This window comes from Lutra lutra, chromosome 1, assembly GCF_902655055.1.
Source record: "Lutra lutra chromosome 1, mLutLut1.2, whole genome shotgun sequence".
NCBI classification, from domain to species: Eukaryota; Metazoa; Chordata; class Mammalia; order Carnivora; family Mustelidae; genus Lutra; species Lutra lutra.
This window is the reverse complement of record NC_062278.1, coordinates 162,645,844-162,767,739: the sequence shown is the minus strand read 5'-3', so window position 1 is coordinate 162,767,739 and position 121,896 is coordinate 162,645,844. Positions and strand designations below refer to the sequence as shown.

The following is a 121,896-nucleotide window of genomic DNA, read 5'->3' as shown; positions in this document are numbered from 1 at the left end:
GAGGAGCTGGCTGACCACCCACATGACTGCGGGGAGGTCCTAACCCAAAGTCGCAGGAATAAGGCTGGATCTCAGAGACATTCCCCTCCCGGATGCCGAGACGACTCTGTTCACAGATGGGAGTAACTACATGGTCAATGGTCAACGGAAAGAGGTATGCGGGGCCTGCAGTGGTTTCTCCTGAGCAGGAACCCTGGACAGCAGCCCTGCCACATGGAACCTTGGTACAAAAAGCAGAACTGATTGCACTCACTAAGGCACTGCAGATGGCCAAAGGTAAAACCACCAACATCTATACGGACAGCAGGTATGCCTTTGCTACTCTCCATATACATGGGGCTGTTTATAAAGAAAGGGGCCTATTAATAGCAGAAGGAAAAGGAATTAAAAACAGAGGAGAAATATTGGCTCTCCTCCAGGCTATTTGGGACTCAAAAGAGGTGGCAGTTATGCATTGCCCAGGACATCAAAAGGTGACTGATCTGATTTCAAAAGGAAACCAATTAGCACATCAAGCCGCAAAGCAAGCAACCTGAGAGACAGTGCAAGAACTGGTTACACTCCCAGCTCCAGCCCTACCAGAAAAACAACTATTCAGAAGAAGATTTAAAATATTTACAAAAATGGGTTAAATTGAACTATGAAGGGGACTGGGCTAAGAGTAAAACAGGAAAAATAATTCTTCCTCGAAGACTAGGTAACAAGTTAGTAGACCATATACATCAGGGTACTCATTTGGGGATACGAAAACTCAAGGAGCTTATAGGCAAGCAGTTCCAGGTTTCTAAATTAGGGCATATGGTTCAGGATGTAGTTGATAGATGTGCTCAATGCCAGGCAGTTAATGTGGGAAGAACTAAAATGGGAAGAGGGAAAAGAGAAAGAGGTAAGGAACCAGGAATTTATTGGGAAATAGATTTTACAGAAATTAAACCCGGAAAACATGGGCACAAGTATATGTGCCCATATTGGTTTGGACTTGGTTTGGATATGTCGCTATCAAGTAGGAAACTTGGAGCCTCGCTGGAAGGGACCGTTTACTGTTATCCTGACCACCTGACCATGGCAGTAAAAGTAGAAGACATTAGGGCCTGGGTTCACACAGGTCGTATCAAACGAGCGAGAACCAGGGCGCCCCCCAGAGATGGAAGCTGCAGCCTACGGACCCCGCTGACCATGGACTAAAGCTAAGTCTAAAAAAACTTTGAGTTTATTGTTGCTCCTATTGTTACCTATTTATGTAAAGTATAGGTGGGAAATTAGATGAACGGAATTAAGAAAAATGGAAAAGGTTTTACCTGGAATAGCATTGAATAGCTAACTCATCAGCTGACTGTGTACTACTGTTACTTTTTGGCCCCTGTATTATAAACACCCTAATGTCAATTGTACCAAAGAAAATTAGAGCGATAAAAATATTAGTCTTACATGCTCAATATAACCCCCTTACAACAGGAGAACATAGAACTGCCTGAAAAGTCAAGGATTTGACTAATTTCCAAAGAAAAGGGGGAGAATGTAGGGGCCTGGAACTTACTTGTAAAACCCGGATATAGGGGCGGGCCAGGCTGGATGGAGACATCCAATCAGTGGGGCGTGCATATATTTACTGTGGTGAGTTGAAATCCCATTGGCCACTTGTGTGTGGGCCAGGCTCAACCACCTCTATAAAGGTTAGTCTGTGAGGCTGGGGTGGGGGGAGTAGTAGGAGGAGTTAGATAGCCATTAGAATGGCCGTTAGAATAGCTGTCAGAGTAGCCGTTGGGAGCCATTAGGGTAGTCATCGGAGTGATAGTTGTTGGGAGCCTTTAGGATAGCTGTCGTAGTGATAGTTGTCAGGAACAGAGCCGCAGTACCGCCGTGAGCGGCCTTGCCGCCCTGAGCCACGGCCCCACCACGGGTGGCCTGGCCAGATTGGCGTCATTCCAGGGAGCGGCCTAGTCAGCGTGCGGCCTTGTCAGCGAACAGCCTTGTTGGCGAGTGGCCTTGGCCGGAGTGGCTTCGTCTTGGGAGCGGCCTCGTCCAGAGTGGCCTGGTCCAGAGTGGCCTTGTCGGGGTCATCATTGTCGCCTCTCGTTCCTTTGATCACGGACCCTAACAGCCTCTTTGTAAGAGATGGCCCCTACCAGTTGGTTTGGTTTCTGATGCTTGGTGCGAAATAAATAGCTTTGCTTGACTTTTGCTTTGCATCAGTCTCATTCCTTTGATCACGGACCCTAACATCCATCACAGATTGTCAAGGGGCTCCTTGTTCCAAGATAATAACATCTTGGCATGGCAGAGGGAAAGACACTCTGGGGAGTCTGCGTCAACACTTAAATGCTCTTCCCTGGAAATGACATGTCACTTCTGCTCCTAACCAACTGGCCCAGGCTAGCCACAGAGACCCACCCAACCAAGGGAGCAGGAAGTTCTGGCTCCACATGCCCAGAAGTAGGGGAACAGAGGAACAGGGGGCAGTATTAATCACTAACCCCAACAAAGGCTTTCAGCTGAGACCAGGAAAGATTTTTTTTTTTTCTTTAACTGCTAGGGAATAGATAATTTTCAAATCTATGTCCCAGTGCATAGAAAAAGATGAATGTTTTCTAATTCTGTTTATAGAATTATCATGTTGCTAGTATCCAAACTTGACAAAGACAACATAAAACCAAATGAATGGAACAAACACACAAATGGCAAGATAGTTAAAATTGACAATGATATGCTCATAAATTGAATTTCTCTGTTGATAGAGAACAATTCATTATGACCAAATTGTGTGCATCCTAGAAATACAAGGATGGTTTAAAGAAAAACAGAATTACCTCCATTGACAATGAAAGGTCATTTTCGTGTACCTGTATTCAAATATTCAGTCTATCACTTAATAACTCTGTGACTTTGGAGATATGTATAACCTCTCTGAGCCCGATTTTCACATCTGTAAGTCGAATTTTCACAGTCCTTACTTCCCAAGGTAATTGAGAGTGTTGGAAGACAATGAATCTGAAGTGTTCAGCACGTGTTTGTGCACAATGACAGTGCTCAATGCCAGCTGATTCTATTACCATTATCATCATCATATTGAATCAATAGCTGATTCAGACATTTTTCTATTTCTTTATTTTGCAAATACATATTGAGGAACTACTGTATGCCAAGTACTTTCCAAGAGGCAGTTTCTGCTTCATAAATTCTGTTTGGCAAAAAACAGGAAACCAACAATAAGTCTGGTCTATATCATGTAGTGATAAGTATTTGGAGAAAAATAAAATTGAGGGAATTGGGAATGCTGTCTTTGTGCAAGAGTGGAATGGGAGAGGTACTAATTTTACAGGGTGCTCAAGAAAAATCTTTCTGATTAGGGGGGATCTGAGCAGAGATCTGAAGGGAATGGTCTGTGTCTATCAAGAAATGAAGTTTATTTCTCCATCTCTTGATTTGCTTGGCCTTGTGACTTTCTTTGACTGATAAGATGTGACAGACATGATGTTGTGCCAGCTCCAAGATTTGGCCTCAAGAATGCATGAAGCTTTCATTCCCTCTGTGCTTGGAACCACCCCTACCCCATGAACAAGCTTGAGCCAGCCCGGTGGAAGTTAAGAGACATGTGGTTCAGCATTGCTGGTTCCTGGAGGTACAGCCACCTAGATGGTCAGCAGCTGACTGCAAGCATACACATAAGTCCCAAAGGAGATCAGCAGGTGGACCATTCCACTGGGCTCAGTCTGAATTATTGGCCCACAGAATCATGAGATAAATGAATGTTGTTTCCAGCCATGTAGTTTTGGGGTGTTTTTTTATACAGCCAAAGCCTACTGATAGATATAGCTTTAAGAAATGTAGTATCTGAATCAATGTTTAAGTGTGGAAATTAGACTATAAGGGACATGCATAGAAGCAAGGACACCATTAGAAAGCTGTTTCTCTAATTTAGGTGAAAGGAGGAGGTAGTATTAGTGGAAGTGATGGGGATTGATTTTTCTAGACACTTTTTGAAAGAGAACTAATAATGTGTGCTAATGGATTGGGTATGGGGGTGTGAAAGAAAGAAAAGACTTGAGAATAATGTCCAGATGTTTTGCTTACACAACTGAAGAATGTAGGTGTAATTTAGTGAGATAAAAAGGACATAGAAGAAAGTTGTCAAGGAAAGTTGAGTGGGCTTGTTTTGGATGTGTAAAATTTGAAATGCCTATTAAGCATCCACTTAGAGATGCCAAATAGACAAGTTACACAGGTGGAATTAGGGAGAGAGATCCTGGCTGAAGATGAGGATTGGGGTGTCGTTGCCATTGAAGGTCCTTAAGTAGGACATGACTCTGGATTAGCTTAGTTAGGGCTTAGGTATAGATAGAGGAGGGGTGCAGACTAAGGATATGCCCTAGGACATTGCCAGTGTTTTGAGATTGGAGAGATGGGGAGGAACCAGCAAAGGCGAATGAGAAGGAGTGGCCAATGAGGTAGGAGGAGAGCTGAGTGAGAGATGTCCTGGACACCAAGCTCAGAAAGGGCCATTAAGGTGGAGGGAGCCATTAATCAATGGTGTCAAATGCTGTGTAAGATGAGAACTGAAGACTGACCCTTGGATTTGTCAACAAGGAGTTTATTGGCAACCTTAAAAAGTGCACTATTTTGGAGGAGGACACAGGGCAAAAGCCCAGGGAGAATGAGAGGAGGTTCTGGGAAAGCGGGTACATACAACCCTTTCAGAGTATTTATAGATAAGGGATGACTTTGTAAAACAATATGGAAGTTCCCCAAGAAGTTAAAAAATAGAGCTACCCTATGTTCCAGCAATTGCACTACTAGGTATTTATCCAAAGATAGAAACATAGTGATCCAAGGGGCATCTGCACCCCAATGTTCATAGCAGGCAATGTCCAGTTTAGCCAAAATATGGAAAGAGCCAACATGTCTTTCAACAGATGAATGGATAAAGAAGATGTGGTTCGTATATAAAATGGAATATTTCTCAGTCATCAGAAAGGAGGAATACTTACCATTTACATTGACAAGGATGGAACTGGAGAGTATTATGCTGAGTGAAGTAAATCAGTCAGAGAAAGACAATTATATTATTTCACTCACATGTGGAAAATAAGAAGTAGGGCAGAGGATCATAGGGGAAGGGAGGGAAACCTGAATGGGAAGAAATCAGAGAGGGAGAAAAACCACGGGATACTCTGGATTCCAGGAAAAAAACTGGAGGTTACAAAAGGGAGGGGGTGGGGGAATGGGGTAACTGGGTGACAGCTATTAAGGAAACCACGTTTCATGATGAGCTCTGAGTTTTATACACAACTAATGAATCGTTGAATACTACTTCTAAAACTAGAGGTGAACTCTATGTTGGCTCTCAATTAAACATAATAATTAAAACAATATACATGACTTATCCAAACCAAACCAAACCAAACAAAACAAAACAAAATAAAACAAAACAAAAAACCAGAAGCGTGAGTATCCAGCTTCCCATTTGGCCTCCCCGAGTTCCTGAGGTTTTGGCTTTTCACTACAACTGTGGTGGCCAACTACATTCCAGGGGTTCCAGATTTCCAGATTTTCAAATTTGTTCTTGCCTGATTGGCCTGGTACTGCCCAGGTGTTCACAATCCATTGGACCCTGCCAACTCTGCTTTAGGTCTGGTCAGGGCCACAGCTGGGGCCAGGGTTAGGGTTACAGTCCTGAAAACGCTAGGGTCAAACTCAATGACAATGCAGAGTCTTATCCTGAGGGCTGAGGGGAGGGTTAGCATTAGAGTGAGGCTTGGTCTTTGGCTTTGGCCTCAGGGCGATGCTGTTAGTGTGGCTGTTTCAGGTTTTTTGCTAAAATCATGTTCCCCATCCAGCAACATCCGGGGGCTTGGTGATGACACTGTTTCCTTCTGTGTTCCTGACCCCATTAGTCTGGTATTCGCCAGGTGACCCAAATCCCTTGTGCCCTTAGAACCAGTGTTCAGGCACAGTAGGTTGTTCTACAGGCAGGACTAGTGTTAGGGCTATGGTCTGGTAGAGGGTTGGAGTCAATCCGAAGGCAGTGTGGAGACTTGCCTTGGGGCCTGAATGAGCTTTAGGGTGGAACTGCGGATTCGGGTGGGGTCTCAGGGTCTACGCACCTACTGGGCATGAGTGTCACCTGTTCCCTGGAATCCTGCTTTTTGTTTCACAGCACCAGTTGCCTGCTGCATGTCTGGCTCTTATTTTCTTGTGGGATTTGTCCTGAACCAGTCTTTGGTCCCAAATCCCATCTTTCCTCAGAGTTAGCGTTCAAGGGGCAGTAGGCTCAGAGCCATTCCTAGGGTTTGGGTGAGAATCCAGGAGATGGTAGACACTTAGTGGTGGCAAGGCTGAGTCATGCCCTGAAGGTTGAGTTGAGGTCTAGCATTAGGGTGAGGATCTAGCTTCCCATTTGGCCTCGGGGATTGCTTCTTGTGTTCCTGAGGTTTAGGATTGCTCTAGAATCATGGTGTCCAGCAACATCCCACGAGTTTCAATCCACACAGTTTCCTACTTTGTTCTTACCCGACTGGCTTTGCACTGTCCAGGTGTCCACAATCCACTGGACCCTCCCAAGAGGGTTTGGGTTTGGTCAGGGTCACATTCAGGCCCAGGATAAGGGTTAGAATCCTGAAGATGTTAGGGGCCAATTCAATGGTAGTGCAGAGTCTTAACTTGAGGCCTGAGGCGAGGATTAGTATTAGGGTGAAGCTCAGGCTTGGGGTTTGGCCTTAGGGGGATGTTCCAAATGTTGCCAGAGTTCAGGTGTTTTACTAGAATCCCATTCTCAAGCAGCATCTGGGAGTTGTAAGTGGCACGGCTTCCTTCTGTGTTCCTGACTGATGAATCTGGCATCTGTCACTTGACTTCAATTGATTGTGCCCTCAGAACTTGGTTTTGGGCACAGGAAAGGGCACAGTCGGGGCTAGGGTCAGGGTTCTGGTCTGGGAAGTGGGAGGAATCTATCTGATGGCATCACGGTTTCATTTTTTAGTCTAAGGTGTTGTCCTCAGGCTTCCACATGTACACGGGAAATCCTTTCTATCTTCGTGAAAAAAAAGTTTGTTGATAGTTACCTTCTCCACACACTTATTTCTCAGAGTTGAGTAGAGGGCACTTTCTTTATTGTGGACACATACTTCTGACAATGTTTCTAGCTTCATGAAATAAGATATCCATGGAAAGTTGGTTTCTGTACAGGGTTGTTTCCTAGTGTTCTGTCTCTGGTACTCTGCTTATGTCTGCCTTCACATGCATTTTTGAAATGCCTCTGTCTGCATGGGAGAAGATATTTGCAAATGACATATCAGATAAAGGGCTAGTATCCAAAATCTATAAAGAACTTACCAAACTCAACACCCAAAGAACAAATAATCCAATCCAGAAATGGGCTGAAGATACAAACAGACATTTCTGCAAAGAAGACGTCCAAATGGCCAACAGACATGTGAAAAAGTACTGTTGCGGAAATGCAAGCTGGTGCAGCCACTCTGGAAAACAGTATGGAGGTTCCTCAAGAAGTTGAAAGTAGAGCTACCCTACAACCCAGCAATTGCACTACTGGGTGTTTACCCTAAAGATACAAATGTAGTGATCCAAAGGGGCACGTGCACCCGAATGTTTATAGCAGCAATGTCAATAATAGCCGAACTGTGGAAAGAACCCAGGTGTCTATCAACAGATAATGGATAAAGAAGATATGGTCCTTATATACAATGAAATATTATGTCTCCATCAGAAAGGATGAATACCCACCTTTTGTATCAACATGGAAATGACTGGAGGAGATTATGCTGAGTGAAATAAGTCAAGTAGAGAGAGTCAATGATCATATGGTTTCACTTACTTGTGGAACATAAGGAATAACACAGAGGACATTGGGAGTTGGAGAGGAGAAGTGAGATGGGTGAAATCAGAGGGGGAGATGACCCACGAGAGAGTGTGGACTCTGAGAAACAAACTGAGGGTTTTGGAGGGAGGGAGGGTGGGAGGTTGGGTGAGCCTGGGGGTGGGTACTATGGAGGGCACGTATTACATGGAGCACTGGGTGTGGTGCATAAACAATGAATCTTGGAACACTGAAAAAAAATTAAATTAAAAAATAAAGTTAGAGATTTAATTTGTCAAAACAAACAAACAAACAAAACAAAAAAACAAGATGTTAGTTGAAACTTGAATCCTATGATTTTGATGTAGTGTAAAGGTGCACCTGCACCCCAATGTTCATAGCAGCAATGTACACAATAACCAAACTGTGGAAGGAGATGAGATGTGCTTCAGCAGGAGAATGGATAAAAAAATCTGTGGTTCCTATCTACGAAGGAATATGACTCAGCCATCAGAAAGGATGAATACCTACCATTTGCATTGACAAGGATGGAACTGGAGGGGACTATGCTAAGTGAAATAAGTCAAGCAAAGAAAGACAATGATCATATGGTTTCACTCATGTGGAACATAAGGAATAGCTTGAAGGACCACAGGGGAAGGAAGGGAAAACTGAATGAGAAGGAATCAGAGAGGAAGAGTAACCGTGAGAGACTCTGGACTCTGGGAAACAAACTGAGGGTTATGAAGTGGAGGGAGGTAGGGGGATGGGGTAACTGGGTGCTGGGTATTAAGGAGGGTACATATGGTACATGTGGTGATGAGCACTGGGTGTTATATACAACGAATGAATCATTGAACACTTCATCAAAAACTAATGATGGACTCTATGCTAATTGAACATAATAACAAGAAAAATGCACCACAAATTTTGTAAGCCTGTTTTAACATTCCTTCATTTTTTTTAATATACTGCTATCCTCCAGGCATGGAAAGGGCTGGGCCTCTTGGGCCTTTGGGAGGAAACAGTCTGCATCTTAGAGATGAGGAGACAGGCTTTCCTCAGGCTCTCATGTCTGGTGAGTGAGTGTCTCCTTTGCCAGCTGCTCTTCAAAGGGAAGTCAACAGAACTTGTGGGACTATTTTTAGTGACAGGCTCAGTGACCTTAGGTCCTCCTTCTGAGGTCTGGGGCCTTGAAGTGTCTTCCCAGAAGCCTGGGTGTTGTTTCTAAGGGTCTATAATACCTGAGGTGGCAGCTTTCGAATGTGTTATCTACCTTAGTGGGGCTGTTCCGTCCTGCATCTCCAGGCTGGCAAGGTCCTGGATGTGGGCCTAGCTTCTTCTGGCATTCCCACTTGGAGGGAGAACCAGTAGCTTCACTGATGCCGACCCTGATGCCATGCCCCTATCCAGGTGCTGTAAGTCCCCTTGCATGAATCTTATATCTGCTGTCAAGTAATTTGCAGAGTGGAGAAGACTCCTAGGTCTGCTGTGGGGCGGTTTTCTAACAGAAGCATGATCATGCCTTCCATTGTAAGGCCAGCATGTCCAGACACTCCCTGGTGGGCAAGCCTCAGTTTCCTCATTGGAAAGTGGGAATGGTAATGCCTGTTCTGCCTGCCCCCAAGTCTGTCACAATGATTCTATGAAAGCACAGATGTGAGCATGTATTGGAAAATCCTAGTGAAGTGCAAGGTACTATTTCCATTACAGAATGAATAATTTTGTTCACATTTATGCTTTTGCAAATTGCAGGAGGGTTCTGAGTAGTGATGCTGTCTTCCTTCCTGGCAGCTCTCGGTGCAAGTGTGGTGGTCTGGGCCCAGAACAGAAGGAACTGCTATAGTTCTGTCCCACCTCGAGGCCCATGTGGTTCTTCCTGCTGTCACTGAGTCTCTATTGGTTCCCTGCAGAGCTCTGGGATGGGGTCACTGATTTGGCAGGACAAACAAAACCAATGGCCCACTTCACCCCATGTGAGTGAAGCACAGGAATGACCTTTGGGTCATTCAGTCACCTTTGGGTCACTCCAGTCATGGACTGGCTAGAGTGGTGGGTACCAAACCAGCCCCAAATTATTCAGCATGCCAGGCAGGGATCAGGGAGGGGTAGGCCCTGAGTGATCTTGAACTATCTTCATCATTTTTACAGACCAGATTTCATTCCTTGGAATTTTACTGTTTCCTGTGTAAGTTTGACATCTTAAATTTAATAGCTAAGAGGAGCTAATTCATGGAGCAGTCATCTTTGAACCAGGACACTAGATGAATCAGAGCATCTCCTTTATAAAGCACTCATTCGTTCATGCATTCATTCACTTGTTTGCTCGTTTGAGAGAGGCAGTCTGGTTTATGGAATGGAAGGGTCATCTTTAGGTTCCTTTGGCACAGAGTTTGAATCCCAGCTCTGTCTCTCAGAGCTGTGACCTTGAGCAAGTGGAATAACTCTTTGGGACCCCACTTTGCTCAGCCATTAAAAAGGCAGGTGACATTCCTCTCGCAGGCTTGCTCTGAGGGTTGGCACTGATGTGCAGACAATAATGTTCACCCAGAGTAAGTGGCCAGGAATCAGGCTTCTGCTCTCCAGCTCTGCAACTTTTCACTTATTCTGCAATCAACAAATGTCTTTCTGGTGCTGCAGATGTCCCTGCTGCTGCCCCACTCAGATTCCCCCTCCAGTCCCAGGCACACCTTCCCGATTTCTTAATGTGGGCCAGCAGTGGTGCCCAGGAAGTCTTTCTCTACCTGCGGGTGCCACTGGCTCACCTTATCAGACAGTTCATCAGGCCTGAAGGGCCAGTGCACAATTGTGCCTTGGAAGTAGCCCTCAAGAACACTCGGGGTAAATTAGGATTTGCACACCCTTCAAGATATGTCTGAGGTTCCCAGAGGTCCAAGCAGGACTGGGCTCCAGATGTCCACAGTGGTAACTTGCTTGGTAATGAAACTTTATTGGCTGCCCTCCTTTCCTTCCCTCACCTCCTCACTTCTCCCACCAATGTTTTCTGGGATGATCTGTCAAATAAACTACTTGAACTTGAATCCTCATCTCAAGATCATAACTTCTGGGAGCTGGGAGGGAGCAACTTAAAGCAAGCATCTGATAGGTACTAGTAGATATGTTCAGAGATCAGAGTCTCCTCCCTTGGGGAATTCAGTCTGAGAAGCAAAAATATCCAACCTGATATAGTACAATGACATAGTTAAGAGGTGCTGGGGGTTGGGAGAAAGGAGGCTGAGGGGCGTGCATTTGAATTTCCCAAGGGAGGACAAGCCAAGCCTGAGCAGAGGCTAAGGGAGCCATTGCAGAAGGCAGCCTCTGCAGGGACAGGACTGGCAGGAGGCCAACCCTGATGCAGTCTCTGAGGGGATGGCCAAGTGGCAGCACAGGAGCAGGTGGGCTTGTTGTGGGAAGAGGATGAGGGCCCTAAACTTCAAAGTCATTTTGTGGGGTCAGTCTGTGGGGCGGGGCTGCACCCCTCCACTTTGTGCAGAAGGGCAGTCAGGGCTTGGCCAACCTACCACATGGGCCTCTGAAGATCTTGAAATGGGGCTGCTGCCACCAAGTTGAAGGCCATTTGGGGAAGACAAGGACTGGCTGGGAACAAAGGATAGGTGCTGTAGTGGCAGAGTGACAGCAGGAAGCTGGGACAGATGTGAGGAAAGTTGTGGGCAGGATAAAGCCCAACTTGTGTCCCAAACCTCCTCCAGGGATCCATCCACATGCCTGGAATCAGCCCCCTGCTTGGGATTTGTCCTGTCAGAATTTCAGTAGTAACAATAAACATAATAGCAGGAAACATGGGTTGAGCCCTCACTACATCTGAAGCACTGTGCTGAGGACTTTACATATATGGCTTCCTCCATGTCCTCTTCCTCTATGGCTTCCTGTCATCCTCAACCCTTTGAGGTAGGCACTAATATTAACATCACTTTACAGATGAGAAAAATAAGGTTCATATCTTTCCTAAACTCAGCTTGTGAAATTATTAATTTCCTTCATTCATCAGCCTGGCCTTTCACAACAAAGTACTAAAGACCAGGTGCCTTGAACAATAGAAATTTATTTCTCACAGATCTTTCTTCACAGCTTGAAGTTCAAGCTTGAAGTTCAAGCTAAAGCCAACAGGATTGGTTTCTGGTGAGACCTCTCTTCCTGGATTGTAGATGGCCACCATCTTGCTGGGTCTTCACATGGCCTCTTCTCTGTGAGCACAGAGACACAGGAAGAGAGAGATTAAAGAGTGAGAGAGAGAGAGAGAGGAGAGATGAAAGACAGACACACACACAGAGAAAGATGAGAGATGAAAGACAGGCAGACACACACACACACACACAGGAGGGGGGAATCTCTTGAGTCTCTTCCCCCAGTTGTTGGGACATCAGTCCTATCTTCTCAGGGTCCCACCCATAAGACCTCATTTAACCTTCATTGCATCTCTATAGGCCCCATTGCCAAGTACAGTCACAGTGGGGATTAGGGCTTTAATACACGAATTTGTTGTGGGTGGGGGTTGAACAACATTAATTTAGTCCATAATATTCCCCAACATTGTATAAAACTTTATCATTTACAAATGTCATTTTGTAAATGGTGAGGTCTATATATCTTAAGTTTCCATCCCAGGACTACAGTTTTGGCATAGTAGCTCTTTGCAAAAGCTACTTACCACTTAAAATTCAGACAGGCCTGTGGACTCCCAAGGAAGCACTCTGGGTGGGCACTTATTAATGCTGTAAGTGAGAGGAAGAGAATGGGGCATGAGCCAGGACCTGGTGCATACCACCTGCCACTTACCAAGGCCCTTAGAAATGGGTCCTGTGTCCTAGCATGGAGATTGTCCTTTGGAGCTGAGCTGGGGCTGCCCCCTTCTCAAGAGTGCTGTATTCTCTCCTATGGTTTCTTTACTAGAGGTCAACTGTTAGTTACCATTTATCCTTACACTTTTGTTGGCTTATTTTTCTTGCATTAGAGTTAAGTAGGAAATAAAATGTTTCTTATACCCGTAACTATATATTGAAACAAGATAATCTCCCCTAAAAAGTTACAGAACCCATGGCAAGGTTACAAATGGGGGTCCACAGACCATATGTTTAACTACATATGCAAATAAAACATGGCTGGGGTGCCTGGGTGGCTCAGTTGGGTAAGCGTCTGCCTTCAGCTCAGGTCATGATCTCAGGGTCCTGGGATCAAGCCCTGCATAGGGCTCCCTGCTAAGTGTGGAGTCTGTTTCTCCCTCTCCCTCTGCCTCTGTCTCTCTCCCTCTCTCTCTTTCTCTCTCTCTCTCTCAAATAAATAAACAAAATCTTTAAAAACATATAAATAAATAAATAAATAAAATCTTAAAAAAAAAACATGGCTGTAAAATACAGTCTATTCTATTGTCTAGCCTTGACAAATGTACCTCCATTGCAACTTGGGAGGCTGGGTTCTAATGTAGAACTCTTGGACTCATGTGGGCATGCTCCCGACCTGTTCATTCTCTGGGGCACTGATCCAGGTATACATCCGAGAAGTGGGCTTAGGGTCATTCAGAATTCTCAGGTCCTGGGGAGTTGGCGCATGGTCTGGAGAGTTTAGGGCAGGATTACTAGCTACCAGTGGACATAAACCCTCTTTCTGTGGGGAGGGCAGAAGGTACCAGAGGATGGCTGGCCCCTGAAGCCTAGGTGCCTAAGGAGGTATGCAGGTAGTACCCAAGTGTGGAAGGCTGCACATTTCCTGAAAAACAGGGTTTGAATGAGTGTGTGTCTGTGAACCTGTAGAATATTTTTGTGTTTAATCTGCAGAGTTGTCTTTTGCTGAAATAATATCATGTAGTACTAAATCTTGTTAAATATCTAGCTTTCACTTGCCCTTGCATTGCCATCCCTGTTTTGGACATTCTTCTGCTTGAACTCATGTTGAACTTTGCCTGAGGCTCTCTGCCTCCAAAATCTCTCATCCCTCTTTAGATCTTGGTTAAAAGAGGACGACAGTCAAGACATTTTTGAGTCTATCACGGAAAATAGAACCAGACTGAATATTGCTCACTTTGTTAGGTGTGATACTGGTATCATGGGTATGTTTGAGAAAACAAACATTTATACATTAGTTAAGATACTCAAGTATTTAAAGGTGAAATATGTCTGCTGGAACGCTTTAAAATTGCTCCGATGTGGGGGCTGGGGGGAAGGTGTGTGTGGGGAGGGATATAGACGGAAAAAAAAAAAAAGGCAAGGTGCAGACTATGATGGAAGCTGGTGCATGGAAGCGTGGGACAATTCCACTGTTCTACTTTTGCATGCGTGCACATTCCTACAACAAAGATGTTAGCCACGAGAACAAAACGCTATTCCTGGGGACTTGATGGAGCACTGGCTGCCCGCGAAGCATCTGTGCCTTAGGAATGGCCCGTCTTCCTACTACCTTAAGCCCCGTATCCTCCCGGGATGAGATTCGGTTTCCTTTTTTGTAAACCAAGCCTTGGATGATTTACTACCACACAGGAGGAGGGGTTCTGGCGCGCTCAGGCAACGCTCGGTTTACAGTCATAACCTGGGTGAACCGGGCCTGGAGACGACTTCCGACGCCACCAGCCCTCAACACAAACTCCACGGTCCTAGACGCCGGGACCGGGTTCTGCGCGGCTCTGCCCTCCCGCGCGGGCTGGGCAGGGCAACGCGATTGGTCCGTCTGGTCCCCCCGCCTCCGCCACGCCTCCAGGGCCGCCCCTCCCCGGCCCCGCCCCCGCGCGCAGTCTCCGGGTCCGGTCCCGGCCGGGAGGGGTGGCTAGAGGAGCCTGACTTCCCAGTTTCCTCCGTGAGCCCTTCCCGCGGCCGGCCCACCTCCCGCCCGACTTTTGTGCACCGCCGCCCGGGAGGGGATCCGGTAAGCGTGGCCCTGCGCCTCACGCGGGCTGGGGCGGGGGTGCGCGTAGTCTGGGTAAACCGAGGGTGTGGTCCAAACCCGGGCATTCAGAGGGAGGGTCTGGGTGAGTGGGGGTGTCATACTGGAGAGGCCCGGCCCAGGGGAAGCTCTGGGGTGGGGCCCAGGATGGGGGTGCGCCGCGGAGGGAGTAAACCCAGAGCTGTTCCAGGGCATCTCGGGGCCCGGTGGGTCACATCTGGGAATCCCGGGGGCTTGGGGAACGCGGAAGAAGAGGTAAACCGATAGCCGGGATGTCAGATGGGAGGCCGGGCCAGGAGGTATGCGAATGTGAGGTAAAACGGGGAAAGGGAAGGAAAAGTGGTTCCAGGGGACCTAGGGCGGAGGCGACGCCTAGTCAGTTAGCCAAGTTAGGACTCAGAGCAAGGGCAGCGCTGGATGAGGGACCTGGGATGGAGAGAGACAAACCAGGGTTGGTTCAGTGCCCTTGCTGGTGGGAGATGGGGAATCCAGACTGTGAGGCGTGGGCAAGTCTTGTTCTTCAGGTATCTCTGAGGCACCTTCCTCTCCCACAGGTCCAGTGTCTGGGCTTAACTGGCCTCCTCTACCGCACCTACTGATCAGAAACTATCCAGGTGGGTACTCCAGGTGATTCTAATGCAGCCATAGTTTAAGAACCACAGGTCTAAAATATGAGAACTTCGAGGGGTTTGAACTAGTGATGGGGACTGGCCAGGTGTCTTGTGAAATAAATACATTGTTATTTAATCTTCACAACTTTGAAGTTGGTGCTATTGTCCCCATTTAACAGATGAGGCTCTGGAGGCGCAGAAATTGAACTTTTTCAAGGACCCACATTTAGGAAGGAGAAGAGCTGGGATTCAGACCCTTCTGGCAGGCTCCAGGGTGCTCCTACTGTACCTGGTCTCCTGGAAGCCCAGAGGCACTTTGACCTCACAGCCAGGTAGTGGGCAGCTGAGTGGAGCCGACTGATTCCAGCATTTCAGCTGCCCACTGAATAGTTTGGAATGGCCATCCCTCCTGCCTTGGGGTGAGCACTAGTTTGTATGAAGTGCTAGCGACCAGGTCTCAGACCTGATGTGCGCTGGGGTTCCCAAAAGGGCTTGGATTCAAGGCCAGCTTCTCCCTGACTCACTGGGAGGCATCTGGAAGATCAGTGACTTTATAGACTCATGTGCCTGGCAGCCAGTGTTCACCTGGGCCCTGGTATCCCGGCCCAGCCCCTCTCGTTGCCTGCGCCAGAGGAGGGGGTTCCAAGCACTCTGGACCTGCAGGGCTCTCCCTCCACACTCTGACATCTTGGCTGGGGAGTTCTTTGTTGTGGGGGGCTGTCCTGGAGCACTCCCTCCATCTCGTGTCCTTTGGGGTAAGGGCCGGGTGGTCACCCCTGCCCTGGAGTCCATGCCATCTCCCCCCAGCCTTGCCCCTCTCTGTGGGCTACAGGAGAGGGTTTACTGTGTCCACAGCCCACTATCCCGACAGGAGCCTCGCCTTCAGGACCTGGTGTGTCCATCTGTGCTTATTTCTGTTGACCCAAATGACATCTGAACCCCTTCTCCTGAAACACTCCCACGCTCTCCAGGAAGCTGAGTGGCTCTGACCACTGTGCATGGGGATGTGAGGTCCCTGCTGGTGGGATATGGTGTCCTCATGCTGTTGGGGGCACAGAGCAGGTAGGAAGTCCTGCTGGGTGCTGACCACACTGGCCTCTGACCCATTTAGATGATTTTAGAGGACATTCCTCGGTGTGCTTTCCTCACACAAGTTTCTCTTAGACCTGCTCCTTGGGGACCCCTAGCCCTGCCTTGCGCCTTGAGACGTGGTCTCTTTATCAGCAGTCAGGGAACCCTTCAGTTTAGCTCGGCTGCCGGCACTTGCCTCCTGGTGCCAACCTGGTTTCTTGGTGTATCTGGAAACTCATTGTGTTCTGCTTGAATCTCACCACAAGGAGGGGGTCATCTGCAGTTTTATTTTATTCTTAATGGGTTTTATACATTTTGTATTTAACTTTTCTGTTTTGATCTCCTAATGAACTTGTAGCCCTTTGTAGATTCAACTTATGAAGTGTTAATTATACTGTATTTATTATTATTAGATGCTGAAGTTATCACTGATCGACAGTGGTGATCTGTTTACATTTTGTTCTTTTGTCATTTTCATCCCTCAGACACTTTTTAAAAAATTTTTTAAATTTATTTATTTTTTTAATTTATTTTCAGCGTAACAGTATTCATTGTTTTTGCACCACACCCAGTGCTCCATGCAATCCGTGCCCTCTACAATACCTACCACCTGGTGCCCCCAACTTCCCACCACCCCCTTCAAAACCCTCAGATTGTTTTTCAGAGTCCATAGTCTCTCATGGTTCACCTCCCCTTCCAATTTCCCTCAACTCCCTTCTCCTCTCTAACTCCCCTTGTCCTCCGTGCTATTTGTTATGCTCCACCAATAAGTGAAACCATATGATAATTGACTCTCTCTACTGGACTTATTTCACTCAGCATAATCTCTTCCAGTCCCGTCCATGTTGCTACAAAAGTTGGGTATTCATCCTTTCTGATGGAGGCATAATGCTCCATAGTGTATATGGACCACATCTTCCTTATCCATTCGTCCGTTGAAGGGCATCTTGGTTTTTTCCACAGTTTGGCGACCATGGCCATTGCTGCTATAAACACTGGGGTACAGATGGCCCTTCTTTTCACTACATCTGTATCTTTGGGGTAAATAGCCAGTAGTGCAATGGCAGGGTCATAGGGAAGCTCTATTTTTAATTTCTTGAGGAATCTCCACACTGTTCTGCAAAGTGGCTGCACCAACTTGCATTCCCACCAACAGTGTAAGAGGGATCCCCTTTCTCCACATCACCTCCAACACATGTTGTTTCCTGTCTTGCTAATTTTGGCCATTCTAAGTGGTGTAAGGTGGCATCTCAATGTGGTTTTAATTTGAATCTCCCTGATGGCTAGTGATGATGAACATTTTTTCATGCAGACACTTTTGAAAGCATCTTATTTTCTAGCAACAGCAGAATGTTCCAGAGCCATCTTGATTTTTCTCCAATCTCAAGTTATGGAAATCATTGTTCTCTAAGACTCCTGGTTCTGAGTATTAGAGATGAATATCTGAGTGTCAGAGGTGCAAGGGGGTACCCACCAGACTAAAGGAAAGTCCTGTTTCTTTGGACTACTTTTAGAAGTATCAGAGTCAGAAAGTACATCTTTTTTTTTAAGGTTGGTGTTCACATTGACTTTGAGCATTTCAATGCTATGTACTCAGCTATCCTTGCAGTATGTCATGTCTTGGGTGTCTAAGACTTCTCTTCCACACTGGAAGTCCTCAGCTCAGCCCTCAATGCTCTCAGCCCCAGAGGAGGGCAGGTGAACTGTAACTGAAGTCACAGAGCTGGGAGTTGTCAGTTACCCCTGAAGCGTAACAAAGCAGGGGAAAACCTAGGGACTTAAAACAACAGTGATTTACCCTTTCTCAGTGTTCTGTGCATTTATTGCTGGGGTGTAACTTTGGCTTCACAGGAGTCATCTGGGGACACTCATCAGCCCTGATTCCTTTTAGTGGGAGAAGCAAGAGAGTTGTCTTTTGGCACAGAAAAACCAGTCTGAGAAAGAAACAAGAACTCCTTGCTCTGCCTTTAAGGCCCTACAGTACAGGCTATCCTGCCATCCTCAAGTTTGCCCTACCCCAGTGCCTTTATACTTGCTGCTGTCTCTGCTCGCAGGGCTCTTTCCCTAGACCTTTGCACAGTTGGCATTTTTAAACAAGTTTTATTATTTATTTTTTAGTACTTGCTATACCCAACATAGCTCAGACTCACAAGAGTCACATGCTTTTCTGACTGAGCTAACCAGGTGCCCCTGTGCAGTTGGCATTTTTTTTTTTTTAATCAGAGCTTAGTAAAGTGTCACCCTCTCTTCTAGGGCCTTTCTTGTTCCTCCATCTGTACTCTACCCTACACTTTCCTGGGGTAGTCCCTGTCAGTTCACTGTGTTTAATTTCTCTTGCTCATTTGTTTGTTCTCTTGTTTATTTATGTCTCTGCCTCTACAATGCAAATTTCCTGAGAGCAGGACCTTTATCTTTCTTGCTTTTCACTGTATTCTTGGTGCTTAGAAAAATCCCTAGTATAAAAGGAAGGAACAAAACGTCATTTGTTGAATGGATGATGAATCGTTCATGCACCGAGGCGGGAGGAAGGATGACTGGATGAGGCACAGAGGATTTCTGAGGCAGTTAAACTACTCTGGATGAGTGCATTATGGTGGATGCATATCATACACATTTGTCCAGACCCACTGAGTATACAGCACAGGAGTGAGCCCCAATATAAACTGGACTTGGGGTGATTATGGTGCGTCAGTGTAGGTTTATTGTACCCTGCTCCTCTCTTGTGCAGGATGTTGGGGGAACTCTCTGTACCTTCCTCTCAATTTTTCTGTGAACCTAAGGCTGCACTAAAAAAGAAAGTGGTTTTTTTTAATAGTGTACGTTCATCGGGAGGAAGTCCGAACAGTATAGACGTATATAAAATCCAAAGGATTACATCCACGCCTCCTGAACCCCAGGCCCTTTCTGTTTATATCCGCGCCTCCTGTGTTGACTGGCTGGGTGGCTGTGGTGCCTTTCATGGGAAAGATGAGATTGAGAGGAGGCATGGGGACATTGAGAGCTCTGCGTTAGACCTAGGGTGCCCAAGGTACCTCTCAGACCAGCGAGTGGGAAGTTGGCTTTCCGCATCTGGATCTGGGCTGAGGTGGAGACCTCTGTTGAGGGGGCAGCAGCAACACATCGTTGTCACTTCAGGCACAGGCCTGGGGGCGGTTCAGACACAGGCTGTGGACACAAGAGAGGTGAGGAGAGTCTGGAGTGTCGGTGCTAGAGGTCGGTGAGGAGGAGAAGCCACAGCAGGAAAAGGGGTTCCTTTAGTGGGGGAAGCAATAGTTGTCTTTTGAAAACTGAAAAGGGACAGTAGGACACCAGGGGAGTAGGACAAAGTGAAGCATGCATGGAAACATGGGAAGGACCATTAGGAAAAGCAGAGAATTTCAGATAAATAAGGAATCCGTTTTCAGTATAAGTGTGTCCCACTTCATCTGCTAAATGTGGCAGCCCAAAGCCAGGAGGAGAAGGCTGTGACATCCCTGTCAGCCTTTCCACAGTGGTGCTGTAAAAGCCAGGGAAGCCTGTGGGCCTGCAACTGCTTGTGAGCCCCCAACCAGTTTCCCAGCTGGGACTACCGTTGAGGCTGGACTGGCCCTTGTGGTTCTTACTGTCAACAGGAAGCGCCTCAGCAAAACCCATTAGAGAATTTTGAAGAACAAGCTTTCTTACAGGTCCTGGGGGGACACTGCATGCCTCAGGCCCACACAGCCACACAGTGTGGTCTCAGGTAGAGAGAGGGAGGGGGCGAGCACATAGGGCCAGCCTTTCCTCAGGTGGGATAACTAGGGTTTCATGGGTTCACTGTTTATTGGATGATTTAAAACCCAAGAGCAAGAATCAGGGTGAGGGAGGAGAAGTGGGGTCTCTCAGGCTGTCAGTGATCTAGGTTACCTAGGATCTGCTAAAGGGGGAGCTCCGTGGGTGCAGTGGCCTGGCTCTTGGGTGGTCTGCTAGTAGCTGTGTCATACAGCTGGATTCACAGAGGTCTTTGTTATGGCTGCCTTAGCAATCAAAGGCTTCATGTCTGGCACACACTACAAGGGAGTCTCAAGGAGCCTCGGGAGAAACAGAGTCAGCCCCAGCACCATTAACATAGCCTTTATTCTAGAGTACTGAACACTGGAAGGGTCCCAAAGAGCATTCTAACTTGGAGAAGGAGGGTGGAGTGTTTTATGGGCTCTAGCAGGAAGGTATTGGTTAGAATTCCCCTAAACTTAACAGGAAGAGGGCAGCCCCAGTCCAGCCAGTTTCAGAAATGAGAGCAGGCCACCGTTCTTGAGTGCCAGCAGCTCTTTCAGGCAGTCTGGATGAAAGGAACAAGAGCTAAAGTCACATGTAGGAGGGGCTGGGGGCACACTGCAGGGGCAAGGATGTGGGGCAGGCCATGGTGGGCAGGTCTTAAATCCTTGAGAGTGTCTCATGCCATGCTGAGGTTTGGGGGAATTGTTTGGCATTGTGCAGGTGACCTCTGGCCTTGGCAAGGGCCACTTGTGCAGGGAGGAGATGGATGGCTGTTGAGCACAGAGGAAGGACACAGAGACAGTGGGGATGTGTCTCTTTCATTGTGTTCTGAAGGGGAGGAGGAAATGGGGTGCAATTAGAGGGTGGCTTGAGGGAGATTCTAGAACAAGGTCCTATTGTCACCAGATGATCCTGGAGAGGTAGAGGGGAGAAACTGAAAAGGCAGGAGAGAGGAGACCTTTGTGAGCCCTGGTACTTGTGGGGGGTGAGGTGGGCTCTGGGGCACAGATGAGAAGCTGGTGCTCCTCATGCCCTTTACTCTGTGTTTCCTCTGCTATGTGATGGGGGCAGTAATAGACCTTCTTGAGACTTGCGAGGCTAAGGGATGTGAAGGACCGCTGCATTGGTCATGGGGAGCTGTGTCTATTATTATTATTTTTTTTTTTTTAAGAAATTATGGATCTGGTTCTTCAGGGACTACCCTGCCCTGCTCTACTAATTGTCCTTCCTTCCTAGGGGTCCCAAGGGAGCCACATAGCAGAGCAGAATGGGGACCTGAGACCCTATTGACACTTTTTAATGTGGCTCCCAGTGCTGGTCGTACTGGGGCTGTTCCTTCTTCTGTTACCTGCTTCCCTGCTATGGCCAGGCCTCCCATGGGAGCCTGACTCACTTCACCAGGACTGCTGTACAGACTGTGATGAATTTAAAGAGAGTGGTTGGTTTGCCTCAAGGGTTCAGGTTTGAGGGTTTAGGGCAAGAAAGCCACTGGGAAAGTAGAACAAGGGTCTTAGTCCTAACAAATGACCTGTGTCTGGACCAGCCAGGTGAGGGTGGCTCCTGTCAGCGGCGGGACCAGGATGGGGGGGTCAGGGTGGGCCCCGTGGCCTGCTGTGGCAAGAGGAGCAGACCCTTCCCATCCCACTGCTGGGCTGCTACAAAGCCTGTAGGAAGATGGAGTCATGCTGCAATAAGTTGTTCCCATTGTTTGTTTGTTTGTTTGTTGTGGGTTCTTGCCTTTTTGAGCTGAGCAAAGCCTGCCTTGGCCCAAGTTCTGTAGGCTTGTGTGTGTGTGGAAGGTTTCTACCTTCTAAAGTGTCCCTGAAGATGTGAGGCCTTCCCTGTGCCCTGTTTACTCACTGCTCACTCAGACTGTCCTCACAGGCCCAGTGTCTCTGCTGACTTTAAGAAACAATCTGAGGGTTTTGAAGGGGCGGGGGGGGGGGGGGGTGGGAGGTTGGGGGAACCAGGTGGTGGGTATGGAGAGGGCACGGATTGCATGGAGCACTGGGTGTGGTGCAAAAACAATGAATACTGTTATGTGAAAATAAACTTTAAAAATTAAAAAAAAAAAAAGAAAAGAAAGAAAGAAACCTGCTGTGTGCAGTGCTGGGGCCCTGTCCCCCTGATAGTGGGAAGGTGGGGCTGGTGTCCTTGGGCTGCTTGTGGCTACAGGTTAAAACATCGACTTGTCCCTGCTGAGTTCTTCTGTCTGCTCTTCCTGCCTATAAAATCCTGTGGAAAAGGCTTTACCAGCACCTGGGTGGACTATCAAGGATGACATGAGAAGCCATGAAAATTACATCCGTAATATATGGACAAGTATATACATTTTATTAAATAAAACAAGCCAGGATCTAGAACCTTGACTAAAAAAAAATAGCATGCATGAGTTTGTGTGTATGTTTGTGTACATTGGAAAGATACACACTAGATTTAGTGTTAGTTATTGAGGGGGCAGTAAAATTGTTGATTTAAATTTCCATATTTATACCTTTTTTGTGTTTTATAAATTGTATTTCTTATGAACACATTAGTTTTGTATTAAAAAACAATCAGTCAATTTTTATTTTGGAGTAGAATAGGTGGATCGTGGTGGTCATATGGTCAGATTGGACACAGCAGTAAAGTGAGATGGTCCCACAGCCTGGCTGAACATGAGAACACTAATGTCGGGCTGAAGAAACCAGACATGAATAAATGAGAGCATGACTTTACTGATCTAAATTGCCAAGTAATCAGACACTATTGTTTAGGACTATGCTCCTAGGCATTCCTGTTTAGGACAACACTCATAGTTGGTAACACTAAGGAAGAAATGAAACGGCAGCTGAGGAGTGGTTCTCTCCAGTTTGGACAGCGGTCATCTGTGATAAGGAATAGGAGCTGTTATTGGACAGGGGCTCAGAGAGTTTGGGAAGCTGTAGTCTGCCTCTTGACCTTATTCCATAAATAATTCATGAATATTTTTTACGGACATCCAAATCACATACCATAAAATTCACCCCTTCAAAATGTATAATTCAGGAGAACAGAAATACATGTTCATACAAAGACTTGCATACATATGTTCATAGCAGTATTATTTGTAATAGCCAACAAGTAAAAAAAAAGTTCAAATGTCCGTCACCTAATGAATAGGTAAACAAAATGTGGTCTATTCATACAGTGGAATATATTTCACTAGTATATGAAACTTTGTTCCTATATATAGCTCTGTGCTCTCCTACTTTGTGCTCCTACTGTCATACAAATTGCGTATTTAGTTATTGTGTACCCATATGTAGTGATTTGTCATTATTGAGTTATGCAGTTGTCTTTGAATTAGATGAGAGAAAAAAGAGTTACTAGTAAAAATGCATTTATGCTGTTTTTTGTATTTGCCTATGTCGTTACCTTTACTCATGCTCTTTATTTCTTTATGTGGATGCAAACTACTATCTGGGTCCTTTCCTTCAGCTTGAAGGGCTTTTTTTCTGTAGGGCAGGTGTGCTATTGGCTAATTCTCCTGGTGTTTGTTCACTTGCAAATCTATTACTCTGCTCCTTCCAGAACTCTTGGCTGGCAGTCTTATTCTTTAAGCACTTTGAGTATGTCATCCTGCTGCCTCTGGCCTCCATGGTTTCTGATGAGAAGGAAGCTGTTAATCTTCTTGAGGAGCCCTGGCCCATGAAGAGTGACTCCTCCCTGCTTTTAAGATTCTCTGTGTTTGACTGTTTGATTATGGTGTGTCTTGGCGTGGATTTCTAAATTTATTCTACTTGGAATTTGTTGAGCTTCTTGACTATGGAAATTTTTCTGATCATGTTTGGAAAGGTTTGGCCCCTTCTGTCTTCAGATATTCTTTTGGACCCCTTTACTCTCCCTTATCCCTTTCTGAGACTCCTGTTAGGCAAATGTTGGCTTGCTTGATGATGTCCCACAGGCCTCTGAGGATTTGTTCTTTTTTCTTCATCCTGTTTCTTTCTGTTCTTCAGATTGGATAATCCGTGTTGATTTATCTTTCCGTTCAGTGGTTTCTTATTCTCCCTGCTCAGATCAGCTGTTGTACTCCTTGAGGGAATTTTATAGTTTGGCTGTTAAATTTTACAACTCCAGAATTTCTATTTGGTTCTTTTAAAACGTTTTTATCTCTTTATTGATATTCTCTATTTGGTTAGACTTCCGTTTCATACTTTCTTTGGTTCTTCAGGCATGGTTCCTTAAGTTCTTTGTACATATTAAAAATAGCCAATTTAAAGTTTTTGTCTAGTTAGTCCAATGTCTGGGCTGCCTCCGGATATTTTTTTATTAATTGCTTTCTTCCCTGTGCATAGGTCATAGTATCATGTTTTCTTGCATGTCTCCTATTTTTTGTTGAAAACTGGACATTTAAAATTCTATAACGTGGGGCACCTGGTTGGCTCAGTTGGTTGAATGTCCAACTCTTGGTTTCATGATCTCAGGGTCCTGGGATTGAGCCCCACATTGGCCTCTTTGCTCAATGGAGAGCCTACTTCTCCCTCTTCCTCTGCCTGCTGCTCCCCCTACTTGAGCTCTCTGGTGTGTGTGTGTCAAATAAATAAATAAAATCTTTTTAAAAAATTTCATAATGTGACAACTCTAGAAATTAGATTCTCCCCTCTGCTCAAGGTTTCTTAGTGACTTTAATGAGTGACTTCTTTAGTTTGTATTCTGTGTTGTACAGGACCACTGAAGTCTCTGCTCGTGGTCAGGTAACGCTTGGCTAGAGATCTCCTTGAATGCCCTATGTGGAACTGCTGAACCTCCCTGTCTTTGCCTGGAGGCTCTGTGTGCACGTTGAGGCACATCTTCAGCACAGGGCCTGGGAGCGGACAGCTCTGCCTCAGCCCTCACTTTCTTCTCCTGCAGAGCCTCCAGAGCAGCTGGAGGGTAGAGCTTCAGGCCTTTTCAGCTATTTCCTGAGCAGATGCCCAGCTCAGTAGGAGTGGCCTTCTAGATTCCCAGGAAGTTTTAGAAACTTTGCAGAATTTTCACAGACATCTCATTCCCCAGCTTTTCCTTTTAGGCTTTTTGGTTGATGTATTATTTACCCCAGCTATTACCCACTACCTCAGGCAGCTGTGGAGTGCCTGTAATTGTTTTCAAGAAATGTCTCCCAGGGAAGAGGCTTTTTACACTGAGTAAATTATGAGTCCAGTGAAATACAGATAGTTTGTAAGTGGCAGTTTCCAGTGAACCACCTGCTAGGTCAAAGGAGGACAATTTTTTGAGAATGAGGCTTTGAAAGATCTTGAGCCCATTCTGTTCTCTTTGGGCTATTGGTTTTTAAGGCTGCTGCAGAACCAGAGAGCAGGGGGTGGGACAAAGGCACAGTTAAAACATCATGAATACCCATGTTGCTGTTCTTGCTAAAGATTCAGCATTTTTTTCTTGAATAGATACTCCTTGCATTGCTGCAAGCCTTTGATTAATTTCCAGAGTTCTGAAAAAGTGGATTTTGACAGTTTTTGCTAGCTTTCTTGTTCTTTTATGGAGGAGAGAATTTTCAGTTCCCTATATCACCAGTTTTGCTGACTCTAATTCATAAATATTTAGTGCTGTCTTCTATAATATGTTTTTTTCCCTCAAAGATATGCATATTAAATTAAAAAAAAACTTTAAATTGGGGTTGCAGGAGACCATGTGGAGCAGTCGCTGAGTGAGGGGCTGCTGGACAGAAGGGCTGGAGGGCTTACCGGGCATCAGCCCCAGAGGGGTCAGGAACTCTACCAAACAGTCCCTGTTGCTTTGTGTCTCCCAGGTTACGGCTGCCAGGGGCTCAGTTCTGCTCACATGGATGGGACAGAGACCCGGCAGCGTCGGCCAGAGGAGCTGGTTCTGCCACACACCCTCAGTCCCGGAAGATTCCCTGCAGCCTCAGAAGACGGACCTCTGAGTGTGCCTGAGAGCCAAAGGGCAGTCTCTAAACCACTGGGGACTGAGCTCAGCAGGGAGACTGCCTTATCCATTGGCCTTCAGGTGATAGTCCCCTTCGTGTTTGCTGGACTGGGACTCTCCGGGGCTGGTGTACTTTTGAACTATTTCCAGGTAAGAGGGAACTAAATGGTAATAGTGCTGTTGGTGGCATTGTTGAATGTCATCCCTAAAGTTGAGTCCAGCTTGAGGGACAAGGGGTAGGGCCTTCTCTTCTCCAATACCATTTTTCTACAAATTTCACAGGATTCTTTTAGTTACTGGTGATGGAGACTAAATTTAACCCAGGTTAAGCTTAAAAGAGACAATTTATTAGCCCCTATAATTGGAATATCTAAAGGGTCATGCCGCTTTTCTAACAGCACACGGGAGAAGAATGAGGCACAAACAAGTCAGCTGTAAGAGAGAGGGAGCAGGGGATGATAGCTGGAAGGGCTGTCATCCCAAACAACGCCTCAGTCCCTCATTTATTAGATACATGATAGCAACAAAGGAGAAGAAAAGGTTATACAATAGCCATATGTCTAGTAGGTAAACAAGAAGGAATGTGAGTCATATATGATGGTCACAAGTCTTAGGGGTAAAGGAGGTAAACAAGAAGAGGAGTAAGGTGTGTCTGGTCCGGGATTACCTTAACAGCAGGCTTTCTCTGAGGCAGGGGAGACAACAAAAAAAGGAAGCAGGCAGCGTTCCACCCTGAGCAAGCCTGGCATCCCCAGCTGCTCGGCTTCAAGGACATGTATCATCCCCTCCACCAGAGGCCGGCTGCTAGTACATGTTTCTCTCAAGGTCATCTTTAAGCATGCTTGCGTCACCAGTACAACTCCTCATTAGTTAAAGTTATATTTTAAGCAGTATATTATTCTGTCCCTCTGTAACTGAGGGACAGTTACAGAGTTAAATTTTAACCTCTGCATGATCCAGGTGCTTAAATGATATCATTATGCTGGCTTTTTCTCTGTCACTCAACTATGTTTTATTTTCAGGCAGAATTCTGTACCTAGAGGTGAGGATGGCCCTTGGCAGTTAATCCTTGGTATATGTGTTATTAGAAAAAAGACAGACCTCTTTGTCAATGTCCACATCAGTCTCTGAACATTGATTCTGATGTCCGGTGTCCACTTCCTGGTCCAGTCACTGTTCCCTGAGGTAGGACATTCTCTGCTTAGCTAGCCTGACTCTCGAGTATTAATAACTCTTTAAGGGAGGCAAGGCCCTTTGATTTGCAACCCTACTGGAATGCCACATAGTGGGGAACTGGGAGTCACCCATCAGACAAAAAAGTTACCAATGTGCCATGCCTTGCCTGTTTTGCTACTATCAGAGCCCTTTGTCAGTCCTCCCTGAAAAAGCATAATCCCAAAGAATATTCTAAGTAACGCCTGGTCAGATCTCTCCTATCAGCAGAGAACAAGGATATCTAGAGTGGGGCAGGTTGGGAGAAGCAGGGCTGCCCTGTCTGACAGCTCCCAGCCTGTGCCTCACTCAGCACTCCAGGGGCTCTGCGAAGGGGTGGTGGTGGAGGCGTCTCTGTGTCTGGGAACTTGGGCCCTGCCCCTCACTCATTTGAGTCCCAATTCTGCCATGTAGCTGTAAGTCTGGTGGTTTAAAATTATTTTTAAACCAACACAAAAATCAGATTTCATGTAAAAGTCTGAATTTCTATTTTCTCTTGAAAACCTGGCAACTCTTAACAACGTTGGATCCATATTCTCTTAGGGCCGCAGTCAGTGGTTGCTGTCCCCTCCAGGTGGCCGTATTCTCTGGTTTGCCACAGTGCCCACCACTCCCTCTTATGACCCCATCCTACTTCACTCCATGATCTGCCTGGCCCTGCCCCAGTCTGGGGTTCTCAAAGACCCTTCCAATACCCAGCTGTCTAGTTTTTCATAACATCACAACACCAGTGACCAGCTCCACTCCAAAGATCCACCTAGAACTTGTCAGGCCCCAGGATGAGCTTCTCTTAACCTGGAGTCCCTATCTCAGTCAGATTCAGCCCCATTCCCCATGTTTTATCTCTCTCTGACCTCCAGACCCCTCAGCTCTCTCCTTTCTCCCAGTGACCTGGTGCCCTCTGGCCCTACATCTTTCTTTAATCCACGGTCGGTTAGCATTGCCATAACCTCTGGAGCACATCAGTGCCTGGCTTCCAGAACCCGATTTCCTCTCCACCCCACTCCTGCCACTGCCTCGTCACTGCCTTCCTTACTTTGGGTCCTCCTCCCTACAGTCCATGCTCTATACCAGTGATATTCAGAGTCTGTCGTATCGAGGGTACCTGCCAATGTGATGTCACTGAGCGTGTATCCCACACACTCAAATGCATGCACACTTCACACATACGTATTTATAGAGCCGTTCATAGACATCAGCTGCCTGTACATACACACATTGGTTCTACAGACACGCACACACACATAAATTTATAAATTACATAGGGAGAGGCAGTATCATAGTGAATTGAATTGCTTAAGAGCCCAGACTCTGAAGCTACTCTATCTGGATTTGAGCCCAACCTTTGTTGCTTACACAAGTTGCTCTTTGTTCCCTGTTTGCTCTTCTGTAAATTAGAGTTGACCCTACAAGGTTGTTGAGAGGACTGTGAAGTGAGGGTCACAGTGCCAGGCATTAGAAAGTACCTAGTGAAAGTTAACTGCTGTTGCTGCTATTGTCACTGATAATCTGTCTCCTGCAGTTCTGGGCCAGTTTCCAAGAACTTACATAAAATTTGCAACTCAAGAGGATAAAGATTAGGCAGAAATATCCATTCTGGAGTTTCTTTCACATATTCATTAGACCTACATGAGGGTCATGGCCCAGCTGCCATGTCAGGGGGACCTCCATGATGCAGATCTGAATTTTAAAATCCATGATGATTAACTGTGGAATAAAATACAGACTCCACAAACTGGTATCCAGGCATCCTTGGTTCGTTCCCCTTGGCTGAATCAGTTAGGATGGTTTCAGCCACAAATATCAGAAAGCGCACCTAGAATTGATTAAATAAGAAGGAAATATGTCATGTCCCAAAATGGAATTTCCAAGATAGGGTAATTCTGGGTTTGGGAAGTGTTATCATCACCAGCCAACGATGCCTCCAAGGAACCAGGGCCTTTCCAAGTTCCTGCCAGATAGCACCCAAAGTTGGCTTTGTCCTACAGCCAGCCACATCACATTCAGAGGGAGAAGAATGGGTTATGTGTTCTGGTTCCTCCTTCTTAAGCACAGGGATCGGTTCCTAGGCACTCCCAACAGAATTCCCCAACTTCTTATTGGCAGATTTGAGGCACATCCCACTTTGGCACCAAAAATTGGCAAAGGGAATGGAATGGCCTTGATTGGTTTGGTCTGCTTGAAGTGAGGAGAAGTGTAGGTCCCTTGCCCTGTGGGGAGGAAGATGGGTTCCTATGTACAATTGGATTCTGTGGGGAAGGCTGGAAAGGAGCAGTGGTGCCACGCTGGCTCAGGGCGGCTGAGACTCCAGTCCTGCAGCTCTGTGGTGCTGGCTTTAGTCTCAGCTGCATGGTAGCCTCCAGCCTCACTGAGACTGTCCCCTTCCTGTGCCTGCCCTCGCACCAACCCCAGGTGAAAAGGCCTCCCATCATCCTTCCTGCCCTGTTTCACATAGGCAGTCTTTCATGGAGCCTTTTTGGAGGCGCCAGCCCCCCTGACATTTCACCTTTACAGACGATGGGATATTTGCCATTTCCTTTTATCTTGTCCATTAATCTGGTGTCTCCTTGGTTTGAATGTAAACTCCCTGAGAATAGAGGCTACACCTTTTTTAAAAAAATTTTCTTTTTGTAGAAAAAGTAAAATATCCATATGGTTCAGGGTTCAAAAGTTTCATCAGTGTGAGACTAGGCTCCCCAGTCTAAACAGAGGGAACCAGTGGGCCCCAGTTGGCTATGTTTTCTCCTAAAGATGAACAAGTATCTATATCTGTTCATTTGCTTCTGTATATTTTTCTCTTTTTTCAAGTTTTAGCATATGCAGACTATTGAGTATCTTTCTTTTTTCTCTGTACAGTATGTACAGTATTCTCTGTACAGTATATTCACTACAAAATATATTCTCTTTACAATATTCTTTGTAGGTATATTAAGAGTTTACTTTTTTTAATGGTTATTTAGTGTTCCATTATACAAATATACCAGAATTTATTTAGCCATTTCCCTTCTGATGTACTTTTCAATTTAATTTAATAGTTTGCTAGGGCTACCATAACAGAGTACCACAGACTAGGTGGCTGAAATGTCAGAGACTTCTTTTCTCACAATTCTGGAGACTGGAAGTTCAAAATCAAGGTGCCCTCAGGGTTGGTTTCTCTCAAGGCCCCTCTCCTTAGTGTGCAGATGGCCACCTTCTCCCTGTGACCTCACATGGTCATCCCTCTATGCATGTCTGCATTCAAATTGTCCTTTTCTTGTAAGGACACCAGTCATATTGGATTAAGACCCACCCTTATCACCTCATTTTAATTTAATACCTTTTTAAAGGCCCAATTTGTTGGCACCAAATGCAGTGATATTCTGAAGTATGGGCTGCGGCAGGGGAGGGGGGAATGTTTAGAACTTCAGTTTGGGGGAGGGGACACTATTCCGCTCATAACAACAACTTAAAATGGTATTACTAACAAAAGCTGCAGTGAATCATCTTGACATTTCCTACACACCTGAGTAAATGAGTAGGATAAATTGTTGCAAGTAGAAGTTGCTGGGTCAAAAGGTGCATGCATTTGTGACTTGGACAGATATCCCCAAATCACTTGCCCTGGGTGTGGCACCCGATCAACAAAACTAGAAGCTGGTTCTCTGAAAGAATTAATAAGATCAATAAACCTTTGGCCAGACTTATCTAAAAGAAGAGGGAAAGGACCCAAATCAATAGAATCATGAATGAAAGGGAAGAGATCATGACTAACACCAAGGAAATAGAAGCAGTCATCAGAAATTATTACCAGTAACTATATGCCAACAAATTAAGCAACATGGAAGAAATGGATGCCTTCCTGAAAACTTACAAACTACCAAGACAATCTGAATAGACCAGTAACCAGCAAGGAAATTGAAACAGTAATCAAAAACCTCCCAAAACATGAGTCCAGGGCCAGGGGAATTCTACCAAATACTTAAAGAAGAAATTATATCTATTCTATTAAAGCTGTTCCAAAAAATAGAGATGGAAGGAAAAGTTCCAAACTCATTCTGTGAGGCCAACATTACTGTGAGTCCCAGACCAGGCAAAGACCCCATCAAAAAGGAGAATTTCAGACCAATATCCCTGATGAATATGGATGCAAAAATTCTCACAAAAATACTAAGCAGTAGGATCCAACAGTACATTAAAAGGATTATTCACCACAACCAAGTGGGATTTATTCCTAGGGTGCAAGTTTCAAAATCCGCAAATCAATCAACGTGATAGAGCACATTAATAAAAGAAAAGGCAAGAACCATATGATATTCTTAATTGATGCAGAAAAAGCATTTGACAAAATACAGCATCTTTTAAAACTCTTCAGAGTATAGGGATACAGGGAACATTGCTCAGTATTCCTTAACCACCAAAAGAAAAATCCCTGTTTCCCAGCACTTGGCAACATGGTTTATTATCAAATCCTTTGATCTTTAATAATCTGATAGATGGAAAATTGCATTACATTGTACACTGTCTTAGTTTCTATTACTATGTAACACATCATCGTGAAATCTAGCAGCTTAAAATGGCACTCACATATTACCTTATGGGTGCTGTGGCCAAGAATCCAGGTTAGTGGAATTCCTGCTGCCAGGCCTCTCAGGAGGCAGCAGTCGAGAGTCTAGACCATGGCCATGGCATCTTCCCAATGTGCTCACACGGTTGTGGGAGGGTTTTAGCTCCTGGCAGATTGTTGGATGCAGGGTCTCAGTTCCTCGATGCCTGTCACCCATAGGCCGCCTTTAGTACTTTCCCTGCTGGACGTGTCCCACATGGCAGTTTCATCAAAGCATGTGGTCCAAGAAGGAAACAGTCTGTTAGCAAGTCACACGAACCATTGCCTTTTGTAACCTCACCACAGAAGAACTTTTCTTCTTTTGGCTAGAAACAAGTCACTGAGTTCAGCCTATGTTCAAGAGGGGATTACACCGAGTGTCAGTACAGAAGGTATTGGGGGCCATTGTTGAGGTCCCTTGTGGTGTAATTTGCATTTTTTACATTAACAAATAAAGTTGAATATCTTTGGATATTTGCTTCTCTTCTCTGCCCATATTTGTATGGAGTGGTTATCCTTTTTCTTATTGATACCTAAAGGTTCTTTATAGGTAGGGAAATTGGCTCTTTGTGATATGGATTATAAATATGTTTCTTATTTTTCTATTTCTCTTTTGACTTTGCTTTTGGCCCTGTATACACACACACACACACACACATAATATAATAAAACTTATATTTATATGTGTATGTGTATATATATATATATATATATACATATATATATATATATATATAATGTAGTAAAGTATATATATTTTATATGTATATTTTATGTAGACTAGTACTCTTTCTTTTAAGGCTCCAAGCCCATCTTCTCCTTAGAAACAGAAGCTCTCATATAGCTCTCCAGCCCCCTGGGTGCCCACACAGGCCAGCATATATTACAGGGTTTGGGAATGTATTCATATGAAGAGGAGAAAAACCCATTCTTTGTGATGAGTCTGATCTCTTTGCATTACATATAACAGAAATTCAAACTGGTGGTCTGCAGAGTGGTCAGGAACCTTAGGCTCTGTGGAAGTGGGTGGGGGTAAAGAGGAGGGAGTATCTGGCAGGGATTCTGCCTTAGCCAAGAAAGCCAGGAGGGCAAGGGGCTAATGGGAGGGGAGAAGCAAGAGGGTGGAGAGTTCTGTGAGTGAAGGGATTCAAGCCTGGATTGAGTATCACAGGGGCTGAGGCCAGCCTGTTGCCTCCCCCTGGTGAGGGAAGATTCCCATCCTAGGGTTATGGGGTGGCTGAACATACGGCACCCAGCCCTAGACTGTTGAGAAATACTGCAGGTTATTAATCACATGTACTCCTAGTCTGAGAGGGGGAGTGGGTGCTGTGCAGGGCTCTCAGGAGGGAGTGCTTGGGAGCAGAGAAAAGCTGCAGAGGCTGTGGGAAGCCCTGCGTGGTATTAAAATGGTGGGGGAGCCCCTGGCTTCTACGGGAGGGTGTGACTGGCATGTTCACAGGGACCTGGCAGGGAAGTAGATAAAGCCCACTATGCGAAGATAAGAAGGAACCATCCCTTTGATTAGAAGGGCTGCGAGAACAGCAGGGTGGGACTTGTGGTTAGGCTACTCGGGACCTTCCCTCTTTGTGCTAGGTCACAGCAGCACATAGTGCTGCTAGTTTGAGGCCTCACACCACATTGACCCTGTGATGCCTTGACACCAGCTTAAACCCTGGTGGTGACTGGGACTTCTAAGGAGTGGGCAAAGTGCCTCCCAAGCAGTGAAGTGGCCCCTTGACTTGAAGGGAGAGGGCCCCATGGGGAACTTATAGGGGCTCCCTATTGCAGCCAATAAAGGCAGTGCTTTTATTGGGCCTGTGTTGTGGGTGCAGGGAGCATGTCTCCCCAGGAGCAGGAATCCATATTAGAATCAGTGCCAGGTTAATCAACCTCCCACCCCCAACTGGGGGCTCATCTGATACCTTGTAGCTTAAATAGGAGTTGTTGGAGAAGAACAGTGAGCCTTCCAATCCCACTGGCTGCTCAGGGTCTGCAGGGGAGGTGGGAGTTTATTGAACCTTCCTGTGGAGCCAGAATTGTGTATCCTGCGTATCCAGGAGGGCCTGGCCATGGTCTGTAAAGTGGAACAACAAGGAGGACAAGGGGGTCCCAGTGATGCCTTGATTGTGGCCTTACTACCTATGGAGACAGCTGTGACTGACTCTGACTTGTATTTGGGGTGTCTTGAGTGCTCGCTTCGGCAGCACATATACTAAAATTGGGGTGTCTTGAGGCAAGAGTGCCCCAAGTTCTTCCTTATCCTGAAAGGGACAACTCAGGCAGTGCCTCTGGAGTTGGTGAGGGGTGCAGATGGGGACATTTGCTGGCCAGGGCATCCAGTGTTAAATGGCATTCTAAAGTTTGGCCACTTTTGCTGACTGTTGGGTGGGTTGTGTCCTTTATTAGAGACATAAACATTCCACTGAGCTCTGTCATGTAGTACAGTGGTCACACTACCCATAAAGTATACAGACTACATTGCTGTTCACTCAGCTGGTGGTATGGGGGCTCCCTGCACAGCCAAGGGGACCAGGGGAGGGGCGACCTCCTCTGGCGTGGGTGGCATTTGGCAAGGAACAGCAGGGGAGACCTCTTCCTTGAGGTGGCACATGCCAGGGGGACCAGATTTGACTCTATCCTGCATTGAGGAAGCCTCAATAGCTATGCTTCCCAAGGCTCAATGGGCAGCTGGGTATGGAGGGTCACAGGCCAGGGTGTGTGAAAGCCTCTCTTTCCGGGATAGCCCAGTGTGTGGCCAGCAGTTGCCTTTTGGTTGGTGTATAGTGTAGGCAAGGAAGGTATTTTCTTACATCTGAAGGCCTTGAGCACTGTGTGTCCATATGGATATATGGTCCAGAGACCAGGAAGCATAAGAGGAGGTTGTTAAAGCTTTTTCAGTGAAGAGGTATTTGAAGGCACTGATGGGAATGCCTGTTGACTTTATTTATTTTTTTTAAAGATTTTATTTATTTATTAGGGAAAGATAGAAAGAGCACAGAGGGAGAGGGAGAAGTGGATTCCCCACTGAGCAGAGAGCCTGATGCGGGGCTCCATCCCAGGACCCCAAGATCATGACCTGAGCCGAAGGCAGATGCTTAACCGACTGAGCCAGCCAGGCACCCCATGCCTGTTGACTTTAATTTGGGCAGATTCTAGGGCCTTTTGATGGAGGTATCCATTTAAGGTAGGCTTCTTTGCAAGAGAGCATAAATGGGTATGAGTAAAATGTGTAGATGAGCACTGTGTTGCCTCTGGAATCCAAAAAGGGCTAAAAGATTTTGGGCTGGTATTACCAGTGTGTGTGCTGAGAGGTCAGAAGCTGTTTTCTGACAGTGTCAAGGATGGAGTTGCTCTGGGTTTACCAAAATAATTTTCATGAATTTGCCAGGGTGGCTGGCTTTGCCCTACCTGTGGAACCATGGCCCACCTTCTCTTTGTGAGCTCCTTTCTGAGTATTCGTATATCCTTAATGAATGTGTCACATGAGCCTCTCTGGAGGAAGACATCATAATGTGATGTCAGACCTGTGCTCCTTGAGAAAGGCACAAGCAGTAAGACATTGTCTGCAAAGATTGTGTATGGCAGAGCTGGCAAGATACCCTGTGAGTAGCCTGGAAAAGTCTACTGTGTCCATTCAGAGTTGAAGGTCAGCTGCACATAAGAGGTTGTTGAAATAGGCACTAAATAGAACACATTAGCCAGATCTATAATAGCAAAATACTGGTTGTTGATTGGGTAGGGTCAGTAATCTCAGTAACATTGGGTGGGGACATCAGAGGATGGAACCAGAGCCTTAAGATTGTGGTCATGTACTCTGAGGCACCTTATATTCTTTCCAGCTTTAAAAACAGGCCAAATTAGACCTGAAAGAAGCAGTGGGGGTAATCACTCCTTCGCCAAGTAGGTCTTGTATGATCAGTTTCAATCCTTGAAGACCCTGTGTTAGCTTGCACTGGACTGTGTTAACTGTTTTAGCTCCATAAATGAGGGGGGTGGTGTTCATGAGATCTTATTTTGGCTATTTAATTGATAAATCAGACTAGGTGCAGGAGTGTCATAGAGCTCTTGCCAGATACAGACTGCCCCCCCCAAAGGTACCTCCTACTGGGATATGGCCAGTTGGCAGTAGTTCTTTACTTGGTGATGAGACGAGGTGGCTGTGCCCAGGAGAGACAGTGAGTAGAACACAGAGCAGGCTAACACACAAGCTGGCCAGGAGTTCACAGCTCCATCCCAGGCAGCCCTGATCATGTCAGCAGATACTTAGCAAAGAGCAGCTGTTGAAAGCTGACCAGGGTTGGGTTGTCCTACTCCTGATGCCAACTGTTGGAATCACCTCCTTCTGACTCCAGTGGTGATGGAGGGGTTCCACCATACATTATGGAGATGGCCCAAACACACGATGACCCCAACACTGAACAAAGGAAATCCTCAAGTTTATCAGTCACACGTACTCACAACCTGGGGGAGGAGTACACTCCCTACCAACCAGAGACACACAGGGTTGCACTGGGGAGCAGAGTGAACTGCCAGGAGCTCCAGGAGGCAGTCTTTGTAGTAACAGTAGAAGGAGGTGCCCCTGGTTCCCATGGGAAGGTGTGGGCTGGCAGGAACTAAAACCCCTTGCTCAGGGATAAGCAGGAACTGTGCCTGGTCCCTTTGATAAGGAGGGTTGCTTGATTAGAGGACCTTGTCTGTTGGAGCAGAGCGGGGAAGAGAATGCAATTAGATCATTTGAGGCCCTCCTGATTTCACCAGATGTCAAGACAGCAAATCTTCATTAATTTTAGGCCTTACAGCACTCAACCTATAGAAGGCTGATGGGGTTTCTTTTTCTCTTTTTGATTCTGTGATTCTAATTATTTGTTCATTTGTTCACTCATTCATGCCATGCCCACGTGTGTGTGTGTGTGTGTGTGTGTGTGTGTGTGTGAGAGAGAGAGAGAGAGAGAGAGAAATAGACAGACAGACAGAACAGCACTGTCCTGGATGCTCTGGAGGAGCCAACAACCAGGCCCCACTCTCACAGCATCACAGCCAAGCAGGGAAGGACAGACAGCAGATGCATAAGTCAGTGTTGGACAGCAGAAAGGGGTATGAAGACAACAGGCCAGCTGTGCCTGAGACTCAGAGGGCAAGGCAAAAGGAGGCCTGAGGACTAGAGGCTAGAGTGAGGCTTGAGTGACACAAGGGAGCTGCCTGGGGAGATCATGCCTGAGATTAGTTGGCCCCAGGTGGGAGGGCGTGCTCTGGATCTATGTTTTCACCTGTGTGTGGGTTCTGCCAGCCTCAGCAGAAGCAGGAAATATAGGAGAACCCCTCCTGTTATTGAAATGTAATTGGCTTGATCTCTGAGACCTTAACAAGATGGGGAAGAATTCAGGTCTTTTAAGCATGACCATTGGGTTCAGAACCAGCCCAGGCTCAAGGTGACCATGAAAGGAATAGGAGGCCATTTGGAAGGTGTGCTGCTGGGAAGATAACCAGTTCCAGCTGAAGAAACAGAAAGGAAAACTAAGAATGGTGGTGTGCATTCCAAAACCCTCTGCCCACCCTCTGCGGCCCTCCTAATTGTGCTACAAAGACACAACCCCTAAAAATTGAGGGTATTAGAATGGGTGAGGGATTCATGCTGTGTAGGCCTGGGGATCCTGATTCATTGATCCATGCCTGGGTCTGAGTTGCAGGTTTCAGGTCGTTCTGATGGCAGAATAGACTGAAAACCATTGATGGTGTCCCACCCCTCATGATTAGAAGTTAAAGGCCCAAACGGGCAGGGACTTGTTCAGGGTCACCCAGGAAACCACCTGATGTTTAACATGGATTCTACCCCATGGCCTAGCGTAGCCCCAGAATCTAGCTCAAGCTCTTTGAGATTTTCTACTGTGCTACTGAGCTATTTTTAAAATCACAGTCTTGATTTTCTGGATTGTGACCTAATAAACCAGGTTGACAGATTTTGTTCTCAAATAGCACAGGAAAGTGTTTCGTGTAATGACATCTTTTGTTTATTTTTGGTGACAGTTTATGTTTTGATGATTATGAAAGCAAGTGATCACAATAGAATGTACAGAAAATTATACAGTAAAAGACACTTTTTAAAAAGATTTTATTTATTAGTTGACAGAGACACAGCGAGAGAGGGAACACAAGCAGGGGAAGTGGGAGAGGGAGAAGCAGGCTTCCCACTGTCACTTTTAACTCTACCATTCAGAAGCAGTCATTTTTAGCATCTTGATGTATATCCTTCTGAACTTTCACTGCTTGTGTTCACTGCTATGTGTTTATGTTAATTTCTCATTTGCTTTTTTAAAAAGAAATGAGAAACATTTTCATAATGATTAAGAACTGCATAATCAGAAATCTCTTTCTCTGTGAAATTATACAAATGATTGTCTATTTCCATATCTTCTGTACTGATGAGAGTGGTTCAAGGGCCCACTGTGTATAAGTATACATTGTATTATGATGTTTGACCAAATTCAAAAGTATAAAGAAATCATAATAAAGTGACCACTTGTCGGGGGTCCCTGCAGCTCAGTGCCATGGGAGCAGTGTGATCAGTGTCCAGAGACACCAGATGAGCTCTGAGCTGTTCTGTTGTAAACCAGCTAACTTCTACAGATCCTTTCTCAAAAACATGCCATTTCTCTCTGCCTTCTGCTGGTTCAGACTCTTGTTGGAACACAGGGATCCAAACCACAGATGGCAGGCAGCAGCAGATGGGAGACGGGCAAGGAGTGGACCATCGGGAGGGCGGTGGAGGCAGTCGGCAATGGGAGTCAGGATCTTAGTCCTGCCTCTGGTACTGACATGTGTGATAATCTTCAGCAAACTCTCTAGGGCCTTCAATTTCCTTTTTTTTTTTTTTTATTTAAATTCAGTTAGCCAACATATTAGTTTTTGATGTAGTGTTCAGTGATTCACTTGTTGCCTATAAAACCCAGTGCTCATCACAACACATGCCCTCCTTAATGCTCATCACCCAACTACCCCATGCCTCCATCCCCTCCCCTCCAGCAATCCTCAGTTTGTTCCCAGAGTCAAGAGTTCTCATGGTTTATCTACCTCTCTGATATCTTCCCATTCAGTTTTCCATCCCTTCGCCTATGATCCTCTGCGCTATTTCATATGTTCCACATATGAATGAAAACATATAATAATTGTCTTTCTCTGCTTGACTTACTTCACTTAGTGTTATACCTCCAGTTTCATCCGTGTCGAGGTAAATGATAGGTATTCATCCTTTCTGATGGCTGAGTCATATTCCACTGTAGATATGAACAAGATCTTCTTTATCCATTCGTCTGTTGAAAGGCATCTCAGCTCTTTCCAGTTTGTCTATTGTGGACATCACTGCTATGAACATTGGGGTGTATATGGCCCTTCTTTTCACTACATCTGTATCTTTGGGGTAAATACCCAGTAGTGCAATTGCCAGGTCATAGGGAAGCTCTATTTTTAACTTCTTGAGGAACCTCCACACTGTTTTCCAGAATGGCTGCACCAGCTTGCATTCCCACCAAAGTGTAAGAGGGTTCCCCTTTCTCGCATCCTCAGCAACACCTGTCACTTCCTGGATTGCTAATTTTAGCCATTCTGACTGGTGTGAGGTAGCATTTCATTGTGGTTTTGATTTGTATTTCCCTGATGGCAAGTGATGGGAAGCATTTTGTCATGTGCCTGTTGGGCCTTTGATTTCTCATTTGCAAAAACAGAAGGTTGTACTTCCTGGGGAACATCCTAGGGATACTTTGTGAGTCTGGTGGTGGACTGAACGTGAAATGATTCAGCACGAAAGGGCATTGAGAAGCACAGATGGCTATACAAGGGAGTGAAGCTCCTTCATTCATTCATTTATTCATTCATTTGTAGGCCTTGGTGCTGTGTGTGGTTGGTTTGCCCCCATCTCTGCTCCTGTTCCTTGGGTTTCCTTCAGAGCACTTGTCACAGGTCATAATTACATTTTCAATTTTAGGATTGATTGCCGTAGTAGAAGGCTCTAAGCGTGTGTCTTTCAGCTAACAGATGCACCATGACACTTAGGCCATGAGTCTGGCAAATATTGGGTGCTCAGTACTAATTTGGGGAGTAAATGAATGAATGCTTTCCCCTCCTCTGAAGATTGCAACAGTGAGTCAGCCAGACTCCATCTTGAGGGGAGTGCACTCCAGGATGGGAGAGTCGATGTGTGTGCATTTCATGTTCCCACCTGGCAAGTATGGGCTTGCCTTCAGAGGGGTTCAGAAAAAGAGCTTGGGAATCCTGGGAAAGATGTCAGGCTCTATCCAGGAAACTGGGATGGCCTCAAAGACGAGGAGGCACTCAGTTGGCCCTGAGGTTTGGCAGTTCAGTCTGAGCAATGTGAACCTGCAGAAAGAGTGGTGTGAACATAGGCACGGCCCATGTGAGGGTCCATGAGAAGTTCCTTCTAGGCCGTGCAGTATATGACTATGTTCTAGAAAGAGAGAGGCCTCAAATGGATGCTCCCCACCCCAGATTGTGAGGGACCTTGAATGTGTGGCCGTAAAATCTCAACTTTCTCAGGTAATGAGCTGACAGCTCTTGAGGATATTTGGGCAAGCGGGTGACTTGGAGTTGTAATATAAAATGTGAATGTGAAAAACATGCATTATTTCTGGTGGACAGATGGGTTAGGAGGTACTAAGGGCCCTGCTAAAGGTGGTGTCAATGAGCTGGAGAGGAGGGGACGGGCGTGGCAGAGACATGGGGATGAGCAGATTGGATGTGGGGTTGAGGTGGTTGTGCGATGGGGGATTGGAGTGGGTTTTGGGTTTCTGACAGAACCATTCACTGAGGCAGGAGACTTGGGAGAGGGGCTGGAAGGGATGGTCATGGAGGACTGATTAAGTTGCATGGGAGTTACACGGCGTCTGCAAACTCAGGGAAGCTTGGTAATTACTAGTTTATCTGAGATGAGAAAAATAGAGTGGGGACGAGGCTCCCCAGATGTCCCTGTTACCTACTACCATGCCGCATACCACACCCAAATTTAGTGGTTTGTTTCAAGCCAGTCATTCAGTTAGATCATGAATCTGCAGGTTGGGTAGGGCTTCGTGAGAATGGATGTCTGCTTCATTGCTGTGTCTGCTGCGGTGGCTTGCTGTGTGTTGCTGTGTCTGCTGCGGTGGCTTGCTGTGTGTTGTGTGCAACGCAGGCTAGCTCACTATGTGACATGACAGTTGCTGCTGGCTGTCACCTGGAATTACAGTGGGAATACCCATAGGGGGCCTCTCCATGTGATCACTTGGGCTCCTCACAGTATGGTGTCTGGGTTACAAGCATGAGCATTTCAAGAGATGGGAAGCAGAGACTCAGTCTCTCAGAAACCAGACTGGCTTGGTTTCTTTTCACAAATCAAAGGGAGGAATGCCTGAGAAGGTTAGAGTTCATTGTCACTGGCTCCAAGGAAAGGCTTAAAAATACCTGTTGAATGAATGAGTAAATGAACTGTGTGAGGACAGATGCAGAGAGAGGAATATCTGGGGCTTGAGGGAGACAGTTGTCGGAGGACTTTAGCTGGAGTTGGTGAGGAGGTGGATGGGCTGGAGGAAGTCAGTAGGATCTAGATTGGTGAGGACCATGAACTGCAGGCTAATGGGATGGGATCTGAGAATGGGATAGACTATTCAACACAGAGGAACTAGCTAAATTGCCTGAGAGGAACAGGATCAGAAGTTGAAGCCCAGATCAAGGGCCTGGTACAGGTGAAGTCTTCCCGGGTCAGTAGGTGAGTGTACTTCTGACTTCAGGCTTCTTTTGACTGTGGCCTTGACCTTTATTCCAGCCAGCCCTCAGGCCTGCCATTCCACCCCTGGTACGTGGGGAAAGCACAGGGCACCCCCAACAATAGAATCTCTGGCAGTCAGAGGTGATGTCTCAATGAATTCTCTGGGTTGGGACAGTCAGGGTACAGGGAGTGGGGGGTGCTTTTCAAAGCATGTTTATAAGCCTTCTGGTCCCTTGAGAGAGAACAGTACTGTGCTTCCTTTGTGAACACAGCTTCTTCATATGGCCATGAGCCTTTCAACTCTGAAGTCAAGGTGAATGTAGGACATGGCTTCTTTCTTGGGTATCTGCAGCCCTCTTGACCTTGAGGAATGAACTCCTCAGGGGCCTGTAGGAGTGGGTCCTTTATGCTGAGATTTCTCCAGGCCCTTGTCTTCCGAAAGTAGAAGCAGCCTGGGGTGTGTGTGCAGAGGCGGGCAGGATTCTTTGTAGCCCTCACCAAGGCCAGGTCTCGTGCAGCTCTATCTCCCTGGGTCTAGCCCCAGCCAGCATTGGCTGGATGCTCTCAAGGTCACTGAGAGAGGCTGTGAGTCTCCTCGTGACAGTCCAGTTGAGGGAGGTCCCGACTGGCACAGCAGCCACTCTGAGGAGAGCCTGATCTGCGGGGAGTGGACGGACAGGAGGAGCTTGCCAAGGCCCCAAATGAGGCTCTGAGTCACATTGGCCTTTGTTCCTTGCTTGCTCTCGCCCTTGGCCGAGGGGCTGTAGGGAGCCTTTGAACAGCTCGGGACACTGGCAACATTACGTGTGTGGACCTCTTAGGAAACGTATCCTGTTGTGTGCAAGGAGGACAGAGAACAGACCTGGACTTCTTGCTCCTGCGCATGTAGTTCACGGCTTGACCATGGTGGTCACCCAGCTGAATCTGGAGTTTCGCTTCCAGGGCAAGAAGCTGCGAGGCTTCAGCTGTGAGCTCACCCGCTCCCCCCACGGGGTCTGGCCTGAGACTATCTTCACTATCATTTGCCAGATCGTGGTGCCCATTCTCCTCTCGGGCGTGGGCATGTTGACAGCCGGCCTGGTGATGAACACCATCCAAGTGCGTACTGGGCATACGAGTGCCAGCGTGGGGCCCTGGGTGGAGGGAGAGGGGAATCAGGCTCTCTGGGCATCACAGATAGGACAGGGTGGAGGACAGCAGAGGCCCTGAGTGGGGTGCAGCCCTGAGCCTGGCCCAATGCCCGGGAGTCTCGGGCTCAGTGGTGCCAGCTGGAGATTCCTCCAGGGACTCCAGGTCCGAGTTCCATAGAAGCTTCTGATGACTCCCTCCAAGATCGGCCCACACATGTTAGCCTGGGGAATTCAAACCATTTTCCTTCCAAGGGATGCAGGTTCATCAGGCAGGGCCTGGAGGGGCTCAGATCCTCTGCCATTCACTCACTACCTGAGGGAATTCATTAAGCTTCCCCTGCATCAGCCTCCCCATCTACAGACAGGGTAAATGAATGCACGTATGTCACAGGATTGTGAGGATGGGTGGCCAAGTATGCCTTATGTTGTGGCCCTGAGGGTAATGGGGCTGTTCCCTCCAGCCCCCAGAATCTCTATCCAGAGCCTGGGCTGGGGTCCGAGCAAGCACAGGGAGGTAGTGGTCTCTCTTGGGTACTAGCATTTGTGGGAGGCCCTCGGGTGAGCACACACTCTAGTACTCACTTCTCCTGGTGTGTTTATGCCCTGGGATTGGCTTAGGTAATGCTGTTTGAATCACTGAGGGTTTGCTTTGTCTGCCTAAACATTTTTATAGAGTTAGTCTGATTTTAGACAATATATGTAAGTGAAGAAGAGAGGGTGCCCATAATCTCTGTCAGTATTTTGGTGTGTTTCCATCAAGAACGTATGGGATCATACTATATGATGATATTCTTTTTAGTCAGTGATATTAAGTTTAAATTTAGTTTTGCAGCCCATGGGGACATCCCAGCTAGTGTGTGTCTTTCTCAGTTGGACCCAGCATCTCCTTCCCGATGGCTGTCTCCCAGTCTCCGGATGAGGCTCGTGATTCCTCCCAGCTGGCCTCCACTTGCATGGCTCAGCAGCGGCACACTCAGCCCTCGTGGGTCCGGGACAGCCCATTGTGTACTGGCCAGTACCATTAGAAAACATTCACTTGGGGGGCTTGCAGCCTATATTCCTATCTCTCCCACCTCAGAGCTTCACCCCTCGAGCTGCTACAGTAGTGTCTCGCGCCTTCCCTAAGACCCTCCTGGGGATACTGTGGAGAAAGACTCAGTCCTGGGTCTCTCCTTTTTGACCTTCCATGACTTCTCACGGAGCATGGGTTTCAGCCCTACACCACATTGCATGTCCCTTAGTTGCCGCAGGCTGGGAGAATATTGATCAGTGGGTTGGGGGGATCTTGGAAGAGTCCAGAAGATTCAGTGGCATGTGGGGGGAAGACAGGCTTGGGATTGTGCCTGATCATCAGAAGTGGTGGTACAGAAGGCCAGTCCAGGGGGAAGTCCAGCCAGAGGACAGAACACCTTTCTGGACCTCTGTGTTAAGGTGCCAACTGGGAGGCTAGCATGCAGTAAAAAGGGTGTCGTGGGAAGCAGGCCCAGAACATGCAGGGGGAAGGCTGTCTGCAAATCCAAGGCCTTGAGCCCTCCAGCTTTGGGAGACCCAGCAGCTGGGAAAAACTGGAAACATCCCTAGAAGATACGCCTTGTTCCTTCTTCCCACTTTGCAAACATGCAGTGCCTCCCGGGTACAGTGAAGTTCAAGGGCACTCAGCTTTCCATGGCTCCTACATGTGCACCAGCACCTCCCTGCTCATGGCCACTCAGTGGTTCAGGAGGCAGCCTTGCCAGCACCGTTTCACAGGGTAGTCCTGCAACACAAGAGGGTGACCTGGCTCCAGCTATTTCCAGGCTGCTGCATGTCAGGGCCTCAGGGCTTATGAGCCTGCAGCAAGGATGACTACCTGGCAGGTGTGTCCTGGGGATTTCCCTGGCACAGTGGGCTGGTCCTAAGGGCACTGGCCAGATGCTGGTTTTATCTCCTCTAGATTTGGGGCCAGGGATCTGGGTTCTCTGTTTATGGGGTCTGAGTTTAGTCTGTCATTGGGCCCAGGGATTGAGGCCCACTAAGTGGCCAGAGTATCAGTTCTTTTTCTTTTTCTTTTTTTTAATTATCTTTTTGTTACACAAGAAAAATATAAATATCTCTCTTTTTTACAAAATAAATATCGCAGTTGAGGTTAAGCCCTCAATCTCAGTTTATTTGTGGAGGAAGCCTCAATAGAGGTCATGTGTGTCCTTCAGACCTTATGGGAGTGCACCCAGGGGCAATGACAGTGGTTTTCATTGTTAGAGTGTATGTGGTCTTTCTGCACTGAATCAGATGTGAAGCAGAACGGATGTAGCCGTGCGCAGAGTAGGTTAGATGAATTTATTCCTTCGTCTCGTTCTTCATTTATTCACTCTGCATGTTTTGTTGAATTCTGTATCAGCTGCTCTTGGGCCCTGGAGGTGCAGTGGTGAGCAGAAACAGACCTATCCTCGCCTTCCTGGTGGCTGTAACCCAGCGAGATGAGGCAGGCGCTTATCTGATCCTCCCACAAACACGTGTCCAGGAGCGGAGGCAGTGAGCAGACATTTGCCTATGAAGAAAAAGGAATGACTCATTCTTCCTAGAGGGATCAAAGAATCTACAGTTAGCAGAACAGCAGGAGTTGGACCTTAAAGGATACTCTAACAGCTTCTAGGATGGTGTGAGAGACAGCAGTCATTCCAAGCAAAGGGATCATTGTGTGCAGAGATATAGTTGAGTGACTAGGCATTTGCAAGGAGTGAGGAGTGGCACGCGGCCATGGTCAGGGTGCTGGACAGACAGTGAGGGGACTGGTTTGCACTGCTTGAGTTGTATGCTGAATACCAAGGAGTTGTGTGGGTGTTGGTGAGCCTTTTATGGCAGGATATGCTGAGAGAAGGGGTTTATTTTTACTCTTGAGTCGGTGGGTACCCGGTTTTGTGTGTCAGCCAAAAAGAAAGTGCTTGGGAGCAGACAGCTTGCTGGGAGGTAGAAGGAGGCTTGGAGTATAGAAAGTCAGTTTCAGGGGAGACCAGAGGCCAGGGAGGAGGGTCCTTCCAGAAACTGGATGGCAGACTGACCTCTCTGGATGGGATGTAGTGCACTGATAGGACAGCTGCACAGGGGACTGGGGCTGGATGCTTCTGGAAGACCGAGAGCTGCAGAGGCTGCCGACAGACCATGGGAGCACCTCCTTGCCTGGGGACACAGTCCTCTTCTGAACTTTCAGGAGAGAGCAGACTCCTCACTCCATCAGAGCTGGGAATGGATTCTGAATGTCCCAGCTTTGAAGTTAAGGTGAAAGGAGAAAGGGAGCCATCAGCCATGGGTGCTCTTTGTCCATCTGAGTACCCAAAGGAGGCCCGACCCCTTTCACTTTAGGCCCTGTGAGATGTTCTGTTGGGCTGCTTTAGGTGACTCTTCTGGGCCCCTAGTAAGTGGATTCATACATCTTCAGTCTCAGGGAACAGGGACCAGACCCCAGGCCTCCTGCCTCCTAGCTGACAAGGTAGGAGGGTTTTTTAGGTCTAGAATTATAAAACTAAGAGGAACCTTTAATGTAGGGATCACAGGTATCTATAGGGGCCAGAGAGTTAAGTCACTGGTACTAGATGGGTATTGAAAATTGGTGGAGGAGGCACAGGCAATATAATTGCATATAAATAGGTAGGAATTTTCACTTCACAAGTAAGTTTTTTCCCTTCCAGTTTTCTTCATGTGCCCTTTCATTCTTTTTTATTTTCTTTTATTTTTGAATATTTTATTTATTTATTCAAGGTAGAGCAAGAGTGAGTGAGAAAGAAGAGGGAGAGTATTAGCATGAGGTGTGGAGGGACAGAGGAGCAGGCTCCCCACAGAGTAGGGAGCCAGATGTGGGACTTGATCCCAGGACCCCAGGATCATGACCTGAGTCAAAGGCAGATGCTTAACTGACTGAGTGGCGCAGGGACCCTTTTTTTATTGTTAATATTTTACACTTGATAGGACCTGGATAGAGACATATTCTGTCTGTTTTGACAATTCCAGAGCCCATACGTGATGCTCTGGGGCCACTTGGCCTTGGTGTCTGGGGCCACCTGAGAATCAGTGTCCGTGGTAGAGCAGAGCCACTCCTTGGTCCTAGCTGGTCTCACCAGCTCTCTCATTCAAATCTCCCAGTTTTGAAATTGGTGACTTGTTCCTGTTGCTACAAACACATGGGCCACACTAAACACAGTGTGTTTGCAGGCTGGACCCAGCCAGTCAGCCTCGGACCCCAGCTTGGCCCCCAGTTTTCCCAGCTGCTGAAGGCCAGAGAAAGAAAGGGACTATCTTGAGGCCACAAGTGATGTTCGCTGAATAGTATTCAGAAATTTTCATGGCTTTCTTAATCTGCATTTAATTTAAAGCCATTTAAGAAACTACTTAGTCTTATTCATGAGAAGTAACTTGCCACACCTTCTTTTGAGAAATTTCAAAGATGTGCCAGTATGTGTACTTGGATTGATCTCCTGTTCTTTCCCCACCAGCACTGGCCGGTGTTTGTGGAGGTTAAAGATCTATTGACATTGGTGCCGCCCCTGGTGGGCCTGAAGGGGAACCTGGAAATGACGCTGGCGTCACGACTCTCCACAGCTGTAAGTCGATATCTGAGCATCTGGACCACCTGCCCTGTGAAGGGATGAATCCATGGGCACCTCCCAGGCTCCCCTCATAGCATGTTAGCCAATGGGTTTGAATTCTGGAAAAATGAGTGTCGTGAGGTTCTGTTCCATCACGATGCTGCACCTAGTCACTCCTCCCAGTCTGCCAGCCTCTTTTTCCATGGTGCAGCGGACTGCTGGCAAGGGCCAGACGCAGCCCCGTGTACCCTTGGTTTCTCCTCTAGCCCCGGTGTCAGGTGCTGCTCTGGGTCCCCGAGCCCAGCTCCACACATTCACGTACAAGCTGTAATGAGCAACGTAGGTTTGCTGGAGGGTTTGGGAGAGGAGAGAGGGGGTTTAAATCAATATGACACCCACCTCCCTTGGAGAATTTTGTTCTCTAGAATGTTTCCTTGAATGTTCCATCAGCAGAGGGGTCTACTCAGGGCTCTGTGGCTCACATGGTCCTCGCCTTGTTGCTTGTCCCAGCCCTCCCAGGTATCCTGGGAACTGACATTCTCCTTCTGTTATGCAGACTGGTCTCTCCCCTCCTGGTCTCACACCTCCTCTTGCCACAGGCCAGGTTCACACACCGGTGTGTGAACCTGGCCTGTGGCAAGAGGAGGTGTGGTATGGCCAAGAGACTGAAAGGGGAGCAGTGTAGCTGGAGTAGGGCAGGCAAGGGGAGGGGGTGCCCCCAACAGTGACCCCTCAAGAGCCACAACCTAATCAGTCAGGCCTGTGCATGGTTCCTTATGTGGACAGGGTCTTTGCAGGTGTGATTATGTGAGCGACCTGGGAAATGATCCTGGATTATCCAGGTGGGTCTGTGTCAGCACGAGGGACAAGGAAGTTTCAGAAGAAAATGCCAGGTGAGGGAAGCCAAGGCAGAGAAGATGCTCTGCTATGGGATTGGAAGATGGAGGAAGAGCCAGGAAATGTGGCTCCACCTGCTGGAAAAGGTGAATTTCCACCTGCCGGAAAAAGGAATTCCTCCCTAGAGCTTCCAGAGGCACTTTGAGTTTTGCCTCAGAAGACTGACTCATTTCAGACTCAGCCTCCAGAACTGTAGGAGAATGTATTTCTGTTGTTTTAAGCCGTAAAATTTGTGATAATTTGTTACTGCAATAACAGGGAATTAACAGGTAAGGCTGGATCACTTACAGACCCATAAGGACATTGAAATGTTTTAAGCAGCAGGTAACATGATACAGACATGCGCACATATGATGCCATTGGTCAGTGTTTGAGAGGATAAAAAGTGTTCCTTGCTGCCTCTGCTGTGGCGGCATTTCATGTGTTAGCATTTTTATTGCATAGTGTTTAACTACATATTAAACATTCTCTGCAATGATCAAATCTTCATTCTAATTTGTTTAAAATACATAAAACATGGAGGGAAAACAAACCTAGTGGTAGATTTCATTACAGCCATCTGTCAAAGGACAATTCCATCATTATCATCACATGTGATGATAATGAACTTTTGAAGTCACTCAACACCCATTCTGTATTTTTGTTTAAGTCACCGTATTAAGGTATAAATTAATAAAACCAACACTCACAAATTTTAAACATACAGGTCAGTGACTTTTGACAGAACTGTGTCGCTGTGTAACTACCACCCCAATCAAGATCTAAAACATTTCCATCTCCTCAGGAGATGTCTCCTCATGCACTTGGCCCAGCCTCTCCCACCACTCTATCCCGGCAACCCTGATCCAGCTCTAGTCTGTATAGATAAGTTTCATTTTCTTTTATTTTTTTCTTTTTAAAGATTTTATTTATTTGACAGACAGAGATCACAAGTAGGCAGAGACAGAGGTGGAAGCAGGCTGCCTACTGAGCAGAGACCCCGATGGGGGGCTCCATTCCAGGACCCTGGGATCATGACCTGAGCCAAAGGCAGAGGCTTTAACCCACCGAGCCATTCAGGTGTCCCAAGTTTCGTTTTCTTTTTTTTTTTTTTTTTTAAATATTTTATTTATTTATTTGACAGAGAGAGAGAGAGATCACAAGCAGGCAGAGAGGCAGGCAGAGAGAGGGGAGGAAGCAGGCTCCCCGCAGAGCAGAGAGCCCGATGCGGGGCTCGATCCCAGGACCCTGAGATCATGACCTGAGCTGAAGGCAGCGGCTTAACCACTGAGCCACCCAGGCGCCCCCCAAGTTTCGTTTTCAACACACATTCATGATTTTTAAAAATACTCTTAGTGCAACTTGAAATAGAATAATTTTTCTATATTTTTATTTATTTTGTTTTATTTTAGCTATATTGTTCTGGATGTTTTAGATATTGTAATAAGCCAAGAAAAGGAAATAAGAGACTAGCATATTGGGAAAGAGAAAAACTTATTATTTGCTATCAATATATTCTTCGTCTTGGAAAGATCTAAGTAAAGCAACTAGAAAACTATGAAACTAAATAAGCTTTAAAAAGTGACCTGGCGGGGCGCCTGGGTGGCTCAGTGGGTTAAACCTCTGCCTTCGGCTCAGGTCATGATCCCAGGGTCCTGGGATCGAGCCCCACATCGGGCTCTCTGCTCCGCGGGGAGCCTGCTTCCTCCTCTCTCTCTGCCTGCCTCTCTGCCTCCTTGTGATTTCTGTCTGTCAAATAAATAAATAAATCTTAAAAAAAAAAAAAGTGACCTGGTTTCAAAATATCTAGATGAAATTTAAAACATGTATATATGTATGACATACATAAATGTTTATCTATATACTCCTGTGCACACTAGAAATCATCATTTATGAAATACAATCTGAAAAGAGTTATCTTTTAAAACATTAGTTAATTTTAAAACATCTTCAGACCGAAGCTGCAAATATTCAGGATCTATACAAATAAAATAACACTTTACAAAGGTAAATATAAATTTGGAGAGAGATATGAGGTTCCCGAATGGGGCAAGCCAGTGTTGTAAAGTTATCAGTTTTCCTTGTTTTCATTTATAAAGTTAATGCAGTTACTCTCAGTCTGCCAAAGGGAGTTAGGGGAACAGGTGACAATGTTATTTTAAAGTTGATCTGGATGAGTAAGTGAGTGAGAATAGCTAAGGAAATATTGATAGGAAAGAGTAAGCACACTAATAGTAATGGTAAAATTTGATTTCCACATTTTAAAAGGTAATATACCACTATAGTAATTAAACTATTTTGTAACCAGTATTAGTTAATGTATTTTACAACAAAACAGAACATCCAGAAATAAGCTCGGATGTATGTAAATATAATTTATTGAATACTAGCAATTTAAACCGGTGAAAAAGGTTGAATTTTTTAAAAAAGATATGTATTTATTTTAGAGAGAGAAAACAAACTCCCCCTGAGCAAGGAGCCCAACATGGGGCTCGATCCTAGGACCCTAAGATCATGGCTGAGTGGAAACCAAGAGTCTGACTCTTAACCAACTGAGCCATCCAGGTGCTCTGAGAAAGGATGAATTATTAATAAATGGTGCTGAGATTATTGGTTAGTTCTTTAGAATTAATTTTTCCTTACGTCATTCATCAATATATATGTTGAGGAGATTGAATAATTTTTTTAAAGATTTTATTTTTATTTATTTGTCAGAGAGAGTGCACACAGGCAGGTAGAGTGGCAGGCAGAGGCAGAGGGAGAAGCAGGCTCCCTGCCGAGCAAGGAGCCCAATGTGGGACTTGATTCCAGGACACTGGGATCATGACCTGAGCCGAAGGCAGCCGCTTAACTGACTGAACCACCCAGGCATCCTGAGGAGATTGAATAATTTAAAGTGAAGCATGATACCAGGAAAACACACCATTATTTTTAGAATCTGGTGATAGTGTTTTTTAAGTAGCAGAACAAATGCAAAACCCATTGGAAACAATGTGTTTTTTAAGTATTATTTTAAAACAGTAGTGTTTTTTAAGTAGCAGAACAAATGCAAAAACCCATCGGAAACAATGTAATAATTTGTTTTAGTTTTCTAGGGCCACCATAACAATGAACCCCAAACTGCTTGGCTTAAAAAACAGAGGTGGATTTTCTCACAGTTCTGAGGGCTGCAACTCCAGATCAAGGTGGCAGGGTTAGTTCCTTCTGAGGGCCATGAGGGAAAAATCTGTCCCAGACCTCTCTCCCAGCTTCTGGAGACTTTTGGCATTCCTTAGCTTGCAGACACATCACCCCCATCCCTGCCTTTGTCCCAGGGCATTCTGCCTATATTCCTCTCTGTGTCCAAATTTCCCCTTTTCACAAGGACACCAGTCTTACTGGATTCAGTACCTGTCTTACCCCACTATGACCTCATCTAAACTAATGACATCACTGCAACCCTATTTTCAAATCTAATCACATACTAAGGTACTGGGGTTAGGACCTCAACATCTTTTGGAGGGATACAATTCTACATAACAGTCTCCTTGCGTAAATGTAAATGAGGAATAACTAATAAGGGAAGAAGTTATATAAAATTTAACAGTCTGTATCCTCAACTCTCTAAGTAGCTGTTACGTATCAATATGAAGACAAACCCTTCAAATCAAAATTAACAAAGGACATGAATCATAAATCCATGTTCACAAATAAATAAGACCATAAAACAGTAGAGAAAAAAATCGCAATCATACTAGTCACCAGTGGATAGTCATTAACTAGTACTATTTTATTGCATATCAAGTGGGCTTAGATGAATATGAGTGTGAGTGTCCACTTTTGGCAATTCTGTGGAGATGAGACTTGTCAAACACTGATGTCAGCAAGTATAATTTGGTAGTTTTTCAGAAGAGCAATTTATCAAACCACAAATATATGTAGACCCTTTACCTCAGAAATTCTGTTTCTGCTGGGTTATCCTAAAGAAGCAGTTAGTTACCCAGAGATACCAGGACAAGGATATTATTTCATAGCTTCTTTTTCTACTTATTTTGAAGTAATTATAAATTCACAGGAAGTTGCTAAGATAGTACAGAGTCAACCTTTCTACCCATCTCTCACTTTCCCTCAGTGTTTGCATGTTACATAGTTCTAGTGCATTAATGAAACTAGCACATTGACATTGGCACAAGATGTATGCGGAGTTCCCTGTCATTTTATCACATGTAGATTTCTGTGATCATCACCACAATCAAGAATAAGAATTCTTCCTCTCTATGAAGACCTCCCTCACGACCCCTCCCTCCACCCTAATCTCTGGCAAATACGTGGCTGTTTTCCAACATTAAGTCTTGTCATTTGAGAAGAGCATAGTGTTTCTAAGTGATAATGTCCTTGAGTTCCATTCATGTGGTTTGTTGTATGTATCAGTAATTCATTGTGCTTTTTTTTTTTTAATTTCTTTTCAGCTTAAAAGAATTCATTGTTTATGCACCACACCCAGTGTTCCATGCAATACGTGCCATCCATAATACCCACCACCTGGCTCCTCCAACATCCCACCCCCCGCCCCTTCAAAACCCTCAGATTGTTTTTCAGAGTCCATAGTCTCTCATGGTTCATCTCCCCCTCCAATTTCCCTCAACTCCCTTCTCCTCTACATCTCCCTATGTCCTCCATGTTATTTGTTATGCTCCACAAATAAGTGAAACCATATGATAATTGACTCTCTCTGCTTGATTTATTTCACTCAGCATAATCTCTTCCAGTCCTGTCCATGTTGATACAAAAGTTGGGTATTCATCCTTTCTGATGGAAGCATAATACTCCATAGTGTATATGGACCACATCTTCCTTATCCATTCGTCCGTTGAAGGGCATCTTGGTTCTTTCCACAGTTTGGCGACCGTGGCCATTGCTGCTATGAACATTGGGGTACAGATGGCTCTTCTTTTCACTCCATCTGCATCTTTGGGGTAAATACCCAGTAGTGTAATTGCAGGGTCATAGGGAAGCTCTATTTTTAATTTCTTGAGGAATCTCCACACTGTTCTCTAAAGTGGCTGCACCAACTTGCATTCCCACCAACAGTGTAAGAGGGTTCCCCTTTCTCCACATCCCCTCCAACACGTGTTGTTTCCTGTCTTGCTAATTTTGGCCATTCTAACTGGTGTAAGGTGGTATCTCAATGTGTTCTTAATTTGAATCTCCCTGATGGCTAGTGATGATTAACATTTTTTCATGTGTCTGATAGCCATTTGTATGTCTTCATTGGAGAAATGTCTGTTCATATCTTCTGCCCATTTTTTGATATGATTATCTGTTTTGTGTGTGTTGAGTTTGAGGAGTTCTTTATAGATCCTAGATATCAACCTTTTGTCTGTACTGTCATTTGCAAATATCTTCTCTCATTCCGTGGGTTGCTTCTTTGTTTTGTTGACTATTTCCTTTGCTGTGCAGAAGCTTTTGATTTTGATGAAGTCCCAAAAGTTTATTTTGGCTTTTGTTTCCTTTGCCTTTGGAGACATATCTTGAAAGAAGTTTCTGTGGCTGATATCGAAGAGATTACTGCCTATGTTCTCCTCTAGGATTCTGATGGATTCCTGTCTCACGTTGAGGTCTTTTATCCATTTTGAGTTTATCTTTGTGTACGTTGTAAGAGAATGGTCGAGTTTCATTCTTCTACATATAGCTGTCCAGTTTTCCCAGCACCATTTATTGAAGAGACTGTCTTTTTCCACTGTATATTTTTTCCTGTTTTGTCGAAGATTAACTGACCATAGAGTTGAGGGTCCATATCTGGGCCACTGGTCTATGTGTCTGTTTTTATGCCAGTACCATGCTGTCTTAGTGATCACAGCTTTGTAGTAAAGCTTGAAATCAGGTAACATGATGCCCCCAGCTTTATTTTTGTTTTTCAACATTTCCTTAGCGATTCGGGGTCTCTTCTGGTTCTATATAAATTTTTGGATTATTTGCTCCAGCTCTTTGAAGAATACCGGTGGAATTTTGATTGGAATGGCATTAAAAGTATAGATTGCTCTAGGCAGTATAGACATTTTAACAATGTTTATTCTTCCAATCCAAGAGCATGGAATGGTCTTCCATCTTTTTGTGTCTTCTTCAATTTCTTTCATGAGTGTTCTATAGTTCCTCTGTAGGTTTTTTTGTTTGTTTGTTTGCTTTTTCTCCCCTTGGTGGCTTTTTGCAGTTCTTTGGAGGTTTAGAGGAAAGCAAACTGCACCCAGGCCTCCCTCTCAGAGAGAAGCCTCAGACTGGAAGAGATTATACTGAGTGAAAAAAGTCAAGCTGAGAGACTCAATTATCATATGGTTTCACTTATTTGTGGAGCATAAGAAGTAACACGGAGGACATTGGGAGATTGAGAGGAGAAGGGAGTTGGGGAAAATTGGAGGAGGAGATGAGCCATGAGAGACAATGGACTCTGAAAAACAATTTGGGGGTTGAAGGAGCAGGGCCTGGGAGTTTGGGTAGGCTTGGAGTTGGGTATTATGGAGGGCACGTATTGCATGGAGTATTGGTTGTGGTGCATAAACAATAAATTCTGGTACACTGAAAAGAAATTTTAAAAAATTTAAAAAAAATTTAATTAAAAAAATAAAACAGAAATGCTTACACACGCTCCAAAATCCTATTTACTTCACATCCCATCTCTTCTCACAACTTCCTTCCCTGTGGTGCTCTTCCTCCCTCATCTCTATGAGGTTTGCAAGCTCTCCAGACCTCCTTTCCTCCTCTAGCACCTCTTGGCATCACTCCCTTTCCTGTTCAGCCTCAGCTTGGAAATATAACATCTTGAGGAACGAAGGCCTTTCTGATTTATACTCAGGAGTCTTGGGCCAGTAGCACCCCTTACCTGGTTAGTACCAGGGTTTGAATTGGCTGATCGCTGGGAAACAGCAAACAGGACTCAAATAGACAAATTGAGTCTAGTGTAGTGGGAGACCAGAGAGGGGAGACAAACCTGTTGGCCTCACGTGTTTGGCACATGGCAGGCTCTGTGGCTGTATTCTGCTCCACCTTAGTAGCTTGTCCCTATGCGCACCCCTAAGATGGGTATTAGTCTACCTTTATGAAGGAAGAGTCACCTGGGACACCATGATGGTTCCATGCTGTGTCTGAGGTGTCCATCATGCTGAAAACAAAAGAATCCCCTTATTTTCTCATGAAAAGTAATTCCATTTTCCCCCTTGGAGTTCAGAAACTTAATGAACTCAGTACAAAGGATCTAGGAAAATACATTTATCTGCGTCTTGAATTTTGCTGGTAAGTGCTGTGAAGTTAGGGGCTGACTACCATTTTTAAAGGAGAAACTCGTATTTCAGATCTTGTTTTTTATCCTATGTGAAGGACTTAAGCATTTCTTAAACAGGATGATTTACAAAGGTCATGTTGGGTTGTTAGTGGTCATCTGAGATGTAAGTTGCTGGAAGGGAGAGAAGGGAATTGTAGGTGGCTGAAGACCTAGCTGAGGGCACAATACAGCTTCACAGAAGAGTCCTTGCCATGGTGCCTGTGGATGAGCTTGAGTCAGGTGGCCCTGAAATTGTTGGTAACACTTAACTCTATGTGCTTGCATACTTGAGCATGGGAGAGGTGGTATATGACACCATCTTACTCTCATAGGGACTTGGGTCCTTACCTTTCCCACCCTCAGTCAGTTTTGAAAGCTGGGCAGAATAATTTGTTCTAACATCAATGAAATTAATTTGCTGATTTCTCTCCTAAGACACTGCCTTTTCCAGGAAAGCTTAGCCTGGCTTTGTGACCACCCAGACTTACCTTTTGTCCTTATCTCTCCATCCTAGGCCAACACTGGACAAATTGATGACCCCCAGGAGCAGCACAGAGTTATCAGCAGTAACCTTGCCCTCATTCAGGTAACTCTGCCCTTTGTCCCATCGATGAATCTCCTCCCTGCTTTTGAATCTGCAGCCAGGCCTGCTCCACATAGGAAGGGTGAAGATTAAGTAAGCCCTTCTCTCTGCAATCCAGACAGAACTTGGGGAATGGGCCACCTGTATACCCTGAACCCACCAGACCACACTCAGGGCAGCTGTAGGCTCAGCTCAACTATAGGGCACCAGCATATCCACCTGAAAGTAGATGCCTCTTCTGGGACCCCAGGGTCCCTCCAGCACCCCCAGCCCCTTCTTTTCAAGATAGGCTTATAGAAAGATTCACCTATACTTGCTCACTCCTCTTTCTCATAGTCTGGATAAAGCTAACAGCTTTCTCTTCCCAGTACCTTAACTCCAGCTGTGCTTGCCAAGGTCACTGACATTCTAATTGGTATACCCTCTGATTGCCTCATACAGGTGATACTACTTGTTCTCTCGGGAGTATCTGGGACTCTTCCTACCTGATATTCCTTCGTGGCTGCACTCCTGCCTCTTCGCCTCTTCTTTGTCAGCCTTTGCAGGACACCCACCCCCCATGCCTTTGTCCCTTAAATGCTTCATACTCATTCAAATTTGTACCTCTTTCTAGCAGACACTCATTGGGCTAAGTTCTCATCCTAGGCATCTCAGAGTATTATAGAGTCAAGAAGCCCAGGGCAGGGAGAAACTGGGAAGAGATTGGGCCAAGGTAAAAGAGGAAGTGGCTTCATCCAGAACCTTCTGTGCATCTCTGGGGTAGCCAGTGGCCACCCAAAGAACCTGGACTTTGAGATCAGACAGGCCTGGAATTACAGCTATCATTTATCAACTGGGTAGCCTTGGGCAGGACACATAAGACTTGCTTAGCTGTATCTCCCTATTCATCAAGTGAGGAGGATACCCACTTTACCTCTTACCTGGGTTCCAGAGCCCCTGTTTCTAGCTCTCCACTGGGTATCTCCATCTACCTGTCCCAGAAGCATCCCTGAAACAGCTTAGCCAGATCTGGCCTCATCACCTCATCTCCTCACACTCACCTCTTGTGAAGCCCCCAACCCTGAAGAGTTTGATGGTTGAAAGCTCATTCTGGGGGTTGGCCAGCTGGAGGCCCTTGGGCAAGTCACATCAACTTGTCTATAAGGTGAGCCATTGTGAGGTTTCAATCGTGGACGGCTGTGACCACTGGCCATCATGTGGTAATCTCCCAGTCATGGTCACTGTGCCCATTAATCAAGCTAGAGACCAAGTCACCTTCAGCATCTCTTTGCTCCTTATCCTTATGTCCAGTCCTGAGGAGTCTGCCGCTGAACTATGCTTGAATCAGCCCTGCTTCTCCTCCTCCTTGCCTTGGCCTTTTGGTCTCTGACCTCACTGACTATAGACCTCTTCACTGTTCTAACTGCCCCAGGCTTCTTCCTCTCCAGCTCTTCTCTGCATGGCCACCTGAGTGACCTTGTCTAAATCCTAAAGATGATCAGGTGTCCTCCTCCTGAAGCTCCTTTTTTGGTTCTTCTTGTCCAAGTGTGGGCCTAGCCCAGAGGTACTACTGGTCTGGTCCCGTCCTCCTGCAATCTCATGTTCCCCATCCCTGCTGCCTTTGCATATGCAGTTGTGTCTCCGTGGAATGTCCTTTCTTCTTCTTCTCCTGGCAGTGAAGCTCCAGTCAATTCCAACCCAACACCGGGTACTGTCTGGGGCCTTGTTAAAAATTGCTGGGGCTGCCCTGGTTGCAATTCTGTGTTTAGATGTCTGCTTTCTCTGCTTGAACCGAGTCACACGGGCCAGGAGGCTTCTATTCAATAAATTATACTGCAATGAAATTATTCTTTTTTGCATGAATTTCTTAAGAGAAGTTCCCACAAGTTCACAAGATATGAACAATTTGAAATTCTAGATTTTTTCCAAAATTATTATAAAATATTTGAATACTTAGTATCAAATAGCACCAGTTCTTCTGAATGACTTTCTGCATTTGCCATATATATGTATGTGTCTATAGAAAATATATGATACAACTTTCTGTGTTTTTTTTATGGATCTTTTTGTTTATATTTTTTTATTAACATAAAATGTATTTTTTGCCCCAGTGGTATAGGTCTGTGAATCATCAGGCTTACACACTTCACAGCACTCACCATAGCACATACACTCCCCAATGTCCATAACCCCACCCCCCTCTCCCAACTCCCCTCTCCCCAGCAACCATCAGTTTGTTTTGTGAGATTAAGAGTCTCTTATGGTTTGTTTCCCTCCTGATCCCATCTTGTTTCATTTTTTCCTTCCCTACCCCTCAAACTCTCCACCCTGCCTCTCAAAATTCCTCATATCAGAGAGATCATATGATAATTGTCTTTCTCTGATTGACTTTTTTCGCTCAGCATAACACCCCTAGTACCATGCAGTTCATTGTAAATGGCATGATTTCATTTCTTTTGATGGCTACATAGTATTCCTTGTATACACACACACACACACACACACACACACACAACATCTTCTTTATCCATTAATCTGTTGATGGACACCTAGGTTCTTTCCATAGTTTGGCTACTGTGGACATTGCTGCTACAAACATTCGGGTGCACGTGCCCCTTCAGATCACTACATTTGTATCTTTAGCGTAAATACCCAGTAGTGCGATTGCTGGGTTGTAGGGTAGCTCTATTTCAGATTTTTGAGGAACCTCCATGCTGTTTTCCAGAATGGCTGCACCAGCTTGCAATCCCAAAAACAGTGTAGGAGGGTTCCCCTTGCTCCGCATCCTTGCCAGCATCTGGCATTTCCTGACTTGTTAATTTTAGCCATTCTGACTGGTGTGAGGTGGTATCTCATTGTGGCTTTGATTTGTAATTCCATGATGCCGAGTGATGTGGAGCACTTTTTCATGTGTCTGTTGGCCATCTGGATGTCTTCTTTGCAGAAATGTCTGTTCATGTCTTCTACCCATTTCTTGATTGGACTATTTGTTCTTTGGGTGTTGAGTTTGGAAGTTCTTTATAGATTTTTGGATACTAGCCCTTTAACTGATATGTCGTTTGCAAATATCTTCTCCCATTCTGTCAGTTGTCTTTTGGTTTTGTTGACTGTTTCCTTTGCTGTGCAAAAGCTTTTGATCTTGATGAAGTCCCAATGGTTCGCTTCTCCCCTTGCTTCCCTTGCCTTTGGCAATGTTTCTAGGAAGAAGTTGCTGTGACTGAGGTCAAAGAGGTTGCTGCCTGTGTCCTCCTCAAAGATTTTGATGGATTCTGGTCTCACATTGAGGTCTTTCATTCATTTGGAGTCTATTTTTGTATGTGGTGTAAAGAAATAGTCCAGATTCATTTTTCTACATGGGGCTGTCCAATTTTCCCAACACAATTTATTGAAGAGACTTTTTTCCATTGGACATTCTTTCCTGCTTTGTCAAAGATTAGTTGACCATAGAGTTGAAGGTCTATTTCTGGGCTCTCTATTCTGTTCCATTGATCTATGTGTCTGTTTTTGTGCCAGTACCATACTGTCTTGATGATGACAGCTTTGTAATAGAGCTTGATGTCTGGAATTCTGATGCCACGACCTTTAGCTTTCTTTTTCAACGTTCCTCTGGCTCTTTTGGGTCTTTTCTGGTTCCATATAAATTTTAGGATTATTTTTCCATTTCTTTGAAGAAAAAAACTGATGACATTTTGATAGGGATTGCACTAAATGTGTAGATTGCTTTAAGTAGCATAGACATTTTCACAATATTTGTTCTTCCAATCCATGAGCATGGAACATTTTTCCATTTCTTTGTGTCTGTCTCAATTTCTTTTATGAGTACTTTAGAGTTTTCTGAGTACACATTCTTTGCCTCTTTGGTTAGGTTTATTCCTAGGTATCTTATGGTTTTGGGTGTAATTGTAAATGGGACTGACTCCTTAATTTCTCTTTCTTCTGTCTTGTTGTTGATGTATAGAAATGCAACTGATTTCTGTGCATTGATTTTATATCCTGACACTTTACTGAATTCCTGTGCAAGTTCTAACAGATTTGGAGTGGAGTCCTTTTTGGGTTTTTCACATAAAGTATCATCATCTGCAAAGAGTGATGGTTTGACTTCTTCTTTGCCAATTTGGATGCCTTTTATTTCTTTCTGTTGTCTGATTGTCGATGCTAGGACTTCTAGTACTATGTTGAATAGCAGTGGTGATAATGGACATCCCTGCCATGTTCCTGACCTTAGTGGAAAAGCTCTCAGTTTTTATCCATTGACAATGATATTTGTGGTGGGTTTTTCATAGATGGCTTTGATCATATTGAGGTATGTACCCTCTATCCCTACACTTTGAAGAGTTTTGATCAAGAAAGGATGCTGTAGGGGTGCCTGGGTGGCTCAATGGGTTAAAGCCTCTGCCTTCGGCTCGGGTCATGATCCTGGGGTCCTGGGATCGAGCCCCGCATTGGGCTCTCTGCTCAGCGGGGAGCCTGCTTCCTCCTCTCTGCCTGCCTCTCTGCCTGCTTGTGATCTCTGTCTGTCAAATTAAAAAAAAATTATATAAAAAAAAGAAAGGATGCTGTACTTTGTCAAATGCCTTTTCAGAATCTATAGAGAGTATCATATGGTTCTTGTTCTTTCTTTTGTTAATGTATTGGATCACATTGATTGATTTGAGGACGTTGAACCAACCTTGCAGCCCTGGAATAAATTCCACTTGGTCATGGTGAATAATCCTTTTAATTTACTGTTGGATCCTATTGGCTAATATTTTGGTGAGAATTTTGGCATCTGTGTTCATCAAGCATATTAGTCTGTAATTCTCTTTTTTGATAGGGTCTTTGTCTGGTTTTGGGCTCAAGGTAATGCTGGCCTCATAAAATGAATTTGGAAGTTTTCATTCCATTTCTACTTTTTGGAATAGTTTCAGGAGAATAGGAATTAATTCTTCTTTAAATATTTGGTAGAATTTCCCTGGGAAACCATATGGCCCTGGGCTCTTGCTTGTTGGGAGATTTTTGATGACTATTTCAATCTCCTTACTGGTTATGGGTCTGTTCAGGTTTTCCATTTCTTCCTGGTTCAGTTTTCATAGTTTATAGGTTTCTAGGAATCCATCCATTTCTTCCAGATTGTCAAATTTGCTGGTGTATATGCTGCTCATAATATGTTCTTATACTTGTTTGTATTTCTTTGGTGTTGGTTGTAATCATTCCTCTTCCATTCATGATTTTATTAATTGGGGTCATTTCTCTTTTCTTTTTGATAAGTCTGGCCAAGGGTTTATCAATCTTATTAATTCTTTCAAAGAAACAGCTCTTAGTTTCGTTGATTTGTTCTACTGTTTTTGGGTTTTTTTCTTTTTGGTTTGTTTGTTTGTTTCTATTTCATTGATTTCTGCTCTGATCTTTAGGATTTCTCTTCTGCTGGGTTTAGGCTTTCTTTGCTGTTCTTTCTCTAGCTCCTTTAGATGTAGGGCTTGGTTGAGTACTTGAGACCTTTCTTATTTCTTGAAAAAGGCTTGTATTGCTATATATTTTCCTCTCAGGACTGCCTTTGCTGTGTCCCACAGATTTTGAACAGTGGTGTTTTCTTATCATTTGTTTCCATGAATTTTTTCAATTCTTCTTTGATTTCCTGGTTGACCTATTCATTCTTTAGTAGGATGCTCTTTAGCCTCCATGTATTTGAGTTCTTTCCAACTTTCCTCTTATGATTGAGTTCTAGCTTCAGAGCATTGTGGTCTGAAAATATGCAGGGAATGATCCCAGTCTTTCAGTACTGGTTGAAACCTGATTTGTGACCCAGGATGTGATCTATTCTGGAGACTGTTCCATATGCACTTGGGAAGAATGTGTATTGTGTTGCTTTGGGATGGAATGTTCTGAATATATCTGTGATGTCCATCTAGTTCAGTGTGTCATTTAAGGCATTTATTTCCTTGTTGATTCTTTGCTTGGATGATCTGTCCATTTCAGTAAGGGGGGGTGTTAAAGTCCCCTACTATTATTGTATTATGTCGATGTGTTTCTTTGATTTTGTTATTAATTGGTTTATATAGTTGGCTGCTCCCATGTTAGGGGTGTAGATATTTAAAATTGTTCGATCTTCCTGTTGGACAGACCCTTTGAGTGTGATATAGTGTCCTTCCTCATCTCCTATTACGGTCTTTGGCTTAAAATCTAATTTATCTGATATAAGGATTACCACCCCAGCTTTCTTTTAATGTCCATTAGCATGGTAAATTGTTTCCCAACCCCTCACTTTAATCTGGAGGTGTCTTTGGGTCTAAAATGAGTTTCTTGTAGGCAGCATATTGATTTTTTTTTTTTTTATCCATTCTGATACCCTGTGTCTTTTGATTGGGGCATTTACCCATATACATTCAGGGTAACTATTTAAAGATATGAATTTAGTTCCATTGTATTGCCTGTAAAGTGACTATTACTGTATGTTGTCTCTCTTCCTTTCTGGTCTACTACTTTTAGGCTCTCTCTTTGCTTAGAGGACCCCTTTCAATATTTCCTGTATAGCTGGCTTGGTGTTTACAAATCTTTTAGTTTTTGTTTGTCCTGGAAGCTTTTTATCTCTCCTTCTATCTTCAATGATAGCCTAGCTGGATATAGTATTCTTGGCTGCATTTTTTTACATTTAGTGCTCTGAATATATCATGCCAGTTCTTTCTGGCCTGGCATGTCTCTGTGGACAAGTCTGCTGCCAATCTAATATTTTTACCATTGTATGTTACAGACTTCTTGTCCCAGGCTGCTTTCAGGATTTTCTCTTTGTCACTATGACTTTTAAGTCTTACTATTAAATGACAGCGTGGGGATTTATTTTTATTGATTTTCAGTGGGATTCTCTGTGCCTCCCAGATTTTGATGCTTGGTCTCCTTGCCATATTATGGAAATTCTCTATAATAATTCACTCCAATATACCTTCTGTCCCCCCTCTCTCTTTCTTCTTCATCTGAAATCCCAATTATTCTAATATTGTTTTGTCTTATGGTATCACTTTTCTCTCAGATTCTCCCCTCGTGGTCCAGTAGTTGTTTGTCTCTCTTTTGCTCAGCTTCTTTATTTTCCATCATTTGGTCTTCTATATCACTAATTCTCTCTTCTGCCTCATTTATCCTAGCAGTAAGAGCCTCCATTTTTTATTGTACCTCATTAACAGCTTTTTTGATTTAAGCTTGGTTAGATTTTAGTTCTTTTATTTCTCCAGAAAGGGCTTTTATTTCTCCAAACAGGGTTTCTCTAATATCTTCCATGCCTTTTTCAAGCCCAGCTAGCACTTTGAGAATCATCATTCTGAACTCTAGCCCTGACATATTATCAATGTCCATATTGATTAGGTCCCTAACCTTTGGTACTGCCACTTGTTCTTCTTTTTGTGGTGAGTTTTTCTGCCTTGTCATTTGATCCAGATAAGAAAATATGAATGAGAGAATGAAATACTAAATGGGTGGCAAAGACCCCAGAAAATCAGAGTCAGAGTCAAATCACAAGAGACCTCAAATCAGGGGGAGAAGAAAGGGGGTAAAAAGAAACTATTTGTGGAGCATAACAAATAACATGGAGGACAAGGGGAGTTAGAGAAGAGAAGGGAGTTGGGGGAAATTGGAAGGGGAGGTGAACCATGAGAGACTATGGACTCTGAAAAACAATCTGAGGGGTTTGAAGTGGCGGGGGGTGGGAGGTCGGAGGAACCAGGTGGTGGGTATTAGAGAGGGCAGGGATTGTTTGGAGCACTGGGTGTGGTGCAAAAACAAGGAATACTGTTATGCTGAAAATAAAGAATAAAATAAAATTATAAAGAAAAGTTTTTTAAATTAAATTTTTAAATAAAATTTAAATTAAAAATATATATGTATTATATATATAATACATATATATATGACTGGTGAATTGAACAGAGCAACCCACTTGATTTTGGGTGTATTTTGGTCTCTTAGAAGAAACTACTTCCCAAAATTTTAAAGAAGGAAAAACTTATATATATGTAAAAATAAGGGTAAACATGATGAATCAGAGACAAGATGACAGAGAAGTAGGAAGTGCCATTTCAACCGGTCCTCTAAAGTGAGCTGATTATCTACCAATGAACTCTGATCACCCATGAAATAAACTTGAGATTAGAATTATACATTTCTGGATCTCTATGGGGACAGAAGATGCCAGTGAACAGGTAGAACAGAGTGGGAACATTGGACTGATATTGGAAGAGAAAATAAAGGGGGAGAGATCCACCAGAAACAACCTGTTGGAAAGTAATACCCCAATCAAGAGTGCCCTGTGATTGGGGACAAGCATTAACTTGGAGTCTGGTTAAAAGCACACAAAAAGAGCCAAAGATTTTAAGGGGAAATTGTGGAATCAGGCAGTTAATGACCAGGGCTTAAGCCCACGGACCCAGGATGGCCACCGCTGGTGCTGGGCCAGAGAGAGTATGGCGAAGAAGTCAGGCATTGGTCCCTGAGTCCCTGGCACTTCTTACAGCGTCTGGGTGGTGGTGCACATGAGAGACTTTGGAGTGGACACCAGCCAGCACTCTCTAGAACCATAGCCTTTTACACTCTGCATGTGCACTGCACTACCAGGGTCTAAGTTACGCTCCACACCCTCCCCTGAGAGAGATCCATGCAGGAGCTTTGTCAGTGCTCTCTAGAACCGGGAGATTCTGAAGACTCCCAGCCTGGGCCAGTGTGAAAATGTCAGTGTGCTGTCTCTGGTTTGGACCTTTCTGGCAGTCTGAACCTGCCCAGACAGCCACAGCAGAGGCAGTGTTCGAAGCCAGCTCTCTGGAATAGTACTTCTCATAGTTTTGGTAACATTGGTGTATGAGAGGGAGCTCCTGAGACCCCTGAGACTGTGAGTAGGGACGTGATCTGCTGGCGGCAGAGGGGGAATTTATGTGCTCTGGAGCACCCAGAGGGGAATGGGCTGAGGCTTCTCTTTGAGACGGAGGTCTGAATGCAGTTTGCTTTCCTCTAAACCTCCAAAAAACCGCCAACGCCGCCAAGGGGAGAAGGAAAAAACAAAAAGAAAGAAAAAAGAAAAAGAAAAAACCTCCAAAGAACAAAAGCCTGAAAAATCGGTTTCCTCAGAGCCCAGCCCCTTGTCAGTAGGCAAGAGGACTCAACTCTAGCAAGACTGCCTGAAAAACCATGCAGCAGGCTGCTACCCCAGAAAGCCAGCCAAAAACAAACAAAAACAAAAAACAAGAGGAAAACTACTACTACTTCATAGATACAACTTTTATTTTTAATTCATTCCCACTATTCTCGTTGCTTTCAATTTTTTAAATAATTTTTAATCTATTTACCATCACAGTAAGATGTTCAGTATAGCAAATTACATAATGACCTTTTTTAAAAATTTTTTATATCTTTTCAGTGTAAGAGTATTCATTTTTTTTGCACCATACCCAGTGCTCCATGCAATATATGCCCTGTCCAATACCCACCACCTGGCCCCCCCCAGCCTCCCACCCCCGACCCCTTCAAAACCCTCAGGTTGTTTTTCAGAGTCCATAGTCTCTCATGGTTCACCTTCCCTTCCAATTTCCCTCAACTCCCTTCTCCTCTCCATCTCCCCATGTCCTCCATGTTATTTGTTATGCTCCACAAATAAGTGAAACCATATGATAATTGACTCTCTCTGCTTGACTTATTTCACTCAGCATAATCTCTTCCAGTCCCGTCCATGTTGCTACAAAAGTTGGGAATTCATCCTTTCTGATGGAGGCATAATACTCCATAGTGAATATGGACCACATCTTCCTTATCCATTCGTCTGTTGAAGGGCATCTTGGTTCTTTCCACAGACATAATAACCTTTTAACTTGAACTTTTTTGATAGATATACCTGTGTTTTTCTTTTGCTTTTCAATTTCTTTTAATTTTCATATAGAGATAAGCTTTGAGGTAATCCTCTTTCCCCAGTCAATACTATCCCTATATATTAAAAAAAAAAGTTTAATCCCCCTTTCTCTCAGAAAAGTTGAGTCCTTTAACAAAGATATCAAGATATAAAACTTATACTTGGGGTTCATTTTGGCTGGGGTTTTTTTTCTTGTCATTTAATTTTGCCAGATTTTTTGTTGGTCTGTTTTTGTTTGTATACTTTATAAATCTTACCTTTGGGGCCCATTCGGACTGGGTCTTCTCTTTTATTTCTTTTTTTCCCCCCCTCACTCTTTTCTTCTTCTTTTTTTTCCTCTCTCTCTCTCTCTCTCTCTTTTTTCTCTTTTCTTTCTTTTTATTGGGGACTCCCAATTGCTCAGAAGCGTTCCAGAGTGCACCTTGCCTGGATCATGGTTGATACAATCAGCTACATATCCCCTCAGCCATCTCTCACCAAAATGACTAGGAAGAAGAATACCCAACAGAGGAAAAATTCAGAGACTCTGCCCTCTCCATTAGAGATATTGGATATGGACATAAACAGTATGCCAGAAAGGGAATTTAGGCTAACAATTATCCAGGAAATGGCTAGGTTGGAGAAAGCATTTAATGACAAAATGGAATCGATTAGGACAGAAGTGAAAGCCACCAGGGAACATGTTAATAGTGCTCTCAATGAGTTCCAATCTAATCTAAATTCTCTAAGAGCTAGGTGTTTGAGGCAGAAGATAAAATTAGTGATCTAGAGGACAAACTGATAGAGAAAAAGGATCAGGAGGAGGTCTGAGCAAACAGCTTAAAAGCCATGAAAATAGAATTAGGGAAATAAATTATGCCATGAAATATTCCAACGTCAGAATTATTGGAATCTCTGAGGGGAAGGAGAATGAAAGAAGACTAAAGGATATAGTTGAACAAATTCTCCATGAAAATTTTCCCACTGTGGGGAATGGAACCAGCGTTCATATCCTAGAGGCAGAAAGGTTCCCCCCCCAAGATCATAGAATCTAGAAAGACCTCAAGACACCTGCTTGTGAAAGTGATGAATCATACTTTTAAAAAGGAGCTCTTGAAAGCATCTAGGGGGAAAAGATTCCTTACGTAGAGAGGAAGGCCCATCCAAATAACATCAAACCTGTCTACAGAAGCCTGACAAGCCAGAAAGGGATGGCAAGATGAATTCAGGGCACTAAATGAGAAGAACATGCATTCAATAATACTTTATCTAGCAAGACTGACATTCAAAATGGACGGAGAGATAAAGAGCTTCCAAGACCAGCAAGGTTTAAAAGAGTATGTGACCACCAAGCCAGCACTGCAAGAAATATTAGGGGGGATCTATAAAAGAGGGGGAAACCCAAGAATATAACTGAACAGAAATTTATGGAGACAATCTATAGAAACAAAGACTTCACAAGTAACAGGATATCAATAAAAATCTATCTCTCAATAATCACTCTCAATGTGAATGGCCTATGGACCCATAAAATGACACAGGATGGAAGATTGGATAAAACAGGACCGATCCATATGTTGTCTACAAGACACACATTTTGAACCTAAGGATACATATCCAGACTAAAAGTTAAGGGATGGAGAAGCATCTTTCATGCCAATGGGCATCAAAAGAAGGCTGGAGTAGCAATTCTCATATGAGATAAATTAGATTTTAAACTAAAGACGGCCATCAGAGATATAGAAGGACACTACATCATTCATAAATGTTCTATCCACCAAGAAGTTCTAACAGTTGTAAACATTTATGCCCCCAATATGGGAGCAACCAACTACATAAGACAACTGTTAATCAAGATAAAGAGTCATATTGATAGAGGATCTTAATATGCCACTCTTTGTAATGGACAGATCATCCAAGCAGAAAATCAATAAAGAAACAAGATCATTGAATGACACATTGGACCAGATGGACCTCATAGATATATCCAGAACATTCCACCCTAAAACAACATAATACTCATTCTTCTTGAGGGCACATGGAACCTTCTCCAGAATAGATGACATACTGGGTCACAAATCAGGGCTCAACTGATACCAAAAGACTGAGATATTCTCAGATCACAATGCTTTGAAACTGGAACTCATATTCTCAGATCACAGTGCTTTGAAGCTGGAACTCAACCAAAAGGAAAAGTTTGGAAGGAATTCAAACACCTGGAAGCTAAAGAACCCCTTGCTTAAAAATGCCTAGGTCAACCAGGAGATCAAAGAAGAACTTAAACAAGAAAGCCATGAAAATGAAGACGCTTCAGTCCAAAACCTATGGGATAGAGCAAAGGCAGTCCTAAGAGGGAAATACATAACAATCTCAGCTGCCCTCAAAAAAATTGAAAAATCCAGATTGCACTAGCTGTCCTTACACCTTAAAGAACTGGAGAATCCACAACAAATTAAGCCAACCCCACACAAGAAAGGAAATAATCAAGATTAAAGCAGAGATCAATGAGATAGAAACTAGAGATACAGTAGAATGCATCAGTGAAACCAGAAGCTGGATTTTGAAAGAATCAATAAGATCGATAAACCATTGGCCAAACTAATCCAAAAGAAAAGAGAGAAGGCCCAAATTAATAAAATTATGAATGAAAAGGGAGAGATCACAACTAACACCAAGGAAAGAGAAACAATCATCAAAAATTGTTGTCAACAGTTATATACCAATAAGTTAAGCAATCTAGATGAAATAGATGCATTACTGGAAAACTATAAACTTCGAAAATTGAACCAGGAAGAAACTGACAACCTGAATAGACAAATACCTAGTAACTAGATTGAAGCAGTGATCAAAATCCTCCCAAAAAACAAGAGCCCAGGACCTGATGATTCCCTGGGGAATTCTAAGAAATTTTCAAAGAAGAAATAATCCCTGTTCTCCTGAAGCTGTCTCAAAAAATTGAAGCACAAGGCAAACTTTCAGACTGTTTTTATGAGGCCAACATTACCCTGATCCCCAAACCAGACAAAGACCCCACCAAAAGGGAGAATTTCAGACCATATCCCTGATGAGTATGGATACTAAGATTCTCACCAAGATCCTTGCTAATAGGATCCAACAGTATAGTAAAAAGATTATCTACCATGACCAGGTGGGATTTATCTGTGGGTTGCAAGGTTGGTTCAAAATTCGCAAATCAATCCATATGATAGAACAAATCTATAAGAGAAGAGAGAAGAACCACATGGTCCTCTTAATTGATGCAGAAAAAGCATTTGACAAAATCCAGCATCCGTTCCTGATTAAAGCGCTTCAAAGTATAGGGATAGAGGGAACATTCCTCAACTTCGTAAAATCTATCTATGAAAAACCCTCAGCAAATATCATCTTCAATGGGGAAAAGCTGACAGCCTACAACAAGGATGCCCACTCTCACCACTCTTGTTCAATATAGTATTAGAAGTCGTAGCAATAGCAATCAGACAACAAAGAGAAATAAAAGGTATCCAAATCGGCAATGAAGTAGTCAAACTCTCTCTCTTCGCAGATGACATGATACTTTATATAGAAAATCCAAAAGACTCCACCCCAAACTACGAGAACTCATATAGCAATTCAGTAATGTGGCAGGACACAAAATCAATATACAGAAATCAGTGGCTTTCTAGTACATAACAATGAAAATATAGAAAGGCAAACAAGAGAATCAGTCCATTATCTATAACACCAAGAACCATAGGATACTTGGGAATCAACCTAACCAAAGAGGTAAATGATCTGTACTCAGGGAACTACAGAACACTCCTGAAATAAATTGAAGAAGACACAAAAAGATGGAAGACCATTCCTTGCTCATGGATTGGAATAATAAATATTGTTAAAATATCTATACTGCTTAGAGCAATCTATACTTTCAGTGTCACTCCGATCAAAATTCCACCGGCATTTTTCAAAGAGCTGGAGCAAAGAATCTTAAAATTTGTATGGATCAGAAGAGACTCCAATTGGCTCAGGAAATGTTGAAAAAGGGAAAGAAAACTGGCAGCATCACGTTGCCTCATTTCAAGCTTTACTATAAAGCTGTGGTCACCCAGACAGCACGGTACAGGAACAAAAACAGACACATAGACCAGTGGAACAGAGTAGAGAGCCCAGATATGCACACTCAACTCCATGGTCAAATCATCTTCAACAAAGCAGGAAAAAATATACAGTGGGAAAAAAACAGTCTCTTCAATAAATGGTGCTGGGAAAATTGGACACCTATATGTAGGATGAAACTCGACCATTCTCTTACACCATACACAAAGATAAACTCAAAATGGATAAAAGACCTCAATGTGAGGCAGGAATCCATCAGAATTCTAGAGGAGAACATAGGCAGTAACCTCTTCAACATCGGCCGCAGCAACTTCTTTCAAGATATGTCTCCAAAGGCAAAGAAAACAAAAGGGAAATGAACTTTTTGGAGTCCTTCAAGATCAAAAGCTTCTGCACAGCAAAGGAAACAGTCAACAAAACAAAGAGGCAACCCATGGAATGGAAGAAGATATTCGCAAATGACAATACAGACAAAGGGCTGATATGTAGGATCTATAAAGAACTTCTCAAAGTCAGCACCCCAAAAATCAGAGAATCAAGTCAAAAAATGGGCAGAAGACATGAACAGACACTTCTCTAAAGACATACAGATGACTAACAGACACACGAAAAAATGTTCATCATCACTAGCCATCAGGGAGATTCAAATTAAAACCACATTGAGATACCACCTGACACCAGTTAGAATGGCCAAAATTAGCAAGACAGGAAACAACATGTGTTGGAGAGGATGTGGAGAAAGGGGAACCCTCTTACACTGTTGGTGGGAATGCAAGTTGGTGCAGCCACTTTGAAAACAGTGTGAGATTCCTTTAGAAATGAAAAATAGAGCTTCCCTATGACCCTGCAATTGCACTACTGGGTATTTGCCCCAAAGATACAGATGTAGTGAAAAGAAGGGCCATCTGGAGCCCAATATTCATGCAGCAATGGCCACAGTCACCAAACTGTGGAAAGAACCAAGATGCCCTTCAATGGATGAATGGATAAAGAAGATGTGGTCCATATATACCATCTAGTATTATGCCTCCATTGGAAAGGATGAATATCCAACTTTTGTATCAAGATGGATGGGACTGGAAGAGATTATGCTGAATGAAATAAGTCAAGCAGAGAGAGTCAATTACCATATGATTTCACTTATTTGGGGAGCATAAGGAATAACACGGAGGACATGGGGAGCTGGAGAGGAGAAGGGAGTTGGGGGAAATTGGAGGGGCTGATGAACCATGAGAGATTGTGGACTCTGAAAAATATTCTGAGGGTTTTTGCAGGGTGGGTGTACGAGGTTGGGGGAGCTTGGTGGTGGGTATTATAGAGGGCACATATTGCATAGAGCACTGGGTGTGGTGCATAAACAATGAATTCTATACTACTGAAATGAAATTTAAAAAATAAATAAAAATTTAAAAAATAAATATTTTTGGATATATGGGTTTAATAAAATGTTAAAATTAAAAGGGTTAACACATGGGGCGCCTGGGTGGCTCAGTGGGTTAAAGCCTCTGCCTTCGTCTCGGGTCATGATCCCAGAGTCCTGGAATCGAGCCCCGCATCGGGCTTTCTGCTCGGCAGAGAGCCTGATTCCTCCTCTCTCTCTGCCTGCCTCTCTGCCTACTTGTGATCTCTGTCTGTCAAATAAATAAATAAAATCTTTTTTTTTTTTTAAAAAAAGGGTTAACACAATGAAGGGATGGAATATGTCTGTAAAGATGAAAATTATAAAAAAATTCTAAAAAAGGAATTGATAAGTTTGTTGGAAAAAGAAAGGAAATGAAAGTGGAGAGAAGTTGATCAGGCTGGATTCTAGAACATAGCCCTCTGCTAGATTTATGGTATATTTTGATCTATTAGAAGAAGTTGTATCCCAACATTTTTTAGATGAAAAAACTATATGTCTACAAAATTTAAAGTTAGATACAATGAAGGATAAAATATGACTATGATAATGAAGTTTTAAGATATTTTTAGAAAAGTATCCTTAAGGTAAACTAGTTTAAAAGCCTTAAAAGAGGAAAGAGGAAAAATTTTTTAAATTAGACTAAGAAATATATAAAATTAAAAAGTTTAATTAACTTTTCAAGACTAAGGAATCATGGGGAGAAAGTCATGAATTCCATATTTTGCTTTCCCCTCCTCTGGAATTCTGCTGTTCTCCTTGATCAGTGAGCTTGGTCTTGGATGGATGTTCTTGCTGATCTTCTGTGGGAGAGTCCTGTTGTAGTGATTCTCAAATGTCTTTGCCTCAGGTGGAATTGCACCGCCCTTGCCAGGGGCCAGGCTAAGTAATCTGCTTGGGTTTGTTCTTGGGAGCTTTTGTTCCCTGAATGCTTTCCATGGAGCTCTGGAGGACAGGAATGAAAATGGTGGCCTCCCAATCTCCGGCCTAGGGAGCTGAGAGTTTGGGTTCGCACTCCTCAGTGCGCCATCAGAGAACAACAGTCAATCCCTCCTATCTCCCTGGTCTCCAGCGGAGCTCCGTGCTCACCTGGCCTGTAACCAAGCATTTCTATGTTTTGCGCTCAGCCCCATTTGGAGTCTTCAAACCCAGCAGATTCCTGCCATGCTGCTCTTCCAGCGGAGGAATCTAGGTCTCCCTGGATCTGCCACTTGTGGGTCCCTGCTCAAAGAGCAGTGGTCTGACTGTGCCACAGATCACAGTTTAAGGTAACCCCAAGCTGAGAGCACACTCCTCGGCTCTGTCTTTGTAGTTGGCTTCCCTGCTCTGATACCTGCAAGCTCTGCTATACTCAGACACCTCTGGTCTTTCTGTGACCCCATGGGACCTGAGACCACACTGTCCCCGTGAGGGCTCCACCCTCACTTAGCCTCTGGAGCAAAGTCCCTTAGTGGAGCAAACTTCTAAAAGTTTGGATTTCGTGCTCCATTGCTCCATCACTTGCCAGGAGCTGGCCTCTCCCCCAGCGGTCTCTCTTCCAATCACTTTGGATTCACTTCTCCACACATCCTACCTTTCTGTCCCTAGAATTGTTGCTCTTTTTCTCTTCAATTTCCTGTTGGGTTTATAGGTGTTCAGAATGGTTTGATAACTATCTAGCTGAACTCCTGCGACCTGATATCATCTCTGTCTGCTACTCCTCTGCCATCTTTACCCAAATTTCTATATTTTAAGCATTAAAGTATTGTGCTGTACATATAATTCTGTAACTTATACTTTCAAGAGTGACTTAATAAATGGAAATCATTGAGAATAGCACATAGTAAGCACTCAGTAAATATCAGCTCCAATCATCATTATCATTATTACATTATTCTTTGTTCACATGTGCAAATTTTTCCTGGGCAAATGCTAGATCATAAAGTATATGGATAAATTGTAACCAAATCCCCTCCCCCCAAATTCCTGTACCAATTTTACCATGTCTATATTTAAGAGAACCATTTTCATATATATTGTCAGTGTGTATTTTATGTTATCAGCCTTTTAAATTTTAATTTTACCTAGTCTGATGGATAAAAATAGTGTATCCCATCCATGCATTGATTCATTCATTCATTGGATGAGCACAAATGTGGCTAAGCATCTGCTGAGGGACTCCAGTAGAAACTGAGATGGCACTGACCTTTTAGTAGAGGAAGATCAATGTCAGTTACAAAGAAATAAGATACCTACTATTAAATTGGGATTTTATTTTAAGTTTTCCTGATTATTCAGGAAGTTGGTCACATTTTTGTGTGTTTTGTGTGTTTCTTAGCCATTTGTATTTCCTTTTCTGTGTACATTTTTCTGTTGAGTTATTCAAAGTTGCCATTGATTCATAATATGGACTTCATTATTTTGATCACTAATGCATTATTAGTTGTAAATGCTGAAGATATTTTCTCTAGCTCCTTCTTCATCTTTGAATTTCTGGTATCACATAGAACTCATAATTGGATTTATATACAGTTATCTCTATTTTTATTTATAGATTTTACATGTTTTATCTTCAAAGGGAGTCCCTCTCTAGTCCAAAATCTGAAACATAATTATTCTATATTTTCTTCTATTTCACACTTGAGGTTTTATGTTTAGTGGTGTGTCTATGTGTATGTGTTTGTATGGTATAAAATAGGAATATAATTTTCCCCCAGATAGATACCCACTTTCTCTTTCCTTGTTTATTCACCCATTCCATACTGATTTGAAATGCCACCTTTATCATTATTAAATTTTTAGATATTAAATTGTCATATATTCATGATACTATTCCTGAATACCAGTCTTTCCTGCTGATCTGTTTGTCTGTTTCTCTGCCAGTACCACCATGTTTTAATTACTATAGCCTTAAAACTATGAATTGATAATGAATGTGCCAAAACTCCCTCTTGATCTTTTTTCTCAAACTGTCTAGGCTATTTTTGCACATCTACTCATCTCTGTGAAACTTAAGATGAGTTGTCAAGTACCATGAAAAAGCTTCCTGGGACTTTCGTTGAAATTATATAGGTTAACTTGGGGAGCATTTTTCATCTGTGTATATGGCACAGTTCTCTGTTTATTCAGCCTTCTTTAATAACACAACATGTTTCCATTAAGACATTTGAATTAGGGCGCCTGGGTGGCTCAGTTGGTTAAGCAACTGCCTTCAGCTCAGGTCATGATCCTGGAGTCCTGGGATTGAGTCCCATGTCAGGCTACCTGCTCGGTATGGAGCCTGCTTCTCCCTCTGACCTCTCCCCTCTCATGCTCTTTCTCTCTCCCATTCTCACGCCCTCTCTCAAATAAATAAATATTTTTTAAAAAATGAAAAAATTATTTAAAAAAAAACATTTGAGTTACAGTTAACCCTTGGACAACACAGGTTTGAACTGTGCATGTCTGCTTCTACACAGATATGTTTCAATAAATACAGTACTGTAAATGTATAATTCCTTATGATTTTCTTAATTTTATTTTCTCTAGCTTACTTTATTATAAGAATACAATATGTAGTACACATAACATACAAAATATGTGTTACTTGACTTTATAGGTAAGGCTTCTGGTCAACAGTAGGCTATTAGTAGTTAAGTTTTGGGGGAAGTCTCAAGTTACACACAGGTTTTCATCTGCATAGGATTGAAGGGTCAACTATCTTGAGAACAGGTGCCAGGATTGATACTCAGACCAAGGGAACCTCATGGTACTAATCTGAGTGAGCAGCAGAGATGTGTCCCCACTGAGATGAAATGGGAACCACAGCTTGGTTGGGGGAGAATGTAGGGAAAGGGGGTACTAGCATGCAGAGCAAATGCCAAGGAAGGAAGGCAGGGAGAGAGATGGAAAGTGTGCATAGAGGCTTCCAAGGTATAGCTGTGGATCATGGAGTGTTTCCATATTGCAGGGGAGATTGGTTGTCTGTGTAGCTGGAGACCACAGAGCACTTCTTTTTTTTTTTTTAATCATTTTTTTAAATTTATTTTCAGCATAGCAGTATTCATTGTTTTTGTACCACACCCAGTGCTCCATGCAATCCGTGCCCTCTCTAATACCCACCACCTGGTTCCCCCAACCTCCCACCCCCACCACCTCTTCAAACCCTTCAGATTGTTTTTCAGAGTCCATAGTCTCTCATTGTTCACCTCCCCTTCCAATTTCTCCCAACTCCCTTCTCCTAACTCCCCATGTCCTCCATGCTATTTGTTATGCTCCACAAATAAGTGAAACCATATGATAATTGCAGACACATGAAAAAATGTTCATCATCACTAGCCATCAGGGAGATTCAAATTAAAACCACATTGAGATATCACCTTATACCAGTTAGAATAGCCAAAATTAGCAAGACAGGAAACAACATGTGTTGGAGGGGATGTGGAGAAAGGGGAACCCTCTTACACTGTTGGTGGGAATGCAAGTTGGTGCAGCCACAGAGCACTTCTGCCTAGAGCTGTGAGAGGAGCCCCAAGCAAGAGACTGGTTGCCCTTGGCCAAAGGCTGAGTAGAAGATGATCTCTTGAAGCAAGTGACATTGAACTAGTTGCAGAACAGGAAAACTAGTTTTCCAAGGAATTGGATTGAAGAAAGGTGTTAGTCTTTGTTTATTCCAGGTTGGAGGGGCCATTGGAAGATTCTGGGGTAAGGGAGGAGAGGTAGAGGTGAATGCCATAATGACTCTCATGGTCAGAGAGGAGGCAGAGTGAAAGGCAGGGAGGAGTGATGGTGGTCAGAGGCATGTTTCCTCACATTTCTGATTTCTGCCCTGACAGGTGCAGGCTACCGTTGTGGGTCTCCTGGCTGCTGTGGCTGCCCTGCTGCTGGGCGCTGTATCTAAGGAGGAGTTAGACTTTGCAAAGGTGGAGTTGCTGTGTGCCAGCAGCATCATCACTGCCTTCCTTGCCGCCTTTGCTCTAGGTCAGCCGATCCCCCCACCCCAGCGACCACCTCCTCCTGGCTCTCTCCGCCCCCATTCCTAAGTGCTCTGCTCTCACCTCTTTGTGTTTCAATTTCTTGAGAATGAAAAATGGAAGCACTAATGATGGAGCCTCACATACCTGCCAGGGGCTGGGGGACAGCCTGTTGGGTTACTGATGCACCTTGAAGGTGGGCAGGGAGGATGAGTCCCTTTCCAGGCAGGGTGTGTGTGCCAGAGCGAGCTGCTGACTCCACTTTTCTTCCCTCTGTTTAAAGAACTGGCCTTTGCTCAGTAGACACATTCATCTCTCCATCCATCCATCCATCCATCCATCCATCCATCCATCCATCCCCTCCTCACTTCATTCCTTCATCCCTTCATTCACTTATTCATTCAGTCGGTCTTCAAACATTTCTTGAGCACAGCTTACATTTGGACTTGTGGTGGGTTCTGGAGCCTTCAATCATGGTCGGGAGCAAGGCTCAGGTTTTAACTTCAATTTCATCTCTGCGGAGAGGTCTTTTCAGATGGCCTTTGCACAGGTTCTGCCCTCCCCCTTTCTCCCCAGCTGCCACCATGCTCCTCTGCACCATGCGTCTGTTTTCCTTATAGAGCACTTGTGAAAATCTGTAATTAGCCACTTTCTTCATTCATTTTCTGTCTCATCTCCTAGCTAAAATGTCATCTCCTTATAGAGGGGCCCTGCTTCTCCAATTCTGTTCCTATCACCACACTGCCTGCCATACACCAGGTGCTTCCTACGTGCCTGTAGAAGGCAGGAAGACATGAGCGCTGCCAGATATACCCCGTCTTCAGGGAGCTCACGCATGTCAGTAGCCGCTGTTACTGTAGAATGTCACCCGTTCACTCATGACTTGTTACTTACTGGGCATCTGTTGTGCTCTGGGCACTGTTGCAGTGCTGGGATGCTCTGGCGAGTTACTGCACTGTTTTGTGATGTTGGTGTTCTGGTGCAGAGTGAGACACCCATGCATGAGCACGTAGAATTTCAGCAAAGTGCCAAGTGTCTCTTTTCTGAGCCCTTTCTGTTCAGCTCTCTAGGTCTGCCCCCTGTTTGTAATCATGCTTTCTTTTCATGTCCTGTTTATTTACTTCACATGCTGGTTCACTTGTTTGTGCACTGTCCAGTCCTCCGCCTGACAAGCATTTACTGTGTGAGTACAGAGCCTGATGGTTATTTTCATTACCTAAAATAGGCATATTACCAGCTCCTAAATGTTTGCTGAATGAATGGGCTTTATTCTGGTTCTCTTCTGGACTGCGTGTCTGAGTATCTCTTGCAAACCATTTGCAAGTATAGAAGGAATAAGTGAAAACTATGAATTGGATTTGCATTTACACTTCTGTCCCCATCTGACTGCTCAGAAAACCCCTTTGAGCTCAGCATTCTGTAAGATGACCTGGCAGGCTATTTGTTGGTTTTCCTTCCTTCCTGTGCTAGTATATAATCAGGAGGGAGGGTAAAAGTGCAGAAACCCAAGAGCAGATTCACAAACTGTGCTTCCCTGGGTAGGATGTGTGCTCCTGTCCAGGTACCTGTTCCAGTCTGGCCAAGGGAAGCGCAGGATGAGTATGCCACACCCTCTGGAGAGTTAGAGCCCTGGAGATCCTTGACATGAAGTCTCCTCTGAAAACCACACAGTCAGATGATCCAGAAGGCCAGTCCTGTTCTGTGAGGCCATATAGAGAATGCCATTCCTAGCTCCCCATTTTATAGATGAGGAAACTGAGGCTCAGAGAGGGTGTGGAGCTCAGCAGCATGGACATAGCTGGGTTGTCCAGAGAGGTGTAGAAGTTCAGAAACATTGCTGGTGGCTCATCATATGACCCCTGCATGACTCCGCTGTAGAGCCAGTGGGTAATGGTGGTAGATTTTAGTAAGTGCTCTCAAACCGGTGGTGTCTTGTGTGGTCCCTGGGGGATTGCTGCCATGCCGCCAGCTACGCAACTCAGCTTCACTTAGAAGTGACCTTCCAAAGGAGAGAAAGTAGCTGTGACCTGGTCATGAAACGGCACAAACTATGGCCAGTTATGGCTATGCTATTATGGCATGGAGGTGATAAGAATAATTTTATTTAGAGTTACAGAATACTGGGTATAATGTTAAAACACCAATAGCCAAGATACAAAGTGTCTTCTTAAAGACCCACATGGAACGCTGTTGGATTAAGTCCTAGTCAGTGGCTGAAGACTAGAAGATGACCTATGACCATCGCCTCAGAACACGGGGTCAGGATGGAAAGGAGGCCCGGGGGAGGTCACCAGTGCGGCACCTGAAACTCCACCCCCAGCCCCACTGGCGGAGGCCACCTGCTGCCTGCACCCAGTGGTGGCCCTGCTGTTCTCCTGAGCTGGACCTGTTCCCCAGAGATGTGGCCCTGCTGACAGTACTATAGTGCAGTCTGTACCTGCTTCCCCTTCTCTTCCTCCCCTTCTCCCACCCTGGGTGACCCCAACCACATCCTGTGGCTCTCCTGGCACCCCCATCTCCCCAACTCCCCCTCCCAGCCCTTGCCCCTAACAAACCCCTCACATGACCAGTTGCACTAAGGCACCTGTTTCCCCAGGGACTGCAATGGACACAAGAGGATGTGCTCTGCCCCTGGGGCTCCATTGTTCAGAGTGGTTTTGGAATCATCTTCCCTGAAGTGAGGTGCTGTGAGCTTCATGTCTGTAGCTCCAGGTGGTTTGGGAGCCCAGGAATCATCTCCATGTTTTCTCCCTCATGGATTTGAGTGTATCAGCAAAGCTTTCAGACTGCTCCTTGATATCACACTTGCATGTCACAGGGTCCACCCCCCACCCCAAATCTGTAGCCTTCTCAGCCTCCAGCACAGCAGTGAAACTGAGTATCAGGGCAGCCTGGCTTCAGGCTAGGTCTGTGTGAATAGAACTGAGTTACTGAGCAGCCTCCCTGCAACCTTCTCATCCTGTGCTTTGAGTGTCCTCTGTCTCCTCTCCACAGGAATGCTGATGGTCTGTATAGTGATTGGTGCTCGGAAGCTCGGCCTCAACCCAGACAACATTGCCACGCCTATTGCTGCCAGCCTGGGAGATCTCATCACATTGTCCATTCTGGCTTTTGTCAGCAGCTTCTTCTATAAACACAAAGGTAGGGGGTGCCCCAGGGAGGAGGGGCCCACGATCAAGGCTGGGTCTGATATTCGCACCCAGCTTGCACCATTCAGATCAGGCACCCTTCACACAGAAGGGAACCCATGGGGTCTGTCATGGGATGAGAAATCCCACTTTTCCAGAGGCAAAGCCTGAGGTCATTCAGCAACTTTGAGGTGTTCTCCAGCAGGTACCTGAAGCTCTCCCAACCACTCAGGTCAACAGGTACATTGTCAGTCTCCCCCTTAGGACAGGGGTGCACAAGGAGACCAGGGAGGGCTGGAGGCTAACAGAGCTCCATGGAAAGGCAGTTCACATTGGACGCATTCAGACCACCTGGGAAGCAACTCCCAAAGAGGAATGCCACAACTTTGGGCAGTGAAGCAGACACAGCATAGGCTCTTTCTATAGATGTGAGGCAGGAGAAGCCCCAGGCTCCTCAGAGGGTGGCCCAGTGTCCTGGCCAGCCTCCAAGGGAGGGATTTACATATCCTGTATGACAAACCTTCATGGCCAGAGGACCTCCGTCCACCAGGAGTCTCCCCAGGTCTTCTCTGGGAGCACCAAGGTTTCCTCACGTCCTGGGCCGTGTTGATGGGCAGCATCCCCCTTGCCAGATGGTTCTCAACTTCCAGCTTTCCACAGCTGGCCACTCCCCTCTGAGCCTCACAGTTGTTACTTTCCCCCTCAGCTGACCACCCACAATTGTTTGGATCTAGTAAGTGTGGATTCTGAGCATGGTCACTACCCTGAGTGCTGGGGGGGAGAGGGGCATCAGTGAGTGGAGCGGATGGTGAAGAGGACAGTGGGGAGCAGTAAAGTATGTAGTGTCACTCCATTGGAGGAAATGCCTGGAGAAAGGCACAGCTGCAGTGAAGCCCTGGCTTTGCATTGCCCTGTGGGAACATGAACCCAGGACCATGAGAGATCATCCAGCCTCTTCATGCCAGCGTCTTAAGCATACTGACCAGGTACCTGCCATGTACAGTATTCAGGCACTGGGAACCTTTCCCTATCCGCTCTGGGCCTGGCTCCTTGCCACCCCGGGATATGCTTGCCACTGATATTTAATGGTTGGGAGATTCTCAAGGTTCCTGTTAGTGGCAATCAAGATCTAATAATAAGATGACCTAATTTTCTTTTTAAACAAAACTGAATTTAAAACAAGATTTGTGTATGGGTTGATTAATCGAGTTTTAATTGTAAAACAAATGCAAGTCATAGGTATCCCTAGACCCTTCCTCTCCACCCTGCTGTACCCCTACTGAAATACTGCATGTTTTCAACACATGACCTACTAAGCTGTTGAATAGTGTTAGTCTGTACATCTTTCAAATTAGACTGTGAAGATACCTTGGGTGTGCTTGGGGGGTTCATTGGGCCTGGGATATATCAGACAAATCTTCACTGATAAGGAGTGAGCTGTTGACCATGTCACCTGTCAGTGTAGTTGGGAAGACAAGCCATATGCAGAGGGATGTATTCATCATGGTGGTGGGAAAATATGAGGTGGAACCTCTGCCAGGTCCCAAGTCATTCTAGAAAAATTGGACTGCAAAAGTATCCTGCAAGTAATGCTCCTGTAGACTGCTGCCTCCCAGAGCCTTTGAGATTTGCTTAGAGCCTGTTGGGTCTGTCTATCATCTCCTGGGATGGTGAAGAGGCTGGCCACTTCTGCCATAAAGCACTTGGTCTGTAGCCCACCGTGGATGTGGCCTGCCCTTCCTTGTAGTCAATTGCTCCAGGAAAGGAATGAACTGTAATTTCTTAGTGCAGAGAAAGACAAGAGGGAGATGCTTCTAATGATGCTGATCAGAGAAAGGAGTATGGGGCACAGACCTACCTGCACACCTCTGAGTGCTGAGGCCCACTCTGCAGAGGGGCATGCACCACCCTGAGCCTGAGCCTGCCTTTTGGATGTGGGCCTGGGGGTGAGAAGACTGTTCTAGAGAAAGCTTGTGTCTTACTCTGTGTGCATTTGGAAGGTGACATGCAGACTATAAGTAGAAAGAGAGTGTGTGGGAATGGCAATGATATGTGTTGGGTCTTGGCCTGGCCCCAGGTACAGTCAGGTGTCCCAGACCCAGGTCTGTATTCATAGCTCATGCCAGCTCAAGAAAATGACATAGGGGGGTGCCTGGGTGGCTCAGTGGGTTGAGCCTCTGCCTTCAGTTCAGGTCATGATCTCAGGGTCCTGGGACTGAGCCCCGCATCAGACTCTCTGCTCAGCAGGGAGCCTGCTTCCCCTTCTCTCTCTCTGCCAACTTGTGATCTCTGCCTGTCAAATAAATAAATAAAATCTTTAAAAAAAGAAAAAAAAATGACACAGGGGCATGAGTGGCTGCAAAGCTGACCATGTTCTGGGCTCTGAGATGCATGGATGCTGAGGAGGTCACCTTGGACTGGCCTCAGCCAGGAGCAGGATGGGCATCATTAATTAACTCTGGCTTTACCCTGATTTCTGCATACTGGCTTGAGTCCTGGAGGGCCGTCTCTTCACACTGTAGTCTCTCCTATACCTATCTGAGGGGTAGTTGAGAACATGAAGTGAGTTTGTGCTTGGGAAGTGCTGAGAGCAGTGCTGGCCCATGGTCACAATCCTGTAAATGCCACCATTAATACTAATAATTAGGTTGGGATGGGAGGAACTGGAAGAGGGTTCTTATGTCAGGAAAATAGTGAAAAAGAGAAGTGAAGGGGACTCTGTCAGAAATTGAGGACAAAGAGGAGCTTTTCAAGTTGCTTCATTAGATGGTACAAATTACTGAGAGGTATCTTAGGTTGGTCCACCGTAAGCTGCTGGGGACAGAACTGTCTTCTAGTGCCCTTAGTGCTCAGCCCACCTTTCATCTTTGGGACCCAGGCCATGGCCCAGGAGGCCATGCTCATGTGCCCTGGCACGCATCCTGTCTCTCTCCCCACAGACAATCGATATCTGACACCACTGGTGTGTATTGGCTTCACGGCCCTGATCCCCGTGTGGGTCCTCATTGCCAGGCAGAGCCCACCCATCATGAAGATCCTGAAGTTCGGGTGGTTCCCAATCATCCTAGCGATGGTCATTAGCAGGTGAGCATGAGCGAGGGCTGCCACCAGCTTCTAACTTCCCAGGCCGCCCCAGCCTCTGAGACAGGGAGATTACCTAAGACCCATGGTGCCTCTGGAGTGAGGGGGCACTCATGGTTTCTGTGGGCTCCCCTACTAAGTCCTGGTGCTGGTTGAGTCATGCCTTTCTTCTTCATCTCTTTCCCTCTCATTAGGAACCTTAGGGCTTACTTATTCTGAGAGGCAGCCCTATTTACAATTGCGGGAGCACCAGAGAGCCAGGAAGAGCCGAACTTGGGAACATCAAATGAGCGCAGGAGTGCCTCAGTTCCCTGTCCCCTCATGGCATTGCAGGACACTGGCTCTCCCCCTCCTATGCTGCCAGAGGTCTCACTGGCCTGGACCCCTGCGTATGCTGCAGGGAGCCCTGTACCTGGCTCTGTGAACACCATTTCTACAGCATGGCTGCTGGTGGGACCTGGAAGGCTGAGAGACTAGTAGCCTCAAGCCCCTTAGCTCATCTCAGGTCTTCCACCCTGGAAACCGGATCCTCCAGAGCCCTTTCTGTTAGCAGGCCTGGATAGGGACCACCCCAGTCTTTTCTGAGGTGCTTTCCTAACTTTGAATCTCAGGGAGAGGCCATTATGGTCTAGGTGTCTTTGCTTCCAGGAAGGTCCTGGGCTCCTTAAACCGATCTAACTTTTCCATGGCTGTAGGGGGGCAGGACAGCCTTTGCTAAACTATTGGGGCTGGTGAGAGTGAGATATTGTTGTGGCATCTCCAAGAACAAGCAGTATGGGATGATACTCATGCAGGTTCCATTTTCTGCTCGGGAAAATACCATTACAGTTACAGTTCAGGAGCAGTCACATGGCAGAGCCCAGCCAGCTAAGTGGCTTTGAAGAGGAGTTTGACATTTGTTTTTAGTAGGCTGACATTATCTGATGGGTCTTCTGGAAAGTGGGAGGGCCGGGTGATGAGATATTTTGTATAGAGGTGTGCCAGGTAACTACACCTACCTGTACACAGGGGCATGAGTGTCACCTACAAAAGTAAACTAACCATTTGGCCTCTACTTTCTCCCCAGTTTCGGAGGGCTCATCTTGAACAAAACTGTTTCTAAACAGCAGTACCAAGGCATGGCCATATTTACTCCTATCATATGTGGTAGGTATGGGCAGCACCATAACCCGGGCCCTCTGGGCTGCACTGGCCCCCAGAGCTGGGTCAGTGGGATCTAGACAACAGTGACTTCAGAGATCCGGCCCCAGGCCCTCAGAGCCATGGCCATTCTTCTGCTGGGCAGCGGCTGCTGGGCTGGTTTGTCTCAGGTGGAAGGAGAACCTTGGGGAGAAAGTCCTGCCCACTGCTCCACCAGCTCACATCCTTTTCCTCACAGTCACCACGGAGACTTGAACCTTCCCCCAGAGCTAAATCCCACCTGTTGAAGGCACACAGTGTCTAAGCCAGGATTCACTGGAACATGCAGATGAAATGTGGCCTTTAGAACTGGGGTGTTGGCTTCTCATGGTTTGGTTTTTTTAAAACTTAGATTCATTGATGACATTTGAAACTCAGACATTTGTACATAAAAAATCTGGATTTCTGTCTTCTTAAAAAGCAAGGCTGTGACAGTATTGAATTTACATTCTGGGTGAGGTGAGAATCAGCTGCCACTGAGATAGGGCTTATGCTGTTCCATTGGCCTGAACCCCCTCCACTCCCCATTGTCTTTTACCGGACCCTTCACTGATTAACCTTTTAGGCTTAGACCCCGTGGGCATAAAAGGACCCCTTTTTTAACCAAAGTTTGGTTCGTGTACATCTTCTGATAAGGATCTGTAAATGAGACTGACCAGTCAGGAGAGGAACCAAATGTGATAACATACTGCACACTTCACTTGGTCCCAGGCTCTGGTGTTCTGGGGCTGTAGAAACAGGCTTCAGGGGCACCTGGGTGGCTCAGTCAGTTAAGCAGCTGCCTTCAGCTCAGGTAATGAACCTGGGGTTCCAGGATTGAGTCCCACATCAGGCTCCCTGCCTAGTAAGGAGCCTGCTTCTCCCTCTACCTGCCACTCCCCCAGATTATGCTGTTAATCTCTCTCTCTCTCTGTCAAATACATAAACAAAATCTTTAAAAGGAAGGAAGGAAGGAAAGTAGAAAGGAAGGAAGGAATAGGCTTCAGAGGCCCTTGGGAACCCCCTCCCCCTACTTTCATGGGAACCCAGGTGATTGTTCCTTACATGTCAGTGGGCCACCCTGCAGGTCTGCTCCCAACTGTGGCAGGGCTGGCCTCTCACACGAGGGGCCAGCCACCTAGAGGACTACAGCGGCCAAGTCAGGTCCTGATGTTTAACACTTGGAAATATTTCCTTGGATGTCACCAGCTCAGATGCCTCTGGGGCCACGAATGCAGTTTGAATGAGTTCAGCAGGTGTGATAGTAACTGGGCAGTAAGGAGTGGGACGGAACAGCCACACTACAGAGCATGTTCCTGATGTGGAGTGAGCAGGGCCTGCTCAGCACCAGCCAGTTGCTCCCTGGCAAGACTGGAGGTCTGGAGTTGCCTCAACAGACTTCTTAGGAAAAGCTGGCAATTAATTTGAGTTACATTTTTTTAAAGTTTTTTCCTTTTTTCAAAATCATGTGCATAACACCCAGTGCTACACAACTATTGAATCATTAAGCACTAAATGAAAAACTAGTGATGTACTATGTGGGGGCTAACTGAACATAATAAAATCAATCAGTCAGTCAGTCAATCAATCAATTGTGTGGGTCTAGCAAAATAGATCTCAGCTGTCCTCTGCCCACAGACCATTCTTTGTATACAGGGTAGTTAGTTTTTCCCTCTGGAGATCACTGGGCACATCCAGCCCAGTGAGGGGTTAATCCCCAGGGGGCTGAGGAAATAGAATGGGGGCAGCCTGCCCAGCTTCTAAAGGAGATGGCCATGGGTAGGCCCCATCCTCTGCCAGCCCCAGATCCTGGCCCTGCAGAGGGAGCTCAGCATGGCCTTTGTCACCTGGGCCCTATGGTCCTGGCAGGGCTGGGCACAGTTCATTTCCTGTGCAAACTGGGACCTCAATCGGCAAGCCCCAGGCCTGTTGCATATAATAGCTCCTCTTCCCTTGTTGCTGTCCCCCACTTTCTTTTCTGTCCCACCTTAGGAGAAAAAAACCCTTTCATTTTCTCAGATGTTCCAGTCTGTAATCTGATTCCTGTCACATCCTACGACCTTAAATGGCTTATCAAGATACCCTCCCATAGACTTTTCTGTCACTGCCCTTCCTTCCTCCCTCCTTCCTCTTGTACACCCCCTCCCTCTACCCAACAAATATGTATTAAAAACCTACTTTGCCAGTCACACTTCCTTCACCATAAGAGATAGCTGCTAAGGTGATACCTCACTCACAGGGTCCAGTTTACCCATGCTTGGGGCCAAACAAGATCTGTGGTGAAGTGGGAGGGGAGGAAGATAAATCCAGTGCTGAATCAGTCAAGGAAGAGTTCCCGGAGGACATAGACTTAAACAAGAGATAGAACTTAGAGACTGGTGTTCTTTTTCTCCTCCCAGGTGTTGGTGGCAATCTCGTGGCCATTCAGACCAGCCGGATCTCCACCTACCTGCACATGTGGAGCACGCCTGGTGTCCTCCCCCTGTGGATGAAACAGTTCTGGCCTAACCCATGCTCCACTTTCTGCACCTCAGGTGGGTCTAATGTCTTCAAGAAGCCATGTGACCATTTCTTTACACAAGTAAAAATTGCCATCATTGGAATCTGCTCTGTAGTAACAGATGTTGAGACCACTGTTGACCTCAGCCCAGATCATCAACATTCCCAGCTCCTCCTCCCAGAGACCTGACTCCCTACCCCTGCCACTAGTTGATTCATCCATTCATTCAGATATTTATTGAAGGTCTGCCAGGTACTAGGTGTCAGGTTGCAGTGATGAGTCAGAGAAAGCTGATTCTTGCCCACATGGATTTACACAATCCAGAAGAGCAGATAAACACACCAAAAAAGGAGAATTTAACTACAAATTGTGGAATGCTTCTAGTTTCGTTGATGTGTTCTATTGTATCTGTAATTCCTAGCTTATTGATCTCCACTGTAATCTTGATTATTTCCCTTCTTGTGTGTGGGGTTGGCTTAATTTGTTGTTGATTCTCCGGTTCTCTAAGGTGTAAAGAGAGCTGGTGTAATTCTGGATTTTTCAGGTTTTTTTGAGGGAGGCCTGGATGGCTATGTATTTCCCCCTTAGGACTGCCTTTGCTGTATCCCATAGGTTTTGGACTGAAGTGTCTTCATTCTCATGGGTTTCCATGAACTCTTTAAGTTTTTCTTTGATTTCCTTGTTGATCCAAAGAAATCTTAAGCAAGATGTTCTTTAGCTTCCAGGCGTTTGAATTACTTTCAAACATTTTCTTGTGGTTGAGTTCCAGTTCCAAAGCATTGTGATCTGAGAATATGCAGGGAATACTCTCAGTCTTTTGGTGTTGGTTGATTCCTCATTTGTGACCCAGTATGTGGTCTATTCTGGAGACAGTTCCATGTGTACTCCAGAAGAATGAGTATCCTGTTGTTTTAGGGTGTAATGTTCTGTATGTATCTATGATGCCCATCTGGTCCAATGTGTCATTCATGCTCTTGTTTCTTTATTGGTTTTCTGCTTTGATGATCTGTATATTACTCAGAGTGGTGTGTTAAAAGTCCCTATTATAATGTGTTCATATCAATATGAGTCTTTATCTTGATTAACAGTTGTCTTATGTAGTTGGTTGCTCCCATATTGGGGGCAGAAATATTTGCCATTGTTAGATCTTCTTGATGGATAGATCCTTTAAGAATGATGTAGTGTCCTTCTTTATCTCTAACTACAGTCTTTAGTTTAAAATATAATTTATCTGATATGAGAATCACTACCCCAGCCTTCTTATGAGGCCTGTTGGCATAAAAGATGCTTCTCCATCCCTTCATTTGCAGTCTGGATGTATCCTTAGGTTCAAAATGGGTCTCTTGTAGACAACATATGGACGGGTTCTGTCGGCATATCCAGTCTGCAATCCTGTGCAGTTTTATGGGATCATTTAGGGTGTTCACATTGAGTGTGATTATTGAGGGATACGTTTTTATTGACATTGTGTTGCCTGTGAAGTCCTTGTTTCTATAGATTGTCTCCATAAATTTCTGTTCTATGACACTCTTGGGTTCTTTCTTCTTTTATAGAATCCCCTTAATATTTCTTGTAATGCTGGCTTGGTGGTCACATACTCTTTTAAACCTTGCTGGTCTTGGAAGCTCTTTATTTCTCCATCCATTTTGAATGTCAGCCTTGCTGGATAAAGTTCTTGGCTGCCTGGTTTTGTTTTGTTTTGTTTTGTTTTCATTTAGTGCCCTGAATATGTCTTGCCAGCCCTTTCTGGCTTGCCAGGTTTCTGTGGACAGGTCTGATGTTATTCTAATGGGCCTTCCTCTATATGTAAGGAATCTCTTCCCCCTAGCTGCTCTCAAGAGTTCCTGTCTAAAATTATGATTCAACATTTTCACAATCAGGTGTCTCAAGGTTTTTCTAGATTCTATGATCTTGGGGGGAAACCTTTCTGCCTTCTAGGATATGAGTGCTGGTTCCATTCCCCAGAGTGGGAAAATTTTCATGGAGAATTTTTTTTTTTTTTTACTATATTGTCTAGTCTTCTTTCTTTCCCCCCGCCTTCAAGGATTCCAGTAATTGTGACGTTGGAATGTTTCATGGTGTTATTTATTTCCCTAAGTTGTTTTTTTTTTTTCATGGCTTTTAAGCTGTTTGTTCAGGCCTCCTCCTGATCCTTTTTCTTTATCAGTTTGTCCTCTAGATTACTAATTCTATCTTCTGCCTCAGTTACCCTAAAATGCTAGAGGACTTAGATTAGACTGGAACTCATTGATAGCATTGTTAACATCTTCCCTGCTGGCTTTCACTTCTGCCCTAATCAATTCCATTTTGTCATTAATGGTTTCCTCCAACCTAACCATTGCCTGGATAATTGTTAGCCTGAATTCCCTTTCTGGCATACTGTTTATGTCCATATCCAATAGCTCTGATGGAGAGGGCACTGTCTCTGAATTTTTCCTCTGCTGGGCATTCCTCCTCCTAGTGATTTTGGTGAGAGGTGGGTGAGAGGATGTGTAGCTGACTGTATCAACCATGATTCAGGCAAGGTGCACCCTAGAATACTTCTGAGCAATTGGGAGTCACCACCAAAAGAGAGAAAAAAGAAAAAAAGAGAGATAAAGAGAGAGGCAGGAAAAAAAAAAAAAAAAAAAAAAGAAGACACAGCCAGAATGGGTGTGTAAGATGTAAGATTTATAAGGTACAGAAACAAAAACAGACAAAAAGACTGACAAAAGTAAATGACAAGAAAAATAGAACACAGCCAAAATGAACCCCAAGTATATGATTTGTATAAAACAAAATGAAAACAAATACACAGAAACACTGACAGAAGTGAAAGATGGGAGGGTGGTTATAAATCCTCAGTGTGTGGGAAGGTTATTTTGATTCTTCCTAGCGGTATCTTGATATATTAGTTAAAGGATTCAATTTTACTGAAATAAAGGGGGATTAAAACTGGTTTATATTTGGGGTAGCATTGATTGGGGAAAGGGGATGACCTTGAAGCTTATCTCTATATGAATATTTAAAAAAATAGAAAAGGAAAACACAGGTGTATGTATCAAAAAAGTTCAAGTTAAAAGGTATTATGGAATTTGTTGTATTGAGCCTCTCGTGATGGCAAATAGGTTAAAAAAATAAAAAAAAATTTAAAGTAATGAGAGTTGTGGGGACGAATTAAAAATAAAAGTTGTGTCTATGAAATATACAGGTTTTAGGGCAATACAGGGAGCTTAGTATCTTCTTTGTCCCTGATATTAGGGTTTTACAGTTTTATGGGGACACTGTGGTGGTTGTCCTCTAATTTTTTTGGCTGGCTTTCTGGGGAGGGGCCTGCCGCATGGTTTTTCAGGCAGTCTTGCTTGGGTTGAGTCTTCCTGCCCCCTATGAAAGGCTGGGTTTTGAGGAAACTGGTTTTTCAGGCTTTTGTTCTCTGGAGGTTTTTTGGGTTTTGTTTGTTTTTCCTTGGTGGCTTTTGGTAGGTCTTGGGAGGTTTAGAGGAAAGCAAACTGCACCCAGAACTCTGTCTCAGAGAGAAGCCTCAATCTGTTCCCCTCTGGGAGGTCCAGAACACACAGACTCCCCCTCTGCCACCTCCCATGGGCAGATCATGCCCCCAGCCACCATCTCAGGGGCCACGGGAGCTCCTGCTTGTCTCTGTACTCTGGTGCTACTAAAACAGTGAGTGATATTAGTCCATGTAGCCCACTTCCAGTGGCTGCCTTTGTGGGGGCCGCTGTCTGAGCAGGTCCAGACCACCAGAGAGATCCCAACCAGAGATGGACTCATATTTTCATGCCCACCAGGGCTGGGAGCGTTCAGACTCTCTCAGGTCCTAGAGACCACCGGCTAGCCCCTACAGGGACCTCTCTCAGGGGAGGGTATAGAGCATGGCTCAGGCCCAGTTGTGCAATGCACATGCAGCATGCAAAAGTCTAGAGAGGACCGCCTGGCATCCACCCAGACTCTCTCATGCTTGCCAGAGGCTCAGGAACCATGGACTGGAGGCTTTGCTGCACTCTCTGGCACAGGTGGTCACAGGTATTGGCCCTCCTGGGTCCATGGGCTTAAGCCCGTGCCCGTGACCACCCAATTCCACCAGTTGCCCCTTAAGATCTCTTGCTCATTTTGAGTGTTTTTAACCAGACTCCAGGTTAATGCTGGTCCCCAATCACAGGGCACTCTTGTATTGGGGTATTACTTTCCTGTGGGTCACTTCTGGTGGCTCCCTCCCCCTTCTGTTTATCTTCCAATATCAGTTCAATTTTTCCCACTCCATTTTACCCATCCATTGGTGTCTTCTGCCCCTATAGAGATCTAGAAATGTATAATCCTACATCTCAGACTGATTTCATGGGTGTTCAGAGTGTTCTGGTAGATAGCTCACTTTAGGGGACAGGTTGAAACAGCTTCTCCTACTTCTCCACCTCCTTCCCTTTTTTTCTTTTATAAGAAGTGATTTCTGATCAAATCCCAGGCATTCAGGGTATATATTGTGAAACTCTGGGTCTCATTTAAGTCTTTTTCAGCTATCTTTTCTGACACTGCACTACTGAAGGAAAGGGAATACATCACTTCCTAACTGCCAGGTGAGGTTAGAAGCCTGGGTTTCTCCCCCATCCCCACCGTCACCACCATCTTTGTTCAGACTCTGGGGGAAGAGGAGTACTTCTTTGCTGATGGGCTAGGGAGGAGTCCACGTTCCTTTGACACCACCCTGGCTGAGAGAGAGGGATACTTTATTTTTGCTGCCCACATGGCCTTCACAGACATGGTTGGGTGGAGAGCTCATTACCAACAGGCAGAGTATGTACCACTTACTCTCCACTCAACCTTCTCTATCCCACCTCAACCAGAAAGGGTGAGTGCCAGATTCCACCTAGATTTGGTCAGAAGTTCAGGCTCCCCACTTGGCCTTTGCTGATGGAAGTTGGGCTGTAGTTTTTCCTGTGCTGTTCAGCTGGAATAGAAAAGTTGTTGTCCTGTGTTTTGCTAGGCTGTCCCTCTTTTGGACCTTTGGCTAGACAGAGAAAGCTTTTATTGAGTCTTTTTTTTTTTTTTTTTTTTTTTTTTTTGTCTGTACCAATTGACATATCTGGGTTGCTGACTTCTCCAGCATTTGGTCTGGGATATATGAGGCAAAACTCTCACAAAACACCAAAACAGCAACTCAGGGAACTCACTTCCATGTTGCCCAGTTCCCTGGCCAGCCCACATTTTCTCTCCACCTTTTCAAATTTTATGTTTGTTTTATATCTAATGTCCAGAGTCCTTTTTAGTTGTATGTAGTGAGAGGAATAGGAAGAAATATGTCTAGCTGTCTTGTCTTGAAGGGGAAATTCCCATTGTATTTTCTGATTTGTCTTCGAAGTATAGAAAATCTATTTCTATTTCTCTATTATTTCTGTACCTATCTTGGTTTGGGCTTCTATAAAAGAAGTATAGAATAGGTGGGTCATAAACACAAGAAACTAATTTTTTATAGTTGTGGTTTGTGGAACCAAGGTCAAGGCACTAGCAAATTTGTCTGGTGATGGCCTATGTCCTAGGTCATAGACAGCTGTCTTCTCACTGTGTCTTCACATAGTAGAAGGGGTGAAGTGTCTGAGGTATTTTTAATAAGATTATAAGTATTAATGGCATTTATGAGTGCTGTACCCTTATGACTTAATCATCTCCAAATGCCATCACATTGAGGGTTTTACTTACAACATATGGATCTGGGTGGTGGAGGGCACCTAGAAGCTGTAGTAGCATCTGAATATTTCACTGAATTGTTATTATGTAGTGTTTCTACAGATTTTCTTGAATTTTAGTGACAGCTGCCAATAGCAATTATTTGTTTTGTTTCTACTTTTTTTTTTTTCAAAGAATCTTTTCATACTGTGTTTAATTTTTCATCATGAATAATAGACTTTGGAGCTCTTGAGTGTTCTCACCCTCTCTCTACCTCTTATTTTATGGTAGCGTTTTTAGCTTCTAAACTGTATGGTTGTTCCTCCTCTTTCTTCTTAGTTTATGAACTATATTAACTCAGAGGCGAATGGAGACTTTTTACTGAAACTCTGTTTCTGTTTGAAAAGTCAGTTGCATTCACATGTACAGTTTCTTAAAATGTGTGTGGTTGGGGCACGGAAATCACACTTTTTGCAGAGTCTCAAATTTTTAGAGTACTAAAGCGAAACGAGAATGTGCTGAATGCATCCCTGAGGCAAAGCGTGAGGAAGGGGCTGCCTGAGGTCCCCCATGAGTGTGCCGCCCTTCCCTGGATTACTAATTCCACATGCTGAGCCTTCGTTCAAGCACATTCCAGAGCTCTCTTCCACTTTCAGCCCCTTGCATGTTTTCTTTCCTCTGCCTCTGCCCAGAGTCCTCTCCTCTGCATTCATATCTCAGCCAAGATGTCATCTTCTCTGGAGGACTTCTAAGTCTCTAGTATTCATCCTACTAATATACACTTTGTTCTCTATCACATTATCCTGGCTTATTTTCATCCTAGCACTGGTCAGTTTGAAATGACTTTTCTTGTTTGTTTCTGCTACTCGATTCTGGTTTTGTTTATTTTTTCTCTTCCCTAAAATGTCAGTTCCATGAGGGAAGGGACAGGAGTATATCCCTATATACAAGAACATGCCTGCCACAAAGTAGGTGCTCAGCAAACACCCATGTAATAAATAAATAATGTGCATGCCTCACTGGAGACTGCCATAAGCCAAAGTGGCCTCTGCTGCCCAACAGGTCACAGAATCTCCTTGGTTTTATTTTTTTCCAGAAGTTAATTCTGTATCAGCCCGAGTCCTGCTCTTTCTGGTGGTTCCGGGTCATCTGATTTTCTTCTACATCATCTACTTGGTGGAAGGCCATTTGGTCCCAAACAGTAAGATCTTTGTGGTGTTCTATCTGCTAGCAAGCCTGATCCAGGTAAGGATGATTATAGCAGTATCAAAACAGCACTCACTGGTTAGCCAGCAAGATTTGTCTCCCTGTCCTGGGAATGATGCTGGGGGAGATAAGGTTGGGGTTTCCTGGACATGGCTGGGTACAGCCCTCATCTTCCAAGAGTCAACTTGTTCAAGCACAAAGGCAGGATCCAGACACAGAGGCCACTCCACACTCTGTACTGCACACTTCCCCCTGCACATTCCACACAGCACATGCTACACTGCACACTTCGTAGGGTACACCCCCCACAGGGCACACTCCATACCACGTATAGAACACTGCACACTCCTCAGCAGAGGATCAGAGGATGGTCCTGAAGTGGCAGCAACTTTCCGTGAAGCAGGTTGATGAGTGGGTCCAGCTGGGGAACTAGGCCATGCGCACCATCCATCACGGAAAGGGTGGGCAGAGACCAGCCCCCTTCTGGAGTGTTGCTAAAAGGCATGTATGGACTTCAGTCAGGGCTGAATGATGATAAGGACATGATGAAAGAGATTAAGCTGGTGCCTCCCTCTGGGTGGTACTTAGCAGACTGTCTGCCCAGACTAGCTGGCTGATGTCCCTTGTGGGCCCAGGTTGTTGGCAGAGAGAACTGTGGGCACTGAAGGGCAATTCTAGGAGGCATGTGCTACAACGAGGTACTGACGTGTTCAAATCTCCCTGAGTTAGGGCATTTGCAATTGTAGCACATCTCTGACCCTGAATGGTGGGCTGGGACACTCTGAGACACTGTTTTGAGCAGGAGCAAGGAAGGGGCTGGAGTGTGCCTGGGACAGGGGACTGAGGAGCGCTGAAATAAGGCCGGGACTGTGTTCACTACCCTGTGGCACTTTCAGGAAAGGCTTATTGTCCAAAGCTGCCCATACAAGGACCTTCAGCAAATTCAAATTGAAGTCCCAATAAGGCCTATGTCTTGAGTTTCCAAAGACAGTGCAACGAGCTGCTGTAGCAGAGATGGTCTTTCCAGCACCTCAGTTTGCCATGAGCAGGGCCTGACCACAGAGAAGGAGGCTAGGCAAGTATGGGTGAGGGTGGACTTCCTGCCTTTGCATGAGCTCAGAGTTGGGCATTGACCCCAAGAAAAGCTGGAGAAAGGGGACTCGTTGGAGTGGACATGTCCACCTTGGTATCTGCCTTTGAAATTTGCTGGTGTTTCTTAGTGACACTTGGCTTTCTGACTTAGTTGTAATTTTTTGTGTCTGCTTGCCCTTATGCCAGGTGACAATTCTGCTGTACCTGGCAGAAGTGATGGTTCGGCTGACGTGGCACCAAGCCTTGGATCCAGACAACCACTGCATCCCTTATCTCACAGGGTTGGGGGACCTCCTAGGGACTGGCCTTCTGACACTCTGCTTTCTTATCAACTGGTTATTGAGAAATGAAGCAGGGCTGGATGGCTTCTCAGAACCAGCATCTGGACCTCCATAATGAGCCCAGGCAGCCTCAGTTGCTCAGTAGAACTTTCCTTCACACAATCAGGGTACAGCATACAGTTTCTCCCTGCCTGGGTCTTCTGGAAGATGGTTGACACCTTCTGGAAGATAGTTGACACCCTGACTCTGCTGTGGCCCTTTGTCAGTCTGCAAAGGACACTGACACACATCTTTACTCTGGAGTTGGAACCTGAGCCTATAAAGGTGAGGGAGGAGTGAAATCAGAAGCATTGTTTGTGTGTGAATATGACTACATGTTCCTGGACATAAGTGTGCACCCATGTGCTTGATGAGTGCAAATGAGTGCAGATGTGTATGTAGAGAGCAGGGGACTCTGGCCTGAAGTTGCTGAAGGAAGAGACATGTCCAGTACACATGGGAGATATGCTGGCACTGTTTTGTGCCCATGCAGCCTGGTTTGGGGAGAAGCAGGAATGAGATGCCTTCTGTGCCCAAGCCCCAAGACTGAGCTGTGGCTTAAGTTCAGTTTTCACCATGTCCAAGCATTGTGGGCCATTCTGCTGGAGTGCCTGCAAATGCAGTCCTTCCCAGGACAGCGCTTTCTTGTACACCCTTCATCTGCTCCCAGTATTTAATCCTGTTGGTATTTTTTTCTCTTCTTCTTTTTATGTTTATGTGAAACTTCTGTTTAGAGTTTAATGATTAGAGAAGTATAAAATAAAGCATACAGTATATTATACTTGGCCTTTGTGTCCTTAAAGATAGTTCATACCACCATGAGCTTGGGGTCTATAAGTAACAAGACCTTTGGTATTTCACTAGTTTCTGTTTCTTAAACTCTGCTCTCCAGCACAGAAGCATCAACATCACATCAAAACTTGTTAGAAATGCACATTGTTAACCCACCTTCCCTTAGGCCTGCCAAATCAGCCTGTCTTGGGGTAGAACTCAGCAGTGTAGGTTTCATAAGCCATGTTGTTCTGTTTGAGAACCACTGCTCTATAATGCTGTCACTTTTTTTTTAAAGAGTTTATTTATTTAATTGACAGAGACACAGTGAGAGAGGGAACACAAGCAGGGAAAGTGTGAAAGGGAGAACTAGGCTTCCCATTGAGCAGGGAGCTCATTGCTTGATCTCAGGGGGCTTGATCTCAGGGCCTTGGGACCATAACCTGAGCTGAAGGCAGATGCTTAACAACGGAGACACCCAGGCACCCCATGCCCTCGCTTTTTAAAATAAATGTTCCTTCCTGTTTCTTTTTTTTCTCTTTGAAATTTATTTTATTTATTTATTTAGGGAACACACACAAGTGGGGGGAGTGGAAGAAGGAGAGAATCGTAAGCAGACACCATGCTGAGCATGAAGCCTAACACAGGGCTCAATCACATGACCCCAAGAACATGACTGGATCATGTCATCAAGAGTCAGATGCTGGGGCGCCTGGGTGGCTCAGCGGGTTAAAGCCTCTGCCTTCAGCTCAGGTCATGATCCTGGGGTCCTGGGATCGAGTCCCACATCGGGCTTTCTGCTCGGCGGGGAGCCTGCTTCCTCCTCTCTCTCTGCCTTCCTCTCTGCCTACTTGTGATCTCTATCTGTCAAATAAATAAATAAAATCTTTAAAAAAAAAAAAAAAGAGTCAGATGCTAAACTGACTGAACTACCCAGTCACCTTTATGTCTTGTTCCTTATTAACCCATTATGACAACTTAATTTTTTATAATTTTATATTATGTTATGTTAGTCACCATAGAGTACATCATTAGTTTTTGATGTACTGTTCCATGATTCATTGCTTGTGTATAACACCCTTTGCTCCATGCAACATGTGCCCTCCTTAATACCCATCACCCAGGCTCACACATCCTCCAACTCCCTCACCTCCAAAACCCTCAGTTTGATTCCTAGAATCCGTAGTCCTCATGGTTCATCTTCCCCTCTGATTTCCCCCACCCTCATTTCCCCCTTCTTTCTCCTAAGGTTCTCCATGCTATTCTTTATGTTCCACAGGTAAGTGAAACTATATGATAATTGTCTTTCTCTGTTTCACGTGTTTCACTTATAATAACCTCCTCCAAGTCCATCCATGTTGATGTAAATGTTGGGTATTAATCCTTGCAGATGGCTGAGTAATATTCCATTGTATATATTAATGACATCTTCTTTTTTTTTTTTTAAGATTTTTTTTCCCTTTTTTTTATTATTATATATTTTTTTTAAAATTTTTTTATTTTTTTCAGCATAACAGTATTCATTATTTTTGCACTACACCCAGTGCTCCATGCAATCCGTGCCCTCTACAATACCCACCACCTGGTGCCCCCAACCTCCCACCCCCCACCCCTTCAAAATTCTCAGATCGTTTTTCAGAGTCCATAGTCTCTCATGGTTCACCTCCCCTTCCAATTTCCCTCAACTCCCTTCTCCTCTCCATCTCCCCTTGTCCTCCATGCTATTTGTTATGCTCCACAAATAAGTGAAACCATATGATAATTGACTCTCTCTGCTTATTTCACTCAGCATAATCTCTTCCAGTCCCGTCCATGTTGCTACAAAACTTGGGGATTCATCCTTTCTTTCTTTTTTTTTTTTTTTTTTTTTACAGCTTTATAAACATATATTTTTATCCCCAGGGGTACAGGTCTGCGAATCGCCAGGTTTACACACTTCACAACACTCACCATAGCACATACCCTCCCCGATATCCATAACCCCACCCCCTCTCCCAACCCCCTCCCCCCATCAACCCTCAGTTTGTTTTGTGAGATTAAGAGTCACTTATGGTTTGTCTCCCTCCCAATCCCATCTTGTTTCATTTACTCTTCTCCTACCCCCTCGACCCCCCATGTTGCATCTCCTCTCCCTCATATCAGGGAGATCATATGATAGTTGTCTTTCTCCGATTGACTTATTTCGCTAAGCATGATACCCTCTAGTTCCATCCACGTCGTCGCAAATGGCAAGATTTCATTTCTTTTGATGGCTGCATAGTATTCCATTGTGTATATATACCACATCTTCTTTATCCATTCATCTGTAGATGGACATCTAGGTTCTTTCCATAGTTTGGCTATTGTAGACATTGCTGCTATAAACATTCGGGTGCATGTGCCCCTTCGGATCACTATGTTTGTATCTTTAGGGTAAATACCCAGCAGTGCAATTGCAGGGTCATAGGGTAGTTCTATTTTCAACATTTTGAGGAACCTCCATGCTGTTTTCCAGAGTGGTGGCACCAGCTTGCATTCCCACCAACAGTGTAGGAGGGTTCCCCTTTCTCCGCATCCTCGCCAGCATCTGTCATTTCCTGACTTGTTAATTTTAGCCATTCTGACTGGTGTGAGGTGATATCTCATGGTGGTTTTGATTTGTATTTCCCTGATGCCGAGTGATACGGAGCACTTTTTCATGTGTCTGTTGGCCATCTGGATGTCTTCTTTGCAGAAATGTCTGTTCATGTCCTCTGCCCATTTCTTGATTGGATTATTTGTTCTTTGGGTGTTGAGTTTGCTAAGTTCTTTATAGATTTTGGACACTAGCCCTTTATCTGATATGTCATTTGCAAATATCTTCTCCCATTCTGTCAGTTGTCTTTTGGTTTTGTTGACTGTTTCCTTTGCTGTGCAAAAGCTTTTGATCTTGATAAAATCCCAAAAGTTCATTTTTGCCCTTGCTTCCCTTGCCTTTGGTGATGTTCCTAGGAAGATGTTGCTGCGGCTGACGTCGAAGAGGTTGCTGCCTGTGTTCTCCTTGAGGATTTTGATGGATTCCTTTCTCACATTGAGATCCTTCATCCATTTTGAGTCTATTTTCGTGTGTGGTGTAAGGAAATGATCCAATTTCATTTTTCTGCATGTGGCTGTCCAATTTTCCCAACACCATTTATTGAAGAGGCTGTCTTTGTTCCATTGGACATTCTTTCCTGCTTTGTCGAAGATGAGTTGACCATAGAGTTGAGGGTCCATTTCTGGGCTCTCTCTTCTGTTCCATTGATCTATGTGTCTGTTTTTGTGCCAGTACCATGCTGTCTTGATGATGACAGCTTTGTAATCGAGCTTGAAGTCCGGAATTGTGATGCCACCAACTTTGGCTTTCTTTTTCAATATTCCTTTGGCTATTCGAGGTCTTTTCTGGTTCCATATAAATTTTAGGATTATTTGTTCCATTTCTTTGAAAAAAATGGATGGTACTTTGATAGGAATTGCATTAAATGTGTCGATTGCTTTAGGTAGCATAGACATTTTCACAATATTTATTCTTCCAATCCAGGAGCATGGAACATTTTTCCATTTCTTTGTGTCTTCCTCAATTTCTTTCATGAGTACTTTATAGTTTTCTGAGTATAGATTCTTAGTCTCTTTGGTTAGGTTTATTCCTAGGTATCTTATAGTTTTGGGTGCAATTGTAAATGGGATGGACTCCTTAATTTCTCTTTCTTCTGTCTTGTTGTTGGTGTAGAGAAATGCAACTGATTTCTGTGCATTGATTTTATATCCTGACACTTTACTGAATTCCTGTACAAGTTCTAGCAGTTTTGGAGTGGAGTCTTTTGGGTTTTCCACATAGAGTATCATATCATCTGCGAAGAGTGATAGTTTGACTTCTTCTTTGCCGATTTGGATGCCTTTAATTTCCTTTTGTTGTCTGATTGCTGAGGCTAGGACTTCTAGTACTATGTTGAATAGCAGTGGTGATAACGGACATCCCTGCCGTGTTCCTGACCTTAGCGGAAAAGCTTTCAGTTTTATTCCATTGAGAATGATATTTGCGGTGGGTTTTTCATAGATGGCTTTGATAATATTGAGGTATGTGCCGTCTATCCCTACACTTTGAAGAGTTTTGATCAGGAAGGGATGCTGTACTTTGTCAAATGCTTTTTCAGCATCTATGGAGAGTATCATATGGTTCTTGTTCTTTCTTTTATTAATGTGTTGTATCACATTGATTGATTTGCGGATGTTGAACCAGCCTTGCAGCCCTGGAATAAATCCCACTTGGTCGTGGTGAATAATCCTTTTAATGTACTGTTGAATCCTATTGGCTAGTATTTTGGCGAGAATTTTTGCATCTGTGTTCATCAAGTATATTGGTCTGTAGTTCTCTTTTTTGTTGGGATCCTTGTCTGGTTTTGGGATCAAGGTGATGCTGGCCTCATAAAATGAGTTTGGAAGTTTTCCTTCTATTGCTATTTTTTGGAACAGTTTCAGGAGAATAGGAATTAGTTCTTCTTTAAATGTTTGGTAGAATTCCCCCGGGAAGCCGTCTGGCCCTGGGCTTTTGTTTGTTTGGAGATTTTTGATGACTGTTTCAATCTCCTTACTGGTTATGGGTCTGTTCAGGCTTTCTATTTCTTCCTGGTTCAGTTGTGGTAGTTTATATGTCTCTAGGAATGCATCCATTTCTTCCAGATTGTCAAATTTGTTGGCGTAGAGTTGCTCATAGTATGTTCTTATAATTGTCTGTATTTCTTTGGTGTTCGTTGTGATCTTTCCTCTTTCATTCATGATTTTATTTATTTGGGTCCTTTCTCTTTTCTTTTTGATAAGTCTGGCCAGGGGTTTATCAATTTTATTAATTCTTTCAAAGAACCAGCTCCTAGTTTCGTTGATTTGTTCTATTATTTTTTTGGTTTCTATTTCATTGATTTCTGCTCTGATCTTTATGATTTCTCTTCTCCTGCTGGGTTTAGGGTTTCTTTCTTGTTCTTTCTCCAGCTCCTTTAGGTGTAGGGTTAGGTTGTGTACCTGAGACCTTTCTTGTTTCTTGAGAAAGGCTTGTACCGCTATATATTTTCCTCTCAGGACTGCCTTTGTTGTGTCCCACAGATTCTGAACTGTTGTGTTTTCATTATCATTTGTTTCCATAAATTTTTTCAATTCTTCTTTGATTTCCTGGTTGACCCATTCATTCTTTAGAAGGATGCTGTTTAGTCTCCATGTATTTGGGTTCTTTCCAAATTTCCTCTTGTGATTGAGTTCTAGCTTTAGAGCATTGTGGTCTGAAAATATGCAGGGAATGATCCCAATCTTTTGATACCGGTTGAGACTTGATTTAGGACCAAGAATGTGATCTATTCTGGAGAATGTTCCATGTGCACTAGAGAAGAATGTGTATTCTGTTGCTTTGGGATGAAATGTTCTGAATATATCTGTGATGTCCATCTGGTCCAGTGTGTCATTTAAGGCCTTGATTTCCTTGTTGATCTTTTGCTTGGATGATCTGTCCATTTCGGTGAGGGGAGTGTTAAAATCCCCTACTATTATTGTATTCTTGTCGATGTGTTTCTTTGATTTTGTTATTAATTGTTTTATATAGTTGGCTGCTCCCACGTTAGGGGCATAGATATTTAAAATTGTTAGATCTTCTTGTTGGACAGATCCTTTGAGTATGATATAGTGTCCTTCCTCATCTCTTATTATAATCTTTGGCTTAAAATCTAATTGATCTGATATAAGGATTGCCACTCCTGCTTTCTTCTGATGTCCATTAGCATGGTAAATTCTTTTCCACCCCCTCACTTTAAACCTGGAGGTGTCTTCGGGTGTAAGATGAGTTTCTTGTAGGCAACATATAGATGGTTTTTGTTTTTTTATCCATTCTGATACCCTGTGTCTTTTGATTGGGGCATTTAGCCCATTAACATTCAGGGTAAGTATTGAGAGATATGAATTTAGTGCCATTGTATTGCCTGTAAGGTGACTGTTATTGTATATTGTCTCTGTTTCTTTCTGATCTACTACTTTGAGGGTCTCTCTTTGCTTAGAGGACCCCTTTCAATATTTCCTGTAGAGCTGGTTTGGTATTTGCAAATTCTTTCAGTTTTTGTTTGTCCTGGAAGCTTTTAATTTCTCCTTCTATTTTCAATGATAGCCTAGCTGGATATAGTATTCTTGGCTGCATGTTTTTCTCATTTAGTACTCTGAATATATCATGCCAGCTCTTTCTGGCCTGCCATGTCTCTGTGGATAAGTCTGCTGCCAATCTAATATTTTTACCATTGTACGTTACAGACTTCTTTTCCCGGGCTGCTTTCAGGATCTTTTCTTTGTCACTAAGACTTGTCAATTTTACTATTAGGTGACGGGGTGTGGACCTATTCTTATTGATTTTGAGGGGGGATTCTCTGAACCTCCTGGATTTTGATGCTTGTTCCCTTTGCCATATTGGGGAAATTCTCTCCAATAATTCTCTCCAATATACCTTCTGCTCCCCTCTCTGTTTCCTCTTCTTCTGGAATCCCAATTATTCTAATGTTGTTTCGTCTTATGGTGTCACTTATCTCTCGAATTCTCCCCTCATGGTCTAGTAGCTGTTTGTCCCTCTTTTGCTCAGCTTCTTTATTCTCTGTCATTTGGTCTTCTATATCGCTAATTCTTTCTTCTGCCTCATTTATCCTAGCAGTGAGAGCCTCCATTTTTTATTGCACCTCATTAATAGCTTTTTTGATTTCAACTTGGTTAGATTTTAGTCTTTTATTTCTCCAGAAAGGGCTTTTATATCTCCCGAGAGGGTTGCTTTAATATCTTCCATGCCTTTTTCAAGCCCGGCTAGAACCTTGAGAATCGTCATTCTGAACTCTATATCTGACATATTACCAATGTCTGTATTGATTAGGTCCCTAGCCTTTGGTACTGCCTCTTGTTCTTTTTTTTGTTGTGAATTTTTCCGCCTTGTCATTTTGTCCAGATAAGAGTTTATGAAGGAGCAAGTAAAATACTAAAAGGGTGGCAACAACCCCAGGAAAATATGCTTTAGCCAAATCAGAAGAGATCCTGAATTGTGAGGGGGGAGAAAGGGGATAAAAAGGGGTTCAGAAAGAAAGAAAAAAAAAAACTATTAAAAAAAAGAAAGCCGATAAAGAAAAAATATAAAAAGAGGAAAAAATATATATATATATTAGATAAACTTGCAGAAAGTGGTTGATTTTCTGTTTCTGGAATTGCTGTTCTTCTTCTCTTCAATCTCCCGTTGGATTTGTAGGTGTTTGCAATCTTTAGATAAGCTATTTAGCTGATCTCCTGCTACCCGAAGTAGTCTCAGCCTGCTACTTCTCCGCCATCTTGACTCCTCTCTAATGACATCTTCTTTATCCATTTGTCTTACTGAAGGATATCTTGGCTTATTCCACAGTTTGGCTTATTATGGACAATAATTGCTCCTATGAACATTGGGGTGCATATGGCCCTTCATTTCACTACATCTATATCTTTGGGGTAAATGTCCAGTAGTACAATTGCTGGGTCACAGGGAAGCTCTATTTTTAATTTCTTAAGGAATCTCCACACTGTTTTCCAAAGTGGCTGTACAAACTTGCATTCCTACCACCAGTGTAAGAGGGTTCCCCTTTCTCCACATCCTCTTGAACATTTGATTCTTGTCTTGTCAATTTTTGCCATTCTAACTGGTGTAAGATGGTATCTCAATGTGATTTTTATTTGAATCTCCCTGATTGCCGGTGATGATAAACATTCTTTCATGTGTCTGTTAGCCATTTGTATGTCTTCATTGGAGAAGTGTCTGTTCATGTCATCTGCCCATTTTTTGACATGATTATCTGTTTTGTGTGTGTTGAGTTTGAGAAGTTCTTTATAGATCCTGGATATCGGCCTTTTGTCTGTACTGTCATTTGCAAATATCTTCTTCCATTCCGTGGGTTGCTTCTTTGTTTTGTTGACTGTTTCTTTTGCTGTGCAGAAGCTTTTGACCTTGATGAAGTCCCAAAAGTTCATTTTTGCTTTTGTTTCCTTTGCCTTTGAAGACATATCTTGAAAGAGGTGACTGCCTATGTTCTCTTCTAGGATTCTGATGGATTCCTGCCTCACATTGAGGTCTTTTATCCATTTCAAATTTATCTTTGTGTATGGTGTAAGAGAATGGTCGAGTTTCATTCTTCTACATATAGCTGTCCAATTTTCCCAGCACCATTTATTGAAGAGACTATCTTTTTTCCACTCTGTATTTTTTCCTGCTTTGTCAAAGATGATTTGACCACAGAGTTGAGGGTCCATATCTGGGCTCTCTACTCTGTTCCACTGGTCTATGTGTCTGTTTTTATGCCAGTACCATGCTGTCTTGGTGATCACAGCTTTGTAGTAAAGCTTGAAATCAGGCAACATGATGTCCCCTGCTTTCTTCTTCTTTTTCAACATTTCCTTAGCCACTCGGGGTCTCTTCTGATTCCATAAAAATTTTAGGATTATTTGCTCCAGCTCTTTGAAAAGTGCCAGCAAAATTTGGATCAGAAGGGTATTGAAAGTATAGATTGCTCTAGGTAGTATAGACATTTTAACAATATTTATTCTTCCGATCTAGGAGCATGGAATGGTCTTCCATCTTTTTCTGTCTTCTTCAATTTCTTTCATGAGTGTTCTGTAGTTCCTCGAGTACAGATCCTTTACCTCTTTGGTTAGGTTTATTCCCAGGTATCTTATCATTCTTGGTGCTATAGAAAATGGAATTGATTCTCTAATTTCCCTTTCTGTATTTTCATTGTTGATGTATAAGAAAGCAACTGATTTCTGTACATTGACTTTGTATCCTGCTACATTACTGAATTGCTATATGAGTTCTAGTAGTATGGGGGTGGAGTCTTTTGGGTTTTCCATATAAAGTATCATGTCATCTGCAAAGAGAGAGAATTTGACTTCTTCATTGCCAATTTGAATACCTTTTATTTCTCTTTGTTGTCTGATTGCTGTTGCTAGGACTTCTAATACTATGTTGAACAAGAGTGGTGAGAGTAGGCATCCTCATCATGTTCTGATCTCAAAGGGAAGGTTGTCAGCTTTACCCCGTTGAGGATGATATTCACTGTGGGTTTTTCATAGATAGACTTTATGAAGTCGAGGAATGTTCCTTCTATCCCTATACTTTGAAGCGTTTTAATCAGGAACTGATGCTGGATTTTGGCAAATGCTTTTTATGCATCAATTGAGAGGACCATGTGGTTCCTCTCTCTTTTATAGATTTGTTCAATCACATTGATTGATTTGTGAATGTTGAACCACCCTTTCAACACAAGGATGAATCCCACCTGGTCAAGGTGAATAATCTTTCTAATGTGCTGTTTGATCCTATTAGCTAGGATCTTGTTGAGAATTTTGGCATCCCATATTCATCAGGGATATTGGTCTGAAATTCTCCTTTTTGATAGAGTCTTTGCCTTGTTTGGGGATCAGGGTAATGCTGGCTTCATAAAAAGTATCTGGAAGTTTTCCTTCTGCTTCAAGTCTGAGACAACTTCAGGAGAATAGGTGTTATTTCTTCTTTGAAAGTTCATTCGAATTCCCCAGGGAACCCATCAGGTCCTGGGCTCTTGTTTTTTGGGAGGATTTTGATCACTGCTTCAATCTAGTTACTAGATATTGGTCTATTCAGGTTGTTGATTTCTTCCTGATTCAGTTTTGGAAGTTTATAGTTTTCCAGGAATGCATCCATTTCATCTAGGTTGCTTAACTTATTGACATATGACTGTTGATAATAATTTCTGATGACTGTTTCTATTCCTTGGTGTTAGTTGTGATCTCTCCCTTTTCATTCATAATTTTATTAATTTGGGCCTTCCCTCTTTTCTTTTGGATTAGTTTGGCCAATGGTATATTGATCTTATTGATTCTTTCAAAAAACCAGCTTCTAGTTTCATTGATGTGTTCTACTGTATCTCTAGTTTCTATTTCATGATCTCTGCTCTAATCTTGATTATTTCCCTTCATTTGTGTGGGGATGGCTTAATTTGTTGTTGATTCTCCAGTTCTTTAAGGTGTAAAGACAGCTGGTGTATTCTGGATTTTCCAGTTTTTTTGAAGGCGGCTTGGATGGCTATGTATTTCCCCCTTAGGATGGGCTTTGCTGTATCTGATAGGTTTTGGACCAAAGCGTCTTCATTCTCATGGGTTTCCATGAATTGTTTAAGTTCTTCTTTGATTTCCTGGTTGATCCAAGCATTTTTAAGCAACATGATCTTTAGCTTCCAGGTGTTTGAATTCCTTCCAAACCTTTCCTTGTGGTTGATTTCCAGTTTCAAGCATTGTGATCTGAGAATATGCAGGGAATAATCTCAATCTTTGGGTATTGGTTGAGCCCTGATTTGTGACCCAGTATGTGATCTATTCTGAAGAAGGTTCCATGTGCACTCGAGAAGAATGAGTATTCTGTTATTTTAGGGTGGAATGTTCTGTATATATCTATGAGGTCCATCTGGTCCAATGTATCATTCAATGCTCTTGTTTCTTTATTGTTTTTCTGCTTGGATTATCTGTCTATTACTGAGAGTGGTGTGTTTAGATCCCTACTATTAATGTATTCATTTCAATATGACTCTTTATCTTGATTAACAATTGTCTTATGTAGTTGGCTGCTCCCATGTTGGGGGTATAAATATTTACAATAGTTAGATCTTCTTGGTGGATAGACCCTTTAAGAATGATGTAGTGTCCTTTATCTCTGACTAGTCTTTAGTTTAAAATCTAATGGATCTGATATGAAAATCGCTACCTCAGCCATGAAAGATGCTTCTCCATCCCTTCACTTTCAGTCTGGATGTATCCTTACATTCAAAATGGGTCTCTTGTAGACAACATATGGATAGGTCCTGTCATTTTATCCAATCTGAAACCCTGTGCCATTTTATGGGACTGTTTAGGCCATTCACGTTGAGAGTCATTATTGAGAGATACGTTTTTATTGACATCCTGTTACCTTTCAAGTTTTTGTTTCTATAGATTGTCTGCATAAATTTCTGTTCAATGATATTCTTTAGTTTTTTTTCTCTTTTATAGAATTCCCCCTTAATATTTCTTGTAGTGCCGGCATGGTGGTCACATACTCTCTTAAATCTTGCCAGTCTTTGAATCTCTTTGTCTCTCCATCCATTTTGAATGTCAGCCTTGCTAGATAAAATATTCTTGGAAGCATGTTCTTCTCATTTAGTGCCCTGAATTCATCTTGCCAGCCCTTTCTGGCTTGCCAGGTTTCTGTGGACAGGTCTGATGTTATTCTGATGGGCTTTCCTCTGTATGTTAGGAATCTCTTACCCCTAGCTGCTTTCAAGAGCTCGTGTCTAAAATTATGATTCATCATTTTCACAATCAGGTGTCTTGAGGTCTTTCTAGGTTCTATGATCCTGGGGGTAGACCTTTCTGCCTCTAGGAAACGAAAACTGCTGGTTCCATTCCCCAGATTGGGAAAATTTTCATGGAGAATTTGTTCAACTACATCTTCTAGTCTTCTTTCTATCTCTTCCCCTTCAGGGATTCCAGTAATTCTGATGTTGGAACGTTTCATGGTGTCATTTATTTCCCTAATTCTCTTTTCATGGCTTCTAAGCTGTTTGTTCCAGGCCTCCTCCTGATCCTTTTTCTCTATCAGTTTGTCCTCTAGATCGCTAATTCTATCTTCTCCCTCAAATACCTAGCTGTTAGAGAATTTAGATTAGATTGGAACTCATTGAGAGCATTGTTAATATTATCCCTGGTGGCTTTCACTTCTGCCCTAATCAATTCCATTTTGTCATTTCCAACTTAGCCATTGCCTGGATAATTGTTAGCCTGAATTCCCTTTCTGACATACTGTTTATGTCCATATCCAATAGCTCTGATGGAGAGGGCACAGTCTTTGAATTTTTCCTCTGTTTGGCATTTCTCCTTCTAGTCATTTTGGTCAGAGATGGCTGAAGGGATGTGTAATTGAATGTATCACATGGTGCAGGCAATGTGTACTCTGGAGTGCTTCTGAGCAATCAGGAGTTCCCACCAAAAAGAGAGAAAAAAGAAAAAAAGTGAGAGAGAAAGAGGGGGAAAAAAAGAAAGATAAAATTGGGACGCCTGGGTGGCTCATTTGGTTGGACGACTGCTTTTGGCTTAGGTCATGATCCTGGAGTCCCGGGATCAAGTCCCGCATAGGGCTCCCAGCTCCATGGGGAGTATGCTTCTCCCTCTCTTTCAAATAAATAAATAAAATCTTTAAAAAAAAAAAAAAGAAAGATAAAATAAAAGAGAAGGCCCAGCCCAAATGGGTCCCAAAGGGAAGATTAATGAAGTATACAAACAGAAACAGACAAACAAGAAGACTGACAAAAGTAGATGACAAGAAAAAAACAAAACAAAACAAAAACCCTGCCAAAATGAACTCCAGGGTTAAAATTTATATACTACAAGAACAAAAACAAATACACAGAAACACTGACAGAAGAGAAAGATGGGAGGGTGGTTATAAATTCTCAGTGTGGTCAAGGAAGTTTATTTTGATTCTTCCTGAATGTATCTTGACATCTTTGTTAAAGAACTCAACTTTCCTGAGATAAAGGGGGATTAAAACTGGTTTACCAATAGGGGTAGCATTGATTGGGGAAAGGGGATTACATTGAAGCTTATCTCTATATGAATATTTTAAAAAATAAAATAAGAAAAATTTTAAAAATAGAAAAGCAAAAACAAACAAACAAACCACAGGTATATGTATCAAAAAAGTTCAGGCTAAAAGGTTATTATGGATTTGATGTACTGAACATCTCATTGTGATGGTAAATAGGTTAAAAAGGTATATTAAAAAAATGAAAAGAACCAGAATAGTGGGAGTGAATTAAAAATAAAAGTTGTATCAATGAAGTAGTGTTGGTTTTCCTCTTGGTGTTTGTTTGTTTGTTTGTTTGCCTGGCTTTCTGGGGGAGGTGCCTGCCACAGGGTTTTCCAGGCAGTCTTGCTAGAGTTGAGTCCTCCTGCCCTCATTAAGGGGTTGGGCTGAGGAAACCGGTTTTTCAGGCTTTTGTTCTCTGGAGGTTTTTTTTTTGTTTATTTGTTTGTTTTTTTTCTCCCCTTGGTGCCTTTTTGTGGTTCTTTGGAGGTTTAGAGGAAAGCAAACTGCACCCAGACCTCCATCTCAGAGAGAAGCCTCAGTCTGTTCCCCTCTGGGTGGTCCAGAGCATATAAATTCCCCCTCTGCCATTGGCAGAGCACATCCCCAGTCACGGTCTCTGGGGTCACAGGGACTCTCACTTGTACCCAAAACCACAAGAAATACTAGAAATACTAGCTGCATCTGTCTGGGCAGCTCCAGACCACCAGAGAGGTCCCAAGCAGAGATAGTGCACTGAGATTTTCACACTGGCCCGGGCTGAGAGTGCTCAGACTCTCTGGTCCTAGAGAGTGCTGGCTGGCGCCTGCGTGGACCTCTCTCAGGGGAGGGTGTGGGGCGCAACTCAGAGCCCGGTCTCGCAGTGCACATGCAGAGTGCAAAAGGCTGTGTTTCTGCCAGTCGGTGTCCACAGCAGGCTCCCTCACCCTCATGGGCACCACCACCCAGATGCTCTCAGGCATGCCAGTGGCTCAGGGATGAAGAACTGGCTGCTTCTCTGCACTCTCTGGTTCCCTGCTGGAGGTGGCCATCCTGGGTCCGTGGGCTTAAGCCCCTGTCCGTAACCACCCAATTCCACCAATTTCCCCTGAAGATCTTTTGCTCTTTTTGAGTGCTTTCAAGCAGACTCCAAGTTAATGCTGGTCCCCAGTCACAGGGCACTCATGTATTGGGGTATTACTTTCCAATGGGTCACTTCTGGTGGCTCCCTCCCACTTTTGTTTATTTTCCAATATCAGTCCGGTGTTTCCACTCCGCTTTACCTGTCCACTGGTGTCTTCTACCCCTGTAGAGATCCAGAAGTGTAAAATTCTAATCTCAGGCTGATTTCATGGGTGATCAGAGTTCTTTGGTAGGTAATCAGCTCACTTTAGGGGACAGGTTGAAACAGTGCCTCCTACTTCTCCACCATCTTGTCTCCTCCCCCCTTAACTTAATTGTATTTTGATAATTTTAATAGAAAACATACAGCTGGTTCTTAGGGTTTTAAAATTCATTCTGATCATCTTTTAATTGCTGTAATGAGACTAAAAAAAGAGATTGTTCATATTTCAAATGATTATTGGGGTGCCTGGGTGGCTCAGGGTTTTGAGCACACTACTCTTGATTTTGGCTCAGATAATGATCTCATGGGTGATGAGATCCAGCCACAAGTCAGGGGCAGTGCTCAGCGGGGTGTCTGTTTGAACATTCTCTTCCTCTGGCCCTCTCCCCTCTCAGATGCACCTATGTACACACACTCTCTCTCTCTTTAATTAAATAGTTAAAGCGATTATTGATGTATTTGGTATGATGATTAACATATTTATAACTACGTATTGTTGGGTCAGCGGCTTCGGGAATGCAGGAAGAACAACAGAAATGACCGCTGGGGCTGCCATCTTCCAGCCCCCTCCTACCCACTTCCTTAACCCTTGACTCTCCCGCCAAAAGAATGTATGCCTAGATCATGTCTCCATAGGTAACCCGATACCTATACAGGAAACAGGAGTATCAGGAGCCCTCACCCCATATCACCAAATACCTTACCATATATGGATGTGAGCCCATGCCCTTCCTTGGCCCGATAAAAGACCCCCGCCGACTCCCTCCCAGTGCTACTTCCCTGACTGTGCTTTCCAGAGCCTCGGAACCTCGCCCGAGGGTGCCCACCTCCTCCCAGCGTGACTTTCCTGGCTCCCCTTCTCCTGAGCCCTGAAACTTCGCAGGAGATGCCTTTAATAAATCTTGCCTTGCGCCTACCTCGCCTGGTGTTGTGTTTACCTCGCCTGCAAAACTTTACACATATGACCCATTATCTTTGTTCTTTCCTTTCTTATCGTTCACTCTTAAAATTTTTTTTTGCCTTCTTTGCTTTTAATTGAGCATGCAATGTGATTCCATCTTTTTTCTCCTTTTGTGGAATACTGGTTACTGTTTTCCCACATTACATTGTTTTAATTGACTTCCTTCAAGCTTTTGATGTAAATTTAGAGGTAACCTGAGTTCACTCTCAAATAACACTGTATTTGTCCACATTTAGTACAGATACCTTAAAACAAAGGATCCCCATTTCTTGCCTTCCATCCATAATGGAATACATTTCACTTTCCCATGACTATTATCACCATTGTATTTTTGCAATTATTATTTTGAACAAAAGTAATATATTTCATCAATGAAAAATAAGAAAAAATGCAAACTGGTGTAGTCACTCTGGAAAAAAGTATGGAGATTCCTCAAAAAGTTAAAAACAGTGGTATCCTATCACTCAGTAATAGTGTTATTAAGTATTTTTCCAAAGGACACAAACATAGTGATTCAAAGGGACACATGCACCCCAGTGTTTATGGCAGCAGTGTCCAAAATATCCAAATATGTCCACAAAGCCAAAATATGGAAAGAGCCCAGATATCCATCAATAGATGAATGGATAAAGATGTGGTGTGTGTGTGTGTGTGTGTGTGTGTGTGTGTGTGTGTGTGTATATATACACACACAAACACTGAATATTGAATGAATATTACTCAGCTATCAAAAAGAATGAAGTCTTCCCATTTGCAATGACATGGGTCTAACTTTGAAACTATACAAAAATTAAAAGAAAAAGAGAAAAACATGTAAAAACATTTTGTTTAACTGTCATTTATTCCTTCTCTAAAGTTCTTTTTTTTTAATAGACTCAAGTTTCTGTCCTTGTCAAAATAAGTTATTTTAACATGTCTTGCAAGGCAGGCCCACAGGAAACAAAAAGAATCTTTATTTTTCTTAAAAAATATCTAACCTTCACTTTTTAAAATTTTAAATTCAATTACCCAACATATAGTACATCATTAGTTTCAGATGTAGAGTTCAATAATTCATCTGTTGCATATAACACCCAGTGTTCATCACATCATGTGCCCTTCTTAATGCCCATCACCCAGTTATCCTATCCCCCACCTACCTCCCCTCCAGCAACCCTCAGTTTCTCTCTCATAGTTAAGAGTCTCTAATCATTTGTCTCCTTCTCTGGTTTCTTCCCATTCCATTTTCCCTCCCCCTAAGATCCTCTGTGCTGTTTCTTATATTCCTCGTATGAGTGAAACCATATGATAAAATGTCTTTCTCTGACTGACTTATTTTGCTCAGCATAATACCCTCCAGTTCCATCCATGCCAGTGTAAATGGCAAGATTTCATCCTTTCTGATGCCTGAGTAATATTCCATTGTATACCACATCTTTTGTATCAATACCTCTGTCAATGGACATCTCAGCTCTTTCCACAATTTGGCTATTGTGGACATTGTTGCTATAAACATTGGGGTGCAGTTGCCTTTGTGAATCACTTTGTAACTCTGGAGTAAATACCTACTAGTTCAATTGCTGGGTCATAGGGTAGCTCTACCTTTAATTTCTTGAGGAACATCCATACTGTTTTCTAGAGTTGTAACATTCCCACCAACAGTATAAAAGGCTCCCCCTTTCTCCACATCCTCACCAACATCTGTTTTTTTTCCTGACTTGCTCATTTTAGCCATTCTGACTGTGTGAGGTGGTCTCTCATTGTGGTTTTGATCTGTATTTCTGTAATGCTGAATGATATGGAGCATTTCCTCACGTGTCTAGTGGCCATTTGTATGTCTTCTTTGGGGAAGTGTCTGTCTGCCCATTTCTTGACTGGATTATTGGGGGGGGGTGTTGGGTGTTGAGTCTGATAAGTTCTTATGGATCTTGGATACTAGCCCTTTATCTGTGCTGTCATTTGCGAGTATCTTCTTCCATTCCATGGGTTGCCTTTCAGTTTTGTTGACTGTTTCCTCTGCTGTGCAAAAGCTTTTTATCTTGATGAAGTCCCAATAGTTCATTTTTGCTTATGTTCCCCTTGCCTTTGGAGCTGTATCTACCAAGAAGTTGCTGCAGCCAAGTAGAAGAGGTTGCTGCCTGTGTTCTCCTCTAGGATTTTGATGTACAATTCACTTTTGAAAATTTTCAGAGATACAAAATTCCAAATTGACAGTGTTTTTCTTTCAATATTTGAAATATGTCATTTTTCTTTGTTTTTGTTTCTCTTTGCTCTGGCTGAAGAAGAAAAAAATGTGATTCTAACAGCGGTTTTACCACAGGGCAGTTTTCCCCACCCCCCAACATGCCTTCAAGGTTTTCTTCTTGTCTTAATGTTCTGACACTCGTCAGAACAACGGGGTTGACAACTTGATATACATCCTGCTTGGTGTTTTCTGAGATGTTTGGAGCTGAGATTCATGTATGTAGTATTTCAAATATTTCTTCTAATTCTCTGCCTTGTGTTTTCTTCTCTTAGTATTTTCACTGATTTTACACCTTTTGTCATTGTCCTACAGTTCCTGCCTATTCTATTTTCATCAGTATTTTTTCTGTTATCATTTAGTATGAGAAGGTTCTGGTGCTGTGTCTGCAAGCTCACTGAACTTACCTCACACAGGAGCTCAATAAAAGCATTCCCCAATTCTGTTTACAATGATTTTTATTTCTACAATTACCTTTTTATCCTTTCCCACGAGTCCTCTGCTTACAGTGCCCATCACATCTTGCATGCTGTCCACTTTTTCTGTTGTAGGCTTTAGCACATTAAGTGTGTTTGTTTAAAATTCCCAGTTTTATAATTCCCCAATCTCAGTCATATCCCAGTCTGGTTCTGCTGTGGGCTCTGTTTCTTTGAACTGTGTTGTTTTTGCCATTTAACATGCTTTGTAATGTTTGATGGAAATCTGGACATGATGCATTGAGCAAAAACTACTGAAGTAAATCTTCCTTTAATGTGAGTTGTGTGTGTTTTTTTAATGTTCTGGGAGTTACTCCAAGCTCAGTGTTTTTGGTGAGCCATAATATTTGAAGCCACAAATTCCTCTGAGGTGCTTTGTATTTTGTAGGAGGTTTTTGTTGCTTGTCTCTACATTTGCTTTGGGTTTCCCTGGATACTTTTTCTAGTAAAGTAAAAAATAAATTTTCTAGTAAAATCTGAGAGTTGACCTTCTTTCAGTTGAAATCATGTTTTGATATCAGATCCACATTTATGTAGGGGAAGTGTTGTGTAGTTGTATGGTTAGATCTTAGGGTTTTAGTGAAAGTGTGTCCCTGAGACTTGGTCTTTACAAGTGCTTCTTAGACTCTTGTTCCCATTAGCTAAGAGAATAGAGGAAGCTAGAGTTGGGTCCCTTCCTCTGCATAGAAACCTAGAGGGGTCTAGATTTGGGTATTTCCTTTCCCCAGGTCAGGTATGCTCTGGTCAAACCCAAAGTGCTTGCTCTGCTAACATAGTTTCCCTTGAGGGAAGGATCTCTTCAGGAGAACAGAGGGTACTGGGTGTGTTCCAGATGGTTGCTTCTCTAATCTTCCACACAGAAGTTGAATGACTTTTCCTTGACCTTCATCGTAACAATGTGGTGGGGCTACTGAAGGTAAATCATAGATGTGTGGAAACCCCCACCAGAATTATCCCTCTCCTGGAGACTTTCACCTTCCAGCCATGCTCACAGAACCTCCAGAGATTTTTCAGTCTTGGGTAACATTTGCAGCCCAGATCCTGGCTCCGGCAGACTCTTGTACTTCTGAGGCTGTGAGTGTTCTGTATTCATCGTCTCTCCAGTTTTTGTGGTGGCAGTTTGCCTTGAGATCTCAGTTCTTTGATTGATTTTTGAAGAATTGTTGATTTTCAGCTTGTTCAGCATTTCTCTTATTACAATGACAGGAGTGATGATGTCTAAGTTCTATATATATCAGACCACAAACTGGAAGACTGTTAATCTTTCTAATAGCAAGTAACCTTAGCTTGTTCCCTCTGCAAATAGCTCCCTTTCATACCCTATTGTTGGAAAAATGAGGAGATATAATGAGCTACTTCCGCTGATTTTTTAAAATAGGTTGTCAGGAGTTGCTCAGGGATTTGTCACATCATAGAATGAAATCCTGATTTGTTATCAGTAGTTATAAAGCCAGGCCCATGTTCCTTATGTAAGATACATATGTACATGACTTGCTTCACATGATAAAACAAAAAGTTAAAACAGAAATAACTATGTTAGATAAGATGAAATGCATGGAGTGCAGTAGGAATGTCCAGCCTGCTCCAGTCAGAGAGGTATTTGAGCAGCAACAGTTCCAATAGGCACGGATGAATCTTCCTGTGTATACTTGCCCTGGGGACCTCTGTTATCCTGGGCTGTATCCTTAAACCCCAAACACATTGTCATATGCAGTTGTCAGTCCTTCTAGCCATCAAGCTTTGATGCTCTCTCTACCCTGTTAGATGGTCCATAGGAAATATGAAACAGCTCCAGCCCCTTGTCACCCATTATCCAAATCAGTGCTTTTCCACACTTGGTTCACAGAGCATAAGCACATGAGAATTATGCGGGGAACAGGTACAAGTTTTTGTGATAAGTTTTAGAGAAGACACATGGGTTCTGGGTAGAAAATAGGGAGAGGGGAGGAGACAAACTTAGTCAGAAGGCGTCCTGCCACATCCAAGTCTGGAGGCAAATGGGACATGAGCACTTCCATCAACTGTCCTTTGAGGACTGTGACCACAGGGATTGAACCACAGCCTTAAACCACCCACCTTTGGGGTAAATCGCAGGGCAGGAAATGGGGATGGAATGCTGTTACTGTGGTCACCCAGTTGGCTCCAGGATTACAAAGGTCAGGGCTAGGTCTTCATTTCTTATCTAAACAAGGCCCACACATGGTCCAGCCTGAGAGGAAGATGGACATTGACTAATTTCAAGGGAGCTATTCCCTGGGGCTGAGCACTTGCCTCTTAGGTCCCAAAGAACCAGATCCAACCATGAAGGAAAATATGGTCAATGGCCCAGATGTTTTTGGTCTAACAAGCCCGGGATAGAGATGAGTGATCCTACTGGTGAGGCTTGTTATGTCCACCACAGCAGTAGGACTGCTAGGAGTAGAGACCCAGGAAAACACCCCCTTAAAGGTAGTCTGGCAGGCCATGGTGCTGGGCCCTCAGCTTAAGACAGTGGACTCTGACATGGCCAGCCCATGGGCATGTGACTTAAGAGGCAGTAGTGTCTCCAAACACAGTGTTATTTATGGAGTTGACCTCAGTGTCAGAGCCTGGCTGGAGAGCCATTATACATGTAACATACAAAAGTATGAGTTGACAATGTTATCCATAAGGCTTCTGGCCAACAGACTTAACAATAGTTAAGTTTCAAGGGAGTCGAAATGTGGATATGTGTATTTTCCTTTTACTGTCAGGGTCACTGCCCCTAACCTAATAATGCCATTATTCTAGGATCAAATACATATGCAGAACTGTTTCTCATCATGTCCATCATTTCTAAGCTATCCAAGCCACCATCATTTCTCATCTGGAATACTGCAATGACCTCTTAATCTCCCTGCTTCTACTCTCACCCACCTTCAGACTGTTCTCAACAGAGCAGCCAGAGCAAATTTTTAAAATGTTATGTCATCGGTTGAAACATCCGTGTGTGAGAATTGTTTTGTTTTGTTTTTCTGAATGAGCAGGGACTATGAGCAAGAAATCCACAGAATTTGTAGAACAAGTTTCTTGGCTACTTTTGTGTTTAATAGCTAATAAACTTTAGATATGTGTCAAGAAAAGAAAAAAGTAACATCATGTCACTCCTCGGTTCCATAACCCTCCAGTATTATTACTGACACATCCAAAGCCCTTATGGTCTATAAGGTCTGAAATGTGCCCTCCACCTCCCTCCCGATTCAAGGACTTTGCTCCTGATGTTCCCTCTATTAGGAGGAACAGGAACATCTTCCCCCAGATGTATTTATTTATCATTGCAGCCCCTGACCTGAAAGTTCGCCTTACGAGGCAGCGAGTTCATTTTCTTCACTACCTCATCAGCAGTGTCTAAACCAGCGGTGTACTAGGCACCCCACAGTGCCATTTTATATGCTACCGGTAAACAGGAACTGATTCTGGCTTTGCGGCTGAAAGGCGCGGCATATGTGGAAGGAAAGACGACTTTGCTAGAGCAAGGAATGTGATTTTAGGGAGCCTCTCAGTTGGAGAAAGGCAGCCTGGCCCCCAAGCTGATTGATTGCTCTTCCCCGCCTAACCAGGTCTCCTCCTCAGACTCCACCCCTTCTAGAGCCCTCTGAAGTCAATTGGCTGAACTCTCTGAGCCCTTTCATCCTCCCAGCCAATGACAGGGCAAAAACTCTGCGGGAGGCGGCGCCAGGGTTCCCGCGATGCGGGGAGACTCCTGAGGGATGGGATGCTCCCACCTCCAGGGCACAGAGATTCCGAAACCTCCAGATGCCTAGAAGGGTCCGGGGGGTCAAGTTGAGAGTTAGTGGCGAGTCAGTGACGCAGTTCCGTCTCCGCTGTGTTCCGAGATGTGAGTCTGGCGCTTTCGACGAGAGGTATGTGGCAACCTGGCGTCGGGGTTCGGTCCGTGTTCTGGGAGAGGGTGGGTGACACCGGCCGGGACCCAGGCCTCCTTCAGCGCAGCCGCTGCAGCGACGGAGAGGAGGTCTCTCTAGGGATAGTCGAGGGCCTCTCCCTCCCCTCGTTCGGCTCTGTCCCGTTGTCTGGGGTCTCATCTCCCACACCGCGTAGCAGCTCGCTCTGATAGGGCTGACAGTGGTTATACAATTTTGCCGTCCCCACCCCTAAAAGCCAGCAGGCCGCCCTGGTAATAGCGGTCTAGAGCCCAGACAGGCTGCACGGACTCCACAACCCCAATTTGAATCGAATACCAGTCTAGTCCCCGTTGTGTTCCCAGTGAGCAGCAGAGTTTTGCAGGAGATTACTCATTCATTCATTCAGTACTTACTGAGCACCTACCACTGACTGCTAGGTCCTGGGGGTGACAGTGTGTACAAAGCAAAGGTGTTTTCTGGTAGGAAAGAAATGGAACAAGCTTGAAGGGCCAGAAGCCGAGTCTGGAAATCTGGAGAGGTTGAAAACACAAAACAGATTTTGAGGGCTAGTAATCCTAAGAACTAGGTGATCATTAAAAATAAACAAAGAAACAAGAAAACATTCACTTTTCATCCTCCCTTTAAAGACTTAGTTTTACCTCTCTAAAGACACTTGACTCAAATTTCCCTTCTCTCTGCTGCAAACTTTGGCTGGAAAGCAGGATTGCAGGTGGAATGCATTTTGCAGTTAGAGAAGGATATGGAGACTTAGATGTCAAACAGAACAGGTGAGAAGGAGCAGCTGTAGTTTGATGGAATGAGGATTACCTTCAGACACAGATTTGTCTCTTACCAGCCGTACTACCTTTGGCATGTCATTCAATCTCTGGGAGCTGCATTTCCCCATCTTCAGAATGGGAATGATCATCCTAGCTTTTCATAGTTCTATAGGAAAGGAAGTTGCCCAGGGATGGGATACTGCCCTGAGTGTCTGCTTGGAGTTGATCTCAGAGAACGCAATCTTCTCTCTTCTGTTTACAGCGATAGGACACCCCCTTAGGAACTTCCTCACCAAACCCGAGGAAGAGGTCAGGCAAGATTTGTGCTGGGCAGATTCTTCGGAGTAAGGCTGTGCTGGCCAGGTGAGACCTATACTGTGAAATGAGTTATAATTTGACAGGAATCTGCTGACTAGAAGAAGGACCATGGCTGAAAGGGAGCATTTCTGTATGGCTATTTATTGAGGATGAGAGAACCAGAGGAGTGGGAGTGAGCCCTCTGGACCTTGAGGAGTACAGTTTAGGGATGGGAGGAAAGGTAATATAGTTGAACTCAAATCTGGGTGTTAGGAGACTTGAATTTGAGTTGCAGTTTTCTTCTAAGTTTGTTTCCCCATCACTACATTTTGTTAGAAGACACTGGGAGATCTGGGTGATTCCTTCCAGCTCCGACATTCTGAGAATCTCTGCGTATTTAGACTAAGTCAGCTGAGTATTGGAGCCCCTGGATGGCCCTGTTGAGACAGCATTGCCAAGACTGTATATATACCATCATGGTGTTCAGATAATATCAAGTACGAAAGTGATGAACAAGTGGAGAAGGGATGGTGATAGTCATGTGTGAAGGGTGCAGTTCTTATCACCCCTACACCCAGATAGAATCAGAATCTTGAACTTGTTTAAGATTTCAAATCACACAACATTTACTGAACCCTCTTTGCGCTAGGTACTTTGTGGAATTCTATCCATGAATACCATGGGCCTGGCTCTCAGGGGCTTAGAGCTTAATGTGTACTTGTGAGGAGAAGTGACAGAGACATACATCCAATTCTAGTATAAGGCAGCCCTAGTTTATATTACAGATTTGTTACTGTGTTCTTTTTAAGTACAGAAATTTCTCTATGGTCAGATGAATTAGAGGTGAAAAAAAAAAAAAGAATAGAAGAAGGGAAATGATTAGGGAGACAACTTTAGGAATGCAGGATGGGTGACCATTAGAGGGTCTGCCACTCTCTAGGTGTCCAATAAGTGTTTGCTGAATGAATGAACAAATGAATGGGAAATGAATGAACAAATGATAGGAAAGAGAATGATGAAATCCAGGAATTTCCAGGAAAGCATAAACTTGTATTAGAGTGGATACAGAGGATGACTGAAAAAGAAATTCAAGGTTATCAGATCCAGGTCTGAATATCAACAATGGTAATGTCAATAAGAAAGATGAAGATGTAGGAAAACACTTTAGATGAGAAGAGGAAGAATACGTCAGGAATGCAAATTTGAGAATAAGACAGAGGGTACAGAGGAAGTTGTGCAAATACATTAGCTCACTGAGACAGAGATTTTGGTTAGAAGAGCAGGAAGGGAAAAAGAGAAATGCACAAGGATGTGCCATAAGGAAGCCCAAGGTGATTCTGGGGGAACTAAGAGGGAAGCAAGACTTATCAGAAGATCATCTGCTTTTGTTATGATGTCAGGCTTTGTTTTATGCGCCTGAGATCAAGGAGTCCCCTGATAATTTTCTCCCAGTTCTTTTTAAATCTTTTTTTCTCATTTCAGTTTTTATATTTTATTCATCTGTCTGTCTGGAATTTTTCAGGTATTCCCTCTTATTCGTCACTGTATTGCAGCTAATCAGTAACCAAGGGCCATGTGACTGCTGCTCACAGAAACCCAAACAGGCAGGTGATGCTGGTGAGTTGAAGGAATACAACCTCCCAAGGTTTTCGGACACCTAGAGAGTGGCAGACCCTCTGATGGTCCCCCATCCTGCATTCCTAAAGTTTTCTTCTTAACTCATTTCCCTTCCTCCATTCTTTTTTTTTTTTTTTTTCACCTCTAATCTATCTGGGCTAATCTTCCTAAATCATTTTTTTTTTTTTAAAACAAGTTTAATTGAAGTATAGTCAATATTTCAATAGTATACTGTAAAGCATTCTTTTCCTAATTCCACTTTTAGGTACGATGATATGAAATCTATTGTCCAGACTGGAATATTTTCATGAGTTAAGGGGGCCACTATTAATAATGATGCTGGAATGATGCTGGAAACTGTATTTTTTTTTTTAAAGAGTTTATTTATTTATTTATTTGACAGAGATCACAAGTAGGCAGAGAGGCAGGCAGAGAGAGGAGGAAGCAGGCTCCCTGCGGAACAGAGAGCCCGATGCGGGGCTCGATCCCAGGACCCTGAGATCATGACCTGAGCCGAAGGCAGAGGCTTTAACCCACTGAGCCACCCAGGCGCCCCTGGAAACTGTATTCTTGACAAGTGAGAGTGAGAGAGGAGAACAGCAAAGTAGAAAAAAGAATATAGAGTGGGGAAAGAAAATGAGGATGGTTAATACTTGTTACCCATTGACCATCGAATTATACCCATCTGTGCCCCATAATTTCAGTGTTCTGGCTCATATCGCTTCATACAACTTAATTCTTCCATCTTTTCATTCAAAAAATTTTCTTTTGGTGCCTGCTGTGTACTTGGAACTGTGCTAGATGCTGGGAAGACAAAGGTAAACAAAATGGACAAAATTCCCACCATCATGAAGCTACGTGATAGTGTAATCAGCCACTTATTTCTGAGTATGCTGGCCCTGTGCAAGCTTCCTTTTTTTTTTTCCCTTCTTTTTTTTCTTTTTCTTTCTTTTTTTTTTTTTTTACCTTCCCCTCCCTCACAAGCTTCTTTTTGAGGAAACCATTCCTTCATGTTCTGGAACTCAGCCGAAGGTTTGCCTTCTTAAAACACCTTTCCCCAAGTATTCTGGGCCCCAGTAATTGCTCCCTTCCCTAGTACCATTTACCTCTTGATTGGGTACTTTGTAAATCTTAATTTGGTCTCCTCATTTTTCATGATTAACCCCACTGTAAGCTCCTTAAATGTAGGTTCGATACTTCATGCTTGTATTGGTATGCTCAGTCTGCTATAACAAAATCCCACAGACTGGACAGTGTAAACAACAGAAATTCATTTTCTCACAGTTCTGGAGCCTGTAAGTCCAAGATCAAGGTGACCACCTAATTCAGTTTCTGGCGAGAACGCTCTTCCTGGCTAATAGATGGCCACCTTCTTGTTCTTTGCTCATATGGCCTTCCTTAGTTTGTTTGGGGGAAAGGAGGCAGGAGTGGAAGCAAAAGTGAGGTCTCTCATGTCTTTTTTATAAGAACACACTAATCTTATCAGACCAAGCCCTTATGATCTCATTTAACCTTAATTACATCCTTAAAAGTCATATCTTTAAATATAGTCACATTGGGGGTTAGAGCTTCAATGTGTGTTTTGGTGGGGGAAAGGGGAAACATTCAGTATGTAAGCATGCTTTTATTTATTTATTTTTTTACATTCATTAATGGTATTTATTGCTTTGTGACAGAGCCATGTAAATACCTGGCTATTAACAGTTTCCATAGACACCTTTTTCTTGAAAGCCATGAGACTTATCTTTTCTATAGCAGCTTTTAACAACAGAATAGTTACTATAGTAGTTAGCTGAGAAGATTTAGATCAGTCATGTCTAGAAATGAGACATGCTGGGGCTGGCTTCAAGGCATTGTCTCATTCTGAATCTCTAAAATATTTTGTTCTAGTAATTATGTGGCTCCTCTAAAGTCATATCCCAACTTTTTATAAGAAATACCATAAAAATAATTAAAATATAATACAAGTTAGCAGAAGATAATTTGCTAGCAAAATGAGAGACCTCTATAACAATAAATATATAAACTTACCCACCTGTTCATCCATCTGTTCATTCATACCACAAATATTTTCTACTTTTCTGTAATAATACTTTTTATTATTTTTATTATTTTCCCTGCTAAATCCAAATAAGAAATGTGTACAGAGTAGAATGCTCAATAATTATTGCTTTAAGACATGTATAAAGAAAAGAGTTTCAGAGAAGATTACAAATGGAAAAGAAAGAACCATCAGCTATCTCAGAAAACTCTGGAAATGGCTTAACTTACTGTTCCACTCTGCTCTGCAGGCCCCTGGCTTCTCACTGAGTTTCCACCTCTTTGATTAGGAAAGGTAGCAACAGTTGGTTGTGAGTATACTTCAGGATCTAGCAAGAATCCACCCCTCCCCACTGTTTTCTTTGCATCCTGTTTATATTTTGAGCACAGATTTGTATATATGTGTCCCTGTATGGCATCAGTGGCACCTATATTCCTGAAATATGAACTCTAACCGCAGTTGGAAGTTCTCTTCCTTTCTTGCTGGTCTTGAGCACTCACCCTTAGATATGCTCCTCC

At 44.0% G+C, this 121,896-nt stretch overlaps 2 protein-coding genes across 12 annotated transcripts in view; both read left to right on the top strand.

Annotated features, from left to right (window-relative positions):
- The first annotated feature begins 9,024 nt into the window (after window positions 1–9,024).
- SLC41A3 (solute carrier family 41 member 3) lies at window positions 9,025–95,172 on the top strand. 8 transcript variants are annotated; one of them, XM_047742643.1, is made up of 11 exons: window positions 14,553–14,683; window positions 15,256–15,315; window positions 25,883–26,169; window positions 47,161–47,268; window positions 55,938–56,009; window positions 76,114–76,258; window positions 79,246–79,392; window positions 82,319–82,463; window positions 83,527–83,606; window positions 86,018–86,152; window positions 92,870–94,053. In XM_047742643.1, exons 3-11 carry the CDS (start codon window positions 25,915–25,917, stop codon window positions 93,385–93,387), a joined length of 1,605 nt encoding a protein of 534 aa, XP_047598599.1. In that variant the 5' UTR covers window positions 14,553–14,683; window positions 15,256–15,315; window positions 25,883–25,914; the 3' UTR covers window positions 93,388–94,053. The 8 variants fall into 8 exon arrangements, with proteins under 8 accessions (XP_047598590.1, XP_047598599.1, XP_047598631.1 ...); XM_047742668.1 differs by lacking the exon at window positions 14,553–14,683 and adding an exon at window positions 14,762–14,780; XM_047742652.1 differs by lacking the exon at window positions 14,553–14,683 and adding an exon at window positions 14,905–14,956.
- A 21,046-nt stretch (window positions 95,173–116,218) lies between these two features.
- Window positions 116,219–121,896, top strand: part of ZNF660 (zinc finger protein 660) — a 9,264-nt gene continuing 3,586 nt past the window's right edge. The window contains exons 1-3 of one of the 4 annotated variants that reach the window (XM_047742580.1): window positions 116,219–116,619; window positions 117,686–117,786; window positions 119,243–119,337. The gene's annotated coding sequence lies outside the window, so the exon portion shown is untranslated. Of the gene's footprint in view, window positions 116,645–117,685; window positions 117,787–119,242; window positions 119,338–121,896 lie in introns of all 4 variants that reach the window. The other 3 variants (XM_047742573.1, XM_047742590.1, XM_047742597.1) reach the window with 3 other exon arrangements.

Coding starts and splice junctions, on each gene's coding strand:
- SLC41A3 (XM_047742634.1), top strand. CDS start 9,193: ATGCCGACCCTGATGCCATGCCCCTATCCAG. Junction 47,269..55,937: donor CGTCACGACTCTCCACAGCT/GTAAGTCGATAT, acceptor TCTCCATCCTAG/GCCAACACTGGACAAATTGA. Junction 76,259..79,245: donor CCTTGCCGCCTTTGCTCTAG/GTCAGCCGATCC, acceptor TCCTCTCCACAG/GAATGCTGATGGTCTGTATA.